We start from the raw sequence: 140558 nt of genomic DNA on the forward strand, positions 1-140558 counted from the left end.
ACCCCGGTTTCCTTGGTTTTCTTCCGCTCTAACCCCGCTTTTCTTGGTTTTCCTCTTTTCTAACCTCGCTTTTCTTGGTTTTCCTCTGCTCTAACCCCGCTTTTCCTGGTTTTAGTCCACTCTAACCACGCTTTTCATAGTTTCATAGTTTCATAATTTCGTGCGGGTTGGAAGGGACTTTAGAGATCATCGAGTCCGGCCCCCGGGATTCGAGCCTCTGTGTAGCAGAGCGGCATTTCTACCACTTGCGCCACAGGGGGGATTCGAACTCCGGGCCCCAGTGTTGCATGGCGGCATCTTTAACCACTGCGCCACCGGGGCACACTTGGATTTCTGCTGCTCTAACCGTGCTTTTCTTTCTTTTCTTCCTCTCTAACTTCTTCTTATTGGTTTTCCTCCGCTCTAACCCCGATTATCTTGGTTTTCCTGCTCTCTAACCCCGCTTTTCTTGGTTTTCTTCCGTTCTAACTCTGCTTTTCTTGGTTTTCCTCCGCTCTAACCCCTCATTTCTTGGTTTTCATCCGCATGAACCTCTCTTTTCTTGGTTATCCTCCGCTCTAACCCAGCTTTTCTTGGTTTTCCTCCGTTCTTACTCTCCTTTTCTTGGTTTTCCTCCGCTCTAACCCCTCATTTCTTGGTTTTCATCCGCATGAACCTCTCTTTTCTTGGTTTTCCTCCACTCTAACCCAGCTTTTCTTGGTTTTCCTCCGCACTAACCCCGCTTTTCTTTGTTTTCCTCCGCTCTAACCCCGCTTTTCTTGGTTTTCCTGCGCTCTAACACAGCTTTTCTTGGTTTTTCTCCACTCTAACCATCGCTTTTCTTGGTTTTCCTCCGCTCTAACCCCGCTTTTCTTGGTTTTCCTCCGCTCTAACCCCGCTTTCCTTGGTTTTCTTCCGCTCTAACCCCGCTTTTCTTGGTTTTCCTCTTTTCTAACCTCGCTTTTCTTGGTTTTCCTCTGCTCTAACCCCGCTTTTCCTGGTTTTAGTCCACTCTAACCACGCTTTTCATAGTTTCATAGTTTCATAATTTCGTGCGGGTTGGAAGGGACTTTAGAGATCATCGAGTCCGGCCCCCGGGATTCGAGCCTCTGTGTAGCAGAGCGGCATTTCTACCACTTGCGCCACAGGGGGGATTCGAACTCCGGGCCCCAGTGTTGCATGGCGGCATCTTTAACCACTGCGCCACCGGGGCACACTTGGATTTCTGCTGCTCTAACCGCGCTTTTCTTTCTTTTCTTCCTCTCTAACTTCTTCTTATTGGTTTTCCTCCGCTCTAACCCCGATTATCTTGGTTTTCCTGCTCTCTAACCCCGCTTTTCTTGGTTTTCTTCCGTTCTAACTCTGCTTTTCTTGGTTTTCCTCCGCTCTAACCCCTCATTTCTTGGTTTTCATCCGCATGAACATCTCTTTTCTTGGTTTTCCTCCACTCTAACCCAGCTTTTCTTGGTTTTCCTCCGCACTAACCCCGCTTTTCTTTGTTTTACACCGCACTAACCCCGCTTTTCTTGGTTTTCCTGCGCTGTAACTTCGCTTTTCTTGGTTTTTCTCCGCTCTAACCCCGTTTCTCTTGGTTTTCTTCCGCTCTAACCTTGATTATCTCGGCTTTCCTCCATTCTAACCCCGCTTTTCTTGGTTTTCCTCCGCTGTAACTTTGCTTTTCTTGGTTTTTCTCCGCTCTAACCCCGTTTCTCTTGGTTTTCCTCCGCTCTAACCTTGATTATCTTGGCTTTCCTCCGCTCTAACCCCGCTTTTCTTGGTTTTCCTCCGCTCCAACCTCGCTATTCTGGGTTTTACTCCGCTCTAACTTCGCTTTTCTGGGTTTTCCTCCGCCCTAACCCCCTTTTCTTGGTTTTCCTCCGCTCTAACCCCGCTTTTCTTGGTTTTCCGCCGCTCTACCATCGCTTTTCTTGGTTTTCCTCCGCTCTAACCCCGATTTTCTTGGTTTTCCTCCGCTCTAACCCAGCTTTTCTTGGTTTTTCTCCACTCTAACCATGCTTTTCTTGGATTTCCGCTGCTCTAACTTCGCTTTCCTTGGTTTTCTTCCGCTCTAACCCCGCTTTTCTTGGTTTTCCTCCTTTCTAACCTCGCTTTTCTTGGTTTTCCTCTGCTCTAACCCCGCTTTTCCTGGTTTTAGTCCACTCTAACCACGCTTTTCATAGTTTCATAGTTTCATAATTTCGTGCGGGTTGGAAGGGACTTTAGAGATCATCGAGTCCGGCCCCCGGGATTCGAGTCTCTGTGTAGCAGAGCGGCATTTCTACCACTTGCGCCACAGGGGGGATTCGAACTCCGGGCCGCAGTGTTGCATGGCGGCATCTTTAACCACTGCGCCACCGGGGCACACTTGGATTTCTGCTGCTCTAACCGCGCTTTTCTTTGTTTTCTTCCTCTCTAACTTCTTTTTATTGGTTTTCCTCCGCTCTAACCCCGATTATCTTGGTTTTCCTGCTCTCTAACCCCGCTTTTCTTGGTTTTCCTCCGTTCTAACTCTCCTTTTCTTGGTTTTCCTCGGCTCTAACCCCTCATTTCTTGGTTTTCATCCGCATGAACCTCTCTTTTCTTGGTTTTCCTCCACTCTAACCCAGCTTTTCTTGGTTTTCCTCCGCACTAACCCCGCTTTTCTTTGTTTTACACCGCACTAACCCCGCTTTTCTTGGTTTTCCTGCGCTGTAACTTCGCTTTTCTTGGCTTTTCTCCGCTCTAACCCCGTTTCTCTTGGTTTTCTTCCGCTCTAACCTTGATTATCTTGGCTTTCCTCCATTCTAACCCCGCTTTTCTTGGTTTTCCTGCGCTGTAACTTCGCTTTTCTTGGTTTTTCTCCGCTCTAACCCCGTTTCTCTTGGTTTTTTTCCGCTCTAACCTTGATTATCTTGGCTTTCCTCCATTCTAACCCCGCTTTTCTTGGTTTTCCTCCGCTGTAACTTCGCTTTTCTTGGTTTTTCTTCGCTCTAACCCCGTTTCTCTTGGTTTTCCTCCGCTCTAACCTTGATTATCTTGGCTTTCCTCCGCTCTAACCCCGCTTTTCTTGGTTTTCCTCCGCTCCAACCTCGCTATTCTGGGTTTTACTCCGCTCTAACTTCGCTTTTCTGGGTTTTCATCCGCCCTAACCCTATTTTCTTGGTTTTCCTCTGCTCTAACCCCGCTTTTCTTGGTTTTCTGCCGCTCTACCATCGCTTTTCTTGGTTTTCCTCCGCTCTAACCCCGCTTTTCTTGGTTTTCCTCCGCTCTAACCCCGCTTTCCTTGGTTTTCTTCCGCTCTAACCCCGCTTTTCTTGGTTTTCCTCTTTTCTAACCTCGCTTTTCTTGGTTTTCCTCTGCTCTAACCCCGCTTTTCCTGGTTTTAGTCCACTCTAACCACGCTTTTCATAGTTTCATAGTTTCATAATTTCGTGCGGGTTGGAAGGGACTTTAGAGATCTTCGAGTCCGGCCCCCGGGATTCGAGCCTCTGTGTAGCAGAGCGGCATTTCTACCACTTGCGCCACAGGGGGGATTCGAACTCCGGGCCCCAGTGTTGCATGGCGGCATCTTTAACCACTGCGCCACCGGGGCACACTTGGATTTCTGCTGCTCTAACCGCGCTTTTCTTTCTTTTCTTCCTCTCTAACTTCTTCTTATTGGTTTTCCTCCGCTCTAACCCCGATTATCTTGGTTTTCCTGCTCTCTAACCCCGCTTTTCTTGGTTTTCTTCCGTTCTAACTCTGCTTTTCTTGGTTTTCCTCCGCTCTAACCCCTCATTTCTTGGTTTTCATCCGCATGAACCTCTCTTTTCTTGGTTTTCCTCCGCTCTAACCCAGCTTTTCTTGGTTTTCCTCCGTTCTAACTCTCCTTTTCTTGGTTATCCTCCGCTCTAACCCCTCATTTCTTGGTTTTCATCCGCATGAACCTCTATTTTCTTGGTTTTCCTCCACTCTAACCCCGCTTTTCTTGGTTTTCCTCCGCACTAACCCCGCTTTTCTTTGTTTTCCTCCACTCTAACCACGCTTTTCTTGGTTTTCCTGCGCTCTAACCCAGCTTTTCTTGGTTTTTCTCCACTCTAACCATGCTTTTCTTGGATTTCCGCTGCTCTAACTTCGCTTTCCTTGGTTTTCTTCCGCTCTAACCCCGCTTTTTTTGGTTTTCCTCTTTTCTAACCTCGCTTTTCTTGGTTTTCCTCTGCTCTAACCCCGCTTTTCCTGGTTTTAGTCCACAATAACCACGCTTTTCATAGTTTCATAGTTTCATAATTTCGTGCGGGTTGGAAGGGACTTTAGAGATCATCGAGTCCGGCCCCCGGGATTCGAGCCTCTGTGTAGCAGAGCGGCACTTCTACCACTTGCGCCACAGGGGGGATTCGAACTCCGGGCCCCAGTGTTGCATGGCGGCATCTTTAACCACTGCGCCACCGGGGCACACTTGGATTTCTGCTGCTCTAACCGCGCTTTTCTTTGTTTTCTTCCTCTCTAACTTCTTTTTATTGGTTTTCCTCCGCTCTAACCCCGATTATCTTGGTTTTCCTGCTCTCTAACCCCGCTTTTCTTGGTTTTCCTCCGTTCTAACTCTCCTTTTCTTGGTTTTCCTCAGCTCTAACCCCTCATTTCTTGGTTTTCATCCGCATGAACCTCTCTTTTCTTGGTTTTCCTCCACTCTAACCCAGCTTTTCTTGGTTTGCCTCCGCACTAACCCCGCTTTTCTTTGTTTTACACCGCACTAACCCCGCTTTTCTGGGTTTTCCTGCGCTGTAACTTCGCTTTTCTTGGTTTTTCTCCGCTCTAACCCCGTTTCTCTTGGTTTTCTTCCGCTCTAACCTTGATTATCTTGGCTTTCCTCCATTCTAACCCCGCTTTTCTTGGTTTTCCTGCGCTGTAACTTCGCTTTTCTTGGTTTTTCTCAGCTCTAACCCCGATTCTCTTGGTTTTCTTCCGCTCTAACCTTGATTATCTTGGCTTTCCTCCATTCTAACCCCGCTTTTCTTGGTTTTCCTCCTTTCTAACCTCGCTTTTCTTGGTTTTCCTCTGCTCTAACCCCGCTTTTCCTGGTTTTAGTCCACTCTAACCACGCTTTTCATATTTTCATAGTTTCATAATTTCGTGCGGGTTGGAAGGGACTTTAGAGATCTTCGAGTCCGGCCCCCTGGATTCGAGCCTCTGTGTAGCAGAGCGGCATTTCTACCACTTGCGCCACAGGGGGGATTCGAACTCCGGGCCCCAGTGTTGCATGGCGGCATCTTTAACCACTGCGCCACCGGGGCACACTTGGATTTCTGCTGCTCTAACCGCGCTTTTCTTTGTTTTCTTCCTCTCTAACTTCTTTTTATTGGTTTTCCTCCGCTCTAACCCCGATTATCTTGGTTTTCCTGCTCTCTAACCCCGCTTTTCTTGGTTTTCTTCCGTTCTAACTCTGCTTTTCTTGGTTTTCCTCCGCTCTAACCCCGCTTTTCTTGGTTTTCATCCGCATGAGCCTATCTTTTCTTGGTTTTCCTCCGCTCTAACCCAGCTTTTCTTGGTTTTCCTCCGCTCTAACCCCGCTTTTCTTGGTTTTCCTTCGCTCTAACCTTGATTATATTGGTTTTCCGCCGCTCTACCATCGCTTTTCTTGGTTTTCCTACACTCTATCCCCGGTTTTCTTGGTTTTCCTCCGCTCTAAGTTCACTTTTCTCGGTTTTCCTCCTCTCTAATCCCGCTTTTCTTGGTTTTCCTCCGCTCTAACCCCGCTTTTCTTGGTTTTCCTCCGCTCTAACCCTGCTTTTCTTGGTTTTCCTCTGCTCTAACCCCGCTTTTCCTGGTTTTAGTCCACTCTAACCACGCTTTTCATAGTTTCATAGTTTCATAATTTCGTGCGGGTTGGAAGGGACTTTAGAGATCATCGAGTCCGGCCCCCGGGATTCGAGCCTCTGTGTAGCAGAGCGGCACTTCTACCACTTGCGCCACAGGGGGGATTCGAACTCCGGGCCCCAGTGTTGCATGGCGGCATCTTTAACCACTGCGCCACCGGGGCACACTTGGATTTCTGCTGCTCTAACCGCGCTTTTCTTTGTTTTCTTCCTCTCTAACTTCTTTTTATTGGTTTTCCTCCGCTCTAACCCCGATTATCTTGGTTTTCCTGCTCTCTAACCCCGCTTTTCTTGGTTTTCCTCCGTTCTAACTCTCCTTTTCTTGGTTTTCCTCCGCTCTAACCCCTCATTTCTTGGTTTTCATCCGCATGAACCTCTCTTTTCTTGGTTTTCCTCCACTCTAACCCAGCTTTTCTTGGTTTTCCTCCGCACTAACCCCGCTTTTCTTTGTTTTACACCGCACTAACCCCGCTTTTCTGGGTTTTCCTGCGCTGTAACTTCGCTTTTCTTGGATTTTCTCCGCTCTAACCCCGTTTCTCTTGGTTTTCTTCCGCTCTAACCTTGATTATCTTGGCTTTCCTCCATTCTAACCCCGCTTTTCTTGGTTTTCCTCCGCTGTAACTTCGCTTTTCTTGGTTTTTCTCCGCTCTAACCCCGTTTCTCTTGGTTTTCCTCCGCTCTAACCTTGATTATCTTGGCTTTCCTTCGCTCTAACCCCGCTTTTCTTGGTTTTCCTCCGCTCCAACCTCGCTATTCTGGGTTTTACTCCGCTCTAACTTCGCTTTTCTGGGTTTTCCTCCGCCCTAACCCCCTTTTCTTGGTTTTCCTCCGCTCTAACCCCGCTTTTCTTGGTTTTCCGACGCTCTACCATCGCTTTTCTTGGTTTTCCTGCTCTCTAACCCCGCTTTTCTTGGTTTTCCTCCGTTCTAACTCTCCTTTTCTTGGTTTTCCTCCGCTCTAACCCCTCATTTCTTGGTTTTCATCCGCATGAACCTCTCTTTTCTTGGTTTTCCTCCACTCTAACCCAGCTTTTCTTGGTTTTCCTCCGCACTAACCCCGCTTTTCTTTGTTTTACACCGCACTAACCCCGCTTTTCTGGGTTTTCCTGCGCTGTAACTTCGCTTTTCTTGGTTTTTCTCCGCTCTAACCCCGTTTCTCTTGGTTTTCTTACGCTCTAACCTTGATTATCTTGGCTTTCCTCCATTCTAACCCCGCTTTTCTTGGTTTTCCTCCGCTGTAACTTCGCTTTTCTTGGTTTTTCTCCGCTCTAACCCCGTTTCTCTTGGTTTTCCTCCGCTCTAACCTTGATTATCTTGGCTTTCCTCCGCTCTAACCCCGCTTTTCTTGGTTTTCCTCCGCTCCAACCTCGCTATTCTGGGTTTTACTCCGCTCTAACTTCGCTTTTCTGGGTTTTCCTCCGCCCTAACCCCCTTTTCTTGGTTTTCCTCCGCTCTAACCCCGCTTTTCTTGGTTTTCCGCCGCTCTACCATCGCTTTTCTTGGTTTTCCTTCGCTCTAACCCCGCTTTTCTTGGTTTTCCTCCGCTCTAACCCAGCTTTTCTTGTTTTTTCTCCACACTAATCATGCTTTTCTTGGATTTCCGCTGCTCTAACTTCGCTTTCCTTGGTTTTCCTCCGCTCTAACCTTGATTATCTTGGCTTTCCTCCGCTCTAACCCTGCTTTTCTTGGTTTTCCTCTGCTCTAACCCCGCTTTTCCTGGTTTTAGTCCACTCTAACCTCGCTTTTCATAGTTTCATAGTTTCATAATTTCGTGCGGGTTGGAAGGGACTTTAGAGATCATCGAGTCCGGCCCCCGGGATTCGAGCCTCTGTGTAGCAGAGCGGCACTTCTACCACTTGCGCCACAGGGGGGATTCGAACTCCGGGCCCCAGTGTTGCATGGCGGCATCTTTAACCACTGCGCCACCGGGGCACACTTGGATTTCTGCTGCTCTAACCGCGCTTTTCTTTGTTTTCTTCCTCTCTAACTTCTTTTTATTGGTTTTCCTCCGCTCTAACCCCGATTATCTTGGTTTTCCTGCTCTCTAACCCCGCTTTTCTTGGTTTTCTTCCGTTCTAACTCTGCTTTTCTTGGTTTTCCTCCGCTCTAACCCCTCATTTCTTGGTTTTCATCCGCATGAACCTCTCTTTTCTTGGTTTTCCTCCGCTCTAACCCAGCTTTTCTTGGTTTTTCTCCACTCTAACCATGCTTTTCTTGGATTTGCTCCGCTCTAACTTCGCTTTGCTTGGTTTTCCTTTGCTCTAACCCCGATTATCTTGGTTTTTCTCCACCGTAACCCAGCTTTTCTTGGTTTTTCTCCACTCTAACCATGCTTTTCTTGGATTTCTGCTGCTCTAACCGCGCTTTTCTTTGCTTTCTTCCTCTCTAACTTCTTTTTATTGGTTTTCCTTCGCTCTAACCCCGATTATCTTGGTTTTTCTCCGCTCTTACCCCACTTTTCTTGGTTTTCCTCCGCACTAACCCCGCTTTTCTTTGTTTTACAACGGACTAACCCCGCTTTTCTTGGTTTTCCTCCGCTGTAACTTCGCTTTTCTTGGTTTTTCTCCGCTCTAACCCCGTTTCTCTTGGTTTTCTTTCGCTTCAACCTTGATTATCTTGGCTTTCCTCCACTCTAACCCCGCTTTTCTTGGTTTTCCTCCGCTGTAACTTCGCTTTTCTTGGTTTTTCTCCGCTCTAACCCCGTTTCTCTTGGTTTTCCTCCGCTCTAACCTTGATTATCTTGGCTTTCCTCCGCTCTAACCCCGCTTTTCTTGGTTTTCCTCCACTCCAACCTCGCTATTCTGGGTTTTACTCCGCTCTAACTTCGCTTTTCTTGGTTTTCCTCCGCTCTAACCCCGCTTTTCTTGGTTTTCCGCCGCTCTACCATCGCTTTTCTTGGTTTTCCTCCGCTCTAACCCCGCTTTTCTTGGTTTTCCTCTGCTCTAACCCCGGTTTCCTTGGTTTTCTTCCGCTCTAACCCCGCTTTTCTTGGTTTTCCTCTTTTCTAACCTCGCTTTTCTTGGTTTTCCTCTGCTCTAACCCCGCTTTTCCTGGTTTTAGTCCACTCTAACCACGCTTTTCATAGTTTCATAGTTTCATAATTTCGTGCGGGTTGGAAGGGACTTTAGAGATCATCGAGTCCGGCCCCCGGGATTCGAGCCTCTGTGTAGCAGAGCGGCATTTCTACCACTTGCGCCACAGGGGGGATTCGAACTCCGGGCCCCAGTGTTGCATGGCGGCATCTTTAACCACTGCGCCACCGGGGCACACTTGGATTTCTGCTGCTCTAACCGTGCTTTTCTTTCTTTTCTTCCTCTCTAACTTCTTCTTATTGGTTTTCCTCCGCTCTAACCCCGATTATCTTGGTTTTCCTGCTCTCTAACCCCGCTTTTCTTGGTTTTCTTCCATTCTAACTCTGCTTTTCTTGGTTTTCCTCCGCTCTAACCCCTCATTTCTTGGTTTTCATCCGCATGAACCTCTCTTTTCTTGGTTATCCTCCGCTCTAACCCAGCTTTTCTTGGTTTTCCTCCGTTCTTACTCTCCTTTTCTTGGTTTTCCTCCGCTCTAACCCCTCATTTCTTGGTTTTCATCCGCATGAACCTCTCTTTTCTTGGTTTTCCTCCACTCTAACCCAGCTTTTCTTGGTTTTCCTCCGCACTAACCCCGCTTTTCTTTGTTTTCCTCCGCTCTAACCCCGCTTTTCTTGGTTTTCCTGCGCTCTAACACAGCTTTTCTTGGTTTTTCTCCACTCTAACCATCGCTTTTCTTGGTTTTCCTCCGCTCTAACCCCGCTTTTCTTGGTTTTCCTCCGCTCTAACCCCGCTTTCCTTGGTTTTCTTCCGCTCTAACCCCGCTTTTCTTGGTTTTCCTCTTTTCTAACCTCGCTTTTCTTGGTTTTCCTCTGCTCTAACCCCGCTTTTCCTGGTTTTAGTCCACTCTAACCACGCTTTTCATAGTTTCATAGTTTCATAATTTCGTGCGGGTTGGAAGGGACTTTAGAGATCATCGAGTCCGGCCCCCGGGATTCGAGCCTCTGTGTAGCAGAGCGGCATTTCTACCACTTGCGCCACAGGGGGGATTCGAACTCCGGGCCCCAGTGTTGCATGGCGGCATCTTTAACCACTGCGCCACCGGGGCACACTTGGATTTCTGCTGCTCTAACCGCGCTTTTCTTTCTTTTCTTCCTCTCTAACTTCTTCTTATTGGTTTTCCTCCGCTCTAACCCCGATTATCTTGGTTTTCCTGCTCTCTAACCCCGCTTTTCTTGGTTTTCTTCCGTTCTAACTCTGCTTTTCTTGGTTTTCCTCCGCTCTAACCCCTCATTTCTTGGTTTTCATCCGCATGAACATCTCTTTTCTTGGTTTTCCTCCACTCTAACCCAGCTTTTCTTGGTTTTCCTCCGCACTAACCCCGCTTTTCTTTGTTTTACACCGCACTAACCCCGCTTTTCTTGGTTTTCCTGCGCTGTAACTTCGCTTTTCTTGGTTTTTCTCCGCTCTAACCCCGTTTCTCTTGGTTTTCTTCCGCTCTAACCTTGATTATCTCGGCTTTCCTCCATTCTAACCCCGCTTTTCTTGGTTTTCCTCCGCTGTAACTTTGCTTTTCTTGGTTTTTCTCCGCTCTAACCCCGTTTCTCTTGGTTTTCCTCCGCTCTAACCTTGATTATCTTGGCTTTCCTCCGCTCTAACCCCGCTTTTCTTGGTTTTCCTCCGCTCCAACCTCGCTATTCTGGGTTTTACTCCGCTCTAACTTCGCTTTTCTGGGTTTTCCTCCGCCCTAACCCCCTTTTCTTGGTTTTCCTCCGCTCTAACCCCGCTTTTCTTGGTTTTCCGCCGCTCTACCATCGCTTTTCTTGGTTTTCCTCCGCTCTAACCCCGATTTTCTTGGTTTTCCTCCGCTCTAACCCAGCTTTTCTTGGTTTTTCTCCACTCTAACCATGCTTTTCTTGGATTTCCGCTGCTCTAACTTCGCTTTCCTTGGTTTTCTTCCGCTCTAACCCCGCTTTTCTTGGTTTTCCTCCTTTCTAACCTCGCTTTTCTTGGTTTTCCTCTGCTCTAACCCCGCTTTTCCTGGTTTTAGTCCACTCTAACCACGCTTTTCATAGTTTCATAGTTTCATAATTTCGTGCGGGTTGGAAGGGACTTTAGAGATCATCGAGTCCGGCCCCCGGGATTCGAGTCTCTGTGTAGCAGAGCGGCATTTCTACCACTTGCGCCACAGGGGGGATTCGAACTCCGGGCCGCAGTGTTGCATGGCGGCATCTTTAACCACTGCGCCACCGGGGCACACTTGGATTTCTGCTGCTCTAACCGCGCTTTTCTTTGTTTTCTTCCTCTCTAACTTCTTTTTATTGGTTTTCCTCCGCTCTAACCCCGATTATCTTGGTTTTCCTGCTCTCTAACCCCGCTTTTCTTGGTTTTCCTCCGTTCTAACTCTCCTTTTCTTGGTTTTCCTCGGCTCTAACCCCTCATTTCTTGGTTTTCATCCGCATGAACCTCTCTTTTCTTGGTTTTCCTCCACTCTAACCCAGCTTTTCTTGGTTTTCCTCCGCACTAACCCCGCTTTTCTTTGTTTTACACCGCACTAACCCCGCTTTTCTTGGTTTTCCTGCGCTGTAACTTCGCTTTTCTTGGCTTTTCTCCGCTCTAACCCCGTTTCTCTTGGTTTTCTTCCGCTCTAACCTTGATTATCTTGGCTTTCCTCCATTCTAACCCCGCTTTTCTTGGTTTTCCTGCGCTGTAACTTCGCTTTTCTTGGTTTTTCTCCGCTCTAACCCCGTTTCTCTTGGTTTTCTTCCGCTCTAACCTTGATTATCTTGGCTTTCCTCCATTCTAACCCCGCTTTTCTTGGTTTTCCTCCGCTGTAACTTCGCTTTTCTTGGTTTTTCTTCGCTCTAACCCCGTTTCTCTTGGTTTTCCTCCGCTCTAACCTTGATTATCTTGGCTTTCCTCCGCTCTAACCCCGCTTTTCTTGGTTTTCCTCCGCTCCAACCTCGCTATTCTGGGTTTTACTCCGCTCTAACCCCGCTTTTCTTGGTTTTCTGCCGCTCTACCATCGCTTTTCTTGGTTTTCCTCCGCTCTAACCCCGCTTTTCTTGGTTTTCCTCCGCTCTAACCCCGCTTTCCTTGGTTTTCTTCCGCTCTAACCCCGCTTTTCTTGGTTTTCCTCTTTTCTAACCTCGCTTTTCTTGGTTTTCCTCTGCTCTAACCCCGCTTTTCCTGGTTTTAGTCCACTCTAACCACGCTTTTCATAGTTTCATAATTTCGTGCGGGTTGGAAGGGACTTTAGAGATCTTCGAGTCCGGCCCCCGGGATTCGAGCCTCTGTGTAGCAGAGCGGCATTTCTACCACTTGCGCCACAGGGGGGATTCGAACTCCGGGCCCCAGTGTTGCATGGCGGCATCTTTAACCACTGCGCCACCGGGGCACACTTGGATTTCTGCTGCTCTAACCGCGCTTTTCTTTCTTTTCTTCCTCTCTAACTTCTTCTTATTGGTTTTCCTCCGCTCTAACCCCGATTATCTTGGTTTTCCTGCTCTCTAACCCCGCTTTTCTTGGTTTTCTTCCGTTCTAACTCTGCTTTTCTTGGTTTTCCTCCGCTCTAACCCCTCATTTCTTGGTTTTCATCCGCATGAACCTCTCTTTTCTTGGTTTTCCTCCGCTCTAACCCAGCTTTTCTTGGTTTTCCTCCGTTCTAACTCTCCTTTTCTTGGTTATCCTCCGCTCTAACCCCTCATTTCTTGGTTTTCATCCGCATGAACCTCTATTTTCTTGGTTTTCCTCCACTCTAACCCAGCTTTTCTTGGTTTTCCTCCGCACTAACCCCGCTTTTCTTTGTTTTCCTCCACTCTAACCACGCTTTTCTTGGTTTTCCTGCGCTCTAACCCAGCTTTTCTTGGTTTTTCTCCACTCTAACCATGCTTTTCTTGGATTTCCGCTGCTCTAACTTCGCTTTCCTTGGTTTTCTTCCGCTCTAACCCCGCTTTTTTTGGTTTTCCTCTTTTCTAACCTCGCTTTTCTTGGTTTTCCTCTGCTCTAACCCCGCTTTTCCTGGTTTTAGTCCACAATAACCACGCTTTTCATAGTTTCATAGTTTCATAATTTCGTGCGGGTTGGAAGGGACTTTAGAGATCATCGAGTCCGGCCCCCGGGATTCGAGCCTCTGTGTAGCAGAGCGGCACTTCTACCACTTGCGCCACAGGGGGGATTCGAACTCCGGGCCCCAGTGTTGCATGGCGGCATCTTTAACCACTGCGCCACCGGGGCACACTTGGATTTCTGCTGCTCTAACCGCGCTTTTCTTTGTTTTCTTCCTCTCTAACTTCTTTTTATTGGTTTTCCTCCGCTCTAACCCCGATTATCTTGGTTTTCCTGCTCTCTAACCCCGCTTTTCTTGGTTTTCCTCCGTTCTAACTCTCCTTTTCTTGGTTTTCCTCAGCTCTAACCCCTCATTTCTTGGTTTTCATCCGCATGAACCTCTCTTTTCTTGGTTTTCCTCCACTCTAACCCAGCTTTTCTTGGTTTGCCTCCGCACTAACCCCGCTTTTCTTTGTTTTACACCGCACTAACCCCGCTTTTCTGGGTTTTCCTGCGCTGTAACTTCGCTTTTCTTGGTTTTTCTCTACTCTAACCCCGTTTCTCTTGGTTTTCTTCCGCTCTAACCTTGATTATCTTGGCTTTCCTCCATTCTAACCCCGCTTTTCTTGGTTTTCCTGCGCTGTAACTTCGCTTTTCTTGGTTTTTCTCCGCTCTAACCCCGATTCTCTTGGTTTTCTTCCGCTCTAACCTTGATTATCTTGGCTTTCCTCCATTCTAACCCCGCTTTTCTTGGTTTTCCTCCTTTCTAACCTCGCTTTTCTTGGTTTTCCTCTGCTCTAACCCCGCTTTTCCTGGTTTTAGTCCACTCTAACCACGCTTTTCATATTTTCATAGTTTCATAATTTCGTGCGGGTTGGAAGGGACTTTAGAGATCTTCGAGTCCGGCCCCCTGGATTCGAGCCTCTGTGTAGCAGAGCGGCATTTCTACCACTTGCGCCACAGGGGGGATTCGAACTCCGGGCCCCAGTGTTGCATGGCGGCATCTTTAACCACTGCGCCACCGGGGCACACTTGGATTTCTGCTGCTCTAACCGCGCTTTTCTTTGTTTTCTTCCTCTCTAACTTCTTTTTATTGGTTTTCCTCCGCTCTAACCCCGATTATCTTGGTTTTCCTGCTCTCTAACCCCGCTTTTCTTGGTTTTCTTCCGTTCTAACTCTGCTTTTCTTGGTTTTCCTCCGCTCTAACCCCTCATTTCTTGGTTTTCATCCGCATGAGCCTATCTTTTCTTGGTTTTCCTCCGCTCTAACCCAGCTTTTCTTGGTTTTCCTCCGCTCTAACCCCGCTTTTCTTGGTTTTCCTTCGCTCTAACCTTGATTATATTGGTTTTCCGCCGCTCTACCATCGCTTTTCTTGGTTTTCCTACACTCTATCCCCGGTTTTCTTGGTTTTCCTCCGCTCTAAGTTCACTTTTCTCGGTTTTCCTCCTCTCTAATCCCGCTTTTCTTGGTTTTCCTCCGCTCTAACCCCGCTTTTCTTGGTTTTCCTCCGCTCTAACCCTGCTTTTCTTGGTTTTCCTCTGCTCTAACCCCGCTTTTCCTGGTTTTAGTCCACTCTAACCACGCTTTTCATAGTTTCATAGTTTCATAATTTCGTGCGGGTTGGAAGGGACTTTAGAGATCATCGAGTCCGGCCCCCGGGATTCGAGCCTCTGTGTAGCAGAGCGGCACTTCTACCACTTGCGCCACAGGGGGGATTCGAACTCCGGGCCCCAGTGTTGCATGGCGGCATCTTTAACCACTGCGCCACCGGGGCACACTTGGATTTCTGCTGCTCTAACCGCGCTTTTCTTTGTTTTCTTCCTCTCTAACTTCTTTTTATTGGTTTTCCTCCGCTCTAACCCCGATTATCTTGGTTTTCCTGCTCTCTAACCCCGCTTTTCTTGGTTTTCCTCCGTTCTAACTCTCCTTTTCTTGGTTTTCCTCCGCTCTAACCCCTCATTTCTTGGTTTTCATCCGCATGAACCTCTCTTTTCTTGGTTTTCCTCCACTCTAACCCAGCTTTTCTTGGTTTTCCTCCGCACTAACCCCGCTTTTCTTTGTTTTACACCGCACTAACCCCGCTTTTCTGGGTTTTCCTGCGCTGTAACTTCGCTATTCTTGGTTTTTCTCCGCTGTAACCCCGTTTCTCTTGGTTTTCTTCCGCTCTAAGCTTGATTATCTTGGCTTTCCTCCATTCTAACCCCGCTTTTCTTGGTTTTCCTCCGCTGTAACTTCGCTTTTCTTGGTTTTTCTCCGCTCTAACCCCGTTTCTCTTGGTTTTCCTCCGCTCTAACCTTGATTATCTTGGCTTTCCTCCGCTCTAACCCCGCTTTTCTTGGTTTTCCTCCGCTCCAACCTCGCTATTCTGGGTTTTACTCCGCTCTAACTTCGCTTTTCTGGGTTTTCCTCCGCCCTAACCCCCTTTTCTTGGTTTTCCTCCGCTCTAACCCCGCTTTTCTTGGTTTTCCGCCGCTCTACCATCGCTTTTCTTGGTTTTCCTCCGCTCTAACCCCGCTTTTCTTGGTTTTCCTCCGCTCTAACCCAGCTTTTCTTGTTTTTTCTCCACACTAATCATGCTTTTCTTGGATTTCCGCTGCTCTAACTTCGCTTTCCTTGGTTTTCTTCCGCTCTAACCTTGATTATCTTGGCTTTCCTCCGCTCTAACCCTGCTTTTCTTGGTTTTCCTCTGCTCTAACCCAGCTTTTCTTGGTTTTTCTCCACTCTAACCATGCTTTTCTTGGATTTCTGCTGCTCTAACCGCGCTTTTCTTTGCTTTCTTCCTCTCTAACTTCTTTTTATTGGTTTTACTTCGCTCTAACCCCGATTATCTTGGTTTTTCTCCGCTCTTACCCCACTTTTCTTGGTTTTCCTCCGCACTAACCCCGCTTTTCTTTGTTTTACAACGGACTAACCCCGCTTTTCTTGGTTTTCCTCCGCTGTAACTTCGCTTTTCTTGGTTTTTCTCCGCTCTAACCCCGTTTCTCTTGGTTTTCTTTCGCTTCAACCTTGATTATCTTGGCTTTCCTCCACTCTAACCCCGCTTTTCTTGGTTTTCCTCCGCTGTAACTTCGCTTTTCTTGGTTTTTCTCCGCTCTAACCCCGTTTCTCTTGGTTTTCCTCCGCTCTAACCTTGATTATCTTGGCTTTCCTCCGCTCTAACCCCGCTTTTCTTGGTTTTCCTCCACTCCAACCTCGCTATTCTGGGTTTTACTCCGCTCTAACTTCGCTTTTCTTGGTTTTCCTCCGCTCTAACCCCGCTTTTCTTGGTTTTCCGCCGCTCTACCATCGCTTTTCTTGGTTTTCCTCCGCTCTAACCCAGCTTTTCTTGGTTTTCCTCCGCTCTAACCCCGCTTTCCTTGGTTTTCTTCCGCTCTAACCCCGCTTTTCTTGGTTTTCCTCTTTTCTAACCTCGCTTTTCTTGGTTTTCCTCTGTTCTAACCCCGCTTTTCCTGGTTTTAGTCCACTCTAACCACGCTTTTCATAGTTTCATAGTTTCATAATTTCGTGCGGGTTGGAAGGGACTTTAGAGATCATCGAGTCCGGCCCCCGGGATTCGAGCCTCTGTGTAGCAGAGCGGCATTTCTACCACTTGCGCCACAGGGGGGATTCGAACTCCGGGCCCCAGTGTTGCATGGCGGCATCTTTAACCACTGCGCCACCGGGGAACACTTGGATTTCTGCTGCTCTAACCGCGCTTTTCTTTCTTTTCTTCCTCTCTAACTTCTTCTTATTGGTTTTCCTCCGCTCTAACCCCGATTATCTTGGTTTTCCTGCTCTCTAACCCCGCTTTTCTTGGTTTTCTTCCGTTCTAACTCTGCTTTTCTTGGTTTTCCTCCGCTCTAACCCCTCATTTCTTGGTTTTCATCCGCATGAACCTCTCTTTTCTTGGTTATCCTCCGCTCTAACCCAGCTTTTCTTGGTTTTCCTCCGTTCTAACTCTCCTTTTCTTGGTTTTCCTCCGCTCTAACCCCTCATTTCTTGGTTTTCATCCGCATGAACCTCTCTTTTCTTGGTTTTCCTCCACTCTAACCCAGCTTTTCTTGGTTTTCCTCCGCACTAACCCCGCTTTTCTTTGTTTTCCTCCGCTCTAACCCCGCTTTTCTTGGTTTTCCTGCGCTCTAACCCAGCTTTTCTTGGTTTTTCTCCACTCTAACCATCGCTTTTCTTGGTTTTCCTCCGCTCTAACCCCGCTTTTCTTGGTTTTCCTCCGCTCTAACCCCGCTTTCCTTGGTTTTCTTCCGCTCTAACCCCGCTTTTCTTGGTTTTCCTCTTTTCTAACCTCGCTTTTCTTGGTTTTCCTCCGCACTAACCCCGCTTTTCTTTGTTTTACACCGCACTAACCCCGCTTTTCTTGGTTTTCCTGCGCTGTAACTTCGCTTTTCTTGGTTTTTCTCCGCTCTAACCCCGTTTCTCTTGGTTTTCTTCCGCTCTAACCTTGATTATCTCGGCTTTCCTCCATTCTAACCCCGCTTTTCTTGGTTTTCCTCCGCTGTAACTTCGCTTTTCTTGGTTTTTCTCCGCTCTAACCCCGTTTCTCTTGGTTTTCCTCTGCTCTAACCTTGATTATCTTGGCTTTCCTCCGCTCTAACCCCGCTTTTCTTGGTTTTCCTCCGCTCCAACCTCGCTATTCTGGGTTTTACTCCGCTCTAACTTCGCTTTTCTGGGTTTTCCTCCGCCCTAACCCCCTTTTCTTGGTTTTCCTCCGCTCTAACCCCGCTTTTCTTGGTTTTCCGCCGCTCTACCATCGCTTTTCTTGGTTTTCCTCCGCTCTAACCCCGCTTTTCTTGGTTTCCCTCCGCTCTAACCCAGCTTTTCTTGGTTTTTCTCCACTCTAACCATGCTTTTCTTGGATTTCCGCTGCTCTAACTTCGCTTTCCTTGGTTTTCTTCCGCTCTAACCCCGCTTTTCTTGGTTTTCCTCCTTTCTAACCTCGCTTTTCTTGGTTTTCCTCTGCTCTAACCCCGCTTTTCCTGGTTTTAGTCCACTCTAACCACGCTTTTCATAGTTTCATAGTTTCATAATTTCGTGCGGGTTGGAAGGGACTTTAGAGATCATCGAGTCCGGCCCCCGGGATTCGAGCCTCTGTGTAGCAGAGCGGCACTTCTACCACTTGCGCCACAGGGGGGATTCGAACTCCGGGCCCCAGTGTTGCATGGCGGCATCTTTAACCACTGCGCCACCGGGGCACACTTGGATTTCTGCTGCTCTAACCGCGCTTTTCTTTGTTTTCTTCCTCTCTAACTTCTTTTTATTGGTTTTCCTCCGCTCTAACCCCGATTATCTTGGTTTTCCTGCTCTCTAACCCCGCTTTTCTTGGTTTTCCTCCGTTCTAACTCTGCTTTTCTTGGTTTTCCTCCGCTCTAACCCCTCATTTCTTGGTTTTCATCCGCATGAACCTCTCTTTTCTTGGTTTTCCTCCACTCTAACCCAGCTTTTCTTGGTTTTCCTCCGCACTAACCCCGCTTTTCTTTGTTTTACACCGCACTAACCGCGCTTTTCTTGGTTTTCCTGCGCTGTAACTTCGCTTTTCTTGGTTTTTCTCCGCTCTAACCCCGTTTCTCTTGGTTTTCTTCCGCTCTAACCATGATTATCTTGGCTTTCCTCCATTCTAACCGGCTTTTCTTGGTTTTCCTGCGCTGTAACTTCGCTTTTCTTGGTTTTTCTCCGCTCTAACCCCGTTTCTCTTGGTTTTCTTCCGCTCTAACCTTGATTATCTTGGCTTTCCTCCATTCTAACCCCGCTTTTCTTGGTTTTCCTCCGCTGTAACTTCGCTTTTCTTGGTTTTTCTTCGCTCTAACCCCGTTTCTCTTGGTTTTCCTCCGCTCTAACCTTGATTATCTTGGCTTTCCTCCGCTCTAACCCCGCTTTTCTTGGTTTTCCTCCGCTCCAACCTCGCTATTCTGGGTTTTACTCCGCTCTAACTTCGCTTTTCTGGGTTTTCCTCCGCCCTAACCCTATTTTCTTGGTTTTCCTCCGCTCTAACCCCGCTTTTCTTGGTTTTCTGCCGCTCTACCATCGCTTTTCTTGGTTTTCCTCCGCTCTAACCCCGCTTTTCTTGGTTTTCCTCCGCTCTAACCCCGCTTTCCTTGGTTTTCTTCCGCTCTAACCCCGCTTTTCTTGGTTTTCCTCTTTTCTTACCTCGCTTTTCTTGGTTTTCCTCTGCTCTAACCCCGCTTTTCCTGGTTTTAGTCCACTCTAACCACGCTTTTCATAGTTTCATAGTTTCATAATTTCGTGCGGGTTGGAAGGGACTTTAGAGATCTTCGAGTCCGGCCCCCGGGATTCGAGCCTCTGTGTAGCAGAGCGGCATTTCTACCACTTGCGCCACAGGGGGGATTCGAACTCCGGGCCCCAGTGTTGCATGGCGGCATCTTTAACCACTGCGCCACCGGGGCACACTTGGATTTCTGCTGCTCTAACCGCGCTTTTCTTTGTTTTCTTCCTCTCTAACTTCTTCTTATTGGTTTTCCTCCGCTCTAACCCCGATTATCTTGGTTTTCCTGCTCTCTAACCCCGCTTTTCTTGGTTTTCTTCCGTTCTAACTCTGCTTTTCTTGGTTTTCCTCCGCTCTAACCCCTCATTTCTTGGTTTTCATCCGCATGAACCTCTCTTTTCTTGGTTTTCCTCCGCTCTAACCCAGCTTTTCTTGGTTTTGCTCCGTTCTAACTCTCCTTTTCTTGGTTATCCTCCGCTCTAACCCCTCATTTCTTGGTTTTCATCCGCATGAACCTCTATTTTCTTGGTTTTCCTCCACTCTAACCCAGCTTTTCTTGGTTTTCCTCCGCACTAACCCCGCTTTTCTTTGTTTTCCTCCACTCTAACCCCGCTTTTCTTGGTTTTCCTGCGCTCTAACCCAGCTTTTCTTGGTTTTTCTCCACTCTAACCATGCTTTTCTTGGATTTCCGCTGCTCTAACTTCGCTTTCCTTGGTTTTCTTCCGCTCTAACCCCGCTTTTTTTGGTTTTCCTCTTTTCTAACCTCGCTTTTCTTGGTTTTCCTCTGCTCTAACCCCGCTTTTCCTGGTTTTAGTCCACAATAACCACGCTTTTCATAGTTTCATAGTTTCATAATTTCGTGCGGGTTGGAAGGGACTTTAGAGATCATCGAGTCCGGCCCCCGGGATTCGAGCCTCTGTGTAGCAGAGCGGCACTTCTACCACTTGCGCCACAGGGGGGATTCGAACTCCGGGCCCCAGTGTTGCATGGCGGCATCTTTAACCACTGCGCCACCGGGGCACACTTGGATTTCTGCTGCTCTAACCGCGCTTTTCTTTGTTTTCTTCCTCTCTAACTTCTTTTTATTGGTTTTCCTCCGCTCTAACCCCGATTATCTTGGTTTTCCTGCTCTCTAACCCCGCTTTTCTTGGTTTTCCTCCGTTCTAACTCTCCTTTTCTTGGTTTTCCTCGGCTCTAACCCCTCATTTCTTGGTTTTCATCCGCATGAACCTCTCTTTTCTTGGTTTTCCTCCACTCTAACCCAGCTTTTCTTGGTTTTCCTCCGCACTAACCCCGCTTTTCTTTGTTTTACACCGCACTAACCCCGCTTTTCTTGGTTTTCCTGCGCTGTAACTTCGCTTTTCTTGGTTTTTCTCCGCTCTAACCCCGTTTCTCTTGGTTTTCTTCCGCTCTAACCTTGATTATCTTGGCTTTCCTCCATTCTAACCCCGCTTTTCTTGGTTTTCCTGCGCTGTAACTTCGCTTTTCTTGGTTTTTCTCCGCTCTAACCCCGATTCTCTTGGTTTTCTTCCGCTCTAACCTTGATTATCTTGGCTTTCCTCCATTCTAACCCCGCTTTTCTTGGTTTTCCTCCTTTCTAACCTCGCTTTTCTTGGTTTTCCTCTGCTCTAACCCCGCTTTTCCTGGTTTTAGTCCACTCTAACCACGCTTTTCATATTTTCATAGTTTCATAATTTCGTGCGGGTTGGAAGGGACTTTAGAGATCTTCGAGTCCGGCCCCCTGGATTCGAGCCTCTGTGTAGCAGAGCGGCATTTCTACCACTTGCGCCACAGGGGGGATTCGAACTCCGGGCCCCAGTGTTGCATGGCGGCATCTTTAACCACTGCGCCACCGGGGCACACTTGGATTTCTGCTGCTCTAACCGCGCTTTTCTTTGTTTTCTTCCTCTCTAACTTCTTTTTATTGGTTTTCCTCCGCTCTAACCCCGATTATCTTGGTTTTCCTGCTCTCTAACCCCGCTTTTCTTGGTTTTCTTCCGTTCTAACTCTGCTTTTCTTGGTTTTCCTCCGCTCTAACCCCTCATTTCTTGGTTTTCATCCGCATGAGCCTATCTTTTCTTGGTTTTCCTCCGCTCTAACCCAGCTTTTCTTGGTTTTCCTCCGCTCTAACCCCGCTTTTCTTGGTTTTCCTTCGCTCTAACCTTGATTATATTGGTTTTCCGCCGCTCTACCATCGCTTTTCTTGGTTTTCCTACACTCTATCCCCGGTTTTCTTGGTTTTCCTCCGCTCTAAGTTCACTTTTCTCGGTTTTCCTCCTCTCTAATCCCGCTTTTCTTGGTTTTCCTCCGCTCTAACCCCGCTTTTCTTGGTTTTCCTCCGCTCTAACCCTGCTTTTCTTGGTTTTCCTCTGCTCTAACCCCGCTTTTCCTGGTTTTAGTCCACTCTAACCACGCTTTTCATAGTTTCATAGTTTCATAATTTCGTGCGGGTTGGAAGGGACTTTAGAGATCATCGAGTCCGGCCCCCGGGATTCGAGCCTCTGTGTAGCAGAGCGGCACTTCTACCACTTGCGCCACAGGGGGGATTCGAACTCCGGGCCCCAGTGTTGCATGGCGGCATCTTTAACCACTGCGCCACCGGGGCACACTTGGATTTCTGCTGCTCTAACCGCGCTTTTCTTTGTTTTCTTCCTCTCTAACTTCTTTTTATTGGTTTTCCTCCGCTCTAACCCCGATTATCTTGGTTTTCCTGCTCTCTAACCCCGCTTTTCTTGGTTTTCCTCCGTTCTAACTCTCCTTTTCTTGGTTTTCCTCCGCTCTAACCCCTCATTTCTTGGTTTTCATCCGCATGAACCTCTCTTTTCTTGGTTTTCCTCCACTCTAACCCAGCTTTTCTTGGTTTTCCTCCGCACTAACCCCGCTTTTCTTTGTTTTACACCGCACTAACCCCGCTTTTCTGGGTTTTCCTGCGCTGTAACTTCGCTTTTCTTGGTTTTTCTCCGCTGTAACCCCGTTTCTCTTGGTTTTCTTCCGCTCTAACCTTGATTATCTTGGCTTTCCTCCATTCTAACCCCGCTTTTCTTGGTTTTCCTCCGCTGTAACTTCGCTTTTCTTGGTTTTTCTCCGCTCTAACCCCGTTTCTCTTGGTTTTCCTCCGCTCTAACCTTGATTATCTTGGCTTTCCTCCGCTCTAACCCCGCTTTTCTTGGTTTTCCTCCGCTCCAACCTCGCTATTCTGGGTTTTACTCCGCTCTAACTTCGCTTTTCTGGGTTTTCCTCCGCCCTAACCCCCTTTTCTTGGTTTTCCTCCGCTCTAACCCCGCTTTTCTTGGTTTTCCGCCGCTCTACCATCGCTTTTCTTGGTTTTCCTCCGCTCTAACCCCGCTTTTCTTGGTTTTCCTCCGCTCTAACCCAGCTTTTCTTGTTTTTTCTCCACACTAATCATGCTTTTCTTGGATTTCCGCTGCTCTAACTTCGCTTTCCTTGGTTTTCTTCCGCTCTAACCTTGATTATCTTGGCTTTCCTCCGCTCTAACCCTGCTTTTCTTGGTTTTCCTCTGCTCTAACCCAGCTTTTCTTGGTTTTTCTCCACTCTAACCATGCTTTTCTTGGATTTGCTCCGCTCTAACTTCGCTTTGCTTGGTTTTCCTCCGCTCTAACCCCGATTATCTTGGTTTTTCTCCACCGTAACCCAGCTTTTCTTGGTTTTTCTCCACTCTAACCATGCTTTTCTTGGATTTCTGCTGCTCTAACCGCGCTTTTCTTTGCTTTCTTCCTCTCTAACTTCTTTTTATTGGTTTTACTTCGCTCTAACCCCGATTATCTTGGTTTTTCTCCGCTCTTACCCCACTTTTCTTGGTTTTCCTCCGCACTAACCCCGCTTTTCTTTGTTTTACAACGGACTAACCCCGCTTTTCTTGGTTTTCCTCCGCTGTAACTTCGCTTTTCTTGGTTTTTCTCCGCTCTAACCCCGTTTCTCTTGGTTTTCTTTCGCTTCAACCTTGATTATCTTGGCTTTCCTCCACTCTAACCCCGCTTTTCTTGGTTTTCCTCCGCTGTAACTTCGCTTTTCTTGGTTTTTCTCCGCTCTAACCCCGTTTCTCTTGGTTTTCCTCCGCTCTAACCTTGATTATCTTGGCTTTCCTCCGCTCTAACCCCGCTTTTCTTGGTTTATCTCCACTCCAACCTCGCTATTCTGGGTTTTACTCCGCTCTAACTTCGCTTTTCTTGGTTTTCCTCCGCTCTAACCCCGCTTTTCTTGGTTTTCCGCCGCTCTACCATCGCTTTTCTTGGTTTTCCTCCGCTCTAACCCAGCTTTTCTTGGTTTTCCTCCGCTCTAACCCCGCTTTCCTTGGTTTTCTTCCGCTCTAACCCCGCTTTTCTTGGTTTTCCTCTTTTCTAACCTCGCTTTTCTTGGTTTTCCTCTGTTCTAACCCCGCTTTTCCTGGTTTTAGTCCACTCTAACCACGCTTTTCATAGTTTCATAGTTTCATAATTTCGTGCGGGTTGGAAGGGACTTTAGAGATCATCGAGTCCGGCCCCCGGGATTCGAGCCTCTGTGTAGCAGAGCGGCATTTCTACCACTTGCGCCACAGGGGGGATTCGAACTCCGGGCCCCAGTGTTGCATGGCGGCATCTTTAACCACTGCGCCACCGGGGAACACTTGGATTTCTGCTGCTCTAACCGCGCTTTTCTTTCTTTTCTTCCTCTCTAACTTCTTCTTATTGGTTTTCCTCCGCTCTAACCCCGATTATCTTGGTTTTCCTGCTCTCTAACCCCGCTTTTCTTGGTTTTCTTCCGTTCTAACTCTGCTTTTCTTGGTTTTCCTCCGCTCTAACCCCTCATTTCTTGGTTTTCATCCGCATGAACCTCTCTTTTCTTGGTTATCCTCCGCTCTAACCCAGCTTTTCTTGGTTTTCCTCCGTTCTAACTCTCCTTTTCTTGGTTTTCCTCCGCTCTAACCCCTCATTTCTTGGTTTTCATCCGCATGAACCTCTCTTTTCTTGGTTTTCCTCCACTCTAACCCAGCTTTTCTTGGTTTTCCTCCGCACTAACCCCGCTTTTCTTTGTTTTCCTCCGCTCTAACCCCGCTTTTCTTGGTTTTCCTGCGCTCTAACCCAGCTTTTCTTGGTTTTTCTCCACTCTAACCATCGCTTTTCTTGGTTTTCCTCCGCTCTAACCCCGCTTTTCTTGGTTTTCCTCCGCTCTAACCCCGCTTTCCTTGGTTTTCTTCCGCTCTAACCCCGCTTTTCTTGGTTTTCCTCTTTTCTAACCTCGCTTTTCTTGGTTTTCCTCTGCTCTAACCCCGCTTTTCCTGGTTTTAGTCCACTCTAACCACGCTTTTCATAGTTTCATAGTTTCATAATTTCGTGCGGGTTGGAAGGGACTTTAGAGATCTTCGAGTCCGGCCCCCGGGATTCGAGCCTCTGTGTAGCAGAGCGGCATTTCTACCACTTGCGCCACAGGGGGGATTCGAACTCCGGGCCCCAGTGTTGCATGGCGGCATCTTTAACCACTGCGCCACCGGGGCACACTTGGATTTCTGCTGCTCTAACCGCGCTTTTCTTTGTTTTCTTCCTCTCTAACTTCTTCTTATTGGTTTTCCTCCGCTCTAACCCCGATTATCTTGGTTTTCCTGCTCTCTAACCCCGCTTTTCTTGGTTTTCTTCCGTTCTAACTCTGCTTTTCTTGGTTTTCCTCCGCTCTAACCCCTCATTTCTTGGTTTTCATCCGCATGAACCTCTCTTTTCTTGGTTTTCCTCCGCTCTAACCCAGCTTTTCTTGGTTTTCCTCCGTTCTAACTCTCCTTTTCTTGGTTTTCCTCCGCTCTAACCCCTCATTTCTTGGTTTTCATCCGCATGAACCTCTATTTTCTTGGTTTTCCTCCACTCTAACCCAGCTTTTCTTGGTTTTCCTCCGCACTAACCCCGCTTTTCTTTGTTTTCCTCCACTCTAACCCCGCTTTTCTTGGTTTTCCTGCGCTCTAACCCAGCTTTTCTTGGTTTTTCTCCACTCTAACCATGCTTTTCTTGGATTTCCGCTGCTCTAACTTCGCTTTCCTTGGTTTTCTTCCGCTCTAACCCCGCTTTTTTTGGTTTTCCTATTTTCTAACCTCGCTTTTCTTGGTTTTCCTCTGCTCTAACCCCGCTTTTCCTGGTTTTAGTCCACTCTAACCACGCTTTTCATAGTTTCATAGTTTCATAATTTCGTGCGGGTTGGAAGGGACTTTAGAGATCATCGAGTCCGGCCCCCGGGATTCGAGCCTCTGTGTAGCAGAGCGGCACTTCTACCACTTGCGCCACAGGGGGGATTGGAACTCCGGGCCCCAGTGTTGCATGGCGGCATCTTTAACCACTGCGCCACCGGGGCACACTTGGATTTCTGCTGCTCTAACAGCGCTTTTCTTTGTTTTCTTCCTCTCTAACTTCTTTTTATTGGTTTTCCTCCGCTCTAACCCCGATTATCTTGGTTTTCCTGCTCTCTAACCCCGCTTTTCTTGGTTTTCCTCCGTTCTAACTCTCCTTTTCTTGGTTTTCCTCCGCTCTAACCCCTCATTTCTTGGTTTTCATCCGCATGAACCTCTCTTTTCTTGGTCTTCCTCCACTCTAACCCAGCTTTTCTTGGTTTTCCTCCGCACTAACCCCGCTTTTCTTTGTTTTACACCGCACTAACCCCGCTTTTCTTGGTTTTCCTGCGCTGTAACTTCGCTTTTCTTGGTTTTTCTCCGCTCTAACCCCGTTTCTCTTGGTTTTCTTCCGCTCTAACCTTGATTATCTTGGCTTTCCTCCATTCTAACCCCGCTTTTCTTGGTTTTCCTGCGCTGTAACTTCGCTTTTCTTGGTTTTTCTCCGCACTAACCCCGATTCTCTTGGTTTTCTTCCGCTCTAACCTTGATTATCTTGGCTTTCCTCCATTCTAACCCCGCTTTTCTTTGTTTTCCTCCTTTCTAACCTCGCTTTTCTTGGTTTTCCTCTGCTCTAACCCCGCTTTTCCTGGTTTTAGTCCACTCTAACCACGCTTTTCATATTTTCATAGTTTCATAATTTCGTGCGGGTTGGAAGGGACTTTAGAGATCTTCGAGTCCGGCCCCCTGGATTCGAGCCTCTGTGTAGCAGAGCGGCATTTCTACCACTTGCGCCACAGGGGGGATTCGAACTCCGGGCCCCAGTGTTGCATGGCGGCATCTTTAACCACTGCGCCACCGGGGCACACTTGGATTTCTGCTGCTCTAACCGCGCTTTTCTTTGTTTTCTTCCTCTCTAACTTCTTTTTATTGGTTTTCCTCCGCTCTAACCCCGATTATCTTGGTTTTCCTGCTCTCTAACCCCGCTTTTCTTGGTTTTCTTCAGTTCTAACTCTGCTTTTCTTGGTTTTCCTCCGCTCTAACCCCTCATTTCTTGGTTTTCATCCGCATGAACCTATCTTTTCTTGGTTTTCCTCCGCTCTAACCCAGCTTTTCTTGGTTTTCCTCTGCTCTAACCCCGCTTTTCTTGGTTTTCCTTCGCTCTAACCTTGATTATATTGGTTTTCCGCCGCTCTACCATCGCTTTTCTTGGTTTTCCTACACTCTATCCCCGGTTTTCTTGGTTTTCATCCGCTCTAAGTTCACTTTTCTCGGTTTTCCTCCTCTCTAATCCCGCTTTTCTTGGTTTTCCTCCGCTCTAACCCCGCTTTTCTTGGTTTTCCTCCGCTCTAACCCTGCTTTTCTTGGTTTTCCTCTGCTCTAACCCAGCTTTTCTTGGTTTTTCTCCACTCTAACCATGCTTTTCTTGGATTTCCTCCGCTCTAACTTCGCTTTTCTTGGTTTTCCTCCGCTCTAACCCCGATTATCTTGGTTTTACTCCACCGTAACCCAGCATTTCTTGGTTTTTCTCCACTCTAACCATGCTTTTCTTGGATTTCTGCTGCTCTAACCCAGCTTTTCTTTGCTTTCTTCCACTCTAACTTCTTTTTATTGGTTTTCCTTTGCTCTAACCCCGATTATCTTGGTTTTTCTCCGCTCTTACCCCACTTTTCTTGGTTTTCCTCCGCACTGACCCCGCTTTTCTTTGTTTTACAACGGACTAACCCCGCTTTTCTTGGTTTTTCTCCGCTCTAACTCCGTTTCTCTTGGTTTTCTTCCGCTCTAACCTTGATTATCTTGGCTTTCCTCCACTCTAACCCCGCGTTTCTTGGCTTTCTTCCGCTCTAACCCCGCTTTCCTTGGTTTTCTTCCGCTCTAACCCCGCTTTTTTTGTTTTTCCTCTTTTCTAACCTCGCTTTTCTTGGTTTTCCTCTGCTCTAACCCCGCTTTTCCTGGTTTTAGTCCACTCTAACCACGCTTTTCATAGTTTCATAGTTTCATAATTTCGTGCGGGTTGGAAGGGACTTTAGAGATCATCGAGTCCGGCCCCCGGGATTCGAGCCTCTGTGTAGCAGAGCGGCATTTCTACCACTTGCGCCACAGGGGGGATTCGAACTCCGGGCCCCAGTGTTGCATGGCGGCATCTTTAACCACTGCGCCACCGGGGCACACTTGGATTTCTGCTGCTCTAACCGCGCTTTTCTTTCTTTTCTTCCTCTCTAACTTCTTTTTATTGGTTTTCCTCAGCTCTAACCCCGATTATCTTGGTTTTCCTGCTCTCTAACCCCGCTTTTCTTGGTTTTCTTCCGTTCTAACTCTGCTTTTCTTGGTTTTCCTCCGCTCTAACCCCTCATTTCTTGGTTTTCATCCGCATGAACCTCTCTTTTCTTGGTTTTCCTCCGCTCTAACCCAGCTTTTCTTGGTTTTCCTCCGCTCTAACCCCGCTTTTCTTGGTTTTCCTTCGCTCTAACCTTGATTATATTGGTTTTCCGCCGCTCTACCATCGCTTTTCTTGGTTTTCCTACACTCTATCCCCGGTTTTCTTGGTTTTCCTCCGCTCTAAGTTCACTTTTCTCGGTTTTCCTCCTCTCTAATCCCGCTTTTCTTGGTTTTCCTCCGCTCTAACCCCGCTTTTCTTGGTTTTCCTCCGCTCTAACCCTGCTTTTCTTGGTTTTCCTCTGCTCTAACCCAGATTTTCTTGGTTTTTCTCCACTCTAACCATGCTTTTATTGGATTTCTGCTGCTCTAACCGCGCTTTTCTCTGCTTTCTTCCTCTCTAATTTTTTTCTATTGGTTTTCCTTCGCTCTAACCCCGATTATCTTGGTTTTTCTCCGCTCTTATCCCACTTTTCTTGGTTTTCCTCCGCACTAACCCCGCTTTTCCTCGTTTTAGACCGCACTAACCCCGCTTTTCTTGGTTTTCCTCCGCTGTAACTTCGCTTTTCTTGGTTTTTCTCCGCTCTAACCCCGCTTTTCTTGGCTTTCCTCCGCTCTAACCCCGCTTTTCTGGGTTTTCCTCCGCCCTAACCCCCTTTTCTTGGTTTTCCTCCGCTCCAACCTCGCTATTCTGGGTTTTACTCCGCTCTAACTTCGCTTTTCTGGGTTTTCCTCCGCCCTAACCCACTTTTCTTGGTTTTCCTCCGCTCTAACCCCGCTTTTCTTGGTTTTCCGCCGCTCTACCATCGCTTTTCTTGGTTTTCCTTCACTCTAACCCTGCTTTTCTTGGTTTTCCTGCGCTGTAACCCCGCTTTTCTTGGTTTTCCTCCGCTCTAACCCAGCTTTTCTTGGTTTTTCTCCACACTAATCATGCTTTTCTTGGATTTCCGCTGCTCTAACTTCGCTTTCCTTGGTTTTCTTCCGCTCTAACCCCGCTTTTCTTGGTTTTCCTCCTTTCTAACCTCGCTTTTCTTGGTTTTCCTCTGCTCTAACCCCGCTTTTCCTGGTTTTAGTCCACTCTAACCACGCTTTTCATAGTTTCATAGTTTCATAATTTCGTGCGGGTTGGAAGGGTCTTTAGAGATCATCGAGTCCGGCCCCCGGGATTCGAGCCTCTGTGTAGCAGAGCGGCACTTCTACCACTTGCGCCACAGGGGGGATTCGAACTCCGGGCCCCAGTGTTGCATGGCGGCATCTTTAACCACTGCGCCACTGGGGCACACTTGGATTTCTGCTGCTCTAACCGCGCTTTTCTTTGTTTTCTTCCTCTCTAACTTCTTTTTATTGGTTTTCCTCCGCTCTAACCCCGATTATCTTGGTTTTCCTGCTCTCTAACCCCGCTTTTCTTGGTTTTCCTCCGTTCTAACTCTCCTTTTCTTGGTTTTCCTCCTCTCTAACCCCTCATTTCTTGGTTTTCATCCGCATGAACCTCTCTTTTCTTGGTTTTCCTCCACTCTAACCCAGCTTTTCTTGGTTTTCCTCCGCACTAACCCCGCTTTTCTTTGTTTTACACCGCACTAACCCCGCTTTTCTTGTTTTTCCTGCGCTGTAACTTCGCTTTTCTTGGTTTTTCTCCGCTCTAACCCCGTTTCTCTTGGTTTTCCTCCGCTCTAACCTTGATTATCTTGGCTTTCCTCCGCTCTAACCCCGCTTTTCTTGGTTTTCCTCCGCTCCAACCTCGCTATTCTTGGTTTTCCTCCGCTCTAACCCCGCTTTTCTTGGTTTTCTGCCGCTCTACCATCGCTTTTCTTGGTTTTCCTCCATTCTAACCCCGCTTTTCTTGGTTTTCCTCTGCTCTAACCCCGCTTTCCTTGGTTTTCCTCCGCTCTAACCCCGCTTTTCTTGGTTTTCCTCCTTTCTAACCTCGCTTTTCTTGGTTTTCCTCTGCTCTAACCCCGCTTTTCCTGGTTTTAGTCCACTCTAACCACGCTTTTCATAGTTTCATAGTTTCATAATTTCGTGCGGGTTGGAAGGGACTTTAGAGATCATCGAGTCCGGCCCCCGGGATTCGAGCCTCTGTGTAGCAGAGCGGCATTTCTACCACTTGCGCCACAGGGGGGATTCGAACTCCGGGCCCCAGTGTTGCATGGCGGCATCTTTAACCACTGCGCCACCGGGGAACACTTGGATTTCTGCTGCTCTAACCGCGCTTTTCTTTCTTTTCTTCCTCTCTAACTTCTTTTTATTGGTTTTCCTCCGCTCTAACCCCGATTATCTTGGTTTTCCTGCTCTCTAACCCCGCTTTTCTTGGTTTTCTTCCGTTCTAACTCTGCTTTTCTTGGTTTTCCTCCGCTCTAACCCCTCATTTCTTGGTTTTCATCCGCATGAACCTCTCTTTTCTTGGTTTTCCTCCGCTCTAACCCAGCTTTTCTTGGTTTTCCTCCGCTCTAACCCCGCTTTTCTTGGTTTTCCTTCGCTCTAACCTTGATTATATTGGTTTTCCGCCGCTCTACCATCGCTTTTCTTGGTTTTCCTACACTCTATCCCCGGTTTTCTTGGTTTTCCTCCGCTCTAAGTTCACTTTTCTCGGTTTTCCTCCTCTCTAATCCCGCTTATCTTGGTTTTCCTCCGCTCTAACCCCGCTTTTCTTGGTTTTCCTCCGCTCTAACCCTGCTTTTCTTGGTTTTCTTCTGCTCTAACCCAGCTTTTCTTGGTTTTTCTCCACTCTAACCATGCTTTTCTTGGATTTCCTTCGCTCTAACTTCGCTTTGCTTGGTTTTCCTCCGCTCTAAACCTGATTATCTTGGTTTTTCTCCACCGTAACCCAGCTTTTCTTGTTTTTTCTCCACTCTAACCATGCTTTTCTTGGATTTCTGCTGCTCTAACCGCGCTTTTCTTTGCTTTCTTCCTCTCTAACTTCTTTTTATTGGTTTTCCTTCGCTCTAACCCCGATTATCTTGGTTTTTCTCCGCTCTTACCCCACTTTTCTTGGTTTTCCTCCGCACTAACCCCGCTTTTCTTTGTTTTACAACGGACTAACCCCGCTTTTCTTGGTTTTCCTGCGCTGTAACTTCGCTTTTCTTGGTTTTTCTCCGCTCTAACTCCGTTTCTCTTGGTTTTCTTTCGCTCTAACCTTGATTATCTTGGCTTTCCTCCATTCTAACCCCGCTTTTCTTGGTTTTCCTCCGCTGTAACTTCGCTTTTCTTGGTTTTTCTCCGCTCTAACCCCGTTTCTCTTGGTTTTCCTCCGCTCTAACCTTGATTATCTTGGCTTTCCTCCGCTCTAACCCCGCTTTTCTTGGCTTTCCTCCGCTCCAACCTCGCTATTCTGGGTTTTACTCCGCTCTAACTTCGCTTTTCTGGGTTTTCCTCCGCCCTAACCCCGCTTTTCTTGGTTTTCCTCTGCTCTAACCCCGCTTTTCTTGGTTTTCCGCCGCTCTACCATCGCTTTTCTAGGTTTTCCTCCGCTCTAACCCCCCTTTTCTTGGTTTTCCTCCACTCTAACCACGCTTTTCATAGTTTCACAGTTTCATAATTTCGTGCGGGTTGGAAGGGACTTTAGAGATCATCGAGTCCGGCCCCCGGGATTCGAGCCTCTGTGTAGCAGAGCGGCACTTCTACCACTTGCGCCACAGGGGGGATTCGAACTCCGGGCCCCAGTGTTGCATGGCGGCATCTTTAACCACTGCGCCACCGGGGCACACTTGGATTTCTGCTGCTCTAACCGCGCTTTTCTTTGTTTTCTTCCTCTCTAACTTCTTTTTATTGGTTTTCCTCCGCTCTAACCCCGATTATCTTGGTTTTCCTGCTCTCTAACCCCGCTTTTCTTGGTTTTCCTCCGTTCTAACTCTCCTTTTCTTGGTTTTCCTCCGCTCTAACCCCTCATTTCTTGGTTTTCATCCGCACGAACCTCTCTTTTCTTGGTTTTCCTCCACTCTAACCCAGCTTTTCTTGGTTTTCCTCCGCACTATCCCCGCTTTTCTTTGTTTTAAACCGCACTAACCCCGCTTTTCTTGGTTTTCCTGCGCTGTAACTTCGCTTTTCTTGGTTTTTCTCCGCTCTAACCCCGTTTCTCTTGGTTTTCTTCCGCTCTAACCTTGATTATCTTGGCTTTCCTCCATTCTAACCCCGCTTTTCTTGGTTTTCCTGCGCTGTAACTTCGCTTTTCTTGGTTTTTCTCCGCTCTAACCCCGTTTCTCTTGGTTTTCTTCCGCTCTAACCTTGATTATCTTGGCTTTCCTCCATTCTAACCCCGCTTTTCTTGGTTTTCCTCCTTTCTAACCTCGCTTTTCTTGGTTTTCCTCTGCCCTAACCCCGCTTTTCCTGGTTTTAGTCCACTCTAACCACGCTTTTCATAGTTTCATAGTTTCATAATTTCGTGCGGGTTGGAAGGGACTTTAGAGATCATCGAGTCCGGCCCCCGGGATTCGAGCCTCTGTGTAGCAGAGCGGCACTTCTACCACTTGCGCCACAGGGGGGATTCGAACTCCGGGCCCCAGTGTTGCATGGCGGCATCTTTAACCACTGCGCCACCGGGGCACACTTGGATTTCTGCTGCTCTAACCGCGCTTTTCTTTCTTTTCTTCCTCTCTAACTTCTTTTTATTGGTTTTCCTCCGCTCTAACCCCGATTATCTTGGTTTTCCTGCTCTCTAACCCCGCTTTTCTTGGTTTTCTTCCGTTCTAACTCTGCTTTTCTTGGTTTTCCTCCGCTCTAACCCCTCATTTCTTGGTTTTCATCCGCATGAACCTCTCTTTTCTTGGTTTTCCTCCGCTCTAACCCAGCTTTTCTTGGTTTTCCTCCGCTCTAACCCCGCTTTTCTTGGTTTTCCTTCGCTCTAACCTTGATTATATTGGTTTTCCGCCGCTCTACCATCGCTTTTCTTGGTTTTCCTACACTCTATCCCCGGTTTTCTTGGTTTTCCTCCGCTCTAAGTTCACTTTTCTCGGTTTTCCTCCTCTCTAATCCCGCTTATCTTGGTTTTCCTCCGCTCTAACCCCGCTTTTCTTGGTTTTCCTCCGCTCTAACCCTGCTTTTCTTGGTTTTCTTCTGCTCTAACCCAGCTTTTCTTGGTTTTTCTCCACTCTAACCATGCTTTTCTTGGATTTCCTTCGCTCTAACTTCGCTTTGCTTGGTTTTCCTCCGCTCTAAACCTGATTATCTTGGTTTTTCTCCACCGTAACCCAGCTTTTCTTGTTTTTTCTCCACTCTAACCATGCTTTTCTTGGATTTCTGCTGCTCTAACCGCGCTTTTCTTTGCTTTCTTCCTCTCTAACTTCTTTTTATTGGTTTTCCTTCGCTCTAACCCCGATTATCTTGGTTTTTCTCCGCTCTTACCCCACTTTTCTTGGTTTTCCTCCGCACTAACCCCGCTTTTCTTTGTTTTACAACGGACTAACCCCGCTTTTCTTGGTTTTCCTGCGCTGTAACTTCGCTTTTCTTGGTTTTTCTCCGCTCTAACTCCGTTTCTCTTGGTTTTCTTTCGCTCTAACCTTGATTATCTTGGCTTTCCTCCATTCTAACCCCGCTTTTCTTGGTTTTCCTCCGCTGTAACTTCGCTTTTCTTGGTTTTTCTCCGCTCTAACCCCGTTTCTCTTGGTTTTCCTCCGCTCTAACCTTGATTATCTTGGCTTTCCTCCGCTCTAACCCCGCTTTTCTTGGCTTTCCTCCGCTCCAACCTCGCTATTCTGGGTTTTACTCCGCTCTAACTTCGCTTTTCTGGGTTTTCCTCCGCCCTAACCCCGCTTTTCTTGGTTTTCCTCTGCTCTAACCCCGCTTTTCTTGGTTTTCCGCCGCTCTACCATCGCTTTTCTAGGTTTTCCTCCGCTCTAACCCCCCTTTTCTTGGTTTTCCTCCACTCTAACCACGCTTTTCATAGTTTCACAGTTTCATAATTTCGTGCGGGTTGGAAGGGACTTTAGAGATCATCGAGTCCGGCCCCCGGGATTCGAGCCTCTGTGTAGCAGAGCGGCACTTCTACCACTTGCGCCACAGGGGGGATTCGAACTCCGGGCCCCAGTGTTGCATGGCGGCATCTTTAACCACTGCGCCACCGGGGCACACTTGGATTTCTGCTGCTCTAACCGCGCTTTTCTTTGTTTTCTTCCTCTCTAACTTCTTTTTATTGGTTTTCCTCCGCTCTAACCCCGATTATCTTGGTTTTCCTGCTCTCTAACCCCGCTTTTCTTGGTTTTCCTCCGTTCTAACTCTCCTTTTCTTGGTTTTCCTCCGCTCTAACCCCTCATTTCTTGGTTTTCATCCGCACGAACCTCTCTTTTCTTGGTTTTCCTCCACTCTAACCCAGCTTTTCTTGGTTTTCCTCCGCACTATCCCCGCTTTTCTTTGTTTTAAACCGCACTAACCCCGCTTTTCTTGGTTTTCCTGCGCTGTAACTTCGCTTTTCTTGGTTTTTCTCCGCTCTAACCCCGTTTCTCTTGGTTTTCTTCCGCTCTAACCTTGATTATCTTGGCTTTCCTCCATTCTAACCCCGCTTTTCTTGGTTTTCCTGCGCTGTAACTTCGCTTTTCTTGGTTTTTCTCCGCTCTAACCCCGTTTCTCTTGGTTTTCTTCCGCTCTAACCTTGATTATCTTGGCTTTCCTCCATTCTAACCCCGCTTTTCTTGGTTTTCCTCCTTTCTAACCTCGCTTTTCTTGGTTTTCCTCTGCCCTAACCCCGCTTTTCCTGGTTTTAGTCCACTCTAACCACGCTTTTCATAGTTTCATAGTTTCATAATTTCGTGCGGGTTGGAAGGGACTTTAGAGATCATCGAGTCCGGCCCCCGGGATTCGAGCCTCTGTGTAGCAGAGCGGCACTTCTACCACTTGCGCCACAGGGGGGATTCGAACTCCGGGCCCCAGTGTTGCATGGCGGCATCTTTAACCACTGCGCCACCGGGGCACACTTGGATTTCTGCTGCTCTAACCGCGCTTTTCTTTCTTTTCTTCCTCTCTAACTTCTTTTTATTGGTTTTCCTCCGCTCTAACCCCGATTATCTTGGTTTTCCTGCTCTCTAACCCCGCTTTTCTTGGTTTTCCTCCGTTCTAACTCTCCTTTTCTTGGTTTTCCTCCGCTCTAACCCCTCATTTCTTGGTTTTCATCCGCATGAACCTCTCTTTTCTTGGTTTTCCTCCACTCTAACCCAGCTTTTCTTGGTTTTCCTCCGCACTAACCCCGCTTTTCTTTGTTTTACACCGCACTAACCCCGCTTTTCTTGGTTTTCCTGCGCTGTAACTTCGCTTTTCTTGGTTTTTCTCCGCTCTAACCCCGTTTCTCTTGGTTTTCTTCCGCTCTAACCTTGATTATCTTGGCTTTCCTCCATTCTAACCCCGCTTTTCTTGGTTTTCCTCCGTTCTAACTCTCCTTTTCTTGGTTTTCCTCCGCTCTAACCCCTCATTTCTTGGTTTTCATCCGCATGAACCTCTCTTTTCTTGGTTTTCCTCCGCTCTAACCCAGCTTTTATTGGTTTTCCTCCGCACTAACCACGCTTTTCTTTGTTTTACACCGCACTAACCCCGCTTTTCTTGGTTTTCCTCCGCTGTAACTTCGCTTTTCTTGGTTTTTCTCCGCTCTAACCCCGTTTCTCTTGGTTTTCTTCCGCTCTAACCTTGATTATCTTGGCTTTCCTCCATTCTAACCCCGCTTTTCTTGGTTTTCCTCCGCTGTAACTTCGCTTTTCTTGGTTTTTCTCCGCTCTAACCCCGTTTCTCTTGGTTTTCCTCCGCTCTAACCTTGATTATCTTGGCTTTCCTCCGCTCTAACCCCGCTTTTCTTGGTTTTCCTCCGCTCCAACCTCGCTATTCTGGGTTTTACTCCGCTCTAACTTCGCTTTTCTGGGTTTTCCTCCGCCCTAACCCCCTTTTCTTGGTTTTCCTCCGCTCTAACCCCGCTTTTCTTGGTTTTCCGCCGCTCTACCATCGCTTTTCTTGGTTTTCCTCCGCTCTAACCCCGCTTTTCTTGGTTTTCCTCCGCTCTAACCCCGCTTTCCTTGGTTTTCTTCCGCTCTAACCCCGCTTTTCTTGGTTTTCCTCTTTTCTAACCTCGCTTTTCTTGGTTTTCCTCTGCTCTAACCCCGCTTTTCCTGGTTTTAGTCCACTCTAACCACGCTTTTCATAGTTTCATAGTTTCATAATTTCGTGCGGGTTGGAAGGGACTTTAGAGATCATCGAGTCCGGCCCCCGGGATTCGCGCCTCTGTGTAGCAGAGCGGCATTTCTACCACTTGCGCCACAGGGGGGATTCGAACTCCGGGCCCCAGTGTTGCATGGCGGCATCTTTAACCACTGCGCCACCGGGGCACACTTGGATTTCTGCTGCTCTAACCGCGCTTTTCTTTGTTTTCTTCCTCTCTAACTTCTTTTTATTGGTTTTCCTCCGCTCTAACCCCGATTATCTTGGTTTTCCTGCTCTCTAACCCCGCTTTTCTTGGTTTTCTTCCGTTCTAACTCTGCTTTTCTTGGTTTTCCTCCGCTCTAACCCCTCATTTCTTGGTTTTCATCCGCATGAACCTCTCTTTTCTTGGTTTTCCTCCGCTCTAACCCAGCTTTTCTTGGTTTTCCTCCGTTCTAACTCTCCTTTTCTTGGTTTTCCTCCGCTCTAACCCCTCATTTCTTGGTTTTCATCCGCATGAACCTCTCTTTTCTTGGTTTTCCTCCACTCTAACCCAGCTTTTCTTGGTTTTCCTCCGCACTAACCCAGCTTTTCTTTGTTTTACACCGCTCTAACCCCGCTTTTCTTGGTTTTCCTGCGCTCTAACCCAGCTTTTCTTGGTTTTTCTCCACTCTAACCATGCTTTTCTTGGATTTCCGCTGCTCTAACTTCGCTTTCCTTGGTTTTCTTCCGCTCTAACCCCGCTTTTCTTGGTTTTCCTCCTTTCTAACCTCGCTTTTCTTGGTTTTCCTCTGCTCTAACCCCGCTTTTCCTGGTTTTAGTCCACTCTAACCTCGCTTTTCATAGTTTCATAGTTTCATAATTTCGTGCGGGTTGGAAGGGACTTTAGAGATCATCGAGTCCGGCCCCCGGGATTCGAGCCTCTGTGTAGCAGAGCGGCACTTCTACCACTTGCGCCACAGGGGGGATTCGAATTCCGGGCCCCAGTGTTGCATGGCGGCATCTTTAACCACTGCGCCACCGGGGCACACTTGGATTTCTGCTGCTCTAACCGCGCTTTTCTTTGTTTTCTTCCTCTCTAACTTCTTTTTATTGGTTTTCCTCCGCTCTAACCCCGATTATCTTGGTTTTCCTGCTCTCTAACCCCGCTTTTCTTGGTTTTCCTCCGTTCTAACTCTCCTTTTCTTGGTTTTCCTCCGCTCTAACCCCTCATTTCTTGGTTTTCATCCGCATGAAACTCTCTTTTCTTGGTTTTCCTCCACTCTAACCCAGCTTTTCTTGGTTTTCCTCCACACTAACCCCGCTTTTCTTTGTTTTACACCGCACTAACCCCGCTTTTCTTGGTTTTCCTGCGCTGTAACTTCGCTTTTCTTGGTTTTTCTCCGCTCTAACCCCGTTTCTCTTGGTTTTCTTCCGCTCTAACCTTGATTATCTTGGCTTTCCTCCATTCTAACCCCGCTTTTCTTGGTTTTCCTCCTTTCTAACCTCGCTTTTCTTGGTTTTCCTCTGCTCTAACCCCGCTTTTCCTGGTTTTAGTCCACTCTAACCACGCTTTTCATAGTTTCATAGTTTCATAATTTCGTGCGGGTTGGAAGGGACTTTAGAGATCATCGAGTCCGGCCCCCGGGATTCGAGCCTCTGTGTAGCAGAGCGGCACTTCTACCACTTGCGCCACAGGGGGGATTCGAACTCCGGGCCCCAGTGTCGCATGGCGGCATCTTTAACCACTGCGCCACCGGGGCACACTTGGATTTCTGCTGCTCTAACCGCGCTTTTCTTTCTTTTCTTCCTCTCTAACTTCTTTTTATTGGTTTTCCTCCGCTCTAACCCCGATTATCTTGGTTTTCCTGCTCTCTAACCCCGCTTTTCTTGGTTTTCCTCCGTTCTAACTCTCCTTTTCTTGGTTTTCCTCCGCTCTAACCCCTCATTTCTTGGTTTTCATCCACATGAACCTCTCTTTTCTTGGTTTTCCTCCACTCTAACCCAGCTTTTCTTAGTTTTCCTCCGCACTAACCCCGCTTTTCTTTGTTTTACACCGCACTAACCCCGCTTTTCTTGGTTTTCCTGCGCTGTAACTTCGCTTTTCTTGGTTTTTCTCCGCTCTAACCCCGTTTCTCTTGGTTTTCTTCCGCTCTAACCTTGATTATCTTGGCTTTCCTCCATTCTAACCCCGCTTTTCTTGGTTTTCCTCTGTTCTAACTCTCCTTTTCTTGGTTTTCCTCCGCTCTATCCCCTCATTTCTTGGTTTTCATCCGCATGAACCTCTCTTTTCTTGGTTTTCCTCCACTCTAACCCAGCTTTTCTTGGTTTTCCTCCGCACTAACCCCGCTTTTCTTTGTTTTACACCGCACTAACCCCGCTTTTCTTGGTTTTCCTGCGCTGTAACTTCGCTTTTCTTGGTTTTTCTCCGCTCTAACCCCGTTTCTCTTGGTTTTCTTCCGCTCTAACCTTGATTATCTTGGCTTTCCTCCATTCTAACCCCGCTTATCTTGGTTTTCCTCCGCTGTAACTTCGCTTTTCTTGGTTTTTCTCCGCTCTAACCCCGTTTCTCTTGGTTTTCCTCTGCTCTAACCTTGATTATCTTGGCTTTCCTCCGCTCTAACCCCGCTTTTCTTGTTTTTCCTCCGCTCCAACCTCGCTATTCTGGGTTTTACTCCGCTCTAACTTCGCTTTTCTGCGTTTTCCTCCGCCCTAACCCCCTTTTCTTGGTTTTCCTCCGCTCTAACCCCGCTTTTCTTGGTTTTCCGCCGCTCTACCATCGCTTTTCTTGGTTTTCCTCCGCTCTAACCCCGCTTTTCTTGGTTTTCCTCCGCTCTAACCCCGCTTTCGTTGGTTTTCTTCCGCTCTAACCCCGCTTTTCTTGGTTTTCCTCTTTTCTAACCTCGCTTTTCTTGGTTTTCCTCTGCTCTAACCCCGCTTTTCCTGGTTTTAGTCCACTCTAACCACGCTTTTCATAGTTTCATAGTTTCATAATTTCGTGCGGGTTGGAAGGGACTTTAGAGATCATCGAGTCCGGCCCCCGGGATTCGAGCCTCTGTGTAGCAGAGCGGCATTTCTACCACTTGCGCCACAGGGGGGATTCGAACTCCGGGCCCCAGTGTTGCATGGCGGCATCTTTAACCACTGCGCCACCGGGGCACACTTGGATTTCTGCTGCTCTAACCGCGCTTTTCTTTCTTTTCTTCCTCTCTAACTTCTTCTTATTGGTCTTCCTCCGCTCTAACCCCGATTATCTTGGTTTTCCTGCTCTCTAACCCCGCTTTTCTTGGTTTTCTTCCGTTCTAACTCTGCTCTTCTTGGTTTTCCTCCGCTCTAACCCCTCATTTCTTGGTTTTCATCCGCATGAACCTCTCTTTTCTTGGTTTTCCTCCGCTCTAACCCAGCTTTTCTTGGTTTTCCTCCGTTCTAACTCTCCTTTTCTTGGTTTTCCTCCGCTCTAACCCCTCATTTCTTGGTTTTCATCCGCATGAACCTCTCTTTTCTTGGTTTTCCTCCGCTCTAACCCAGCTTTTCTTGGTTTTCCTCCGTTCTAACTCTCCTTTTCTTGGTTTTCCTCCGCTCTAACCCCTCATTTCTTGGTTTTCATCCGCATGAACCTCTCTTTTCTTGGTTTTCCTCCACTCTAACCCAGCTTTTCTTGGTTTTCCTCCGCACTAACCCCGCTTTTCTTTGTTTTACACCGCACTAACCCCGCTTTTCTTGGTTTTCCTGCGCTGTAACTTCGCTTTTCTTGGTTTTTCTCCGCTCTAACCCCGTTTCTCTTGGTTTTCTTCCGCTCTAACCTTGATTATCTTGGCTTTCCTCCATTCTAACCCCGCTTTTCTTGGTTTTCCTCCGCTGTAACTTCGCTTTTCTTGGTTTTTCTCCGCTCTAACCCCGTTTCTCTTGGTTTTCCTCCGCTCTAACCTTGATTATCTTGGCTTTCCTCCGCTCTAACCCTGCTTTTCTTGGTTTTCCTCCGCTCCAACCTCGCTATTCTGGGTTTTACTCCGCTCTAACTTCGCTTTTCTGGGTTTTCCTCCGCCCTAACCCCCTTTTATTGGTTTTCCTCCGCTCTAACCCCGCTTTTCTTGGTTTTCCGGCGCTCTACCATCGCTTTTCTTGGTTTTCCTCCGCTCTAACCCCGCTTTTCTTGGTTTTCCTCCGCTCTAACCCCGCTTTCCTTGGTTTTCTTCCGCTCTAACCCCGCTTTTCTTGGTTTTCCTCCTTTCTAACCTCGCTTTTCTTGGTTTTCCTCTGCTCTAACCCCGCTTTTCCTGGTTTTAGTCCACTCTAACCACGCTTTTCATAGTTTCATAGTTTCATAATTTCGTGCGGGTTGGAAGGGACTTTAGAGATCATCGAGTCCGGCCCCCGGGATTCGCGCCTCTGTGTAGCAGAGCGGCATTTCTACCACTTGCGCCACAGGGGGGATTCGAACTCCGGGCCCCAGTGTTGCATGGCGGCATCTTTAACCACTGCGCCACCGGGGCACACTTGGATTTCTGCTGCTCTAACCGCGCTTTTCTTTCTTTTCTTCCTCTCTAACTTCTTCTTATTGGTTTTCCTCCGCTCTAACCCCGATTATCTTGGTTTTCCTGCTCTCTAACCCCGCTTTTCTTGGTTTTCTTCCGTTCTAACTCTGCTTTTCTTGGTTTTCCTCCGCTCTAACCCCTCATTTCTTGGTTTTCATCCGCATGAACCTCTCTTTTCTTGGTTATCCTCCGCTCTAACCCAGCTTTTCTTGGTTTTCCTCCGTTCTAAATCTCCTTTTCTTGGTTTTCCTCCGCTCTAACCCCTCATTTCTTGGTTTTCATCCGCATGAACCTCTCTTTTCTTGGTTTTCTTCCACTCTAACCCAGCTTTTCTTGGTTTTCCTCCGCACTAACCCCGCTTTTCTTTGTTTTACACCGCTCTAACCCCGCTTTTCTTGGTTTTCCTGCGCTCTAACCCAGCTTTTCTTGGTTTTTCTCCACTCTAACCATGCTTTTCTTGGATTTCCGCTGCTCTAACTTCGCTTTCCTTGGTTTTCTTCCGCTCTAACCCCGCTTTTCTTGGTTTTCCTCCTTTCTAACCTCGCTTTTCTTGGTTTTCCTCTGCTCTAACCCCGCTTTTCCTGGTTTTAGTCCACTCTAACCTCGCTTTTCATAGTTTCATAGTTTCATAATTTCGTGCGGGTTGGAAGGGACTTTAGAGATCATCGAGTCCGGCCCCCGGGATTCGAGCCTCTGTGTAGCAGAGCGGCACTTCTACCACTTGCGCCACAGGGGGGATTCGAACTCCGGGCCCCAGTGTTGCATGGCGGCATCTTTAACCACTGCGCCACCGGGGCACACTTGGATTTCTGCTGCTCTAACCGCGCTTTTCTTTGTTTTCTTCCTCTCTAACTTCTTTTTATTGGTTTTCCTCCGCTCTAACCCCGATTATCTTGGTTTTCCTGCTCTCTAACCCCGCTTTTCTTGGTTTTCTTCCGTTCTAACTCTCCTTTTCTTGGTTTTCCTCTGCTCTAACCCCTCATTTCTTGGTTTTCATCCGCATGAACCTCTCTTTTCTTGGTTTTCCTCCACTCTAACCCAGCTTTTCTTGGTTTTCCTCCGCACTAACCCCGCTTTTCTTTGTTTTACACCGCACTAACCCCGCTTTTCTTGGTTTTCCTGCGCTGTAACTTCGCTTTTCTTGGTTTTTCTCCGCTCTAACCCCGTTTCTCTTGGTTTTCCTCCGCTCTAACCTTGATTATCTTGGCTTTCCTCCATTCTAACCCCGCTTTTCTTGGTTTTCCTCCTTTCTAACCTCGCTTTTCTTGGTTTTCCTCTGCTCTAACCCCGCTTTTCCTGGTTTTAGTCCACTCTAACCACGCTTTTCATAGTTTCATAGTTTCATAATTTCGTGCGGGTTGGAAGGGACTTTAGAGATCATCGAGTCCGGCCCCCGGGATTCGAGCCTCTGTGTAGCAGAGCGGCACTTCTACCACTTGCGCCACAGGGGGGATTCGAACTCCGGGCCCCAGTGTTGCATGGTGGCATCTTTAACCACTGCGCCACCGGGGCACACTTGGATTTCTGCTGCTCTAACCGCGCTTTTCTTTGTTTTCTTCCTCTCTAACTTCTTTTTATTGGTTTTCCTCCGCTCTAACCCCGATTATCTTGGTTTTCCTGCTCTCTAACCCCGCTTTTCTTGGTTTTCCTCCGTTCTAACTCTCCTTTTCTTGGTTTTCCTCCGCTCTAACCCCTCATTTCTTGGTTTTCATCCGCATGAACCTCTCTTTTCTTGGTTTTCCTCCACTCTAACCCAGCTTTTCTTGGTTTTCCTCCGCAGTAACCCCGCTTTTCTTTGTTTTACACCGCACTAACCCCGCTTTTCTTGGTTTTCCTGCGCTGTAACTTCGCTTTTCTTGGTTTTTCTCCGCTCTAACCCCGTTTCTCTTGGTTTTCTTCCGCTCTAACCTTGATTATCTTGGCTTTCCTCCATTCTAACCCAGCTTTTCTTGGTTTTCCTCTGTTCTAACTCTCCTTTTCTTGGTTTTCCTCCGCTCTATCCCCTCATTTCTTGGTTTTCATCCGCATGAACCTCTCTTTTCTTGGTTTTCCTCCACTCTAACCCAGCTTTTCTTGGTTTTCCTCCGCACTAACCCCGCTTTTCTTTGTTTTACACCGCACTAACCCCGCTTTTCTTGGTTTTCCTGCGCTGTAACTTCGCTTTTCTTGGTTTTTCTCCGCTCTAACCCCGTTTCTCTTGGTTTTCTTCCGCTCTAACCTTGATTATCTTGGCTTTCCTCCATTCTAACCCCGCTTTTCTTGGTTTTCCTGCGCTGTAACTTCGCTTTTCTTGGTTTTTCTCCGCTCTAACCCCGTTTCTCTTGGTTTTCCTCTGCTCTAACCTTGATTATCTTGGCTTTCCTCCGCTCTAACCCCGCTTTTCTTGGTTTTCCTCCGCTCCAACCTCGCTATTCTGGGTTTTACTCCGCTCTAACTTCGCTTTTCTGGGTTTTCCTCCGCCCTAACCCCCTTTTCTTGGTTTTCCTCCGCTCTAACCCCGCTTTTCTTGGTTTTCCGCCGCTCTACCATCGCTTTTCTTGGTTTTCCTCCGCTCTAACCCCGCTTTTCTTGGTTTTCCTCCGCTCTAACCCCGCTTTCCTTGGTTTTCTTCCGCTCTAACCCCGCTTTTCTTGGTTTTCCTCTTTTCTAACCTCGCTTTTCTTGGTTTTCCTCTGCTCTAACCCCGCTTTTCCTGGTTTTAGTCCACTCTAACCACGCTTTTCATAGTTTCATAGTTTCATAATTTCGTGCGGGTTGGAAGGGACTTTAGAGATCATCGAGTCCGGCCCCCGGGATTCGAGCCTCTGTGTAGCAGAGCGGCATTTCTACCACTTGCGCCACAGGGGGGATTCGAACTCCGGGCCCCAGTGTTGCATGGCGGCATCTTTAACCACTGCGCCACCGGGGCACACTTGGATTTCTGCTGCTCTAACCGCGCTTTTCTTTGTTTTCTTCCTCTCTAACTTCTTTTTATTGGTTTTCCTCCGCTCTAACCCCGATTATCTTGGTTTTCCTGCTCTCTAACCCCGCTTTTCTTGGTTTTCTTCCGTTCTAACTCTGCTTTTCTTGGTTTTCCTCCGCTCTAACCCCTCATTTCTTGGTTTTCATCCGCATGAACCTCTCTTTTCTTGGTTTTCCTCCGCTCTAACCCAGCTTTTCTTGGTTTTCCTCCGTTCTAACTCTCCTTTTCTTGGTTTTTCTCCGCTCTAACCCCGTTTCTCTTGGTTTTCTTCCGCTCTAACCTTGATTATCTTGGCTTTCCTCCATTCTAACCCCGCTTTTCTTGATTTTCTTCCGCTCTAACCCCGCTTTTCTTGGTTTTTCTCCACTCTAACCATGCTTTTCTTGGATTTCCGCTGCTCTAACTTCGCTTTCCTTGGTTTTCTTCCGCTCTAACCCCGCTTTTCTTGGTTTTCCTCCTTTCTAACCTCGCTTTTCTTGGTTTTCCTCTGCTCTAACCCCGCTTTTCCTGGTTTTAGTCCACTCTAACCACGCTTTTCATAGTTTCATAGTTTCATAATTTCGTGCGGGTTGGAAGGGACTTTAGAGATCATCGAGTCCGGCCCCCGGGATTCGAGCCTCTGTGTAGCAGAGCGGCACTTCTACCACTTGCGCCACAGGGGGGATTCGAACTCCGGGCCCCAGTGTTGCATGGCGGCATCTTTAACCACTGCGCCACCGGGGCACACTTGGATTTCTGCTGCTCTAACCGCGCTTTTCTTTGTTTTCTTCCTCTCTAACTTCTTTTTATTGGTTTTCCTCCGCTCTAACCCCGATTATCTTGGTTTTCCTGCTCTCTAACCCCGCTTTTCTTGGTTTTCTTCAGTTCTAACTCTGCTTTTCTTGGTTTTCCTCCGCTCTAACCCCTCATTTCTTGGTTTTCATCCGCATGAACCTCTCTTTTCTTGGTTTTCCTGCTCTCTAACCCCGCTTTTCTTGGTTTTCCTCCGTTCTAACTCTCTTTTTCTTGGTTTTCCTCTGCTCTAACCCCTCATTTCTTGGTTTTCATCCGCATGAACCTCTCTTTTCTTGGTTTTCCTCCACTCTAACCCAGCTTTTCTTGGTTTTCCTCCGCACTAACCCCGCTTTTCTTTGTTTTACACCGCACTAACCCCGCTTTTCTTGGTTTTCCTGCGCTGTAACTTCGCTTTTCTTGGTTTTTCTCCGCTCTAACCCCGTTTCTCTTGGTTTTCTTCCGCTCTAACCTTGATTATCTTGGCTTTCCTCCATTCTAACCCCGCTTTTCTTGGTTTTCCTCTGTTCTAACTCTCCTTTTCTTGGTTTTCCTCCGCTCTATCCCCTCATTTCTTGGTTTTCATCCGCATGATCCTCTCTTTTCTTGGTTTTCCTCCACTCTAACCCAGCTTTTCTTGGTTTTCCTCCGCACTAACCCCGCTTTTCTTTGTTTTACACCGCACTAACCCCGCTTTTCTTGGTTTTCCTGCGCTGTAACTTCGCTTTTCTTGGTTTTTCTCCGCTCTAACCCCGTTTCTCTTGGTTTTCTTCCGCTCTAACCTTGATTATCTTGGCTTTCCTCCATTCTAACCCCGCTTTTCTTGGTTTTCCTCCGCTGTAACTTCGCTTTTCTTGGTTTTTCTCCGCTCTAACCCCGTTTCTCTTGGTTTTCCTCCGCTCTAACCTTGATTATCTTGGCTTTCCTCCGCTCTAACCCCGCTTTTCTTGGTTTTCCTCCGCTCCAACCTCGCTATTCTGGGTTTTACTCCGCTCTAACTTCGCTTTTCTGGGTTTTCCTCCACCCAAACCCCCTTTTCTTGGTTTTCCTCCGCTCTAACCCCGCTTTTCTTGGTTTTCCGCCGCTCTACCATCGCTTTTCTTGGTTTTCCTCCGCTCTAACCCCGCTTTTCTTGGTTCTCCTCCGCTCTAACCCCGCTTTCCTTGGTTTTCTTCCGCTCTAACCCCGCTTTTCTTGGTTTTTCTCTTTTCTAACCTCGCTTTTCTTGGTTTTCCTCTGCTCTAACCCCGCTTTTCCTGGTTTTAGTCCACTCTAACCACGCTTTTCATAGTTTCATAGTTTCATAATTTCGTGCGGGTTGGAAGGGACTTTAGAGATCATCGAGTCCGGCCCCCGGGATTCGAGCCTCTGTGTAGCAGAGCGGCATTTCTACCACTTGCGCCACAGGGGGGATTCGAACTCCGGGCCCCAGTGTTGCATGGTGGCATCTTTAACCACTGCGCCACCGGGGCACACTTGGATTTCTGCTGCTCTAACCGCGCCTTTCTTTGTTTTCTTCCTCTCTAACTTCTTCTTATTGGTTTTCCTCCGCTCTAACCCCGATTATCTTGGTTTTCCTGCTCTCTAACCCCGCTTTTCTTGGTTTTCTTCCGTTCTAACTCTGCTTTTCTTGGTTTTCCTCCGCTCTAACCCCTCATTTCTTGGTTTTCATCCGCATGAACCTCTCTTTTCTTGGTTTTCCTCCGCTCTAACCCAGCTTTTCTTGGTTTTCCTCCGTTCTAACTCTCCTTTTCTAAGTTTTCCTCCGCTCTAACCCCTCATTTCTTGGTTTTCATCCGCATGAACCTCTCTTTTCTTGGTTTTCCTCCACTCTAACCCAGCTTTTCTTGGTTTTCCTCCGCACTAACCCCGCTTTTCTTTGTTTTACACCGCACTAACCCCGCTTTTCTTGGTTTTCCTGCGCTGTAACTTCGCTTTTCTTGGTTTTTCTCCGCTCTAACCCCGTTTCTCTTGGTTTTCTTCCGCTCTAACCTTGATTATCTTGGCTTTCCTCCATTCTAACCCCGCTTTTCTTGGTTTTCCTCCGCTCTAACCCAGCTTTTCTTGGTTTTTCTCCACTCTAACCATGCTTTTCTTGGATTTCCGCTGCTCTAACTTCGCTTTCCTTGGTTTTCTTCCGCTCTAACCCCGCTTTTCTTGGTTTTCCTCCTTTCTAACCTCGCTTTTCTTGGTTTTCCTCTGCTCTAACCCCGCTTTTCCTGGTTTTAGTCCACTCTAACCACGCTTTTCATAGTTTCATAGTTTCATAATTTCGTGCGGGTTGGAAGGGACTTTAGAGATCATCGAGTCCGGCCCCCGGGATTCGAGCCTCTGTGTAGCAGAGCGGCACTTCTACCACTTGCGCCACAGGGGGGATTCGAACTCCGGGCCCCAGTGTTGCATGGCGGCATCTTTAACCACTGCGCCACCGGGGCACACTTGGATTTCTGCTGCTCTAACCGCGCTTTTCTTTGTTTTCTTCCTCTCTAACTTCTTTTTATTGGTTTTCCTCCGCTCTAACCCCGATTATCTTGGTTTTCCTGCTCTCTAACCCCGCTTTTCTTGGTTTTCCTCCGTTCTAACTCTCCTTTTCTTGGTTTTCCTCCGCTCTAACCCCTCATTTCTTGGTTTTCATCCGCATGAACCTCTCTTTTCTTGGTTTTCCTCCACTCTAACCCAGCTTTTCTTGGTTTTCCTCCGCACTAACCCCGCTTTTCTTTGTTTTACACCGCACTAACCCCGCTTTTCTGGGTTTTCCTGCGCTGTAACTTCGCTTTTCTTGGATTTTCTCCGCTCTAACCCCGTTTCTCTTGGTTTTCTTCCGCTCTAACCTTGATTATCTTGGCTTTCCTCCATTCTAACCCCGCTTTTCTTGGTTTTCCTCCGCTGTAACTTCGCTTTTCTTGGTTTTTCTCCGCTCTAACCCCGTTTCTCTTGGTTTTCCTCCGCTCTAACCTTGATTATCTTGGCTTTCCTCCGCTCTAACCCCGCTTTTCTTGGTTTTCCTCCGCTCCAACCTCGCTATTCTGGGTTTTACTCCGCTCTAACTTCGCTTTTTTGGTTTTCCTCCACTCTAACCACGCTTTTCATAGTTTCACAGTTTCATAATTTCGTGCGGGTTGGAAGGGACTTTAGAGATCATCGAGTCCGGCCCCCGGGATTCGAGCCTCTGTGTAGCAGAGCGGCACTTCTACCACTTGCGCCACAGGGGGGATTCGAACTCCGGGCCCCAGTGTTGCATGGCGGCATCTTTAACCACTGCGCCACCGGGGCACACTTGGATTTCTGCTGCTCTAACCGCGCTTTTCTTTGTTTTCTTCCTCTCTAACTTCTTTTTATTGGTTTTCCTCCGCTCTAACCCCGATTATCTTGGTTTTCCTGCTCTCTAACCCCGCTTTTCTTGGTTTTCCTCCGTTCTAACTCTCCTTTTCTTGGTTTTCCTCCGCTCTAACCCCTCATTTCTTGGTTTTCATCCGCATGAACCTCTCTTTTCTTGGTTTTCCTCCACTCTAACCCAGCTTTTCTTGGTTTTCCTCCGCACTAACCCCGCTTTTCTTTGTTTTACACCGCACTAACCCCGCTTTTCTTGGTTTTCCTGCGCTGTAACTTCGCTTTTCTTGGTTTTTCTCCGCTCTAACCCCGTTTCTCTTGGTTTCTTCCGCTCTAACATTGATTATCTTGGCTTTCCTCCATTCTAACCCCGCTTTTCTTGGTTTTCCTCCGCTGTAACTTCGCTTTTCTTGGTTTTTCTCCGCTCTAACCCCGTTTCTCTTGGTTTTCTTCCGCTCTAACCTTGATTATCTTGGCTTTCCTCCATTCTAACCCCGCTTTTCTTGGTTTTCCTCCTTTCTAACCTCGCTTTTCTTGGTTTTCCTCTGCTCTAACCCCGCTTTTCCTGGTTTTAGTCCACTCTAACCACGCTTTTCATAGTTTCATAGTTTCATAATTTCGTGCGGGTTGGAAGGGACTTTAGAGATCATCGAGTCCGGCCCCCGGGATTCGAGCCTCTGTGTAGCAGAGCGGCACTTCTACCACTTGCGCCACAGGGGGGATTCGAACTCCGGGCCCCAGTGTTGCATGGCGGCATCTTTAACCACTGTGCCACCGGGGCACACTTGGATTTCTGCTGCTCTAACCGCGCTTTTCTTTGTTTTCTTCCTCTCTAACTTCTTTTTATTGGTTTTCCTCCGCTCTAACCCCGATTATCTTGGTTTTCCTGCTCTCTAACCCCGCTTTTCTTGGTTTTCCTCCGTTCTAACTCTCTTTTTCTTGGTTTTCCTCTGCTCTAACCCCTCATTTCTTGGTTTTCATCCGCATGAACCTCTCTTTTCTTGGTTTTCCTCCACTCTAACCCAGCTTTTCTTGGTTTTCCTCCGCACTAACCCCGCTTTTCTTTGTTTTACACCGCACTAACCCCGCTTTTCTTGGTTTTCCTGCGCTGTAACTTCGCTTTTCTTGGTTTTTCTCCGCTCTAACCCCGTTTCTCTTGGTTTTCTTCCGCTCTAACCTTGATTATCTTGGCTTTCCTCCATTCTAACCCCGCTTTTCTTGGTTTTCCTCTGTTCTAACTCTCCTTTTCTTGGTTTTCCTCCGCTCTATCCCCTCATTTCTTGGTTTTCATCCGCATGATCCTCTCTTTTCTTGGTTTTCCTCCACTCTAACCCAGCTTTTCTTGGTTTTCCTCCGCACTAACCCCGCTTTTCTTTGTTTTACACCGCACTAACCCCGCTTTTCTTGGTTTTCCTGCGCTGTAACTTCGCTTTTCTTGGTTTTTCTCCGCTCTAACCCCGTTTCTCTTGGTTTTCTTCCGCTCTAACCTTGATTATCTTGGCTTTCCTCCATTCTAACCCCGCTTTTCTTGGTTTTCCTCTGTTCTAACTCTCCTTTTCTTGGTTTTCCTCCGCTCTATCCCCTCATTTCTTGGTTTTCATCCGCATGATCCTCTCTTTTCTTGGTTTTCCTCCACTCTAACCCAGCTTTTCTTGGTTTTCCTCCGCACTAACCCCGCTTTTCTTTGTTTTACACCGCACTAACCCCGCTTTTCTTGGTTTTCCTGCGCTGTAACTTCGCTTTTCTTGGTTTTTCTCCGCTCTAACCCCGTTTCTCTTGGTTTTCTTCCGCTCTAACCTTGATTATCTTGGCTTTCCTCCATTCTAACCCCGCTTTTCTTGGTTTTCCTCCGCTGTAACTTCGCTTTTCTTGGTTTTTCTCCGCTCTAACCCCGTTTCTCTTGGTTTTCCTCCGCTCTAACCTTGATTATCTTGGCTTTCCTCCGCTCTAACCCCGCTTTTCTTGGTTTTCCTCCGCTCCAACCTCGCTATTCTGGGTTTTACTCCGCTCTAACTTCGCTTTTCTGGGTTTTCCTCCACCCAAACCCCCTTTTCTTGGTTTTCCTCCGCTCTAACCCCGCTTTTCTTGGTTTTCCGCCGCTCTACCATCGCTTTTCTTGGTTTTCCTCCGCTCTAACCCCGCTTTTCTTGGTTTTCTTCCGCTCTAACCCCGCTTTTCTTGGTTTTCCTCTTTTCTAACCTCGCTTTTCTTGGTTTTCCTCTGCTCTAACCCCGCTTTTCCTGGTTTTAGTCCACTCTAACCACGCTTTTCATAGTTTCATAGTTTCATAATTTCGTGCGGGTTGGAAGGGACTTTAGAGATCATCGAGTCCGGCCCCCGGGATTCGAGCCTCTGTGTAGCAGAGCGGCATTTCTACCACTTGCGCCACAGGGGGGATTCGAACTCCGGGCCCCAGTGTTGCATGGCGGCATCTTTAACCACTGCGCCACCGGGGCACACTTGGATTTCTGCTGCTCTAACCGCGCCTTTCTTTCTTTTCTTCCTCTCTAACTTCTTCTTATTGGTTTTCCTCCGCTCTAACCCCGATTATCTTGGTTTTCCTGCTCTCTAACCCCGCTTTTCTTGGTTTTCTTCCGTTCTAACTCTGCTTTTCTTGGTTTTCCTCCGCTCTAACCCCTCATTTCTTGGTTTTCATCCGCATGAACCTCTCTTTTCTTGGTTTTCCTCCGCTCTAACCCAGCTTTTCTTGGTTTTCCTCCATTCTAACTCTACTTTTCTTGGTTTTCCTCCGCTCTAACCCCTCATTTCTTGGTTTTCATCCGCATGAACCTCTCTTTTCTTGGTTTTCCTCCACTCTAACCCAGCTTTTCTTGGTTTTCCTCCGCACTAACCTCGCTTTTCTTTGTTTTACACCGCACTAACCCCGCTTTTCTTGGTTTTCCTGCGCTGTAACTTCGCTTTTCTTGGTTTTTCTCCGCTCTAACCCCGTTTCTCTTGGTTTTCTTCCGCTCTAACCTTGATTATCTTGGCTTTCCTCCATTCTAACCCCGCTTTTCTTGGTTTTCCTCCGCTCTAACCCAGCTTTTCTTGGTTTTTCTCCACTCTAACCATGCTTTTCTTGGATTTCCGCTGCTCTAACTTCGCTTTCCTTGGTTTTCTTCCGCTCTAACCCCGCTTTTCTTGGTTTTCCTCCTTTCTAACCTCGCTTTTCTTGGTTTTCCTCTGCTCTAACCCCGCTTTTCCTGGTTTTAGTCCACTCTAACCACGCTTTTCATAGTTTCATAGTTTCATAATTTCGTGCGGGTTGGAAGGGACTTTAGAGATCATCGAGTCCGGCCCCCGGGATTCGAGCCTCTGTGTAGCAGAGCGGCACTTCTACCACTTGCGCCACAGGGGGGATTCGAACTCCGGGCCCCAGTGTTGCATGGCGGCATCTTTAACCACTGCGCCACCGGGGCACACTTGGATTTCTGCTGCTCTAACCGCGCTTTTCTTTGTTTTCTTCCTCTCTAACTTCTTTTTATTGGTTTTCCTCCGCTCTAACCCCGATTATCTTGGTTTTCCTGCTCTCTAACCCCGCTTTTCTTGGTTTTCCTCCGTTCTAACTCTCCTTTTCTTGGTTTTCCTCCGCTCTAACCCCTCATTTCTTGGTTTTCATCCGCATGAACCTCTCTTTTCTTGGTTTTCCTCCACTCTAACCCAGCTTTTCTTGGTTTTCCTCCGCACTAACCCCGCTTTTCTTTGTTTTACACCGCACTAACCCCGCTTTTCTTGGTTTTCCTGCGCTGTAACTTCGCTTTTCTTGGTTTTTCTCCGCTCTAACCCCGTTTCTCTTGGTTTCTTCCGCTCTAACATTGATTATCTTGGCTTTCCTCCATTCTAACCCCGCTTTTCTTGGTTTTCCTGCGCTGTAACTTCGCTTTTCTTGGTTTTTCTCCACTCTAACCATGCTTTTCTTGGATTTCCGCTGCTCTAACTTCGCTTTCCTTGGTTTTCTCCGCTCTAACCCCGCTTTTCTTGGTTTTCCTCCTTTCTAACCTCGCTTTTCTTGGTTTTCCTCTGCTCTAACCCCCCTTTTCTTGGTTTTCCTCCACTCTAACCACGCTTTTCATAGTTTCACAGTTTCATAATTTCGTGCGGGTTGGAAGGGACTTTAGAGATCATCGAGTCCGGCCCCCGGGATTCGAGCCTCTGTGTAGCAGAGCGGCACTTCTACCACTTGCGCCACAGGGGGGATTCGAACTCCGGGCCCCAGTGTTGCATGGCGGCATCTTTAACCACTGCGCCACCGGGGCACACTTGGATTTCTGCTGCTCTAACCGCGCTTTTCTTTGTTTTCTTCCTCTCTAACTTCTTTTTATTGGTTTTCCTCCGCTCTAACCCCGATTATCTTGGTTTTCCTGCTCTCTAACCCCGCTTTTCTTGGTTTTCCTCCGTTCTAACTCTCCTTTTCTTGGTTTCCCTCCGCTCTAACCCCTCATTTCTTGGTTTTCATCCGCATGAACCTCTCTTTTCTTGGTTTTCCTCCACTCTAACCCAGCTTTTCTTGGTTTTCCTCCGCACTAACCCCGCTTTTCTTTGTTTTACACCGCACTAACCCCGCTTTTCTTGGTTTTCCTGCGCTGTAACTTCGCTTTTCTTGGTTTTTCTCCGCTCTAACCCCGTTTCTCTTGGTTTCTTCCGCTCTAACATTGATTATCTTGGCTTTCCTCCATTCTAACCCCGCTTTTCTTGGTTTTCCTCCGCTGTAACTTCGCTTTTCTTGGTTTTTCTCCGCTCTAACCCCGTTTCTCTTGGTTTTCTTCCGCTCTAACCTTGATTATCTTGGCTTTCCTCCATTCTAACCCCGCTTTTCTTGGTTTTCCTCCGCTGTAACTTCGCTTTTCTTGGTTTTTCTCCGCTCTAACCCCGTTTCTCTTGGTTTTCCTCCGCTCTAACCTTGATTATCTTGGCTTTCCTCCGCTCTAACCCCGCTTTTCTTGGTTTTCCTCCGCTCCAACCTCGCTATTCTGGGTTTTACTCCGCTCTAACTTCGCTTTTCTGGGTTTTCCTCCGCACTAACCCCCTTTTCTTGGTTTTCCTCCGCTCTAACCCCGCTTTTCTTGGTTTTCCGCCGCTCTACCATCGCTTTTCTTGGTTTTCCTCCGCTCTAACCCCGCTTTTCTTGGTTTTCCTCCGCTCTAACCCCGCTTTTCTTGGTTTTCCTCCGCTCTAACCCTGCTTTTCTTGGTTTTCCTCTGCTCTAACCCAGCTTTTCTTGGTTTTTCTCCACTCTAACTATGCTTTTCTTGGATTTCCTCCGCTCTAACTTCGCTTTTCTTGGTTTTCCTCCGCTCTAACCCCGATTATCTTGGTTTTTCTCCACCGTAAACCAGCTTTTCTTGGTTTTTCTCCACTCTAACCATGCTTTTATTGGATTTCTGCTGCTCTAACCACGCTTTTCTCTGCTTTCTTCCTCTCTAATTTTTTTCTATTGGTTTTCCTTCGCTCTAACCCCGATTATCTTGGTTTTTCTCCGCTCTTATCCCACTTTTCTTGGTTTTCCTCCGCACTAACCCCGCTTTTCCTTGTTTTACACCGCACTAACCCCGCTTTTCTTGGTTTTCCTCCGCTGTAACTTCGCTTTTCTTGGTTTTTCTCCGCTCTAACTCCGCTTTTCTTGGCTTTCCTCCGCTCTAACCCCGCTTTTCTGGGTTTTCCTCCGCCCTAACCCCCTTTTCTTGGTTTTCATCCGCTCCAACCTCGCTATTCTGGGTTTTACTCCGCTCTAACTTCGCTTTTCTGGGTTTTCCTTGGCCCTAACCCCCTTTTCTTGGTTTTCCTCCGCTCTAACCCCGCTTTTCTTGGTTTTCCGCCGCACTACCATCGCTTTTCTTGGTTTTCCTTCACTCTAACCCTGCTTTTCTTGGTTTTTCTCCGCTCTAACCCCGCTTTTCTTGGTTTTCCTCCGCTCTAACCCAGCTTTTCTTGGTTTTTCTCCACTCTAACCATGCTTTTCTTGGATTTCCGCTGCTCTAACTTCGCTTTCCTTGGTTTTCTTTCGCTCTAACCCCGCTTTTCTTGGTTTTCCTCCTTTCTAACCTCGCTTTTCTTGGTTTTCCTCTGCTCTAACCCCGCTTTTCCTGGTTTTAGTCCACTCTAACCACGCTTTTCATAGTTTCATAGTTTCATAATTTCGTGCGGGTTGGAAGGGACTTTAGAGATCATCGAGTCCGGCCCCCGGGATTCGAGCCTCTGTGTAGCAGAGCGGCACTTCTACCACTTGCGCCACAGGGGGGATTCGAACTCCGGGCCCCAGTGTTGCATGGCGGCATCTTTAACCACTGCGCCACCGGGGCACACTTGGATTTCTGCTGCTCTAACCGCGCTTTTCTTTGTTTTCTTCCTCTCTAACTTCTTTTTATTGGTTTTCCTCCGCTCTAACCCCGATTATCTTGGTTTTCCTGCTCTCTAACCCCGCTTTTCTTGGTTTTCCTCCGTTCTAACTCTGCTTTTCTTGGTTTTCCTCGGCTCTAACCCCTCATTTCTTGGTTTTCATCCGCATGAACCTCTCTTTTCTTGGTTTTCCTCCACTCTAACCCAGCTTTTCTTGGTTTTCCTCCGCACTAACCCCGCTTTTCTTTGTTTTACACCGCACTAACCCCGCTTTTCTTGGTTTTCCTGCGCTGTAACTTCGCTTTTCTTGGTTTTTCTCCGCTCTAACCCCGTTTCTCTTGGTTTTCTTCCGCTCTAACCTTGATTATCTTGGCTTTCGTCCATTCTAACCCCGCTTTTCTTGGTTTTCCTCCGCTGTAACTTCGCTTTTCTTGGTTTTTCTCCGCTCTAACCCAGTTTCTCTTGGTTTTCCTCCGCTCTAACCTTGATTATCTTGGCTTTCCTCCGCTCTAACCCCGCTTTTCTTGGTTTTCCTCCGCTGTAACTTCGCTTTTCTTGGTTTTTCTCCGCTCTAACCCCGTTTCTCTTGGTTTTCCTCCGCCCTAACCCCCTTTTCTTGGTTTTCCTCCGCTCTAACCCCGCTTTTCTTGGTTTTCCGCCGCTCTACCATCGCTTTTCTTGGTTTTCCTCCGCTCTAACCCCGCTTTTCTTGGTTTTCCTCCGCTCTAACCCCGCTTTTCTTGGTTTTTCTCCACACTAATCATGCTTTTCTTGGATTTCCGCTGCTCTAACTTCGCTTTTCTTGGTTTTCTTCCGCTCTAACCCCGCTTTTCTTGGTTTTCCTCCTTTCTAACCTCGCTTTTCTTGGTTTTCCTCTGCTCTAACCCCGCTTTTCCTGGTTTTAGTCCACTCTAACCACGCTTTTCATAGTTTCATAGTTTCATAATTTCGTGCGGGTTGGAAGGGACTTTAGAGATCATCGAGTCCGGGCCCCGGGATTCGAGCCTCTGTGTAGCAGAGCGGCACTTCTACCACTTGCGCCACAGGGGGGATTCGAACTCCGGGCCCCAGTGTTGCATGGCGGCATCTTTAACCACTGCGCCACCGGGGCACACTTGGATTTCTGCTGCTCTAACCGCGCTTTTCTTTGTTTTCTTCCTCTCTAACTTCTTTTTATTGGTTTTCCTCCGCTCTAACCCCGATTATCTTGGTTTTCCTGCTCTCTAACCCCGCTTTTCTTGGTTTTCCTGCTCTCTCACCCCGCTTTTCTTGGTTTTCTTCCGTTCTAACTCTGCTTTTCTTGGTTTTCCTCCGCTCTAACCCCTCATTTCTTGGTTTTCATCCGCATGAACCTCTCTTTTCTTGGTTTTCCTCCGCTCTAACCCAGCTTTTCTTGGTTTTCCTCCGCTCTAACCCCGCTTTTCTTGGTTTTCCTTCGCTCTAACCTTGATTATACTGGTTTTCCGCCGCTCTACCATCGCTTTTCTTGGTTTTCCTACACTCTATCCCCGGTTTTCTTGGTTTTCCTCCGCTCTAAGTTCACTTTTCTCGGTTTTCCTCCTCTCTAATCCCGCTTTTCTTGGTTTTCCTCCGCTCTAACCCCGCTTTTCTTGGTTTTCCTCCGCTCTAACCCTGCTTTTCTTGGTTTTCCTCTGCTCTAACCCAGCTTTTCTTGGTTTTTCTCCACTCTAACCATGATTTTCTTGGATTTCCTCCGCTCTAACTTCGCTTTTCTTGGTTTTCCTCCGCTCTAACCCCGATTATCTTGGTTTTTCTCCACTGTAACCCAGCTTTTCTTGGTTTTTCTCCACTCTAACCATGCTTTTCTTGGATTTCTGCTGCTCTAACCGCGCTTTTCTTTGCTTTCTTCCTCTCTAACTTCTTTTTATTGGTTTTCCTTCGCTCTAACCCCGATTATCTTGGTTTTTCTCCGCTCTAACCCAGCTTTTCTTGGTTTTCCTCCGCTCTAACCCCGCTTTTCTTGGTTTTCCTTCGCTCTAACCTTGATTATATTGGTTTTCCGCCGCTCTACCATCGCTTTTCTTGGTTTTCCTACACTCTATCCCCGGTTTTCTTGGTTTTCCTCCGCTCTAAGTTCACTTTTCTCGGTTTTCCTCCTCTCTAATCCCGCTTTTCTTGGTTTTCCTCCGCTGTAACCCCGCTTTTCTTGGTTTTCCTCCGCTCTAACCCTGCTTTTCTTGGTTTTCCTCTGCTCTAACCCAGCTTTTCTTGGTTTTTCTCCACTCTAACCATGCTTTTCTTGGATTTCCTCCGCTCTAACTTCGCTTTTCTTGGTTTTCCTCCGCTCTAACCCCGATTATCTTGGTTTTTCTCCACTGTAACCCAGCTTTTCTTGGTTTTTCTCCACTCTAACCATGCTTTTCTTGGATTTCTGCTGCTCTAACCGCGCTTTTCTTTGCTTTCTTCCTCTCTAACTTCTTTTTATTGGTTTTCCTTCGCTCTAACCCCGATTATCTTGGTTTTTCTCCGCTCTTATCCCACTTTTCTTGGTTTTCCTCCGCTCTAACCCCGCTTTTCTTTGTTTTACAACGCACTAACCCCGCTTTTCTTGGTTTTCCTCCTCTGTAACTTCGCTTTTCTTGGTTTTTCTCCGTTCTAACCCCGTTTCTCTTGGTTTTCTTACGCTCTAACCTTGATTATCTTGGCTTTCCTCCATTCTAACCCCGCTTTTCTTGGTTTTCCTCCACTGTAACTTCGCTTTTCTTGGTTTTTCTCCGCTCTAACCCCGTTTCTCTTGGTTTTCCTCCGCTCTAACCTTGATTATCTTGGCTTTCCTCCGCTCTAACCCCGCTTTTCTTGGTTTTCCTCCGCTCCAACCTCGCTATTCTGGGTTTTACTCCGCTCTAACTTCCCTTTTCTGGGTTTTCCTCCGCCGTAACCCCCTTTTCTTGGTTTTCCTCCGCTCTAACCCCGCTTTTCTTGGTTTTCCGCCGCTCTACCATCGCTTTTCTTGGTTTTCCTCCGCTCTAACCCCGCTTTTCTTGGTTTTCCTCCGCTCTAACCCCGCTTTTCTTGGTTTTTCTCCACTCTAACCATGCTTTTCTTGGATTTCCGCTGCTCTAACTTCGTTTTCCTTGGTTTTCTTCCGCTCTAACCCCGCTTTTCTTGGTTTTCCTCTTTTCTAACCTCGCTTTTCTTGGTTTTCCTCTGCTGTAACCCCGCTTTTCCTGGTTTTAGTCCACTCTAACCACGCTTTTCATAGTTTCATAGTTTCATAATTTCGTGCGGGTTGGAAGGGACTTTAGAGATCATCGAGTCCGGCCCCCGGGATTCGAGCCTCTGTGTAGCAGAGCGGCACTTCTACCACTTGCGCCACAGGGGGGATTCGAACTCCGGGCCCCAGTGTTGCATGGCGGCATCTTTAACCACTGCGCCACCGGGGCACACTTGGATTTCTGCTGCTCTAACCGCGCTTTTCTTTGTTTTCTTCCTCTCTAACTTCTTTTTATTGGTTTTCCTCCGCTCTAACCCCGATTATCTTGGTTTTCCTCCGCTCTAACCCCTCATTTCTTGGTTTTCATCCGCATGAACCTCTCTTTTCTTGGTTTTCCTCCGCTCTAACCCAGCTTTTCTTGGTTTTCCTCCGCTCTAACCCCGCTTTTCTTGGTTTTCCTTCGCTCTAACCTTGATTATATTGGTTTTCCGCCGCTCTACCATCGCTTTTCTTGGTTTTCCTACACTCTATCCCCGGTTTTCTTGGTTTTCCTCCGCTCTAAGTTCACTTTTCTCGGTTTTCCTCCTCTCTAATCCCGCTTTTCTTGGTTTTCCTCCGCTCTAACCCCGCTTTTCTTGGTTTTCCTCCGCTCTAACCCTGCTTTTCTTGGTTTTCCTCTGCTCTAACCCAGCTTTTCTTGGTTTTTCTCCACTCTAACCATGCTTTTCTTGGATTTCCTCCGCTCTAACTTCGCTTTTCTTGGTTTTCCTCCGCTCTAACCCCGATTATCTTGGTTTTTCTCCACTGTAACCCAGCTTTTCTTGGTTTTTCTCCACTCTAACCATGCTTTTCTTGGATTTCTGCTGCTCTAACCGCGCTTTTCTTTGCTTTCTTCCTCTCTAACTTCTTTTTATTGGTTTTCCTTCGCTCTAACCCCGATTATCTTGGTTTTTCTCCGCTCTTATCCCACTTTTCTTGGTTTTCCTCCGCACTAACCCCGCTTTTCTTGGTTTTCCTCCGCTGTAACTTCGCTTTTCTTGGTTTTTCTCCGCTCTAACCCCGTTTCTCTTGGTTTTCTTCCGCTCTAACCTTGATTATCTTGGCTTTCCTCCATTCTAATCCCGCTTTTCTTGGTTTTCCTCCGCTGTAACTTCGCTTTTCTTGGTTTTTCTCCGCTCTAACCCCGTTTCTCTTGGTTTTCCTCCGCTCTAACCTTGATTATCTTGGCTTTCCTCCGCTCTAACCCCGCTTTTCTTGGTTTTCCTCCGCTCCAACCTCGCTATTCTGGGTTTTACTCCGCTCTAACTTCCCTTTTCTGGGTTTTCCTCCACCCTAACCCCCTTTTCTTGGTTTTCCTCCGCTCTAACCCCGCTTTTCTTGGTTTTCCGCCGCTCTACCATCGCTTTTCTTGGTTTTCCTCCGCTCTAACCCCGCTTTTCTTGGTTTTCCTCCGCTCCAACCCCGCTTTTCTTGGTTTTTCTCCACTCTAACCATGCTTTTCTTGGATTTCCGCTGCTCTAACTTCGCTTTCATTGGTTTTCTTCCGCTCTAACCCCGCTTTTCTTGGTTTTCCTCTTTTCTAACCTCGCTTTTCTTGGTTTTCCTCTGCTCTAACCCCGCTTTTCCTGGTTTTAGTCCACTCTAACCACGCTTTTCATAGTTTCATAGTTTCATAATTTCGTGCGGGTTGGAAGGGACTTTAGAGATCATCGAGTCCGGCCCCCGGGATTCGAGCCTCTGTGTAGCAGAGCGGCATTTCTACCACTTGCGCCACAGGGGGGATTCGAACTCCGGGCCCCAGTGTTGCATGGCGGCATCTTTAACCACTGCGCCACCGGGGCACACTTGGATTTCTGCTGCTCTAACCGCGCTTTTCTTTGTTTTCTTCCTCTCTAACTTCTTTTTATTGGTTTTCCTCCGCTCTAACCCCGATTATCTTGGTTTTCCTGCTCTCTAACCCCGCTTTTCTTGGTTTTCCTGCTCTCTCACCCCGCTTTTCTTGGTTTTCTTCCGTTCTAACTCTGCTTTTCTTGGTTTTCCTCCGCTCTAACCCCTCATTTCTTGGTTTTCATCCGCATGAACCTCTCTTTTCTTGGTTTTCCTCCGCTCTAACCCAGCTTTTCTTGGTTTTCCTCCGCTCTAACCCCGCTTTTCTTGGTTTTCCTTCGCTCTAACCTTGATTATACTGGTTTTCCGCCGCTCTACCATCGCTTTTCTTGGTTTTCCTACACTCTATCCCCGGTTTTCTTGGTTTTCCTCCGCTCTAAGTTCACTTTTCTCGGTTTTCCTCCTCTCTAATCCCGCTTTTCTTGGTTTTCCTCCGCTCTAACCCCGCTTTTCTTGGTTTTCCTCCGCTCTAACCCTGCTTTTCTTGGTTTTCCTCTGCTCTAACCCAGCTTTTCTTGGTTTTTCTCCACTCTAACCATGATTTTCTTGGATTTCCTCCGCTCTAACTTCGCTTTTCTTGGTTTTCCTCCGCTCTAACCCCGATTACCTTGGTTTTTCTCCACTGTAACCCAGCTTTTCTTGGTTTTTCTCCACTCTAACCATGCTTTTCTTGGATTTCTGCTGCTCTAACCGCGCTTTTCTTTGCTTTCTTCCTCTCTAACTTCTTTTTATTGGTTTTCCTTCGCTCTAACCCCGATTATCTTGGTTTTTCTCCGCTCTAACCCAGCTTTTCTTGGTTTTCCTCCGCTCTAACCCCGCTTTTCTTGGTTTTCCTTCGCTCTAACCTTGATTATATTGGTTTTCCGCCGCTCTACCATCGCTTTTCTTGGTTTTCCTACACTCTATCCCCGGTTTTCTTGGTTTTCCTCCGCTCTAAGTTCACTTTTCTTGGTTTTCCTCCTCTCTAATCCCGCTTTTCTTGGTTTTCCTCCGCTCTAACCCCGCTTTTCTTTGTTTTCCTCCGCTCAAACCCCGCTTTTCTTGGTTTTCCTCTGCTCTAACCCAGCTTTTCTTGGTTTTTCTCCATTCTAACCATAGATTTCTTGGATTTCCGCTGCTCTAACTTCGCTTTACTTGGTTTTCCTCCGCTCTAACCCTGCTTTTCTTGGTTTTCCTCAGCACTTATTCCGCTTTTCTTGGTTTTACTTCACTCTAACTTCGCTTTTCTTGGTTTTCCTCCGCTGTAACTTCGCTTTTCTTGGTTTTCCTCCGCTCTAACCCCACTTTTCTTGCTTTTTCTCCACTCTAACCCAGCTTTTCTTGGTTTTTCTCCACTCTAACCATGCTTTTCTTGGATTTCTGCTGCTCTAATCGCGCTTTTCTTTGTTTTCTTCCTCTCTAACTTCTTTTTATTGGTTTTCCTCCGCTCTAACCCCGATTATCTTGGTTTTCCTGCTCTCTAAACCCGCTTTTCTTGGTTTTCCTCCGTTCTAACTCTCCTTTTCTTGGTTTTCCTCCGCTCTAACCCAGCTTTTCTTGGTTTTCCTCCGCACTAACCCCGGTTTTCTTTGTTTTACACCGCACTAACCCCGCTTTTCTTGGTTTTCCTCCGCTGTAACATCGCTTTTCTTGGTTTTTCTCCGCTCTAACCCCGTTTCTCTTGGTTTTATTCTGCTCTAACCTTGATTATCTTGGCTTTCCTCCACTCTAACCCCACTTTTCTTGGTTTTCCTCCTCTGTAACTTTGCTTTTCTTGGTTTTTCTCCGCTCTAACCCCGTTTCTCTTGGTTTTCCTCCGCACTAACCTTGATTATCTTGGCTTTCCTCCGCTCTAACCCCGCTTTTCTTGGTTTTCCTCCGCTCCAACCTCGCTATTCTGGGTTTTACTCCGCTCTAACTTCGCTTTTCTGGGTTTTCCTCCGACATAACCCCCTTTTCTTGGTTTTCCTCCGCTCTAACCCCGCTTTTCTTGGTTTTCCGCCGCTCTACCATCGCTTTTCTTGCTTTTCCTCCGCTCTAACCCCGCTTTTCTTGGTTTTCCGCCGCTCTAACCCCGCTTTTCTTGGTTTTCCTCCGCTCTAACTCCGCTTTTCTTGGTTTTCCTCCCCTCTAACCCAGCTTTTCTTGGTTTTTCTCCACTCTAACCATGCTTTTCTTGGATTTCCGCTGCTCTAACTTCGCTTTCCTTGGTTTTCTTCCGCTCTAACCCCGCTTTTCTTGGTTTTCCTCCTTTCTAACCTCGCTTTTCTTGGTTTTCCTCTGCTCTAACCCCGCTTTTCCTGGTTTTAGTCCACTCTAACCACGCTTTTCATAGTTTCATAGTTTCATAATTTCGTGCGGGTTGGAAGGGACTTTAGAGATCATCTAGTCCGGCCCCCGGGATTCGAGCCTCTGTGTAGCAGAGCGGCACTTCTACCACTTGCGCCACAGGGGGGATTCGAACTCCAGGCCCCAGTGTTGCATGGCGGCATCTTTAACCACTGCGCCACCGGGGCACACTTGGATTTCTGCTGCTCTAACCGCGCTTTTCTTTGTTTTCTTCCTCTCTAACTTCTTTTTATTGGTTTTCCTCCGCTCTAACCCCGATTATCTTGGTTTTCCTGCTCTCTAACCCCGCTTTTCTTGGTTTTCTTCCGTTCTAATTCTGCTTTTCTTGGTTTTCCTCCGCTCTAACCCCTCATTTCTTGGTTTTCATCCGCATGAACTTCTCTTTTCTTGGTTTTCCTCCGCTCTAACCCAGCTTTTCTTGGTTTTCCTCCGCTCTAACCCCGCTTTTCTTGGTTTTCCTTCGCTCTAACCTTGATTATACTGGTTTTCCGCCGCTCTACCATCGCTTTTCTTGGTTTTCCTACACTTTATCCCCGGTTTTCTTGGTTTTCCTCCGCTCTAAGTTCACTTTTCTCGGTTTTCCTCCTCTCTAACCCTGCTTTTCTTGGTTTTCCTCTGCTCTAACCCAGCTTTTCTTGGTTTTTCTCCACTCTAACCATGCTTTTCTTGGATTTCCTCCGCTCTAACTTCGCTTTTCTTGGTTTTCCTCCGCTCTAACCCCGATTATCTTGGTTTTTCTCCACTGTAACCCAGCTTTTCTTGGTTTTTCTCCACTCTAACCATGCTTTTCTTGGATTTCTGCTGCTCTAACCGCGCTTTTCTTTGCTTTCTTCCTCTCTAACTTCTTTTTATTGGTTTTCCTTCGCTCTAACCCCGATTATCTTGGTTTTTCTCCGCTCTTATCCCACTTTTCTTGGTTTTCCTCCGCACTAACCCCGCTTTTCTTTGTTTTACAACGCACTAACCCCGCTTTTCTTGGTTTTCCTCCGCTGTAACTTCGCTTTTCTTGGTTTTTCTCCGCTCTAACCCCGTTTCTCTTGGTTTTCTTCCGCTCTAACCTTGATTATCTTGGCTTTCCTCCATTCTAATCCCGCTTTTCTTGGTTTTCCTCCGCTGTAACTTCGCTTTTCTTGGTTTTTCTCCGCTCTAACCCCGTTTCTCTTGGTTTTCCTCTGCTCTAACCTTGATTATCTTGGCTTTCCTCCGCTCTAACCCCGCTTTTCTTGGATTTCCTCCGCTCCAACCTCGCTATTCTGGGTTTTACTCCGCTCTAACTTCCCTTTTCTGGGTTTTCCTCAGCCCTAACCCCCTTTTCTTGGTTTTCCTCCGCTCTAACCCCGCTTTTCTTGGTTTTCCGCCGCTCTACCATCGCTTTTCTTGGTTTTCCTCCGCTCTAACCCCGCTTTTCTTGGTTTTCCTCCGCTCTAACCCAGCTTTTCTTGGTTTTTCTCCACTCTAACCATGCTTTTCTTGGATTTCCGCTGCTCTAACTTCGCTTTCCTTGGTTTTCTTCCGCTCTAACCCCGCTTTTCTTGGTTTTCCTCTTTTCTAACCTCGCTTTTCTTGGTTTTCCTCTGCTCTAACCCCGCTTTTCCTGGTTTTAGTCCACTCTAACCACGCTTTTCATAGTTTCATAGTTTCATAATTTCGTGCGGGTTGGAAGGGACTTTAGAGATCATCGAGTCCGGCCCCCGGGATTCGAGCCTCTGTGTAGCAGAGCGGCATTTCTACCACTTGCGCCACAGGGGGGATTCGAACTCCGGGCCCCAGTGTTGCATGGCGGCATCTTTAACCACTGCGCCACCGGGGCACACTTGGATTTCTGCTGCTCTAACCGCGCTTTTCTTTGTTTTCTTCCTCTCTAACTTCTTCTTATTGGTTTTCCTCCGCTCTAACCCCGATTATCTTGGTTTTCCTGCTCTCTAACCCCGCTTTTCTTGGTTTTCTTCCGTTCTAACTCTGCTTTTCTTGGTTTTCCTCCGCTCTAACCCCTCATTTCTTGGTTTTCATCCGCATGAACCTCTCTTTTCTTGGTTTTCCTCCGCTCTAACCCAGCTTTTCTTGGTTTTCCTCCGCTCTAACCCCGCTTTTCTTGGTTTTCCTTCGCTCTAACCCCGCTTTTCTTGGTTTTCCTTCGCTCTAACCTTGATTATACTGGTTTTCCGCCGCTCTACCATCGCTTTTCTTGGTTTTCCTACACTCTATCCCCGGTTTTCTTGGTTTTCCTCCGCTCTAAGTTCACTTTTCTCGGTTTTCCTCCTCTCTAATCCCGCTTTTCTTGGTTTTCCTCCGCTCTAACCCAGCTTTTCTTGGTTTTTCTCCACTCTAACCATGCTTTTCTTGGATTTCCTCCGCTCTAACTTCGCTTTTCTTGGTTTTCCTCCGCTCTAACCCCGATTATCTTGGTTTTTCTCCACTGTAACCCAGCTTTTCTTGGTTTTTCTCCACTCTAACCATGCTTTTCTTGGATTTCTGCTGCTCTAACCGCGCTTTTCTTTGCTTTCTTCCTCTCTAACTTCTTTTTATTGGTTTTCCTTCGCTCTAACCCCGATTATCTTGGTTTTTCTCCGCTCTAACCCAGCTTTTCTTGGTTTTCCTCCGCTCTAACCTTGCTTTTCTTTGTTTTCCTTCGCTCTAACCTTGATTATATTGGTTTTCCGCCGCTCTACCATCGCTTTTCTTGGTTTTCCTACACTCTATCCCCGGTTTTCTTGGTTTTCCTCCGCTCTAAGTTCACTTTTCTTGGTTTTCCTCCTCTCTAATCCCGCTTTTCTTGGTTTTCCTCCGCTCTAACCCCGCTTTTCTTGGTTTTCCTCCGCTCTAACCCCGCTTTTCTTGGTTTTCCTCTGCTCTAACCCAGCTTTTCTTGGTTTTTCTCCATTCTAACCATAGATTTCTTGGATTTCCGCTGCTCTAACTTCGCTTTACTTGGTTTTCCTCCGCTCTAACCCTGCTTTTCTTGGTTTTCCTCAGCACTTATTCCGCTTTTCTTGGTTTTACTCCACTCTAACTTCGCTTTTCTTGGTTTTCCTCCGCTGTAACTTCGCTTTTCTTGGTTTTCCTCCGCTCTAACCCCACTTTTCTTGCTTTTTCTCCACTCTAACCCAGCTTTTCTTGGTTTTTCTCCACTCTAACCATGCTTTTCTTGGATTTCTGCTGCTCTAACCGCGCTTTTCTTTGTTTTCTTCCTCTCTAACTTCTTTTTATTGGTTTTCCTCCGCTCTAACCCCGATTATCTTGGTTTTCCTGCTCTCTAAACCCGCTTTTCTTGGTTTTCCTCCGTTATAACTCTCCTTTTCTTGGTTTTCCTCCGCTCTAACCCCTCATTTCTTGGTTTTCATCCGCATGAACCTCTCTTTTCTTGGTTTTCCTCCGCTCTAACCCAACTTTTCTTGGTTTTCCTCCGCACTAACCCCGCTTTTCTTTGTTTTACACCGTACTAACCCCGCTTTTCTTGGTTTTCCTCCGCTGTAACCTCGCTTTTCTTGCTTTTTCTCCGCTCTAACCCCGTTTCTCTTGGCTTTCTTCTGCTCTAACCTTGATTATCTTGGCTTTCCTCCACTCTAACCCCACTTTTCTTGGTTTTCCTCCTCTGTAACTTTGCTTTTCTTGGTTTTTCTCCGCTCTAACCCCGTTTCTCTTGGTTTTCCTCCGCTCTAACCTTGATTATCTTGGCTTTCCTCCGCTCTAACCCCGCTTTTCTTGGTTTTCCTCCGCTCCAACCTCGCTATTCTGGGTTTTACTCCGCTCTAACTTCGCTTTTCTGGGTTTTCCTCCGCCCTAACCCCCTTTTCTTGGTTTTCCTCCGCTCTAACCCCGCTTTTCTTGGTTTTCCGCCGCTCTACCATCGCTTTTCTTGGTTTTCCTCCGCTCTAACCCCGCTTTTCTTGGTTTTCCTCCGCTCTAACCCCGCTTTTCTTGGTTTTCCTCCGCTCTAACCCAGCTTTTCTTGGTTTTTCTCCACTCTAACCATGCTTTTCTTGGATTTCCGCTGCTCTAACTTCGCTTTCCTTGGTTTTCTTCCGCTCTAACCCCGCTTTTCTTGGTTTTCCTCTTTTCTAACCTCGCTTTTCTTGGTTTTCCTCTGCTCTAACCCCGCTTTTCCTGGTTTTAGTCCACTCTAACCACGCTTTTCATAGTTTCATAGTTTCATAATTACGTGCGGGCTGGAAGGGACTTTAGAGATCATCGAGTCCGGCCCATGGGATTCGAGCCTCTGTGTAGCAGAGCGGCATTTCTACCACTTGCGCCACAGGGGGGATTCGAACTCCGGGCCCCAGTGTTGCATGGCGGCATTTTTAACCACTGCGCCACCGGGGCACACTTGGATTTCTGCTGCTCTAACCGCGCTTTTCTTTGTTTTCTTCCTCTCTAACTTCTTTTTATTGGTTTACCTCCGCTCTAACCCCGATTATCTTGGTTTTCCTGCTCTCTAACCCCGCTTTTCTTGGTTTTCTTCCGTTCTAACTCTGCTTTTCTTGGTTTTCCTCCGCTCTAACCCCTCATTTCTTGGTTTTCATCCGCATGAACCTCTCTTTTCTTGGTTTTCCTCCGCTCTAACCCAGCTTTTCTTGGTTTTCCTGCTCTCTAACCCCGCTTTTCTTGGTTTTCTTCCGTTCTAACTCTGCTTTTCTTGGTTTTCCTCCGCTCTAACCCCTCATTTCTCGGTTTTCATTTGCATGAACCTCTCTTTTCTTGGTTTTCCTCCCCTCTAACCCAGCTTTTCTTGGTTTTCCTCCGCTCTAACCCCGCTTTTCTTGGTTTTCCTTCGCTCTAACCTTGATTATATTGGTTTTCCGCCGCTCTACCATCGCTTTTCTTGGTTTTCCTACACTCTATCCCCGGTTTTCTTGGTTTTCCTCCGCTCTAAGTTCACTTTTCTCGGTTTTCCTCCTCTCTAATCCTGCTTTTCTTGGTTTTCCTCCGCTCTAACCCCGCTTTTCTTGGTTTTCCTTCGCTCTAACCCTGCTTTTCTTGGTTTTCCTCTGCTCTAACCCAGCTTTTCTTGGTTTTTCTCCACTCTAACCATGCTTTTCTTGGATTTCCTCCGCTCTAACTTCGCTTTTCTTGGTTTTCCTCCGCTCTAACCCCGATTATCTTGGTTTTTCTCCACTGTAACCCAGCTTTTCTTGGTTTTTCTCCACTCTAACCATGCTTTTCTTGGATTTCTGCTGCTCTAACCGCGCTTTTCTTTGCTTTCTTTCTCTCTAACTTCTTTTTATTGGTTTTCCTTCGCTCTAACCCCGATTATCTTGGTTTTTCTCCGCTCTTATCCCACTTTTCTTGGTTTTCCTCCGCACTAACCCCGCTTTTCTTTGTTTTACAACGCACTAACCCCGCTTTTCTTGGTTTTCCTCCGCTGTAACTTCGCTTTTCTTGGTTTTTCTCCGCTCTAACCTTGTTTCTCTTGGTTTTCTTCCGCTCTAACCTTGATTATCTTGGCTTTCCTCCATTCTAACCCCGCTTTTCTTGGTTTTCCTCCGCTGTAACTTCGCTTTTCTTGGTTTTTCTCCGCTCTAACCCCGTTTCTCTTGGTTTTCCTCCGCTCTAACCTTGATTATCTTGGCTTTCCTCCGCTCTAACCCCGCTTTTCTTGGTTTTCCTCCGCTCCAACATCGCTATTCTGGGTTTTACTCCGCTCTAACTTCGCTTTTCTGGGTTTTCCTCCGCCGTAACCCCCTTTTCTTGGTTTTCCTCCGCTCTAACCCCGCTTTTCTTGGTTTTCCGCCGCTCTACCAACGCTTTTCTAGGTTTTCCTCCGCTCTAACCCCGCTTTTCTTGGTTTTCCTCCGCTCTAACCCAGCTTTTCTTGGTTTTTCTCCACTCTAACCATGCTTTTCTTGGATTTCCGCTGCTCTAACTTCGCTTTCCTTGGTTTTCTTCCGCTCTAACCCCGCTTTTCTTGGTTTTCCTCTTTTCTAACCTCGCTTTTCTTGGTTTTCCTCTGCTCTAACCCCGCTTTTCCTGGTTTTAGTCCACTCTAACCACGCTTTTCATAGTTTCATAGTTTCATAATTTCGTGCGGGTTGGAAGGGACTTTAGAGATCATCGAGTCCGGCCCCCGGGATTCGAGCCTCTGTGTAGCAGAGCGGCATTTCTACCACTTGCGCCACAGGGGGGATTCGAACTCCGGGCCCCAGTGTTGCATGGCGGCATCTTTAACCACTGCGCCACCGGGGCACACTTGGATTTCTGCTGCTCTAACCGCGCTTTTCTTTGTTTTCTTCCTCTCTAACTTCTTTTTATTGGTTTTCCTCCGCTCTAACCCCGATTATCTTGGTTTTCCTGCTCTCTAAACCCGCTTTTCTTGGTTTTCTTCCGTTCTAATTCTGCTTTTCTTGGTTTTCCTCCGCTCTAACCCCTCATTTCTTGGTTTTCATCCGCATGAACCTCTCTTTTCTTGGTTTTCCTCCGCTCTAACCCAGCTTTTCTTGGTTTTCCTCCGCTCTAACCCCGCTTTTCTTGGTTTTCCTTCGCTCTAACCTTGATTATACTGGTTTTCCGCCGCTCTACCATCGCTTTTCTTGGTTTTCCTACACTCTATCCCCGGTTTTCTTGGTTTTCCTCCGCTCTAAGTTCACTTTTCTCGGTTTTCCTCCTCTCTAATCCCGCTTTTCTTGGTTTTCCTCCGCTCTAACCCCGCTTTTCTTGGTTTTCCTCCGCTCTAACCCTGCTTTTCTTGGTTTTCCTCTGCTCTAACCCAGCTTTTCTTGGTTTTTCTCCACTCTAACCATGCTTTTCTTGGATTTCCTCCGCTCTAACTTCGCTTTTCTTGGTTTTCCTCCGCTCTAACCCCGATTATCTTGGTTTTTCTCCACTGTAACCCAGCTTTTCTTGGTTTTTCTCCACTCTAACCATGCTTTTCTTGGATTTCTGCTGCTCTAACCGCGCTTTTCTTTGCTTTCTTCCTCTCTAACTTCTTTTTATTGGTATTCCTTCGCTCTAACCCCGATTATCTTGGTTTTTCTCCGCTCTAACCCAGCTTTTCTTGGTTTTCCTCCGCTCTAACCCCGCTTTTCTTTGTTTTCCTTCGCTCTAACCTTGATTATATTGGTTTTCCGCCGCTCTACCATCGCTTTTCTTGGTTTTCCTACACTCTATCCCCGGTTTTCTTGGTTTTCCTCCGCTCTAAGTTCACTTTTCTTGGCTTTCCTCCTCTCTAATCCCGCTTTTCTTGGTTTTCCTCCGCTCTAACCCCGCTTTTCTTGGTTTTCCTCCGCTCTAACCCCGATTATCTTGGTTTTTCTCCACTGTAACCCAGCTTTTCTTGGTTTTTCTCCACTCTAACCATGCTTTTCTTGGATTTCTGCTGCTCTAACCGCGCTTTTCTTTGCTTTCTTCCTCTCTAACTTCTTTTTATTGGTTTTCCTTCGCTCTAACCCCGATTATTTTTATTTTCTCCGCTCTTATCCCACTTTTCTTGGTTTTCCTCCGCACTAACCCCGCTTTTCTTTGTTTTACACCGCACTAACCCCGCTTTTCTTGGTTTTCCTCCGCTGTAACTTCGCTTTTCTTGGTTTTTCTTCGCTCTAACCCCGTTTCTCTTGGTTTTCCTCCGCTCTAACCTTGATTATCTTGGCTTTCCTCCTCTCTAACCCTGCTTTTCTTCGTTTTCCTCCGCTCCAACCTCGCTATTCTGGGTTTTACTCTGCTCTAACTTCGCTTTTCTGGGTTTTCCTCCGCCCTAACCCCCTTTTCTTGGTTTTCCTCCGCTCTAACCCCGCTTTTCTTGGTTTTCTGCCGCTCTACCATCGCTTTTCTAGGATTTCCTCCGCTCTAACCCCGCTTTTCTTGGTTTTCCTCCGCTCTAACCCAGCTTTTCTTGGTTTTTCTCCACTCTAACCATGCTTTTCTTGGATTTCCGCTGCTCTAACTTCGCTTTCCTTGGTTTTCTTCCGCTCTAACCCCGCTTTTCTTGGTTTTCCTCCTTTCTAACCTCGCTTTTCTTGGTTTTCCTCTGCTCTAACCCCGCTTTTCCTGGTTTTAGTCCACTCTAACCACGCTTTTCATAGTTTCATAATTTCGTGCGGGTTGGAAGGGACTTTAGAGATCATCGAGTCCGGCTCCCGGGATTCGAGCCTCTGTGTAGCAGAGCGGCATTTCTACCACTTGCGCCACAGGGGGGATTCGAACTCCGGGCCCCAGTGTTGCATGGCGGCATCTTTAACCACTGCGCCACCGGGGCACACTTGGATTTCTGCTGCTCTAACCGCGCTTTTCTTTGTTTTCTTCCTCTCTAACTTCTTTTTATTGGTTTTCCTCCGCTCTAACCCCGATTATCTTGGTTTTCCTGCTCTCTAACCCCGCTTTTCTTGGTTTTCTTCCGTTCTAACTCTGCTTTTCTTGGTTTTCCTCCGCTCTAACCCCTCATTTCTTGGTTTTCATCCGCATGAACCTCTCTTTTCTTGGTTTTCCTCCGCTCTAACCCAGCTTTTCTTGGTTTTCCTCCACTCTAACTCCGCTTTTCTTTGTTTTCCTTCGCTCTAACCTTGATTATATTTGTTTTCCGCCGCTCTACCATCGCTTTTCTTGGTTTTCCTACACTCTATCCCCGGTTTTCTTGGTTTTCCTCCGCTCTAAGTTCACTTTTCTTGGTTTTCCTCCTCTCTAATCCCGCTTTTCTTGGTTTTCCTCCGCTCTAACCCCGCTTTTCTTGGTTTTCCTCTGGTCTAACCCAGCTTTTCTTGGTTTTTCTCCATTCTAACCATAGATTTCTTGGATTTCCGCTGCTCTAACTTCGCTTTACTTGGTTTTCCTCCGCTCTAACCCTGCTTTTCTTGGTTTTCCTCAGCACTTATTCCGCTTTTCTTGGTTTTACTCCACTCTAACTTCGCTTTTCTTGGTTTTCCTCCGCTGTAACTTCGCTTTTCTTGGTTTTCCTCCGCTCTAACCCCGATTATCTTGGTTTTTCTCCACTGTAACCCAGCTTTTCTTGGTTTTTCTCCACTCTAACCATGCTTTTCTTGGATTTCTGCTGCTCTAACCGCGCTTTTCTTTGCTTTCTTCCTCTCTAACTTCTTTTTATTGGTTTTCCTTCGCTCTGACCCCGATTATCTTGGTTTTTCTCCGCTCTTATCCCACTTTTCTTGGTTTTCCTCCGCACTAACCCCGCTTTTCTTTGTTTTACACCGCACTAACCCCGCTTTTCTTGGTTTTCCTCCGCTGTAACTTCGCTTTTCTTGGTTTTTCTCCGCTCTAACCCCGTTTCTCTTGGTTTTCTTTCGCTCTAACCTTGATTATCTTGGCTTTCCTCCAATCTAACCCCGCTTTTCTTGGTTTTCCTCCGCTGTAACTTCGCTTTTCTTGGTTTTTCTCCGCTCTAACCCCGTTTCTCTTGGTTTTCCTCCGCACTAACCTTGATTATCTTGGCTTTCCTCCGCTCTAACCCCGCTTTTCTTGGTTTTCCTCCGCTCCAACCTCGCTATTCTGGGTTTTACTCCGCTCTAACTTCGCTTTTCTGGGTTTTCCTCCGCCCTAACCCCCTTTTCTTGGTTTTCCTCCGCTCTAACCCCGCTTTTTTTGGTTTTCCGTCGCTCTACCATCGCTTTTCTTGGTTTTCCTCCGCTCTAACCCCGCTTTTCTTGGTTTTCCTCCGCTCTAACCCCGCTTTTCTTGGTTTTCCTCCGCTCTAACCCAGCTTTTCTTGGTTTTTCTCCACTCTAACCATGCTTTTCTTGGATTTCCGCTGCTCTAACTTCGCTTTCCTTGGTTTTCTTCCGCTCTAACCCCGCTTTTCTTGGTTTTCCTCCTTTCTAACCTCGCTTTTCTTGGTTTTCCTCTGCTCTAACCCCGCTTTTCCTGGTTTTAGTCCACTCTAACCACGCTTTTCATAGTTTCATAGTTTCATAATTTCGTGCGGGTTGGAAGGGACTTTAGAGATCATCGAGTCCGGCCCCCGGGATTCGAGCCTCTCTGTAGCAGAGCGGCACTTCTACCACTTGCGCCACAGGGGGGATTCGAACTCCGGGCCCCAGTGTTGCATGGCGGCATCTTTAACCACTGCGCCACCGGGGCACACTTGGATTTCTGCTGCTATAACCACGCTTTTCTTTGTTTTCTTCCTCTCTAACTTCTTTTTATTGGTTTTCCTCCGCTCTAACCCCGATTATCTTGGTTTTCCTGCTCTCTAAACCCGCTTTACTTGGTTTTCCTCCGTTCTAACTCTCCTTTTCTTGGTTTTCCTCCGCTCTAACCACCCATTTCTTGGTTTTCATCCGCATGAACCTCTCTTTTCTTGGTTTTCCTCCCCTCTAACCCAGCTTTTCTTGGTTTTCCTCCGCTCTAACCCCGCTTTTCTTGGTTTTCCTTCGCTCTAACCTTGATTATATTGGTTTTCCGCCGCTCTACCATCGCTTTTCTTGGTTTTCCTACACTCTATCCCCGGTTTTCTTGGTTTTCCTCCGCTCTAAGTTCACTTTTCTCGGTTTTCCTCCTCTCTAATCCCGCTTTTCTTGGTTTTCCTCCGCTCTAACCCCGCTTTTCTTGGTTTTCCTCCGCTCTAACCCCGCTTTTCTTGGTTTTCCTCTGCTCTAACCCAGCTTTTCTAGGTTTTTCTCCACTCTAACCATGCTTTTCTTGGATTTCCTCCGCTCTAACTTCGCTTTTCTTGGTTTTCCTCCGCACTAACCCCGCTTTTCTTTGTTTTACAACGCACTAACCCCGCTTTTCTTGGTTTTCCTCCGCTGTAACTTCGCTTTTCTTGGTTTTTCTCCGCTCTAACTCCGTTTCTCTTGGTTTTCTTTCGCTCTAACCTTGATTATCTTGGCTTCCTCCACTCTAACCCCGCTTTTCTTGGTTTTCCTCCGCTGTAACTCCACTTTTCTTGGTTTTTCTCCGCTCTAACCCCGTTTCTCTTGGTTTTCCTCCGCTCTAACCTTGATTATCTTGGCTTTCCTCCGCTCTAACCCCGCTTTTCTTGGTTTTCCTCCGCTCCAATCTCGCTATTCTGGGTTTTACTCCGCTCTAACTTCGCTTTTCTGGGTTTTCCTCCGCCCTAACCCCCTTTTCTTGGTTTTCCTCCGCTCTAACCCCGCTTTTCTTGGTTTTCCGCCGCTCCACCATCGCTTTTCTAGGTTTTCCTTTGCTCTAACCCCGCTTTTCTTGGTTTTCCTCCGCTCTAACCCAGCTTTTCTTGGTTTTTCTCCACTCTAACCATGCTTTTCTTGGATTTCCGCTGCTCTAACTTCGATTTCCTTGGTTTTCTTCCACTCTAACCCTGCTTTTCTTGGTTTTCCTCTTTTCTAACCTCGCTTTTCTTGGTTTTCCTCTGCTCTAACCCCGCTTTTCCTGGTTTTAGTCCACTCTAACCACGCTTTTCATAGTTTCATAGTTTCATAATTTCGTGCGGGTTGGAAGGGACTTTAGAGATCATCGAGTCCGGCCCCCGGGATTCGAGCCTCTGTGTAGCAGAGCGGCATTTCTACCACTTGCGCCACAGGGGGGATTCGAACTCCGGGCCCCAGTGTTGCATGGCGGCATCTTTAACCACTGCGCCACCGGGGCACACTTGGATTTCTGCTGCTCTAACCGCGCTTTTCTTTGTTTTCTTCCTCTCTAACTTCTTTTTATTGGTTTTCCTCCGCTCTAACCCCGATTATCTTGGTTTTCCTGCTCTCTAACCCCGCTTTTCTTGGTTTTCTTCAGTTCTAACTCTGCTTTTCTTGGTTTTCCTCCGCTCTAACCCCTCATTTCTTGGTTTTCATCCGCATGAACCTCTCTTTTCTTGGTTTTCCTCCGCTCTAACCCAGCTTTTCTTGGTTTTCCTCCGCTCTAACCCCGCTTTTCTTGGTTTTCCTTCGCTCTAACCTTGATTATATTGGTTTTCCACCGCTCTACCATCGCTTTTCTTGGTTCTCCTACACTCTATCCCCGGTTTTCTTGGTTTTCCTTTGCTCTTAGTTCACTTTTCTCGGTTTTCCTCCTCTCTAATCCCGCTTTTCTTGGTTTTCCTCCGCTCTAACCCCGCTTTTCTTGGTTTTCCTCCGCTCTAACCCTGCTTTTCTTGGTTTTCCTCTGCTCTAACCCAGCTTTTCTTGGTTTTTCTCCACTCTAACCATGCTTTTCTTGGATTTCCTCCGCTCTAACTTCGCTTTTCTTGGTTTTCCTCCGCTCTAACCCCGCTTTTCTTGGTTTTCCTCCGCTCTAACCCTGCTTTTCTTGGTTTTCCTCTGCTCTAACCCAGCTTTTCTTGGTTTTTCTCCACTCTAACCATGCTTTTCTTGGATTTCCTCCGCACTAACTTCGCTTTTCTTGGTTTTCCTCCGCTCTAACCCCGATTATCTTGGTTTTTCTCCACTGTAACCCAGCTTTTCTTGGTTTTTCTCCACTCTAACCATGCTTTTCTTGGATTTCTGCTGCTCTAACCGCGCTTTACTTTGCTTTCTTCCTCTCTAACTTCTTTTTATTGGTTTTCCTTCGCTCTAACCCCGATTATCTTGGTTTTTCTCCGCTCTTATCCCACTTTTCTTGGTTTTCCTCCGCACTAACCCCGCTTTTCTTTGTTTTACAACGCACTAACCCCGCTTTTCTTGGTTTTCCTCCGCTGTAACTTCGCTTTTCTTGGTTTTTCTCCGCTCTAACTCCGTTTCTCTTGGTTTTCTTTCGCTCTAACCTTGATTATCTTGGCTTTCCTCCACTCTAACCCCGCTTTTCTTGGTTTTCCTCCGCTGTAACTTCGCTTTTCTTGGTTTTTCTCCGCTCTAACCCCGTTTCTCTTGGTTTTCCTCCGCTCTAACCTTGATTATCTTGGCTTTCCTCCGCTTTAACACCGCTTTTCTTGGTTTTCCTCCGCTCCAACCTCGCTATTCTGGGTTTTACTCCGCTCTAACTTCGCTTTTCTGGGTTTTCCTCCGCCCTAACCCCCTTTTCTTGGTTTTCCTCCGCTCTAACCCCGCTTTTCTTGGTTTTCCGCCGCTCTACCATCGCTTCTCTAGGTTTTCCTCCGCTCTAACCCCGCTTTTCTTGGTTTTCCTCCGCTCTAACCCAGCTTTTCTTGGTTTTTCTCCACTCTAACCATGCTTTTCTTGGATTTCCGCTGCTCTAACTTCGCTTTCCTTGGTTTTCTTCCGCTCTAACCCCGCTTTTCTTGGTTTTCTTCTTTTCTAACCTCGCTTTTCTTGGTTTTCCTCTGCTCTAACCCCGCTTTTCCTGGTTTTAGTCCACTCTAACCACGCTTTTCATAGTTTCATAGTTTCATAATTTCGTGCGGGTTGGAAGGGACTTTAGAGATCATCGAGTCCGGCCCCCGGAATTCGAGCCTCTGTGTAGCAGAGCGGCATTTCTACCACTTGCGCCACAGGGGGGATTCGAACTCCGGGCCCCAGTGTTGCATGGCGGCATCTTTAACCACTGCGCCACCGGGGCACACTTGGATTTCTGCTGCTCTAACCGCGCTTTTCTTTGTTTTCTTCCTCTCTAACTTCTTTTTATTGGTTTTCCTCCGCTCTAACCCCGATTATCTTGGTTTTCCTGCTCTCTAACCCCGCTTTTCTTGGTTTTCTTCAGTTCTAACTCTGCTTTTCTTGGTTTTCCTCCGCTCTAACCCCTCATTTCTTGGTTTTCATCCGCATGAACCTCTCTTTTCTTGGTTTTCCTCCGCTCTAACCCAGCTTTTCTTGGTTTTCCTCCGCTCTAACCCCGCTTTTCTTGGTTTTCCTTCGCTCTAACCTTGATTATATTGGTTTTCCACCGCTCTACCATCGCTTTTCTTGGTTCTCCTACACTCTATCCCCGGTTTTCTTGGTTTTCCTTTGCTCTTAGTTCACTTTTCTCGGTTTTCCTCCTCTCTAATCCCGCTTTTCTTGGTTTTCCTCCGCTCTAACCCCGCTTTTCTTGGTTTTCCTCCGCTCTAACCCTGCTTTTCTTGGTTTTCCTCTGCTCTAACCCAGCTTTTCTTGGTTTTTCTCCACTCTAACCATGCTTTTCTTGGATTTCCTCCGCTCTAACTTCGCTTTTCTTGGTTTTCCTCCGCTCTAACCCCGCTTTTCTTGGTTTTCCTCCGCTCTAACCCTGCTTTTCTTGGTTTTCCTCTGCTCTAACCCAGCTTTTCTTGGTTTTTCTCCACTCTAACCATGCTTTTCTTGGTTTTCCTCCGCTCTAACCCCGCATTTTTTGGTTTTCCGTCGCTCTACCATCGCTTTTCTTGGTTTTCCTCCGCTCTAACCCCGCTTTTCTTGGTTTTCCTCCGCTCTAACCCCGCTTTTCTTGGTTTTCCTCCGCTCTAACCCAGCTTTTCTTGGTTTTTCTCCACTCTAACCATGCTTTTCTTGGATTTCCGCTGCTCTAACTTCGCTTTCCTTGGTTTTCTTCCGCTCTAACCCCGCTTTTCTTGGTTTTCCTCCTTTCTAACCTCGCTTTTCTTGGTTTTCCTCTGCTCTAACCCCGCTTTTCCTGGTTTTAGTCCACTCTAACCACGCTTTTCATAGTTTCATAGTTTCATAATTTCGTGCGGGTTGGAAGGGACTTTAGAGATCATCGAGTCCGGCCCCCGGGATTCGAGCCTCTCTGTAGCAGAGCGGCACTTCTACCACTTGCGCCACAGGGGGGATTCGAACTCCGGGCCCCAGTGTTGCATGGCGGCATCTTTAACCACTGCGCCACCGGGGCACACTTGGATTTCTGCTGCTATAACCACGCTTTTCTTTGTTTTCTTCCTCTCTAACTTCTTTTTATTGGTTTTCCTCCGCTCTAACCCCGATTATCTTGGTTTTCCTGCTCTCTAAACCCGCTTTTCTTGGTTTTCCTCCGTTCTAACTCTCCTTTTCTTGGTTTTCCTCCGCTCTAACCACCCATTTCTTGGTTTTCATCCGCATGAACCTCTCTTTTCTTGGTTTTCCTCCCCTCTAACCCAGCTTTTCTTGGTTTTCCTCCGCTCTAACCCCGCTTTTCTTGGTTTTCCTTCGCTCTAACCTTGATTATATTGGTTTTCCGCCGCTCTACCATCGCTTTTCTTGGTTTTCCTACACTCTATCCCCGGTTTTCTTGGTTTTCCTCCGCTCTAAGTTCACTTTTCTCGGTTTTCCTCCTCTCTAATCCCGCTTTTCTTGGTTTTCCTCCGCTCTAACCCCGCTTTTCTTGGTTTTCCTCCGCTCTAACCCCGCTTTTCTTGGTTTTCCTCTGCTCTAACCCAGCTTTTCTAGGTTTTTCTCCACTCTAACCATGCTTTTCTTGGATTTCCTCCGCTCTAACTTCGCTTTTCTTGGTTTTCCTCCGCACTAACCCCGCTTTTCTTTGTTTTACAACGCACTAACCCCGCTTTTCTTGGTTTTCCTCCGCTGTAACTTCGCTTTTCTTGGTTTTTCTCCGCTCTAACTCCGTTTCTCTTGGTTTTCTTTCGCTCTAACCTTGATTATCTTGGCTTCCTCCACTCTAACCCCGCTTTTCTTGGTTTTCCTCCGCTGTAACTCCACTTTTCTTGGTTTTTCTCCGCTCTAACCCCGTTTCTCTTGGTTTTCCTCCGCTCTAACCTTGATTATCTTGGCTTTCCTCCGCTCTAACCCCGCTTTTCTTGGTTTTCCTCCGCTCCAACCTCGCTATTCTGGGTTTTACTCCGCTCTAACTTCGCTTTTCTGGGTTTTCCTCCGCCCTAACCCCCTTTTCTTGGTTTTCCTCCGCTCTAACCCCGCTTTTCTTGGTTTTCCGCCGCTCCACCATCGCTTTTCTAGGTTTTCCTTTGCTCTAACCCCGCTTTTCTTGGTTTTCCTCCGCTCTAACCCAGCTTTTCTTGGTTTTTCTCCACTCTAACCATGCTTTTCTTGGATTTCCGCTGCTCTAACTTCGATTTCCTTGGTTTTCTTCCACTCTAACCCTGCTTTTCTTGGTTTTCCTCTTTTCTAACCTCGCTTTTCTTGGTTTTCCTCTGCTCTAACCCCGCTTTTCCTGGTTTTAGTCCACTCTAACCACGCTTTTCATAGTTTCATAGTTTCATAATTTCGTGCGGGTTGGAAGGGACTTTAGAGATCATCGAGTCCGGCCCCCGGGATTCGAGCCTCTGTGTAGCAGAGCGGCATTTCTACCACTTGCGCCACAGGGGGGATTCGAACTCCGGGCCCCAGTGTTGCATGGCGGCATCTTTAACCACTGCGCCACCGGGGCACACTTGGATTTCTGCTGCTCTAACCGCGCTTTTCTTTGTTTTCTTCCTCTCTAACTTCTTTTTATTGGTTTTCCTCCGCTCTAACCCCGATTATCTTGGTTTTCCTGCTCTCTAACCCCGCTTTTCTTGGTTTTCTTCAGTTCTAACTCTGCTTTTCTTGGTTTTCCTCCGCTCTAACCCCTCATTTCTTGGTTTTCATCCGCATGAACCTCTCTTTTCTTGGTTTTCCTCCGCTCTAACCCAGCTTTTCTTGGTTTTCCTCCGCTCTAACCCCGCTTTTCTTGGTTTTCCTTCGCTCTAACCTTGATTATATTGGTTTTCCACCGCTCTACCATCGCTTTTCTTGGTTCTCCTACACTCTATCCCCGGTTTTCTTGGTTTTCCTTTGCTCTTAGTTCACTTTTCTCGGTTTTCCTCCTCTCTAATCCCGCTTTTCTTGGTTTTCCTCCGCTCTAACCCCGCTTTTCTTGGTTTTCCTCCGCTCTAACCCTGCTTTTCTTGGTTTTCCTCTGCTCTAACCCAGCTTTTCTTGGTTTTTCTCCACTCTAACCATGCTTTTCTTGGATTTCCTCCGCTCTAACTTCGCTTTTCTTGGTTTTCCTCCGCTCTAACCCCGCTTTTCTTGGTTTTCCTCCGCTCTAACCCTGCTTTTCTTGGTTTTCCTCTGCTCTAACCCAGCTTTTCTTGGTTTTTCTCCACTCTAACCATGCTTTTCTTGGATTTCCTCCGCACTAACTTCGCTTTTCTTGGTTTTCCTCCGCTCTAACCCCGATTATCTTGGTTTTTCTCCACTGTAACCCAGCTTTTCTTGGTTTTTCTCCACTCTAACCATGCTTTTCTTGGATTTCTGCTGCTCTAACCGCGCTTTACTTTGCTTTCTTCCTCTCTAACTTCTTTTTATTGGTTTTCCTTCGCTCTAACCCCGATTATCTTGGTTTTTCTCCGCTCTTATCCCACTTTTCTTGGTTTTCCTCCGCACTAACCCCGCTTTTCTTTGTTTTACAACGCACTAACCCCGCTTTTCTTGGTTTTCCTCCGCTGTAACTTCGCTTTTCTTGGTTTTTCTCCGCTCTAACTCCGTTTCTCTTGGTTTTCTTTCGCTCTAACCTTGATTATCTTGGCTTTCCTCCACTCTAACCCCGCTTTTCTTGGTTTTCCTCCGCTGTAACTTCGCTTTTCTTGGTTTTTCTCCGCTCTAACCCCGTTTCTCTTGGTTTTCCTCCGCTCTAACCTTGATTATCTTGGCTTTCCTCCGCTTTAACACCGCTTTTCTTGGTTTTCCTCCGCTCCAACCTCGCTATTCTGGGTTTTACTCCGCTCTAACTTCGCTTTTCTGGGTTTTCCTCCGCCCTAACCCCCTTTTCTTGGTTTTCCTCCGCTCTAACCCCGCTTTTCTTGGTTTTCCGCCGCTCTACCATCGCTTTTCTAGGTTTTCCTCCGCTCTAACCCCGCTTTTCTTGGTTTTCCTCCGCTCTAACCCAGCTTTTCTTGGTTTTTCTCCACTCTAACCATGCTTTTCTTGGATTTCCGCTGCTCTAACTTCGCTTTCCTTGGTTTTCTTCCGCTCTAACCCCGCTTTTCTTGGTTTTCTTCTTTTCTAACCTCGCTTTTCTTGGTTTTCCTCTGCTCTAACCCCGCTTTTCCTGGTTTTAGTCCACTCTAACCACGCTTTTCATAGTTTCATAGTTTCATAATTTCGTGCGGGTTGGAAGGGACTTTAGAGATCATCGAGTCCGGCCCCCGGAATTCGAGCCTCTGTGTAGCAGAGCGGCATTTCTACCACTTGCGCCACAGGGGGGATTCGAACTCCGGGCCCCAGTGTTGCATGGCGGCATCTTTAACCACTGCGCCACCGGGGCACACTTGGATTTCTGCTGCTCTAACCGCGCTTTTCTTTGTTTTCTTCCTCTCTAACTTCTTTTTATTGGTTTTCCTCCGCTCTAACCCCGATTATCTTGGTTTTCCTGCTCTCTAACCCCGCTTTTCTTGGTTTTCTTCAGTTCTAACTCTGCTTTTCTTGGTTTTCCTCCGCTCTAACCCCTCATTTCTTGGTTTTCATCCGCATGAACCTCTCTTTTCTTGGTTTTCCTCCGCTCTAACCCAGCTTTTCTTGGTTTTCCTCCGCTCTAACCCCGCTTTTCTTGGTTTTCCTTCGCTCTAACCTTGATTATATTGGTTTTCCACCGCTCTACCATCGCTTTTCTTGGTTCTCCTACACTCTATCCCCGGTTTTCTTGGTTTTCCTTTGCTCTTAGTTCACTTTTCTCGGTTTTCCTCCTCTCTAATCCCGCTTTTCTTGGTTTTCCTCCGCTCTAACCCCGCTTTTCTTGGTTTTCCTCCGCTCTAACCCTGCTTTTCTTGGTTTTCCTCTGCTCTAACCCAGCTTTTCTTGGTTTTTCTCCACTCTAACCATGCTTTTCTTGGATTTCCTCCGCTCTAACTTCGCTTTTCTTGGTTTTCCTCCGCTCTAACCCCGCTTTTCTTGGTTTTCCTCCGCTCTAACCCTGCTTTTCTTGGTTTTCCTCTGCTCTAACCCAGCTTTTCTTGGTTTTTCTCCACTCTAACCATGCTTTTCTTGGATTTCCTCCGCACTAACTTCGCTTTTCTTGGTTTTCCTCCGCTCTAACCCCGATTATCTTGGTTTTTCTCCACTGTAACCCAGCTTTTCTTGGTTTTTCTCCACTCTAACCATGCTTTTCTTGGATTTCTGCTGCTCTAACCGCGCTTTACTTTGCTTTCTTCCTCTCTAACTTCTTTTTATTGGTTTTCCTTCGCTCTAACCCCGATTATCTTGGTTTTTCTCCGCTCTTATCCCACTTTTCTTGGTTTTCCTCCGCACTAACCCCGCTTTTCTTTGTTTTACAACGCACTAACCCCGCTTTTCTTGGTTTTCCTCCGCTGTAACTTCGCTTTTCTTGGTTTTTCTCCGCTCTAACTCCGTTTCTCTTGGTTTTCTTTCGCTCTAACCTTGATTATCTTGGCTTTCCTCCACTCTAACCCCGCTTTTCTTGGTTTTCCTCCGCTGTAACTTCGCTTTTCTTGGTTTTTCTCCGCTCTAACCCCGTTTCTCTTGGTTTTCCTCCGCTCTAACCTTGATTATCTTGGCTTTCCTCCGCTTTAACACCGCTTTTCTTGGTTTTCCTCCGCTCCAACCTCGCTATTCTGGGTTTTACTCCGCTCTAACTTCGCTTTTCTGGGTTTTCCTCCGCCCTAACCCCCTTTTCTTGGTTTTCCTCCGCTCTAACCCCGCTTTTCTTGGTTTTCCGCCGCTCTACCATCGCTTTTCTAGGTTTTCCTCCGCTCTAACCCCGCTTTTCTTGGTTTTCCTCCGCTCTAACCCAGCTTTTCTTGGTTTTTCTCCACTCTAACCATGCTTTTCTTGGATTTCCGCTGCTCTAACTTCGCTTTCCTTGGTTTTCTTCCGCTCTAACCCCGCTTTTCTTGGTTTTCTTCTTTTCTAACCTCGCTTTTCTTGGTTTTCCTCTGCTCTAACCCCGCTTTTCCTGGTTTTAGTCCACTCTAACCACGCTTTTCATAGTTTCATAGTTTCATAATTTCGTGCGGGTTGGAAGGGACTTTAGAGATCATCGAGTCCGGCCCCCGGAATTCGAGCCTCTGTGTAGCAGAGCGGCATTTCTACCACTTGCGCCACAGGGGGGATTCGAACTCTGGGCCCCAGTGTTGCATGGCGGCATCTTTAACCACTGCGCCACCGGGGCACACTTGGATTTCTGCTGCTCTAACCGCGCTTTTCTTTGTTTTCTTCCTCTCTAACTTCTTTTTATTGGTTTTCCTCCGCTCTAACCCCGATTATCTTGGTTTTCCTGCTCTCTAAACCCGCTTTTCTTGGTTTTCCTCCGTTCTAACTCTGCTTTTCTCGGTTTTCCTCCGCTCTAACCCCTCATTTCTTGGTTTTCATCCGCATGAACCTCTCTTTTCTTGGTTTTCCTCCCCTCTAACCCAGCTTTTCTTGGTTTTCCTCCGCTCTAACCCCGCTTTTCTTGGTTTTCCTTCGCTCTAACCTTGATTATATTGGTTTTCCGCCGCTCTACCATCGCTTTTCTTGGTTTTCCTACACTCTATCCCCGGTTTTCTTGGTTTTCATCCGCTCTAAGTTCACTTTTCTCGGTTTTCCTCCTCTCTAATCCCGCTTTTCTTGGTTTTCCTCCGCTCTAACCCCGCTTTTCTTGGTTTTCCTCCGCTCTAACCCTGCTTTTCTTGGTTTTCCTCTGCTCTAACCCAGCTTTTCTTGGTTTTTCTCCACTCTAACCATGCTTTTCTTGGATTTCCTCCGCTCTAACTTCGCTTTTCTTGGTTTTCCTCCGCTCTAACCCCGATTATCTTGGTTTTTCTCCACTGTAACCCAGCTTTTCTTGGTTTTTCTCCACTCTAACCATGCTTTTCTTGGATTTCTGCTGCTCTAACCGCGCTTTTCTTTGCTTTCTTCCTCTCTAACTTCTTTTTATTGGTTTTCCTTCGCTCTAACCCCGATTATCTTGGTTTTTCTCCGCTCTTATCCCACTTTTCTTGGTTTTCCTCCGCACTAACCCCGCTTTTCTTTGTTTTACAACGCACTAACCCCGCTTTTCTTGGTTTTCCTCCGCTGTAACTTCGCTTTTCTTGGTTTTTCTCCGCTCTAACTCCGTTTCTCTTGGTTTTCTTTCGCTCTAACCTTGATTATCTTGGCTTCCTCCACTCTAACCCCGCTTTTCTTGGTTTTCCTCCGCTGTAACTCCGCTTTTCTTGGTTTTTCTCCGCTCTAACCCCGTTTCTCTTGGTTTTCCTCCGCTCTAACCTTGATTATCTTGGCTTTCCTCCGCTCTAACCCCGCTTTTCTTGGTTTTCCTCCGCTCCAACCTCGCTATTCTGGGTTTTACTCCGCTCTAACTTCGCTTTTCTGGGTTTTCCTCCGCCCTAACCCCCTTTTCTTGGTTTTCCTCCGCTCTAACCCCGCTTTTCTTGGTTTTCCGCCGCTCCACCATCGCTTTTCTAGGTTTTCCTCCGTTCTAACCCCGCTTTTCTTGGTTTTCCTCCGCTCTAACCCAGCTTTTCTTGGTTTTTCTCCACTCTAACCATGCTTTTCTTGGATTTCCGCTGCTCTAACTTCGCTTTCCTTGGTTTTCTTCCGCTCTAACCCTGCTTTTCTTGGTTTTCCTCTTTTCTAACCTCGCTTTTCTTGGTTTTCCTCTGCTCTAACCCCGCTTTTCCTGGTTTTAGTCCACTCTAACCACGCTTTTCATAGTTTCATAGTTTCATAATTTCGTGCGGGTTGGAAGGGACTTTAGAGATCATCGAGTCCGGCCCCCGGGATTCGAGCCTCTGTGTAGCAGAGCGGCATTTCTACCACTTGCGCCACAGGGGGGATTCGAACTCCGGGCCCCAGTGTTGCATGGCGGCATCTTTAACCACTGCGCCACCGGGGCACACTTGGATTTCTGCTGCTCTAACCGCGCTTTTCTTTGTTTTCTTCCTCTCTAACTTCTTTTTATTGGTTTTCCTCCGCTCTAACCCCGATTATCTTGGTTTTCCTGCTCTCTAACCCCGCTTTTCTTGGTTTTCTTCCGTTCTAACTCTGCTTTTCTTGGTTTTCCTCCGCTCTAACCCCTCATTTCTTGGTTTTCATCCGCATGAACCTCTCTTTTCTTGGTTTTCCTCCGCTCTAACCCAGCTTTTCTTGGTTTTCCTCCGCTCTAAGCCCGCTTTTCTTGGTTTTCCTTCGCTCTAACCTTGATTATATTGGTTTTCCGCCGCTCTACCATCGCTTTTCTTGGTTCTCCTACACTCTATCCCCGGTTTTCTTGGTTTTCCTGTGCTCTAAGTTCACTTTTCTCGGTTTTCCTCCTCTCTAATCCCGCTTTTCTTGGTTTTCCTCCGCTCTAACCCCGCTTTTCTTGGTTTTCCTCCGCTCTAACCCTGCTTTTCTTGGTTTTCCTCTGCTCTAACCCAGCTTTTCTTGGTTTTTCTCCACTCTAACCATGCTTTTCTTGGATTTCCTCCGCTCTAACTTCGCTTTTCTTGGTTTTCCTCCGCTCTAACCCCGATTATCTTGGTTTTTCTCCACTGTAACCCAGCTTTTCTTGGTTTTTCTCCACTCTAACCATGCTTTTCTTGGATTTCTGCTGCTCTAACCGCGCTTTTCTTTGCTTTCTTCCTCTCTAACTTCTTTTTATTGGTTTTCCTTCGCTCTAACCCCGATTATCTTGGTTTTTCTCCGCTCTTATCCCACTTTTCTTGGTTTTCCTCCGCACTAACCCCGCTTTTCTTTGTTTTACAACGCACTAACCCCGCTTTTCTTGGTTTTCCTCCGCTGTAACTTCGCTTTTCTTGGTTTTTCTCCGCTCTAACTCCGTTTCTCTTGGTTTTCTTCCGCTCTAACCTTGATTATCTTGGCTTTCCTCCACTCTAACCCCGCTTTTCTTGGTTTTCCTCCGCTGTAACTTCGCTTTTCTTGGTTTTTCTCCGCTCTAACCCCGTTTCTCTTGGTTTTCCTCCGCTCTAACCTTGATTATCTTGGCTTTCCTCCGCTCTAACCCCGCTTTTCTTGGTTTTCCTCCGCTCCAACCTCGCTATTCTGGGTTTTACTCCGCTCTAACTTCGCTTTTCTGGGTTTTCCTCCGCCCTAACCCCCTTTTCTTGGTTTTCCTCCGCTCTAACCCCGCTTTTCTTGGTTTTCCGCCGCTCCACCATCGCTTTTCTAGGTTTTCCTCCGCTCTAACCCCGCTTTTCTTGGTTTTCCTCCGCTCTAACCCAGCTTTTCTTGGTTTTTCTCCACTCTAACCATGCTTTTCTTGGATTTCCGCTGCTCTAACTTCGATTTCCTTGGTTTTCTTCCACTCTAACCCTGCTTTTCTTGGTTTTCCTCTTTTCTAACCTCGCTTTTCTTGGTTTTCCTCTGCTCTAACCCCGCTTTTCCTGGTTTTAGTCCACTCTAACCACGCTTTTCATAGTTTCATAGTTTCATAATTTCGTGCGGGTTGGAAGGGACTTTAGAGATCATCGAGTCCGGCCCCCGGGATTCGAGCCTCTGTGTAGCAGAGCGGCATTTCTACCACTTGCGCCACAGGGGGGATTCGAACTCCGGGCCCCAGTGTTGCATGGCGGCATCTTTAACCACTGTGCCACCGGGGCACACTTGGATTTCTGCTGCTCTAACCGCGCTTTTCTTTGTTTTCTTCCTCTCTAACTTCTTTTTATTGGTTTTCCTCCGCTCTAACCCCGATTATCTTGGTTTTCCTGCTCTCTAACCCCGCTTTTCTTGGTTTTCTTCCGTTCTAACTCTGCTTTTCTTGGTTTTCCTCCGCTCTAACCCCTCATTTCTTGGTTTTCATCCGCATGAACCTCTCTTTTCTTGGTTTTCCTCCGCTCTAACCCAGCTTTTCTTGGTTTTCCTCCGCTCTAACCCCGCTTTTCTTGGTTTTCCTTCGCTCTAACCTTGATTATATTGGTTTTCCGCCGCTCTACCATCGCTTTTCTTGGTTCTCCTACACTCTATCCCCGGTTTTCTTGGTTTTCCTTTGCTCTTAGTTCACTTTTCTCGGTTTTCCTCCTCTCTAATCCCGCTTTTCTTGGTTTTCCTCCGCTCTACCATCGCTTTTCTTGGTTTTCCTCCGCTCTAACCCTGCTTTTCTTGGTTTTCCTCTGCTCTAACCCAGCTTTTCTTGGTTTTTCTCCACTCTAACCATGCTTTTCTTGGATTTCCTCCGCTCTAACTTCGCTTTTCTTGGTTTTCCTCCGCTCTAACCCCGCTTTTCTTGGTTTTCCTCCGCTCTAACCCTGCTTTTCTTGGTTTTCCTCTGCTCTAACCCAGCTTTTCTTGGTTTTTCTCCACTCTAACCATGCTTTTCTTGGATTTCCTCCGCTCTAACTTCGCTTTTCTTGGTTTTCCTCCGCTCTAACCCCGATTATCTTGGTTTTTCTCCACTGTAACCCAGCTTTTCTTGGTTTTTCTCCACTCTAACCATGCTTTTCTTGGATTTCTGCTGCTCTAACCGCGCTTTACTTTGCTTTCTTCCTCTCTAACTTCTTTTTATTGGTTTTCCTTCGCTCTAACCCCGATTATCTTGGTTTTTCTCCGCTCTTATCCCACTTTTCTTGGTTTTCCTCCGCACTAACCCCGCTTTTCTTTGTTTTACAACGCACTAACCCCGCTTTTCTTGGTTTTCCTCCGCTGTAACTTCGCTTTTCTTGGTTTTTCTCCGCTCTAACTCCGTTTCTCTTGGTTTTCTTTCGCTCTAACCTTGATTATCTTGGCTTTCCTCCACTCTAACCCCGCTTTTCTTGGTTTTCCTCCGCTGTAACTTCGCTTTTCTTGGTTTTTCTCCGCTCTAACCCCGTTTCTCTTGGTTTTCCTCCGCTCTAACCTTGATTATCTTGGCTTTCCTCCGCTTTAACCCCGCTTTTCTTGGTTTTCCTCCGCTCCAACCTCGCTATTCTGGGTTTTACTCCGCTCTAACTTCGCTTTTCTGGGTTTTCCTCCGCCCTAACCCCCTTTTCTTGGTTTTCCTTCGCTCTAACCCCGCTTTTCTTGGTTTTCCGCCGCTCTACCATCGCTTTTCTAGGTTTTCCTCCGCTCTAACCCCGCTTTTCTTGGTTTTCCTCCGCTCTAACCCAGCTTTTCTTGGTTTTTCTCCACTCTAACCATGCTTTTCTTGGATTTCCGCTGCTCTAACTTCGCTTTCCTTGGTTTTCTTCCGCTCTAACCCCGCTTTTCTTGGTTTTCCTCTTTTCTAACCTCGCTTTTCTTGGTTTTCCTCTGCTCTAACCCCGCTTTTCCTGGTTTTAGTCCACTCTAACCACGCTTTTCATAGTTTCATAGTTTCATAATTTCGTGCGGGTTGGAAGGGACTTTAGAGATCATCGAGTCCGGCTCCCGGAATTCGAGCCTCTGTGTAGCAGAGCGGCATTTCTACCACTTGCGCCACAGGGGGGATTCGAACTCCGGGCCCCAGTGTTGCATGGCGGCATCTTTAACCACTGCGCCACCGGGGCACACTTGGATTTCTGCTGCTCTAACCGCGCTTTTCTTTGTTTTCTTCCTCTCTAACTTCTTTTTATTGGTTTTCCTCCGCTCTAACCCCGATTATCTTGGTTTTCCTGCTCTCTAAACCCGCTTTTCTTGGTTTTCCTCCGTTCTAACTCTGCTTTTCTCGGTTTTCCTCCGCTCTAACCCCTCATTTCTTGGTTTTCATCCGCATGAACCTCTCTTTTCTTGGTTTTCCTCCCCTCTAACCCAGCTTTTCTTGGTTTTCCTCCGCTCTAACCCCGCTTTTCTTGGTTTTCCTTCGCTCTAACCTTGATTATATTGGTTTTCCGCCGCTCTACCATCGCTTTTCTTGGTTTTCCTACACTCTATCCCCGGTTTTCTTGGTTTTCATCCGCTCTAAGTTCACTTTTCTCGGTTTTCCTCCTCTCTAATCCCGCTTTTCTTGGTTTTCCTCCGCTCTAACCCCGCTTTTCTTGGTTTTCCTCCGCTCTAACCCTGCTTTTCTTGGTTTTCCTCTGCTCTAACCCAGCTTTTCTTGGTTTTTCTCCACTCTAACCATGCTTTTCTTGGATTTCCTCCGCTCTAACTTCGCTTTTCTTGGTTTTCCTCCGCTCTAACCCCGATTATCTTGGTTTTTCTCCACTGTAACCCAGCTTTTCTTGGTTTTTCTCCACTCTAACCATGCTTTTCTTGGATTTCTGCTGCTCTAACCGCGCTTTTCTTTGCTTTCTTCCTCTCTAACTTCTTTTTATTGGTTTTCCTTCGCTCTAACCCCGATTATCTTGGTTTTTCTCCGCTCTTATCCCACTTTTCTTGGTTTTCCTCCGCACTAACCCCGCTTTTCTTTGTTTTACAACGCACTAACCCCGCTTTTCTTGGTTTTCCTCCGCTGTAACTTCGCTTTTCTTGGTTTTTCTCCGCTCTAACTCCGTTTCTCTTGGTTTTCTTCCGCTCTAACCTTGATTATCTTGGCTTCCTCCACTCTAACCCCGCTTTTCTTGGTTTTCCTCCGCTGTAACTCCGCTTTTCTTGGTTTTTCTCCGCTCTAACCCCGTTTCTCTTGGTTTTCCTCCGCTCTAACCTTGATTATCTTGGCTTTCCTCCGCTCTAACCCCGCTTTTCTTGGTTTTCCTCCGCTCCAACCTCGCTATTCTGGGTTTTACTCCGCTCTAACTTCGCTTTTCTGGGTTTTCCTCCGCCCTAACCCCCTTTTCTTGGTTTTCCTCCGCTCTAACCCCGCTTTTCTTGGTTTTCCGCCGCTCCACCATCGCTTTTCTAGGTTTTCCTCCGTTCTAACCCCGCTTTTCTTGGTTTTCCTCCGCTCTAACCCAGCTTTTCTTGGTTTTTCTCCACTCTAACCATGCTTTTCTTGGATTTCCGCTGCTCTAACTTCGCTTTCCTTGGTTTTCTTCCGCTCTAACCCTGCTTTTCTTGGTTTTCCTCTTTTCTAACCTCGCTTTTCTTGGTTTTCCTCTGCTCTAACCCCGCTTTTCCTGGTTTTAGTCCACTCTAACCACGCTTTTCATAGTTTCATAGTTTCATAATTTCGTGCGGGTTGGAAGGGACTTTAGAGATCATCGAGTCCGGCCCCCGGGATTCGAGCCTCTGTGTAGCAGAGCGGCATTTCTACCACTTGCGCCACAGGGGGGATTCGAACTCCGGGCCCCAGTGTTGCATGGCGGCATCTTTAACCACTGCGCCACCGGGGCACACTTGGATTTCTGCTGCTCTAACCGCGCTTTTCTTTGTTTTCTTCCTCTCTAACTTCTTTTTATTGGTTTTCCTCCGCTCTAACCCCGATTATCTTGGTTTTCCTGCTCTCTAACCCCGCTTTTCTTGGTTTTCTTCCGTTCTAACTCTGCTTTTCTTGGTTTTCCTCCGCTCTAACCCCTCATTTCTTGGTTTTCATCCGCATGAACCTCTCTTTTCTTGGTTTTCCTCCGCTCTAACCCAGCTTTTCTTGGTTTTCCTCCGCTCTAAGCCCGCTTTTCTTGGTTTTCCTTCGCTCTAACCTTGATTATATTGGTTTTCCGCCGCTCTACCATCGCTTTTCTTGGTTCTCCTACACTCTATCCCCGGTTTTCTTGGTTTTCCTTTGCTCTAAGTTCACTTTTCTCGGTTTTCCTCCTCTCTAATCCCGCTTTTCTTGGTTTTCCTCCGCTCTAACCCCGCTTTTCTTGGTTTTCCTCCGCTCTAACCCTGCTTTTCTTGGTTTTCCTCTGCTCTAACCCAGCTTTTCTTGGTTTTTCTCCACTCTAACCATGCTTTTCTTGGATTTCCTCCACTCTAACTTCGCTTTTCTTGGTTTTCCTCCGCTCTAACCCCGATTATCTTGGTTTTTCTCCACTGTAACCCAGCTTTTCTTGGTTTTTCTCCACTCTAACCATGCTTTTCTTGGATTTCTGCTGCTCTAACCGCGCTTTTCTTTGCTTTCTTCCTCTCTAACTTCTTTTTATTGGTTTTCCTTCGCTCTAACCCCGATTATCTTGGTTTTTCTCCGCTCTTATCCCACTTTTCTTGGTTTTCCTCCGCACTAACCCCGCTTTTCTTTGTTTTACAACGCACTAACCCCGCTTTTCTTGGTTTTCCTCCGCTGTAACTTCGCTTTTCTTGGTTTTTCTCCGCTCTAACTCCGTTTCTCTTGGTTTTCTTCCGCTCTAACCTTGATTATCTTGGCTTTCCTCCACTCTAACCCCGCTTTTCTTGGTTTTCCTCTGCTGTAACTTCGCTTTTCTTGGTTTTTCTCCGCTCTAACCCCGTTTCTCTTGGTTTTCCTCCGCTCTAACCTTGATTATCTTGGCTTTCCTCCGCTCTAACCCCGCTTTTCTTGGTTTTCCTCCGCTCCAACCTCGCTATTCTGGGTTTTACTCCGCTCTAACTTCGCTTTTCTGGGTTTTCCTCCGCCCTAACCCCCTTTTCTTGGTTTTCCTCCGCTCTAACCCCGCTTTTCTTGGTTTTCCGCCGCTCCACCATCGCTTTTCTAGGTTTTCCTCCGCTCTAACCCCGCTTTTCTTGGTTTTCCTCCGCTCTAACCCAGCTTTTCTTGGTTTTTCTCCACTCTAACCATGCTTTTCTTGGATTTCCGCTGCTCTAACTTCGATTTCCTTGGTTTTCTTCCACTCTAACCCTGCTTTTCTTGGTTTTCCTCTTTTCTAACCTCGCTTTTCTTGGTTTTCCTCTGCTCTAACCCCGCTTTTCCTGGTTTTAGTCCACTCTAACCACGCTTTTCATAGTTTCATAGTTTCATAATTTCGTGCGGGTTGGAAGGGACTTTAGAGATCATCGAGTCCGGCCCCCGAGATTCGAGCCTCTGTGTAGCAGAGCGGCATTTCTACCACTTGCGCCACAGGGGGGATTCGAACTCCGGGCCCCAGTGTTGCATGGCGGCATCTTTAACCACTGTGCCACCGGGGCACACTTGGATTTCTGCTGCTCTAACCGCGCTTTTCTTTGTTTTCTTCCTCTCTAACTTCTTTTTATTGGTTTTCCTCCGCTCTAACCCCGATTATCTTGGTTTTCCTGCTCTCTAACCCCGCTTTTCTTGGTTTTCTTCAGTTCTAACTCTGCTTTTCTTGGTTTTCCTCCGCTCTAACCCCTCATTTCTTGGTTTTCATCCGCATGAACCTCTCTTTTCTTGGTTTTCCTCCGCTCTAACCCAGCTTTTCTTGGTTTTCCTCCGCTCTAACCCCGCTTTTCTTGGTTTTCCTTCGCTCTAACCTTGATTATATTGGTTTTCCGCCGCTCTACCATCGCTTTTCTTGGTTCTCCTACACTCTATCCCTGGTTTTCTTGGTTTTCCTTTGCTCTTAGTTCACTTTTCTCGGTTTTCCTCCTCTCTAATCCCGCTTTTCTTGGTTTTCCTCCGCTCTACCATCGCTTTTCTTGGTTTTCCTCCGCTCTAACCCTGCTTTTCTTGGTTTTCCTCTGCTCTAACCCAGCTTTTCTTGGTTTTTCTCCACTCTAACCATGCTTTTCTTGGATTTCATCCGCTCTAACTTCGCTTTTCTTGGTTTTCCTCCGCTCTAACCCCGCTTTTCTTGGTTTTCCTCCGCTCTAACCCTGCTTTTCTTGGTTTTCCTCTGCTCTAACCCAGCTTTTCTTGGTTTTTCTCCACTCTAACCATGCTTTTCTTGGATTTCCTCCGCTCTAACTTCGCTTTTCTTGGTTTTCCTCCGCTCTAACCCCGATTATCTTGGTTTTTCTCCACTGTAACCCAGCTTTTCTTGGTTTTTCTCCACTCTAACCATGCTTTTCTTGGATTTCTGCTGCTCTAACCGCGCTTTACTTTGCTTTCTTCCTCTCTAACTTCTTTTTATTGGTTTTCCTTCGCTCTAACCCCGATTATCTTGGTTTTTCTCCGCTCTTATCCCACTTTTCTTGGTTTTCCTCCGCACTAACCCCGCTTTTCTTTGTTTTACAACGCACTAACCCCGCTTTTCTTGGTTTTCCTCCGCTGTAACTTCGCTTTTCTTGGTTTTTCTCCGCTCTAACTCCGTTTCTCTTGGTTTTCTTTCGCTCTAACCTTGATTATCTTGGCTTTCCTCCACTCTAACCCCGCTTTTCTTGGTTTTCCTCCGCTGTAACTTCGCTTTTCTTGGTTTTTCTCCGCTCTAACCCCGTTTCTCTTGGTTTTCCTCCGCTCTAACCTTGATTATCTTGGCTTTCCTCCGCTTTAACCCCGCTTTTCTTGGTTTTCCTCCGCTCCAACCTCGCTATTCTGGGTTTTACTCCGCTCTAACTTCGCTTTTCTGGGTTTTCCTCCGCCCTAACCCCCTTTTCTTGGTTTTCCTTCGCTCTAACCCCGCTTTTCTTGGTTTTCCGCCGCTCTACCATCGCTTTTCTAGGTTTTCCTCCGCTCTAACCCCGCTTTTCTTGGTTTTCCTCCGCTCTAACCCAGCTTTTCTTGGTTTTTCTCCACTCTAACCATGCTTTTCTTGGATTTCCGCTGCTCTAACTTCGCTTTCCTTGGTTTTCTTCCGCTCTAACCCCGCTTTTCTTGGTTTTCCTCTTTTCTAACCTCGCTTTTCTTGGTTTTCCTCTGCTCTAACCCCGCTTTTCCTGGTTTTAGTCCACTCTAACCACGCTTTTCATAGTTTCATAGTTTCATAATTTCGTGCGGGTTGGAAGGGACTTTAGAGATCATCGAGTCCGGCTCCCGGAATTCGAGCCTCTGTGTAGCAGAGCGGCATTTCTACCACTTGCGCCACAGGGGGGATTCGAACTCCGGGCCCCAGTGTTGCATGGCGGCATCTTTAACCACTGCGCCACCGGGGCACACTTGGATTTCTGCTGCTCTAACCGCGCTTTTCTTTGTTTTCTTCCTCTCTAACTTCTTTTTATTGGTTTTCCTCCGCTCTAACCCCGATTATCTTGGTTTTCCTGCTCTCTAAACCCGCTTTTCTTGGTTTTCCTCCGTTCTAACTCTGCTTTTCTCGGTTTTCCTCCGCTCTAACCCCTCATTTCTTGGTTTTCATCTGCATGAACCTCTCTTTTCTTGGTTTTCCTCCCCTCTAACCCAGCTTTTCTTGGTTTTCCTCCGCTCTAACCCCGCTTTTCTTGGTTTTCCTTCGCTCTAACCTTGATTATATTGGTTTTCCGCCGCTCTACCATCGCTTTTCTTGGTTTTCCTACACTCTATCCCCGGTTTTCTTGGTTTTCATCCGCTCTAAGTTCACTTTTCTCGGTTTTCCTCCTCTCTAATCCCGCTTTTCTTGGTTTTCCTCCGCTCTAACCCCGCTTTTCTTGGTTTTCCTCCGCTCTAACCCTGCTTTTCTTGGTTTTCCTCTGCTCTAACCCAGCTTTTCTTGGTTTTTCTCCACTCTAACCATGCTTTTCTTGGATTTCCTCCGCTCTAACTTCGCTTTTCTTGGTTTTCCTCCGCTCTAACCCCGATTATCTTGGTTTTTCTCCACTGTAACCCAGCTTTTCTTGGTTTTTCTCCACTCTAACCATGCTTTTCTTGGATTTCTGCTGCTCTAACCGCGCTTTACTTTGCTTTCTTCCTCTCTAACTTCTTTTTATTGGTTTTCCTTCGCTCTAACCCCGATTATCTTGGTTTTTCTCCGCTCTTATCCCACTTTTCTTGGTTTTCCTCCGCACTAACCCCGCTTTTCTTTGTTTTACAACGCACTAACCCCGCTTTTCTTGGTTTTCCTCCGCTGTAACTTCGCTTTTCTTGGTTTTTCTCCGCTCTAACTCCGTTTCTCTTGGTTTTCTTTCGCTCTAACCTTGATTATCTTGGCTTTCCTCCACTCTAACCCCGCTTTTCTTGGTTTTCCTCCGCTGTAACTTCGCTTTTCTTGGTTTTTCTCCGCTCTAACCCCGTTTCTCTTGGTTTTCCTCCGCTCTAACCTTGATTATCTTGGCTTTCCTCCGCTTTAACCCCGCTTTTCTTGGTTTTCCTCCGCTCCAACCTCGCTATTCTGGGTTTTACTCCGCTCTAACTTCGCTTTTCTGGGTTTTCCTCCGCCCTAACCCCCTTTTCTTGGTTTTCCTTCGCTCTAACCCCGCTTTTCTTGGTTTTCCGCCGCTCTACCATCGCTTTTCTAGGTTTTCCTCCGCTCTAACCCCGCTTTTCTTGGTTTTCCTCCGCTCTAACCCAGCTTTTCTTGGTTTTTCTCCACTCTAACCATGCTTTTCTTGGATTTCCGCTGCTCTAACTTCGCTTTCCTTGGTTTTCTTCCGCTCTAACCCCGCTTTTCTTGGTTTTCCTCTTTTCTAACCTCGCTTTTCTTGGTTTTCCTCTGCTCTAACCCCGCTTTTCCTGGTTTTAGTCCACTCTAACCACGCTTTTCATAGTTTCATAGTTTCATAATTTCGTGCGGGTTGGAAGGGACTTTAGAGATCATCGAGTCCGGCTCCCGGAATTCGAGCCTCTGTGTAGCAGAGCGGCATTTCTACCACTTGCGCCACAGGGGGGATTCGAACTCCGGGCCCCAGTGTTGCATGGCGGCATCTTTAACCACTGCGCCACCGGGGCACACTTGGATTTCTGCTGCTCTAACCGCGCTTTTCTTTGTTTTCTTCCTCTCTAACTTCTTTTTATTGGTTTTCCTCCGCTCTAACCCCGATTATCTTGGTTTTCCTGCTCTCTAAACCCGCTTTTCTTGGTTTTCCTCCGTTCTAACTCTGCTTTTCTCGGTTTTCCTCCGCTCTAACCCCTCATTTCTTGGTTTTCATCTGCATGAACCTCTCTTTTCTTGGTTTTCCTCCCCTCTAACCCAGCTTTTCTTGGTTTTCCTCCGCTCTAACCCCGCTTTTCTTGGTTTTCCTTCGCTCTAACCTTGATTATATTGGTTTTCCGCCGCTCTACCATCGCTTTTCTTGGTTTTCCTACACTCTATCCCCGGTTTTCTTGGTTTTCATCCGCTCTAAGTTCACTTTTCTCGGTTTTCCTCCTCTCTAATCCCGCTTTTCTTGGTTTTCCTCCGCTCTAACCCCGCTTTTCTTGGTTTTCCTCCGCTCTAACCCTGCTTTTCTTGGTTTTCCTCTGCTCTAACCCAGCTTTTCTTGGTTTTTCTCCACTCTAACCATGCTTTTCTTGGATTTCCTCCGCTCTAACTTCGCTTTTCTTGGTTTTCCTCCGCTCTAACCCCGATTATCTTGGTTTTTCTCCACTGTAACCCAGCTTTTCTTGGTTTTTCTCCACTCTAACCATGCTTTTCTTGGATTTCTGCTGCTCTAACCGCGCTTTTCTTTGCTTTCTTCCTCTCTAACTTCTTTTTATTGGTTTTCCTTCGCTCTAACCCCGATTATCTTGGTTTTTCTCCGCTCTTATCCCACTTTTCTTGGTTTTCCTCCGCACTAACCCCGCTTTTCTTTGTTTTACAACGCACTAACCCCGCTTTTCTTGGTTTTCCTCCGCTGTAACTTCGCTTTTCTTGGTTTTTCTCCGCTCTAACTCCGTTTCTCTTGGTTTTCTTTCGCTCTAACCTTGATTATCTTGGCTTTCCTCCACTCTAACCCCGCTTTTCTTGGTTTTCCTCCGCTGTAACTTCGCTTTTCTTGGTTTTTCTCCGCTCTAACCCCGTTTCTCTTGGTTTTCCTCCGCTCTAACCTTGATTATCTTGGCTTTCCTCCGCTTTAACCCCGCTTATCTTCGTTTTCCTCCGCTCCAACCTCGCTATTCTGGGTTTTACTCCGCTCTAACTTCGCTTTTCTGGGTTTTCCTCCGCCCTAACCCCCTTTTCTTTGTTTTCCTCCGCTCTAACCCCGCTTTTCTTGGTTTTCCGCCGCTCTACCATCGCTTTTCTTGGTTTTCCTCCGCTCTAACCCCGCTTTTCTTGGTTTTCCTCCGCTCTAACCCAGCTTTTCTTGGTTTTTCTCAACTCTAACCATGCTTTTCTTGGATTTCCGCTGCTCTAACTTCGCTTTCCTTGGTTTTCTCCCGCTCTAACCCCGCTTTTCTTGGTTTTCCTCCTTTCTAACCAAGCTTTTCTTGGTTTTCCTCTGCTCTAACCCCGCTTTTCCTGGTTTTAGTCCACTCTAACCACGCTTTTCATAGTTTCATAGTTTCATAATTTCGTGCGGGTTGGAAGGGACTTTAGAGATCATCGAGTCCGGCCCCCGGGATTCGAGCCTCTGTGTAGCAGAGCGGCATTTCTACCACTTGCGCCACAGGGGGGATTCGAACTCCGGGCCCCAGTGTTGCATGGCGGCATCTTTAACCACTGCGCCACCGGGGCACACTTGGATTTCTGCTGCTCTAACCGCGCTTTTCTTTGTTTTCTTCCTCTCTAACTTCTTTTTATTGGTTTTCCTCCGCTCTAACCCCGATTATCTTGGTTTTCCTGCTCTCTAAACCCGCTTTTCTTGGTTTTCCTCCGTTCTAACTCTGCTTTTCTCGGTTTTCCTCCGCTCTAACCCCTCATTTCTTGGTTTTCATCTGCATGAACCTCTCTTTTCTTGGTTTTCCTCCCCTCTAACCCAGCTTTTCTTGGTTTTCCTCCGCTCTAACCCCGCTTTTCTTGGTTTTCCTTCGCTCTAACCTTGATTATATTGGTTTTCCGCCGCTCTACCATCGCTTTTCTTGGTTTTCCTACACTCTATCCCCGGTTTTCTTGGTTTTCATCCGCTCTAAGTTCACTTTTCTCGGTTTTCCTCCTCTCTAATCCCGCTTTTCTTGGTTTTCCTCCGCTCTAACCCCGCTTTTCTTGGTTTTCCTCCGCTCTAACCCTGCTTTTCTTGGTTTTCCTCTGCTCTAACCCAGCTTTTCTTGGTTTTTCTCCACTCTAACCATGCTTTTCTTGGATTTCCTCCGCTCTAACTTCGCTTTTCTTGGTTTTCCTCCGCTCTAACCCCGATTATCTTGGTTTTTCTCCACTGTAACCCAGCTTTTCTTGGTTTTTCTCCACTCTAACCATGCTTTTCTTGGATTTCTGCTGCTCTAACCGCGCTTTTCTTTGCTTTCTTCCTCTCTAACTTCTTTTTATTGGTTTTCCTTCGCTCTAACCCCGATTATCTTGGTTTTTCTCCGCTCTTATCCCACTTTTCTTGGTTTTCCTCCGCACTAACCCCGCTTTTCTTTGTTTTACAACGCACTAACCCCGCTTTTCTTGGTTTTCCTCCGCTGTAACTTCGCTTTTCTTGGTTTTTCTCCGCTCTAACTCCGTTTCTCTTGGTTTTCTTTCGCTCTAACCTTGATTATCTTGGCTTTCCTCCACTCTAACCCCGCTTTTCTTGGTTTTCCTCCGCTGTAACTTCGCTTTTCTTGGTTTTTCTCCGCTCTAACCCCGTTTCTCTTGGTTTTCCTCCGCTCTAACCTTGATTATCTTGGCTTTCCTCCGCTTTAACCCCGCTTTTCTTGGTTTTCCTCCGCTCCAACCTCGCTATTCTGGGTTTTACTCCGCTCTAACTTCGCTTTTCTGGGTTTTCCTCCGCCCTAACCCCCTTTTCTTGGTTTTCCTCCGCTCTAACCCCGCTTTTCTTGGTTTTCCGCCGCTCTACCATCGCTTTTCTAGGTTTTCCTCCGCTCTAACCCCGCTTTTCTTGGTTTTCCTCCGCTCTAACCCAGCTTTTCTTGGTTTTTCTCCACTCTAACCATGCTTTTCTTGGATTTCCGCTGCTCTAACTTCGCTTTCCTTGGTTTTCTTCCGCTCTAACCCCGCTTTTCTTGGTTTTCCTCTTTTCTAACCTCGCTTTTCTTGGTTTTCCTCTGCTCTAACCCCGCTTTTCCTGGTTTTAGTCCACTCTAACCACGCTTTTCATAGTTTCATAGTTTCATAATTTCGTGCGGGTTTGAAGGGACTTTAGAGATCATCGAGTCCGGCCCCCGGAATTCGAGCCTCTGTGTAGCAGAGCGGCATTTCTACCACTTGCGCCACAGGGGGGATTCGAACTCCGGGCCCCAGTGTTGCATGGCGGCATCTTTAACCACTGCGCCACCGGGGCACACTTGGATTTCTGCTGCTCTAACCGCGCTTTTCTTTGTTTTCTTCCTCTCTAACTTCTTTTTATTGGTTTTCCTCCGCTCTAACCCCGATTATCTTGGTTTTCCTGCTCTCTAACCCCGCTTTTCTTGGTTTTCTTCCGTTCTAACTCTGCTTTTCTCGGTTTTCCTCCGCTCTAACCCCTCATTTCTTTGTTTTCATCCGCATGAACCTCTCTTTTCTTGGTTTTCCTCCGCTCTAACCCAGCTTTTCTTGGTTTTCCTCCGCTCTAACCCCGCTTTTCTTGGTTTTCCTTCGCTCTAACCTTGATTATATTGGTTTTCCGCCGCTCTACCATCGCTTTTCTTGGTTTTCCTACACTCTATCCCCGGTTTTCTTGGTTTTCATCCGCTCTAAGTTCACTTTTCTCGGTTTTCCTCCTCTCTAATCCCGCTTTTCTTGGTTTTCCTCCGCTCTAACCCCGCTTTTCTTGGTTTTCCTCCGCTCTAACCCTGCTTTTCTTGGTTTTCCTCTGCTCTAACCCAGCTTTTCTTGGTTTTTCTCCACTCTAACCATGCTTTTCTTGGATTTCCTCCGCTCTAACTTCGCTTTTCTTGGTTTTCCTCCGCTCTAACCCCGATTATCTTGGTTTTTCTCCACTGTAACCCAGCTTTTCTTGGTTTTTCTCCACTCTAGCCATGCTTTTCTTGGATTTCTGCTGCTCTAACCGCGCTTTACTTTGCTTTCTTCCTCTCTAACTTCTTTTTATTGGTTTTCCTTCGCTCTAACCCCGATTATCTTGGTTTTTCTCCGCTCTTATCCCACTTTTCTTGGTTTTCCTCCGCACTAACCCCGCTTTTCTTTGTTTTACAACGCACTAACCCCGCTTTTCTTGGTTTTCCTCCGCTGTAACTTCGCTTTTCTTGGTTTTTCTCCGCTCTAACTCCGTTTCTCTTGGTTTTCTTTCGCTCTAACCTTGATTATCTTGGCTTTCCTCCACTCTAACCCCGCTTTTCTTGGTTTTCCTCCGCTGTAACTTCGCTTTTCTTGGTTTTTCTCCGCTCTAACCCCGTTTCTCTTGGTTTTCCTCCGCTCTAACCTTGATTATCTTGGCTTTCCTCCGCTTTAACCCCGCTTATCTTCGTTTTCCTCCGCTCCAACCTCGCTATTCTGGGTTTTACTCCGCTCTAACTTCGCTTTTCTGGGTTTTCCTCCGCCCTAACCCCCTTTTCTTTGTTTTCCTCCGCTCTAACCCCGCTTTTCTTGGTTTTCCGCCGCTCTACCATCGCTTTTCTTGGTTTTCCTCCGCTCTAACCCCGCTTTTCTTGGTTTTCCTCCGCTCTAACCCAGCTTTTCTTGGTTTTTCTCAACTCTAACCATGCTTTTCTTGGATTTCCGCTGCTCTAACTTCGCTTTCCTTGGTTTTCTCCCGCTCTAACCCCGCTTTTCTTGGTTTTCCTCCTTTCTAACCAAGCTTTTCTTGGTTTTCCTCTGCTCTAACCCCGCTTTTCCTGGTTTTAGTCCACTCTAACCACGCTTTTCATAGTTTCATAGTTTCATAATTTCGTGCGGGTTGGAAGGGACTTTAGAGATCATCGAGTCCGGCCCCCGGGATTCGAGCCTCTGTGTAGCAGAGCGGCATTTCTACCACTTGCGCCACAGGGGGGATTCGAACTCCGGGCCCCAGTGTTGCATGGTGGCATCTTTAACCACTGCGCCACCGGGGCACACTTGGATTTCTGCTGCTCTAACCGCGCTTTTCTTTGTTTTCTTCCTCTCTAACTTCTTTTTATTGGTTTTCCTCCGCTCTAACCCCGATTATCTTGGTTTTCCTGCTCTCTAAACCCGCTTTTCTTGGTTTTCTTCTGTTCTAACTCTGCTTTTCTTGGTTTTCCTCCGCTCTAACCCCTCATTTCTTGGTTTTCATCCGCATGAACCTCTCTTTTCTTGGTTTTCCTCCGCTCTAACCCAGCTTTTCATGGTTTTCCTCTGCTCTAACCCCGCTTTTCTTGGTTTTCCTTCGCTCTAACCTTGATTATATTTGTTTTCCGCCGCTCTACCATCGCTTTTCTTGGTTTTCCTACACTCTATCCCCGGTTTTCTTGGTTTTCCTCCGCTCTAACCCCGCTTTTCTTGGTTTTCCTCCGCTCTAACCCCGCTTTTCTTGGTTTTCCTCTACTCTAACCCAGCTTTTCTTGGTTTTTCTCCATTCTAACCATAGATTTCTTGGATTTCCGCTGCTCTAACTTCGCTTTACTTCGTTTTCCTCCGCTCTAACCCTGCTTTTCTTGGTTTTCCTCAGCACTTATTCCGCTTTTCTTGGTTTTACTACACTCTAACTTCGCTTTTCTTGGTTTTCCTCCGCTGTAACTTCGCTTTTCTTGGTTTTGCTCCACTCTAACCCCACTTTTCTTGCTTTTTGTCCAATCTAACCCAGCTTTTCTTGGTTTTTCTCCACTCTAACCATGCTTTTCTTGGATTTCTGCTGCTCTAGCCGCGCTTTTCTTTGCTTTCTTCCTCTCTAACTTCTTTTTATTGGTTTTCCTTCGCTCTAACCCCGATTATCTTGGTTTTTCTCCGCTCTTATCCCACTTTTCTTGGTTTTCCTCCGCACTAACCCCGCTTTTCTTTGTTTTACAACGCACTAACCCCGCTTTTCTTGGTTTTCCTCCGCTGTAACTTCGCTTTTCTTGGTTTTTCTCCGCTCTAACTCCGTTTCTCTTGGTTTTCTTTCGCTCTAACCTTGATTATCTTGGCTTTCCTCCACTCTAACCCCGCTTTTCTTGGTTTTCCTCCACTGTAACTTCGTTTTTCTTGGTTTTTCTCCGCTCTAAACCCGTTTCTCTTGGTTTTCCTCCGCTCTAACCTTGATTATCTTGACTTTCCTCCGCTCTAACCCCGCTTTTCTTGGTTTTCCTCCGCTCCAACCTCGCTATTCTGGGTTTTACTCCGCTCTAACTTCGCTTTTCTGGGTTTTCCTCCGCCGTAACCCCCTTTTCTTGGTTTTCCTTCGCTCTAACCCCGCTTTTCTTGGTTTTCCGCCGCTCTACCATCGCTTTTCTTGGTTTTCCTCCGCTCTAACCCCGCTTTTCTTGGTTTTCCTCCGCTCTAACCCCGCTTTTCTTGGTTTTCCTCCGCTCTAACCCAGCTTTTCTTGGTTTTTCTCCACTCTAACCATGCTTTTCTTGGATTTCCGCTGCTCTAACTTCGCTTTCCTTGGTTTTCTTCCGCTCTAACCCCGCTTTTCTTGGTTTTCCTCCTTTCTAACCTCGCTTTTCTTGGTTTTCCTCTGCTCTAACCCCGCTTTTCCTGGTTTTAGTCCACTCTAACCACGCTTTTCATAGTTTCATAATTTCGTGCGGGTTGGAAGGGACTTTAGAGATCATCGAGTCCGGCCCCCGGGATTCGAGCCTCTGTGTAGCAGAGCGGCACTTCTACCACTTGCGCCACAGGGGGGATTCGAACTCCGGGCCCCAGTGTTGCATGGCGGCATCTTTAACCACTGCGCCACCGGGGCACACTTGGATTTCTGCTGCTCTAACCGCGCTTTTCTTAGTTTTCTTCCTCTCTAACTTCTTTTTATTGGTTTTCCTCCGCTCTAACCCCGATTATCTTGGTTTTCCTGCTCTCTAAACCCGCTTTTCTTGGTTTTCCTCCGTTCTAACTCTCCTTTTCTTGGTTTTCCTCCGCTCTAACCCCTCATTTCTTGGTTTTCATCCGCATGAACCTCTCTTTTCTTGGTTTTCCTCCGCTCTAACCCAGCTTTTCTTGGTTTTCCTCCGCACTAACCCCGCTTTTCTTTGTTTTACACCGCACTAATCCCGCTTTTCTTGGTTTTCCTGCGCTGTAACTTCGCTTTTCTTGGTTTTTCTCCGCTCTAACCCCGTTTCTCTTGGTTTTATTCTGCTCTAACCTTGATTATCTTGGCTTTCCTCCACTCTAACCCCACTTTTCTTGGTTTTCCTCCTCTGTAACTTCGCTTTTCTTGGTTTTTCTCCGCTCTAACCCCGTTTCTCTTGGTTTTCCTCCGCTCTAACCTTGATTATCTTGGCTTTCCTCCGCTCTAACCCCGCTTTTCTTGGTTTTCCTCCGCTCCAACCTCGCTATTCTGGGTTTTACTCCGCTCTAACTTCGCTTTTCTTGGTTTTCCTCCGCCCTAACCCCCTTTTCTTGGTTTTCCTCCGCTCTAACCCCGCTTTTCTTGGTTTTCCGCCGCTCTACCATCGCTTTTCTTGGTTTTCCTCCGCTCTAACCCCGCTTTTCTTGGTTTTCCTCCGCTCTAACCCAGCTTTTCTTGGTTTTTCTCCACTCTAACCATGCTTTTCTTGGATTTCCGCTGCTCTAACTTCGCTTTCCTTGGTTTTCTCCCGCTCTAACCCCGCTTTTCTTGGTTTTCCTCCTTTCTAACCAAGCTTTTCTTGGTTTTCCTCTGCTCTAACCCCGCTTTTCCTGGTTTTAGTCCACTCTAACCACGCTTTTCATAGTTTCATAGTTTCATAATTTCGTGCGGGTTGGAAGGGACTTTAGAGATCATCGAGTCCGGCCCCCGGGATTCGAGCCTCTGTGTAGCAGAGCGGCATTTCTACCACTTGCGCCACAGGGGGGATTCGAACTCCGGGCCCCAGTGTTGCATGGCGGCATCTTTAACCACTGCGCCACCGGGGCACACTTGGATTTCTGCTGCTCTAACCGCGCTTTTCTTTGTTTTCTTCCTCTCTAACTTCTTTTTATTGGTTTTCCTCCGCTCTAACCCCGATTATCTTGGTTTTCCTGCTCTCTAACCCCGCTTTTCTTGGTTTTCTTCCGTTCTAACTCTGCTTTTCTTGGTTTTCCTCCGCTCTAACCCCTCATTTCTTGGTTTTCCTCTGCTCTAACCCAGCTTTTCTTGGTTTTTCTCCACTCTAACCATGCTTTTCTTGGATTTCCTCCGCTCTAACTTCGCTTTTCTTGGTTTTCCTCCGCTCTAACCCCGATTATCTTGGTTTTTCTCCACTGTAACCCAGCTTTTCTTGGTTTTTCTCCACTCTAACCATGCTTTTCTTGGATTTCTGCTGCTCTAACCGCGCTTTTCTTTGCTTTCTTCCTCTCTAACTTCTTTTTATTGGTTTTCCTTCGCTCTAACCCCGATTATCTTGGTTTTTCTCCGCTCTTATCCCACTTTTCTTGGTTTTCCTCCGCACTAACCCCGCTTTTCTTTGTTTTACAACGCACTAACCCCGCTTTTCTTGGTTTTCCTCCGCTGTAACTTCGCTTTTCTTGGTTTTTCTCCGCTCTAACTCCGTTTCTCTTGGTTTTCTTTCGCTCTAACCTTGATTATCTTGGCTTTCCTCCACTCTAACCCCGCTTTTCTTGGTTTTCCTCCGCTGTAACTTCGCTTTTCTTGGTTTTTCTCCGCTCTAACCCCGTTTCTCTTGGTTTTCCTCCGCTCTAACCTTGATTATCTTGGCTTTCCTCCGCTTTAACCCCGCTTTTCTTGGTTTTCCTCCGCTCCAACCTCGCTATTCTGGGTTTTACTCCGCTCTAACTTCGCTTTTCTGGGTTTTCCTCCGCCCTAACCCCCTTTTCTTGGTTTTCCTCCGCTCTAACCCCGCTTTTCTTGGTTTTCCGACGCTCTACCATCGCTTTTCTAGGTTTTCCTCCGCTCTAACCCCGCTTTTCTTGGTTTTCCTCCGCTCTAACCCAGCTTTTCTTGGTTTTTCTCCACTCTAACCATGCTTTTCTTGGATTTCCGCTGCTCTAACTTCGCTTTCCTTGGTTTTCTTCCGCTCTAACCCCGCTTTTCTTGGTTTTCCTCTTTTCTAACCTCGCTTTTCTTGGTTTTCCTCTGCTCTAACCCCGCTTTTCCTGGTTTTAGTCCACTCTAACCACGCTTTTCATAGTTTCATAGTTTCATAATTTCGTGCGGGTTTGAAGGGACTTTAGAGATCATCGAGTCCGGCCCCCGGAATTCGAGCCTCTGTGTAGCAGAGCGGCATTTCTACCACTTGCGCCACAGGGGGGATTCGAACTCCGGGCCCCAGTGTTGCATGGCGGCATCTTTAACCACTGCGCCACCGGGGCACACTTGGATTTCTGCTGCTCTAACCGCGCTTTTCTTTGTTTTCTTCCTCTCTAACTTCTTTTTATTGGTTTTCCTCCGCTCTAACCCCGATTATCTTGGTTTTCCTGCTCTCTAACCCCGCTTTTCTTGGTTTTCTTCCGTTCTAACTCTGCTTTTCTCGGTTTTCCTCCGCTCTAACCCCTCATTTCTTTGTTTTCATCCGCATGAACCTCTCTTTTCTTGGTTTTCCTCCGCTCTAACCCAGCTTTTCTTGGTTTTCCTCCGCTCTAACCCCGCTTTTCTTGGTTTTCCTTCGCTCTAACCTTGATTATATTGGTTTTCCGCCGCTCTACCATCGCTTTTCTTGGTTTTCCTACACTCTATCCCCGGTTTTCTTGGTTTTCCTTTGCTCTAAGTTCACTTTTCTCGGTTTTCCTCCTCTCTAATCCCGCTTTTCTTGGTTTTCCTCCGCTCTAACCCCGCTTTTCTTGGTTTTCCTCCGCTCTAACCCTGCTTTTCTTGGTTTTCCTCTGCTCTAACCCAGCTTTTCTTGGTTTTTCTCCACTCTAACCATGCTTTTCTTGGATTTCCTCCGCTCTAACTTCGCTTTTCTTGGTTTTCCTCCGCTCTAACCCCGATTATCTTGGTTTTTCTCCACTGTAACCCAGCTTTTCTTGGTTTTTCTCCACTCTAGCCATGCTTTTCTTGGATTTCTGCTGCTCTAACCGCGCTTTACTTTGCTTTCTTCCTCTCTAACTTCTTTTTATTGGTTTTCCTTCGCTCTAACCCCGATTATCTTGGTTTTTCTCCGCTCTTATCCCACTTTTCTTGGTTTTCCTCCGCACTAACCCCGCTTTTCTTTGTTTTACAACGCACTAACCCCGCTTTTCTTGGTTTTCCTCCGCTGTAACTTCGCTTTTCTTGGTTTTTCTCCGCTCTAACTCCGTTTCTCTTGGTTTTCTTTCGCTCTAACCTTGATTATCTTGGCTTTCCTCCACTCTAACCCCGCTTTTCTTGGTTTTCCTCCGCTGTAACTTCGCTTTTCTTGGTTTTTCTCCGCTCTAACCCCGTTTCTCTTGGTTTTCCTCCGCTCTAACCTTGATTATCTTGGCTTTCCTCCGCTTTAACCCCGCTTATCTTCGTTTTCCTCCACTCCAACCTCGCTATTCTGGGTTTTACTCCGCTCTAACTTCGCTTTTCTGGGTTTTCCTCCGCCCTAACCCCCTTTTCTTTGTTTTCCTCCGCTCTAACCCCGCTTTTCTTGGTTTTCCGCCGCTCTACCATCGCTTTTCTTGGTTTTCCTCCGCTCTAACCCCGCTTTTCTTGGTTTTCCTCCGCTCTAACCCAGCTTTTCTTGGTTTTTCTCAACTCTAACCATGCTTTTCTTGGATTTCCGCTGCTCTAACTTCGCTTTCCTTGGTTTTCTCCCGCTCTAACCCCGCTTTTCTTGGTTTTCCTCCTTTCTAACCAAGCTTTTCTTGGTTTTCCTCTGCTCTAACCCCGCTTTTCCTGGTTTTAGTCCACTCTAACCACGCTTTTCATAGTTTCATAGTTTCATAATTTCGTGCGGGTTGGAAGGGACTTTAGAGATCATCGAGTCCGGCCCCCGGGATTCGAGCCTCTGTGTAGCAGAGCGGCATTTCTACCACTTGCGCCACAGGGGGGATTCGAACTCCGGGCCCCAGTGTTGCATGGTGGCATCTTTAACCACTGCGCCACCGGGGCACACTTGGATTTCTGCTGCTCTAACCGCGCTTTTCTTTGTTTTCTTCCTCTCTAACTTCTTTTTATTGGTTTTCCTCCGCTCTAACCCCGATTATCTTGGTTTTCCTGCTCTCTAAACCCGCTTTTCTTGGTTTTCTTCTGTTCTAACTCTGCTTTTCTTGGTTTTCCTCCGCTCTAACCCCTCATTTCTTGGTTTTCATCCGCATGAACCTCTCTTTTCTTGGTTTTCCTCCGCTCTAACCCAGCTTTTCATGGTTTTCCTCTGCTCTAACCCCGCTTTTCTTGGTTTTCCTTCGCTCTAACCTTGATTATATTTGTTTTCCGCCGCTCTACCATCGCTTTTCTTGGTTTTCCTACACTCTATCCCCGGTTTTCTTGGTTTTCCTCCGCTCTAACCCCGCTTTTCTTGGTTTTCCTCCGCTCTAACCCCGCTTTTCTTGGTTTTCCTCTACTCTAACCCAGCTTTTCTTGGTTTTTCTCCATTCTAACCATAGATTTCTTGGATTTCCGCTGCTCTAACTTCGCTTTACTTCGTTTTCCTCCGCTCTAACCCTGCTTTTCTTGGTTTTCCTCAGCACTTATTCCGCTTTTCTTGGTTTTACTACACTCTAACTTCGCTTTTCTTGGTTTTCCTCCGCTGTAACTTCGCTTTTCTTGGTTTTGCTCCACTCTAACCCCACTTTTCTTGCTTTTTGTCCAATCTAACCCAGCTTTTCTTGGTTTTTCTCCACTCTAACCATGCTTTTCTTGGATTTCTGCTGCTCTAGCCGCGCTTTTCTTTGCTTTCTTCCTCTCTAACTTCTTTTTATTGGTTTTCCTTCGCTCTAACCCCGATTATCTTGGTTTTTCTCCGCTCTTATCCCACTTTTCTTGGTTTTCCTCCGCACTAACCCCGCTTTTCTTTGTTTTACAACGCACTAACCCCGCTTTTCTTGGTTTTCCTCCGCTGTAACTTCGCTTTTCTTGGTTTTTCTCCGCTCTAACTCCGTTTCTCTTGGTTTTCTTTCGCTCTAACCTTGATTATCTTGGCTTTCCTCCACTCTAACCCCGCTTTTCTTGGTTTTCCTCCACTGTAACTTCGTTTTTCTTGGTTTTTCTCCGCTCTAAACCCGTTTCTCTTGGTTTTCCTCCGCTCTAACCTTGATTATCTTGACTTTCCTCCGCTCTAACCCCGCTTTTCTTGGTTTTCCTCCGCTCCAACCTCGCTATTCTGGGTTTTACTCCGCTCTAACTTCGCTTTTCTGGGTTTTCCTCCGCCGTAACCCCCTTTTCTTGGTTTTCCTTCGCTCTAACCCCGCTTTTCTTGGTTTTCCGCCGCTCTACCATCGCTTTTCTTGGTTTTCCTCCGCTCTAACCCCGCTTTTCTTGGTTTTCCTCCGCTCTAACCCCGCTTTTCTTGGTTTTCCTCCGCTCTAACCCAGCTTTTCTTGGTTTTTCTCCACTCTAACCATGCTTTTCTTGGATTTCCGCTGCTCTAACTTCGCTTTCCTTGGTTTTCTTCCGCTCTAACCCCGCTTTTCTTGGTTTTCCTCCTTTCTAACCTCGCTTTTCTTGGTTTTCCTCTGCTCTAACCCCGCTTTTCCTGGTTTTAGTCCACTCTAACCACGCTTTTCATAGTTTCATAATTTCGTGCGGGTTGGAAGGGACTTTAGAGATCATCGAGTCCGGCCCCCGGGATTCGAGCCTCTGTGTAGCAGAGCGGCACTTCTACCACTTGCGCCACAGGGGGGATTCGAACTCCGGGCCCCAGTGTTGCATGGCGGCATCTTTAACCACTGCGCCACCGGGGCACACTTGGATTTCTGCTGCTCTAACCGCGCTTTTCTTAGTTTTCTTCCTCTCTAACTTCTTTTTATTGGTTTTCCTCCGCTCTAACCCCGATTATCTTGGTTTTCCTGCTCTCTAAACCCGCTTTTCTTGGTTTTCCTCCGTTCTAACTCTCCTTTTCTTGGTTTTCCTCCGCTCTAACCCCTCATTTCTTGGTTTTCATCCGCATGAACCTCTCTTTTCTTGGTTTTCCTCCGCTCTAACCCAGCTTTTCTTGGTTTTCCTCCGCACTAACCCCGCTTTTCTTTGTTTTACACCGCACTAATCCCGCTTTTCTTGGTTTTCCTGCGCTGTAACTTCGCTTTTCTTGGTTTTTCTCCGCTCTAACCCCGTTTCTCTTGGTTTTCTTCTGCTCTAACCTTGATTATCTTGGCTTTCCTCCACTCTAACCCCACTTTTCTTGGTTTTCCTCCTCTGTAACTTCGCTTTTCTTGGTTTTTCTCCGCTCTAACCCCGTTTCTCTTGGTTTTCCTCCGCTCTAACCTTGATTATCTTGGCTTTCCTCCGCTCTAACCCCGCTTTTCTTGGTTTTCCTCCGCTCCAACCTCGCTATTCTGGGTTTTACTCCGCTCTAACTTCGCTTTTCTTGGTTTTCCTCCGCCCTAACCCCCTTTTCTTGGTTTTCCTCCGCTCTAACCCCGCTTTTCTTGGTTTTCCGCCGCTCTACCATCGCTTTTCTTGGTTTTCCTCCGCTCTAACCCCGCTTTTCTTGGTTTTCCTCCGCTCTAACCCAGCTTTTCTTGGTTTTTCTCAACTCTAACCATGCTTTTCTTGGATTTCCGCTGCTCTAACTTCGCTTTCCTTGGTTTTCTCCCGCTCTAACCCTGCTTTTCTTGGTTTTCCTCCTTTCTAACCAAGCTTTTCTTGGTTTTCCTCTGCTCTAACCCCGCTTTTCCTGGTTTTAGTCCACTCTAACCACGCTTTTCATAGTTTCATAGTTTCATAATTTCGTGCGGGTTGGAAGGGACTTTAGAGATCATCGAGTCCGGCCCCCGGGATTCGAGCCTCTGTGTAGCAGAGCGGCATTTCTACCACTTGCGCCACAGGGGGGATTCGAACTCCGGGCCCCAGTGTTGCATGGCGGCATCTTTAACCACTGCGCCACCGGGGCACACTTGGATTTCTGCTGCTCTAACCGCGCTTTTCTTTGTTTTCTTCCTCTCTAACTTCTTTTTATTGGTTTTCCTCCGCTCTAACCCCGATTATCTTGGTTTTCCTGCTCTCTAACCCCGCTTTTCTTGGTTTTCTTCCGTTCTAACTCTGCTTTTCTTGGTTTTCCTCCGCTCTAACCCCTCATTTCTTGGTTTTCATCCGCATGAACCTCTCTTTTCTTGGTTTTCCTCCGCTCTAACCCAGCTTTTCTTGGTTTTCCTCCGCTCTAACCCCGCTTTTCTTGGTTTTCCTTCGCTCTAACCTTGATTATACTGGTTTTCCGCCGCTCTACCATCGCTTTTCTTGGTTTTCCTCCGCTCTAAGTTCACTTTTCTCGGTTTTCCTCCTCTCTAATCCCGCTTTTCTTGGTTTTCCTCCGCTCTAACCCCGCTTTTCTTGGTTTTCCTCCGCTCTAACCCCGCTTTTCTTGGTTTTCCTCCGCTCTAACCCTGCTTTTCTTGGTTTTCCTCTGCTCTAACCCAGCTTTTCTTGGTTTTTCTCCACTCTAACCATGCTTTTCTTGGATTTCCTCCGCTGTAACTTCGCTTTTCTTGGTTTTCCTCCGCTCTAACCCCGATTATCTTGGTTTTTCTCCACTGTAACCCAGCTTTTCTTGGTTTTTCTCCACTCTAACCATGCTTTTCTTGGATTTCTGCTGCTCTAACCGCGCTTTTCTTTGCTTTCTTCCTCTCTAACTTCTTTTTATTGGTTTTCCTTCGCTCTAACCCCGATTATCTTGGTTTTTCTCCGCTCTTATCCCACTTTTCTTGGTTTTCCTCCGCACTAACCCCGCTTTTCTTTGTTTTACAACGCACTAACCCCGCTTTTCTTGGTTTTCCTCCGCTGTAACTTCGCTTTTCTTGGTTTTTCTCCGCTCTAACTCCGTTTCTCTTGGTTTTCTTTCGCTCTAACCTTGATTATCTTGGCTTTCCTTCACTCTAACCCCGCTTTTCTTGGTTTTCCTCCGCTGTAACTTCGCTTTTCTTGGTTTTTCTCCGCTCTAACCCTGTTTCTCTTGGTTTTCCTCCGCTCTAACCTTGATTATCTTGGCTTTCCTCCGCTCTAACCCCGCTTTTCTTGGTTTTCCTCCGCTCCAACCTCGCTATTCTGGGTTTTACTCCGCTCTAACTTCGCTTTTCTGGGTTTTCCTCCGCCCTAACCCCCTTTTCTTGGTTTTCCTCCGCTCTAACCCCGCTTTTCTTGGTTTTCCGCCGCTCTACCATCGCTTTTCTTGGTTTTCCTCCGCTCTAACCCCGCTTTTCTTGGTTTTCCTCCGCTCTAACCCAGCTTTTCTTAGTTTTTCTCAACTCTAACCATGCTTTTCTTGGATTTCCGCTGCTCTAACTTCGCTTTCCTTGGTTTTCTCCCGCTCTAACCCCGCTTTTCTTGGTTTTCCTCCTTTCTAACCAAGCTTTTCTTGGTTTTCCTCTGCTCTAACCCCGCTTTTCCTGGTTTTAGTCCACTCTAACCACGCTTTTCATAGTTTCATAGTTTCATAATTTCGTGCGGGTTGGAAGGGACTTTAGAGATCATCGAGTCCGGCCCCCGGGATTCGAGCCTCTGTGTAGCAGAGCGGCATTTCTACCACTTGCGCCACAGGGGGGATTCGAACTCCGGGCCCCAGTGTTGCATGGCGGCATCTTTAACCACTGCGCCACCGGGGCACACTTGGATTTCTGCTGCTCTAACCGCGCTTTTCTTTGTTTTCTTCCTCTCTAACTTCTTTTTATTGGTTTTCCTCCACTCTAACCCCGATTATCTTGGTTTTCCTGCTCTCTAACCCCGCTTTTCTTGGTTTTCTTCCATTCTAACTCTGATTTTCTTGGTTTTCCTCCGCTCTAACCCCTCATTTCTTGGTTTTCATCCGCATGAACCTCTTTTCTTGGTTTTCCTCCGCTCTAACCCAGCTTTTCATGGTTTTCCTCCACTCTAACCCCGCTTTTCTTGGTTTTCCTTCGCTCTAACCTTGATTATATTTGTTTTCCGCCGCTCTACCATCGCTTTTCTTGGTTTTCCTACACTCTATCCCCGGTTTTCTTGGTTTTCCTCCGCTCTAACCCCGCTTTTCTTGGTTTTCCTCCGCTCTAACCCCGCTTTTCTTGGTTTTCCTCTGCTCTAACCCTGCTTTTCTTGGTTTTTCTCCATTCTAACCATAGATTTCTTGGATTTTCGCTGCTCTAACTTCGCTTTACTTGGTTTTCCTCCGCTCTAACCCTGCTTTTCTTGGTTTTCCTCAGCACTTATTCCGCTTTTCTTGGTTTTACTCCACTCTAACTTCGCTTTTCTTGGTTTTCCTCCGCTGTAACTTCGCTTTTCTTGGTTTTCCTCCGCTCTAACCCCACTTTTCTTGCTTTTTCTCCACTCTAACCCAGCTTTTCTTGGTTTTTCTCCACTCTAACCATGCTTTTCTTGGATTTCTGCTGCTCTAACCGCGCTTTTCTTTGCTTTCTTCCTCTCTAACTTCTTTTTATTGGTTTTCCTTCGCTCTAACCCCGATTATCTTGGTTTTTCTCCGCTCTTATCCCACTTTTCTTGGTTTTCCTCCGCACTAACCCCGCTTTTCTTTGTTTTACACCGCACTAACCCCGCTTTTCTTGGTTTTCCTCCGCTGTAACTTCGCTTTTCTTGGTTTTTCTCCGCTCTAACTCCGTTTCTCTTGGTTTTCTTTCGCTCTAACCTTGATTATCTTGGCTTTCCTCCACTCTAACCCTGCTTTTCTTGGTTTTCCTTCGCTGTAACTTCGCTTTTCTTGGTTTTTCTCCGCTCTAACCCCGTTTCTCTTGGTTTTCCTCCGCTCTAACCTTGATTATCTTGGCTTTCCTCCGCTCTAACCCCGCTTTTCTTGGTTTTCCTCCGCTCCAACCTCGCTATTCTGGGTTTTACTCCGCTCTAACTTCGCTTTTCTGGGTTTTCCTCTGCCCTAACCCCCTTTTCCTGGTTTTCCTCCGCTCTAACCCCGCTTTTCTTGGTTTTCCGCCGCTCTACCATCGCTTTTCTTGGTTTTCCTCCGCTCTAACCCCGCTTTTCTTGGTTTTCCTCCGCTCTAACCCCGCTTTTCTTGGTTTACCTCCGCTCTAACCCCGCTTTTCTTGGTTTTCCTCCGCTCTAACCCAGCTTTTCTTGGTTTTTCTCCACTCTAACCATGCTTTTCTTGGATTTCCGCTGCTCTAACTTCGCTTTCCTTGGTTTTCTTCCGCTCTAACCCCGCTTTTCTTGGTTTTCCTCCTTTCTAACCTCGCTTTTCTTGGTTTTCCTCTGCTCTAACCCCGCTTTTCCTGGTTTTAGTCCACTCTAACCACGCTTTTCATAGTTTCATAGTTTCATAATTTCGTGCGGGTTTGAAGGGACTTTAGAGATCATCGAGTCCGGCCCCCGGGATTCGAGCCTCTGTGTAGCAGAGCGGCACTTCTACCACTTGCGCCACAGGGGGGATTCGAACTCCGGGCCCCAGTGTTGCATGGCGGCATCTTTAACCACTGCGCCACCGGGGCACACTTGGATTTCTGCTGCTCTAACCGCGCTTTTCTTTGTTTTCTTCCTCTCTAACTTCTTTTTATTGGTTTTCCTCCGCTCTAACCCCGATTATCTTGGTTTTCCTGCTCTCTAAACCCGCTTTTCTTGGTTTTCCTCCGTTCTAACTCTCCTTTTCTTGGTTTTCCTCGGCTCTAACCCCTCATTTCTTGGTTTTCATCCGCATGAACCTCTCTTTTCTTGGTTTTTCTCCACTCTAACCATGCTTTTCTTGGATTTCTGCTGCTCTAACCGCGCTTTTCTTTGCTTTCTTCCTCTCTAACTTCTTTTTATTGGTTTTCCTTCGCTCTAACCCCGATTATCTTGGTTTTTCTCCGCTCTTATCCCACTTTTCTTGGTTTTCCTCCGCACTAACCCCGCTTTTCTTTGTTTTACACCGCACTAACCCCGCTTTTCTTGGTTTTCCTCCGCTGTAACTTCGCTTTTCTTGGTTTTTCTCCGCTCTAACTCCGTTTCTCTTGGTTTTCTTTCGCTCTAACCTTGATTATCTTGGCTTTCCTCCACTCTAACCCTGCTTTTCTTGGTTTTCCTCCTCTGTAACTTCGCTTTTCTTGGTTTTTCTCCGCTCTAACCCCGTTTCTCTTGGTTTTCCTCCGCTCTAACCTTGATTATCTTGGCTTTCCTCCGCTCTAACCCCGCTTTTCTTGGTTTTCCTCCGCTCCAACCTCGCTATTCTGGGTTTTACTCCGCTCTAACTTCGCTTTTCTGGGTTTTCCTCTGCCCTAACCCCCTTTTCCTGGTTTTCCTCCGCTCTAACCCCGCTTTTCTTGGTTTTCCGCCGCTCTACCATCGCTTTTCGTGGTTTTCCTCCGCTCTAACCCAGCTTTTCTTGGTTTTCCTCCGCTCTAACCCCGCTTTTCTTGGTTTTCCTCCGCTCTAACCCAGCTTTTCTTGGTTTTTCTCCACTCTAACCATGCTTTTCTTGGATTTCCGCTGCTCTAACTTCGCTTTCCTTGGTTTTCTTCCGCTCTAACCCCGCTTTTCTTGGTTTTCCTCCTTTCTAACCTCGCTTTTCTTGGTTTTCCTCTGCTCTAACCCCGCTTTTCCTGGTTTTAGTCCACTCTAACCACGCTTTTCATAGTTTCATAGTTTCATAATTTCGTGCGGGTTGGAAGGGACTTTAGAGATCATCGAGTCCGGCCCCCGGGATTCGAGCCTCTGTGTAGCAGAGCGGCACTTCTACCACTTGCGCCACAGGGGGGATTCGAACTCCGGGCCCCAGTGTTGCATGGCGGCATCTTTAACCACTGCGCCACCGGGGCACACTTGGATTTCTGCTGCTCTAACCGCGCTTTTCTTTGTTTTCTTCCTCTCTAACTTCTTTTTATTGGTTTTCCTCCGCTCTAACCCCGATTATCTTGGTTTTCCTGCTCTCTAAACCCGCTTTTCTTGGTTTTCCTCCGTTCTAACTCTCCTTTTCTTGGTTTTCCTCCGCTCTAACCCCTCATTTCTTGGTTTTCATCCGCATGAACCTCTCTTTTCTTGGTTTTCCTCCGCTCTAACCCAGCTTTTCTTGGTTTTCCTCCGCACTAACCCCGCTTTTCTTTGTTTTACACCGCACTAACCCCGCTTTTCTTGGTTTTCCTCCGCTGTAACCTCGCTTTTCTTGGTTTTTCTCCGCTCTAACCCCGTTTCTCTTGGTTTTCTTCTGCTCTAACCTTGATTATCTTGGCTTTCCTCCACTCTAACCCCACTTTTCTTGGTTTTCCTCCTCTGTAACTTCGCTTTTCTTGGTTTTTCTCCGCTCTAACCCCGTTTCTCTTGGTTTTCCTCCGCTCTAACCTTGATTATCTTGGCTTTCCTCCGCTCTAACCCCGCTTTTCTTGGTTTTCCTCCGCTCCAACCTCGCTATTCTGGGTTTTACTCCGCTCTAACTTCGCTTTTCTTGGTTTTCCTCCGCCCTAACCCCCTTTTCTTGGTTTTCCTCCGCTCTAACCCCGCTTTTCTTGGTTTTCCGCCGCTCTACCATCGCTTTTCTTGGTTTTCCTCCGCTCTAACCCCGCTTTTCTTGGTTTTCCTCCGCTCTAACCCAGCTTTTCTTGGTTTTTCTCCACTCTAACCATGCTTTTCTTGGATTTCCGCTGCTCTAACTTCGCTTTCCTTGGTTTTCTCCCGCTCTAACCCCGCTTTTCTTGGTTTTCCTCCTTTCTAACCAAGCTTTTCTTGGTTTTCCTCTGCTCTAACCCCGCTTTTCCTGGTTTTAGTCCACTCTAACCACGCTTTTCATAGTTTCATAGTTTCATAATTTCGTGCGGGTTGGAAGGGACTTTAGAGATCATCGAGTCCGGCCCCCGGGATTCGAGCCTCTGTGTAGCAGAGCGGCATTTCTACCACTTGCGCCACAGGGGGGATTCGAACTCCGGGCCCCAGTGTTGCATGGCGGCATCTTTAACCACTGCGCCACCGGGGCACACTTGGATTTCTGCTGCTCTAACCGCGCTTTTCTTTGTTTTCTTCCTCTCTAACTTCTTTTTATTGGTTTTCCTCCGCTCTAACCCCGATTATCTTGGATTTCCTGCTCTCTAACCCGCTTTTCTTGGTTTTCTTCCGTTCTAACTCTGCTTTTCTTGGTTTTCCTCCGCTCTAACCCCTCATTTCTTGGTTTTCATCCGCATGAACCTCTCTTTTCTTGGTTTTCTTCCGCTCTAACCCAGCTTTTCTTGGTTTCCTCTGCTCTAACCCCGCTTTTCTTGGTTTTCCTTCGCTCTAACCTTGATTATACTGTTTTTCCGCCGCTCTACCATCGCTTTTCTTGGTTTTCCTCCGCGCTAAGTTCACTTTTCTCGGTTTTCCTCCTCTCTAATCCCGCTTTTCTTGGTTTTCCTCCGCTCTAACCCCGCTTTTCTTGGTTTTCCTCCGCTCTAACCCCGCTTTTCTTGGTTTTCCTCCGCTCTAACCCTGCTTTTCTTGGTTTTCCTCTGCTCTAACCCAGCTTTTCTTGGTTTTTCTCCACTCTAACCATGCTTTTCTTGGATTTCCTCCGCTGTAACTTCGCTTTTCTTGGTTTTCCTCCGCTCTAACCCCGATTATCTTGGTTTTTCTCCACTGTAACCCAGCTTTTCTTGGTTTTTCTCCACTCTAACCATGCTTTTCTTGGATTTCCGCTGCTCTAACTTCGCTTTCCTTGGTTTTCTTCCGCTCTAACCCCGCTTTTCTTGGTTTTCCTCTTTTCTAACCTCGCTTTTCTTGGTTTTCCTCTGCTCTAACCCCGATTTCCTGGTTTTAGTCCACTCTAACCACGCTTTTCATAGTTTCATAGTTTCATAATTTCGTGCGGGTTGGAAGGGACTTTAGAGATCATCGAGTCCGGCCCCCGGGATTCGAGCCTCTGTGTAGCAGAGCGGCATTTCTACCACTTGCGCCAAAGGGGGATTCGAACTCCGGGCCCCAGTGTTGCATGGCGGCATCTTTAACCACTTCGCCACCGGGGCACACTTGGATTTCTGCTGCTCCTGTTTTGTAGAGGAGCAAAGGTATTTCTGTTAGTAATGTCCTCAATTTGTAGAAGAGAAAAGGTATTCTGGAAACAGTGTGTCGTATTTGGCTAAAAAGCTTCATTTTGTAGAGAAAATGTCTTCTTCTGGGGATGAAAACCTGTATTTCTGGGAAACAACGCTATTTTAAAGGGATAAAAAGCATTATTTTGGTGAGAAATCCATGTTTTTGCAAGGATAAAGAATGATTCTTAGGAGAGAACTTTTTATTTCTGGGATAGGTACTGATATTTGTGTGACATTCTTCTAAAATTTGTCAGAAATCGATATTTCTGTTGGAAATGTCCTTATGTTGAAGAGGGAAAGAGGTATTCCAATAACAGTGTTTCATATGTTGCTACAAGGGACCATTTGTAGAGAAAAGGATTTCTATTGGGGATGAAAACCACTGTTTTGGGTAGAAAATGCTACTTGTAATGATGAAAAGCTTTGTCTTGGTAAGAAAATGAAATTTTTGCAAGATTCAAGAGAGATACCTAAGAGAGAAGACATTTTTTTCTGGTGTAAGTCTTGATATTAGTGTGAAATACATCGGAAATTTGTTTGAAATGGATAATTCTTATGTTAATGTCATTATTTTGTAGGGGAAGACAGATATTCTGGAATCAATGAGTCATAATTTGTTACAAAGCATCATTTTAAAGAGAATGTGTCTTCTTTTGGGGATGAAAACCAGTAATTTAGGGAGAAAGTGCTATTTGTAGGGATGAAAAGCATTAGTTTGGGAAGAAAACCATAGTTTTGCAAGGATGAAGAGTGATACCTAAGAGTGTACTTTTCATTTCTGGGATAAGTATTGATATTCACGTGACCTACTTCTAAAATTTGTCAGAAACGGATATTTTTGTTGGGAATGTCATTCTTTTTTAGATGAAAAGAGTTTATCTGGAAACAATGTGTCATATTTGGCTACAAACGATAATTTTGTAGAGAAATCCATTTCTTTTGGTGATGAAAACCAGTATTTCTGGGAAACAACGCTATTTTAAAGAGATAAAATGCATTATTTTGGTGAGAAATCCATGTCTTTGCAAGGATAAAGAATGATTCTTAGGAGAGAACTTTTTATTCCTGGGATAGGTACTGATATTTGTGTGACATTCTTCTAAAATTTGTCAGAAATCGCTATTTCTGTTGGAAATGTCCTTATGTTGAAGAGGGAAAGAGGTATTCCAATAAGAGTGTTTCATATGTTGCTACAAGGGACCATTTGTAGAGAAAAGGATTTCTATTGGGGATGAAAACCACTGTTTTGGGTAGAAAATGCTACTTGTAATGATGAAAAGCTTTGTCTTGTGAAGAAAATGAATTTTTTGCAAGATTCAAGAGTGATACCTAAGAGAGAAGACATTTTTTTCTGGTGTAAGTCTTGATATTAGTGTGAAATACATCGGAAATTTGTCTGAAATGGATAATTCTTATGTTAATGTCATTATTTTGTAGGGGAAGACAGATATTCTGGAATCAATGAGTCATAATTTGTTACAAAGCATCATTTTAAAGAGAATGTGTCTTCTTTTGGGGATGAAAACCAGTAATTTAGGGAGAAAGTGCTATTTGTAGGGATGAAAAGCATTAGTTTGGGAAGAAAACCATAGTTTTGCAAGGATGAAGAGTGATACCTAAGAGTGTACTTTTCATTTCTGGGATAAGTATTGATATTCACGTGACCTACTTCTAAAATTTGTCAGAAATGGATATTTCTGTTGGAAATGTCATTCTTTTTTAGATGAAAAGAGTTTATCTGGAAACAATGTGTCCTATTTGGCTAGAAACGATAATTTTGTAGAGAAATCCATTTCTTTTGGTGATGAAAACCACCTTTATGTTTAGAAAATGCTGTTTGTAGAGATGAAAAACATTATTTTGGTAAGAAAACCATATTTTTGCAAGGGTAAAGAGTGGTACCTAAGAGAGACCTTTTTATTTCTGGTATAAGTATTGATATTCCTGTGAAATTTTTCTCAAATCTGTCAGAAAGGTATATATCTGTTGGAAATGTCCTTATTTTGTAGAGGAGCAAAGGTATTTCTGTTAGTAATGTCCTCAATTTGTAGAAGAGAAAAGGTATTCTGGAAACAGTGTGTCGTATTTGGCTAAAAAGCTTCATTTTGTAGAGAAAATGTCTTCTTCTGGGGATGAAAACCAGTATTTCTGGGAAACAACGCTATTTTAAAGGGATAAAATGCATTATTTTGGTGAGAAATCCATGTTTTTGCAAGGATAAAGAATGATTCTTAGGAGAGAACTTTTTATTTCTGGGATAGGTACTGATATTTGTGTAACATTCTTCTAAAATTTGTCAGAAATCGCTATTTCTGTTGGAAATGTCCTTATGTTGAAGAGGGAAAGAGGTATTCCAATAACAGTGTTTCATATGTTGCTAGAAGGGGCCATTTGTAGAGAAAAGGATTTCTATTGGGGATGAAAACCACTGTTTTGGGTAGAAAATGCTACTTGTAATGATGAAAAGCTTTGTCTTGGTAAGAAAATGAATTTTTTGCAAGATTCAAGAGTGATACCTAAGAGAGAAGACATTTTTTTTCTGGTGTAAGTCTTGATATTAGTGTGAAATACATCGGAAATTCGTCTGAAATGGATAATTCTTATGTTAATGTCATTATTTTGTAGGGGAAGACAGATATTCTGGAATCAGTGAGTCATAATTTGTTACAAAGCATCATTTTAAAGAGAATGTGTCTTCTTTTGGGGATGAAAACCAGTAATTTAGGGAGAAAGTGCTATTTGTAGGGATGAAAAGCATTAGTTTGGGAAGAAAACCATAGTTTTGCAAGGATGAAGAGTGATACCTGTCACGGAGTTCTCTCTAGAGCTCACTCCGGGACAGTGTGCACAAACCCAGGGCAGCAGGAACAAAAGCCCCCCCCCTTTTCTCTCACGGCACGGTACGGCAAAGTGCGGCGTGGCCCGGCCCGGCCACGTGCGTTTAGGGAGACGGGGAAGGGAAGGGAGATTGCGATTAGGTCTAGCAAAAAAATGAGGGAGGAAAAAAGGTGATCTGAGAACGAATGGCAGTTTAATAACCCAATAACGCTAAACAACAACAAGAGAGTTTCAACAAAGAGAATACCAAGTCCCAAATCTCACCGATGGAGCTGTGGAAGGCAGGAAGCTCTGACCACGTTGTCTCCTCGCAGGGAGCCGGTCCAGCAACGCCGTCCCCTTCCTCACTTCCCTTCCGGTGCCCCACCCCACATGCCCATTAAGGCAGTTCACAGAAAAAAAAAAACTTGTCCCCTTTACTCCCATTATTAGCATGGTGTTCTGATGTGGAATACCAACACCAACCAAATTGCAAAACCATAACATTCCACCCCTTATTACACATCATCACATCATGCCTAACTTTTATCAACATATAAACAGAACAGTAGTTAACATGCATTATATATGTACATACAGATATATATATATATATATATATATACACATGGAATCACAGGCTGCACTCCCCCAGCATCAGATTTCCCTGTGGCACACACTGAACATCCCCATCCTTCTGCATCACCCACCAGGTGCACCCAGGTCCCTGTGCAAAGACAGTTCCACGGAGGGGCCTCCCCTTTCCAGAGGCTGGAAGGACCCAAACCGCTTTTCCCAGCATATTCTTTACATGTACCACAGGAACCTTGTCTCCCTCCACGGTACGCAGGGAGTTGGACTGTGTAGGGCCGTCTCGGTTGGCTGATCCTCGGGTGTTTACCAGCCAGGTGGCTTCTGCTAGATGTTTCTCCCAGTTCTTAAATGTTCCACCACCCATTGCTTTCAGCGTGGTTTTCAGCAAACCATTGTGGCGCTCGATCTTACCAGCGGCTGGTGCGTGATAGGGGATGTGATAGATCCACTCTATGGCGACGCCCATCTTGCCATTTCACCCCTAGAAACTGGATCTCTTGGGCAGGGCCCTTCACTTTGTCTCGCTTAATAGCGAAACCAGCAGACAGGAGGATTTGGATTATCCGTTCTCCTTTTTTAAAAACCTCCGTCGCTGTATCACCCCACACAACGATATCATCTATATACTGCAGGTGCTCTGGAGCACCGCCCTGTTCCAACGTGGCTTGGATCAGCCCATGGCAGATGGTCGGGCTGTGTTTCCACCCCTGGGGCAAACGATTCCAAGTGTACTGAACACCCCTCCAGGTATGCAAGGAGCCCCCTGGCCAGTCACTATACGATGTTTCTGCCAGTCTCTACCAGTGAGGCTTATCTCGGCCTCCAATACAGACAGTTCCTGCGAACCCCCAGTCACCCCATGTATATGTATCCGTTCTTTCCCTTCGAAACCTGAGGGTATCAGAGTGCACTGGGCACCAGTATCCACCAGTGCTTTATATTTTTGTGGTTCGGATGTGCCAGGCCACCGAATCCACACAGTCCAATACACTCTATTATCCCTTTCCCCCCCCTGGCTGAGGGCAGGGCCCCTCTATTGGTTGTCTGAGGCGGTAGAGGCAACCTCAGTAGTGGCTGACCTCTTTTGTAATTTTCTTACCCGTGCTCGCAGTACAAAATTGGGTTCGTCATGCCACTTCTTCATGTCCTCTCCATGGTCACGCAGGTAGTTCCACATGGCACCACGTGACATAGGCTCACTGCGGTCCTTCACTCGGACAGGTGTGCGTTTGCGTCTGACAGCTGAGACTGCCACAGGTTCACTGTGGTTCCTTGCCGCAGACCAGCTCTTCTGCATGTTGTCCTGTCTTCTCTCCATTTGGTCCATTCTATCCACCATTTTACAGATGGCTGCGATGGTGGTACGGTGTGGCAGTAGTGAGTATTCGATATTTTGCAGTGAAAGGATGAGCTCAAAAATTTCAGGTCTCCTATCCAGCTCATCATACCTGTTAGAGTTCGTTAATAGTATACTGGAATACTTCACTGGTGCTGACCGTATGAGTTTCTTGCATATTTCCGGAGTACCGCTCACCTTTTCTGGGTCATGGTAATCCTCTGGATCCCCAGGGACAAACGTGGGATCAAACAGCATTTCTGCCACAGCCATTTCTCTCAGGTACTGGATACCTTCCTCAGCTGTACTCCATTTTTCCAGTACAGGCTCCAAATCATTTTTGAGAAGACAGGTTGCCTTTACAGCTGATAGAATCCTCTCCCAGAGATTGGCAACTCCATCGAGACATCTGCTGATCCCTCTATCAATAGATGAGTCTCGAGCAATGTTTCCTAATTGACGAGCCTCATCGCAGCTTAGGGACATGCAGGAGGCCCCATTGTCCCAACACCGGAGCAGCCAAGTGACAAGGCGTTCACCTGGGAGTCGGGCAAACTCCTTTCTCGCACTTTGGATTTCAGTAATTTTCAGAGGTTTACGAGTAGAGGAAGCAGTGACTTTTCCCTCATCATCACTATCTTCTCCGCGTCTGTTAGTCTTCTGGGTTGCCTTTCTCGGTGGTTTTGGGGAGGGTCCCTCACCAGGATCTTCCTCTACTTCCTCCATCCGTTCCAGACGTGAGGGCACACGTTCCCATCTCTGGCCTTCATCATCACTATCTTCTCCATGTCTGTTAGTCTTCTGAGTTGCCTTCCTTAGTGGTTTTGGGGAGGGTCCCTCGCCCGGATCTTCCTCTACTTCCTCCATCCGTTCCAGACGTGAGGACACACGTTCCCATCTCTGGCCTTCCACTGGGGCAACTGACACTGATGCTGGTGCTTCCTGTGGTCGGCTGGGATTAACTTGTTGCCTTCCCCTTAGGACTTGGATCTCATTCTCGAGACTCTCTATCTTTTTCATAAGCCATTCGATCTGAGATCCCCCTGATCTCCCACACTCACTCAGGGGTTCTATTAATTTCCCAAGGTCCCTCTGGTGTTCAGGGGTGAGATTACCTGATACTGGGGGTCCCGATGCTTCTGGCCCTTTTCCTGAGTCTCTCTGCACTATTCTTTGCAAGTCTCTCTGCAATTTATAGTAAACTACTACAATAAGAGAGACTAACAACACAGTATTCCAATTGACACCCCAGTCATACTTAAGGAATTCAGAGCATTCGTGAGCCAGTTCAAGCACGGTGCCTGTGATGTTCATTAGTCTGGAAAGGAGCCAGGCAGATATCTCTATCCCTGCCAGCCATCGGCTTAATAAATCTACCCCTACCCCCAACATCAGGAAGTCCTTAAGCCAGGACCACAGGAACCTAGGGACTATCAGTCCTACATACAGGGCTGCTGAAAAAAACCACCTAATGACTGCCCAAAACATTGCCCTGAGCTCTGCCCGCATTCTCCACCAAAAAATGTCACGGAGTTCTCTCTAGAGCTCACTCCGGGACAGTGTGCACAAACCCAGGGCAGCAGGAACAAAAGCCCCCCCCCTTTTCTCTCACGGCACGGTACGGCAAAGTGCGGCGTGGCCCGGCCCGGCCACGTGCGTTTAGGGAGACGGGGAAGGGAAGGGAGATTGCGATTAGGTCTAACAAAAAAATGAGGGAGGAAAAAAGGTGATCTGAGAACGAATGGCAGTTTAATAACCCAATAACGCTAAACAACAACAAGAGAGTTTCAACAAAGAGAATACCAAGTCCCAAATCTCACCGATGGAGCTGTGGAAGGCAGGAAGCTCTGACCACGTTGTCTCCTCGCAGGGAGCCGGTCCAGCAACGCCGTCCCCTTCCTCACTTCCCTTCCGGTGCCCCACCCCACATGCCCATTAAGGCAGTTCACAAAAAAAAAAAAACTTGTCCCCTTTACTCCCATTATTAGCATGGTGTTCTGATGTGGAATACCAACACCAACCAAATTGCAAAACCATAAAAATACCTAAGAGTGTACTTTTCATTTCTGGGATAAGTATTGATATTCACGAGACCTACCTCTAAAATTTGTCAGAAATGGATATTTCTGTTGGAAATGTCATTCTTTTTTAGATGAAAAGAGTCTATCTGGAAACAATGTGTCATATTTGGCTACAAACGCTAATTTTGTAGAGAAATCCATTTCTTTTGGTGATGAAAACCAGTATTTCTGGGAAACAACGCTATTTTAAAGGGATAAAAAGCATTATTTTGGTGAGAAATCCATGTTTTTGCAAGGATAAAGAATGATTCTTAGGAGAGAACTTTTTATTTCTGGGATAGGTACTGATATTTGTGTGACATTCTTCTAAAATTTGTCAGAAATCGCTATTTCTGTTGGAAATGTCCTTATGTTGAAGAGGGAAAGAGGTATTCCAATAACAGTGTTTCATATGTTCCTACAAGGGACCATTTGTAGAGAAAAGGATTTCTATTGGGGATGAAAACCACTGTTTTGGGTAGAAAATGCTACTTGTAATGATGAAAAGATTTGTCTTGTGAAGAAAATGAATTTTTTGCAAGATTCAAGAGTGATACCTAAGAGAGAAGACATTTTTTTTCTGGTGTAAGTCTTTTAATTAGTGTGAAATACATGGGAAATTCGTCTGAAATGGATAATTCTTATGTTAATGTCATTATTTTGTAGGGGAAGACAGATATTCTGGAATCAGTGAGTCATAATTTGTTACAAAGCATCATTTTAAAGAGAATGTGTCTTCTTTTGGGGATGAAAACCAGTAATTTAGGGAGAAAGTGCTATTTGTAGGGATGAAAAGCATTAGTTTGGGAAGAAAACCATAGTTTTGCAAGGATGAAGAGTGATACCTAAGAGTGTACTTTTCATTTCTGGGATAAGTATTGATATTCATGTGACCTACTTCTAAAATTTGTCAGAAATGGATATTTCTGTTGGAAATGTCATTCTTTTTTAGATGAAAAGCGTTATTCTGGAAACAATGTGTCATATTTGGCTACAAATGATAATTTTGCAGAGAAATCCATTTCTTTTGGTGATGAAAACCAGAATTTCTGGGAAACAACGCTATTTTAAAGGGATGAAATGCATTATTTTGGTGAGAAATCCATGTTTTTGCAAGGATAAAGAATGATTCTTAGGAGAGAACTTTTTATTTCTGGGATAGGTACTGATATTTGTGTAACATTCTTCTAAAATTTATCAGAAATCGATATTTCTGTTGGAAATGTCCTTATGTTGAAGAGGGAAAGAGGTATTCCAATAACAGTGTTTCATATGTTCCTACAAGGGACCATTTGTAGAGAAAAGGATTTCTATTGGGGATGAAAACCACTGTTTTGGGTAGAAAATGCAACTTGTAATGATGAAAAGCTTTGTCTTGGTAAGAAAATGAATTTTTTGCAAGATTCAAGAGTGATACCTAAGAGAGAAGACATTTTTTTCTGGTGTAAGTCTTGATATTAGTGTGAAATACATCGGAAATTCGTCTGAAAAGGATAATTCTTATGTTAATGTCATTATTTTGTAGGGGAAGACAGATATTCTGGAATCAATGAGTCATAATTTGTTACAAAGCATAATTTTAAAGAGAATGTGTCTTCTTTTGGGGATGAAAACCAGTAATTTAGGGAGAAAGTGCTATTTGTAGGGATGAAAAGCATTAGTTTGGGAAGAAAACCATAGTTTTGCAAGGATGAAGAGTGATACCTAAGAGTGTACTTTTCATTTCTGGGATAAGTATTGATATTCATGTGACCTACTTCTAAAATTTGTCAGAAATGGATATTTCTGTTGAAAATGTCATTCTTTTTTAGATGAAAAGAGTTTATCTGGAAACAATGTGTCATATTTGGCTACAAACGATAATTTTGTAGAGAAATCCATTTCTTTTGGTGATGAAAACCACCTTTATGTTTAGAAAATGCTGTTTGTAGAGATGAAAAACATTATTTTGGTAAGAAAACCATATTTTTGCAAGGGTAAAGAGTGGTACCTAAGAGAGACCTTTTTATTTCTGGTATAAGTATTGATATTCCTGTGAAATTTTTCTCAAATCTGTCAGAAAGGTATATATCTGTTGGAAATGTCCTTATTTTGTAGAGGAGCAAAGGTATTTCTGTTAGTAATGTCCACAATTTGTAGAAGAGAAAAGGTATTCTGGAAACAGTGTGTCGTATTTGGCTAAAAAGCTTCATTTTGTAGAGAAAATGTCTTCTTCTGGGGATGAAAACCTGTATTTCTGGGAAACAACGCTATTTTAAAGGGATAAAATGCATTATTTTGGTGAGAAATCCATGTTTTTGCAAGGATAAAGAATGATTCTTAGGAGAGAACTTTTTATTTCTGGGATAGGTACTGATATTTGTGTGACATTCTTCTAAAATTTGTCAGAAATCGCTATTTCTGTTGGAAATGTCCTTATGTTGAAGAGGGAAAGAGGTATTCCAATAACAGTGTTTCATATGTTGCTACAAGGGACCATTTGTAGAGAAAAGGATTTCTATTGGGGATGAAAACAACTGTTTTGGGTAGAAAATGCTACTTGTAATGATGAAAAGCTTTGTCTTGGTAAGAAAATGAATTTTTTGCAAGATTCAAGAGTGATACCTAAGAGAGAAGACATTTTTTTCTGGTGTAAGTCTTGATATTAGTGTGAAATACATCGGAAATTTGTCTGAAATGGATAATTCTTATGTTAATGTCATTATTTTGTAGGGGAAGACAGATATTCTGGAATCAATGAGTCATAATTTGTTACAAAGCATCATTTTAAAGAGAATGTGTCTTCTTTTGGGGATGAAAACCAGTAATTTAGGGAGAAAGTGCTATTTGTAGGGATGAAAAGCATTAGTTTGGGAAGAAAACCATAGTTTTGCAAGGATGAAGAGTGATACCTAAGAGTGTACTTTTCATTTCTGGGATAAGTATTGATATTCACGTGACCTACTTCTAAAATTTGTCAGAAATGGATATTTCTGTTGGAAATGTCATTCTTTTTTAGATGAAAAGAGTTTATCTGGAAACAATGTGTCATATTTGGCTACAAACGATAATTTTGTAGAGAAATCCATTTCTTTTGGTGATGAAAACCACCTTTATGTTTAGAAAATGCTGTTTGTAGAGATGAAAAACATTATTTTGGTAAGAAAACCATATTTTTGCAAGGGTAAAGAGTGGTACCTAAGAGAGACCTTTTTATTTCTGGTATAAGTATTGATATTCCTGTGAAATTTTTCTCAAATCTGTCAGAAAGGTATATATCTGTTGGAAATGTCCTTATTTTGTAGAGGAGCAAAGGTATTTCTGTTAGTAATGTCCTCAGTTTGTAGAAGAGAAAAGGTATTCTGGAAACAGTGTGTCGTATTTGGTTAAAAAGCTTCATTTTGTAGAGAAAATGTCTTCTTCTGGGGATGAAAACCTGTATTTCTGGGAAACAACGCTATTTTAAAGGGATAAAATGCATTATTTTGGTGAGAAATCCATGTTTTTGCAAGGATAAAGAATGATTCTTCGGAGAGAACTTTTTATTTCTGGGATAGGTACTGATATTTGTGTGACATTCTTCTAAAATTTGTCAGAAATCGCTATTTCTGTTGGAAATGTCCTTATGTTGAAGAGGGAAAGAGGTATTCCAATAACAGTGTTTCATATGTTGCTACAAGGGACCATTTGTAGAGAAAAGGATTTCTATTGGGGATGAAAACCACTTTTTTGGGTAGAAAATGCTACTTGTAATGATGAAAAGCTTTGTCTTGGTAAGAAAATGAATTTTTTGCAAGATTCAAGAGTGATACCTAAGAGAGAAGACATTTTTTTCAGGTGTAAGTCTTGATATTAGTGTGAAATACATCGGGAATTTGTCTGAAATGGATAATTCTTATATTAATGTCATTATTTTGTAGGGGAAGACAGATATTCTGGAATCAATGAGTCATAATTTGTTACAAAGCATCATTTTAAAGAGAATGTGTCTTCTTTTGGGGATGAAAACCAGTAATTTAGGGAGAAAGTGCTATTTGTAGGGATGAAAAGCATTAGTTTGGGAAAAAAACCAGATAGTTTTGCAAGGATGAAGAGTGATACCTAAGAGTGTACTTTTCATTTCTGGGATAAGTATTGATATTCACGTGACCTACTTCTAAAATTTGTCAGAAATGGATATTTCTGTTGGAAATGTCATTCTTTTTTAGATGAAAAGAGTTATTCTGGAAACAATGTGTCATATTTGGCTACAAACGATAATTTTGTAGAGAAATCCATTTCTTTTGGTGATGAAAACCACCTTTATGTTTAGAAAATGCTGTTTGTAGAGATGAAAAACATTATTTTGGTAAGAAAACCATATTTTTGCAAGGGTAAAGAGTGGTACCTAAGAGAGACCTTTTTATTTCTGGTATAAGTATTGATATTCCTGTGAAATTTTTCTCAAATCTGTGAGAAAGGTATATATCTGTTGGAAATGTCCTCATATTGTAGAGGAGCAAAGGTATTTCTGTTAGTAATGTCCTCAATTTTTAGAAGAGAAAAGGTATTCTGGAAACAGTGTGTCATATTTGGCTAAAAAGCTTCATTTTGTAGAGAAAATGTCTTCTTCTGGGGATGAAAACCTGTAGTTCTGGGAAACAACGCTATTTTAAAGGGATAAAAGGCATTATTTTGGTGAGAAATCCATGTTTTTGCAAGGATAAAGAATGATTCTTAGGAGAGAACTTTTTATTTCTGGGATAGGTACTGATATTTGTGTGACATTCTTCTAAAATTTGTCAGAAATCGCTATTTCTGTTGGAAATGTCCTTATGTTGAAGAGGGAAAGAGGTATTCCAATAACAGTGTTTCATATGTTGCTAGAAGGGACCATTTGTAGAGAAAAGGATTTCTATTGGGGATGAAAACCACTTTTTTTGGGTAGAAAATGCTACTTGTAATGATGAAAAGATTTGTCTTGGTAAGAAAATGAATTTTTTGCAAGATTCAAGAGTGATACCTAAGAGAGAAGACATTTTTTTCTGGTTTAAATCTTGATATTAGTGTGAAATACATCGGGAATTCGTCTGAAATGGATAATTCTTATGTTAATGTCATTATTTTGTAGGGGAAGACAGATATTCTGGAATCAATGAGTCACAATTTGTTACAAAGCATCATTTTAAAGAGAATGTGTCTTCTTTTGGGGATGAAAACCAGTAATTTAGGGAGAAAGTGCTATTTGTAGGGATGAAAATCATTAGTTTGGGAAGAAAACCATAGTTTTGCAAGGATGAAGAGTGATACCTAAGAGTGTACTTTTCATTTCTGGGATAAGTATTGATATTCACGTGACCTACTTCTAAAATTTGTCAGAAATGGATATTTCTGTTGGAAATGTCATTCTTTTTTAGATGAAAAGAGTTTATCTGGAAACAATGTGTCATATTTGGCTACAAACGATAATTTTGTAGAGAAATCCATTTCTTTTGGTGATGAAAACCACCTTTATGTTTAGAAAATGCTGTTTGTAGAGATGAAAAACATTATTTTGGTAAGAAAACCATATTTTTGCAAGGGTAAAGAGTGGTACCTAAGAGAGACCTTTTTATTTCTGGTATAAGTATTGATATTCCTGTGAAATTTTTCTGAAATCTGTCAGAAAGGTATATATCTGTTGGAAATGTCCTTATTTTGTAGAGGAGCAAAGGTATTTCTGTTAGTAATGTCCTCAATTTGTAGAAGAGAAAAGGTATTCTGGAAACAGTGTGTCGTATTTGGCTAAAAAGCTTCATTTTGTAGAGAAAATGTCTTCTTCTGGGGATGAAAACCTGTATTTCTGGGAAACATCGCTATTTTAAAGAGATAAAATGCATTATTTTGGTGAGAAATCCATGTTTTTGCAAGGATAAAGAATGATTCTTAGGAGAGAACTTTTTATTTCTGGGATAGGTACTGATATTTGTGTAACATTCTTCTAAAATTTGTCAGAAATCGCTATTTCTGTTGGAAATGTCCTTATGTTGAAGAGGGAAAGAGGTATTCCAATAACAGTGTTTCATATGTTGCTACAAGGGACCATTTGTAGAGAAAAGGATTTCTATTGGGGATGAAAACCACTTTTTTGGGTAGAAAATGCTACTTGTAATGATGAAAAGCTTTGTCTTGTGAAGAAAATGAATTTTTTGCAAGATTCAAGAGTGATACCTAAGAGAGAAGACATTTTTTTCAGGTGTAAGTCTTGATATTAGTGTGAAATACATCGGGAATTTGTCTGAAATGGATAATTCTTATGTTAATGTCATTATTTTGTAGGGGAAGACAGATATTCTGGAATCAATGAGTCATAATTTGTTACAAAGCATCATTTTAAAGAGAATGTGTCTTCTTTTGGGGATGAAAACCAGTAATTTAGGGAGAAAGTGCTATTTGTAGGGATGAAAAGCATTAGTTTGGGAAGAAAACCAGATAGTTTTGCAAGGATGAAGAGTGATACCTAAGAGTGTACTTTTCATTTCTGGGATAAGTATTGATATTCACGTGACCTACTTCTAAAATTTGTAAGAAATGGGTATTTCTGTTGGAAATGTCATTCTTTTTTAGATGAAAAGAGTTTATCTGGAAACAATGTGTCCTATTTGGCTACAAACGCTAATTTTGTAGAGAAATCCATTTCTTTTGGTGATGAAAACCACCTTTATGTTTAGAAAATGCTGTTTGTAGAGATGAAAAACATTATTTTGGTAAGAAAACCATATTTTTGCAAGGGTAAAGAGTGGTACCTAAGAGAGACCTTTTTATTTCTGGTATAAGTATTGATATTCCTGTGAAATTTTTCTCAAATCTGTCAGAAAGGTATATATCTGTTGGAAATGTCCTCATATTGTAGAGGAGCAAAGGTATTTCTGTTAGTAATGTCCTCAATTTTTAGAAGAGAAAAGGTATTCTGGAAACAGTGTGTCATATTTGGCTAAAAAGCTTCATTTTGTAGAGAAAATGTCTTCTTCTGGGGATGAAAACCTGTAGTTCTGGGAAACAACGCTATTTTAAAGGGATAAAAGGCATTATTTTGGTGAGAAATCCATGTTTTTGCAAGGATAAAGAATGATTCTTAGGAGAGAACTTTTTATTTCTGGGATAGCTACTGATATTTGTGTGACATTCCTCTAAAATTTGTCAGAAATCGCTATTTCTGTTGGAAATGTCCTTATGTTGAAGAGGGAAAGAGGTATTCCAATAACAGTGTTTCATATGTTGCTACAAGGGACCATTTGTAGAGAAAAGGATTTCTATTGGGGATGAAAACCACTTTTTTTGGGTAGAAAATGCTACTTGTAATGATGAAAAGATTTGTCTTGGTAAGAAAATGAATTTTTTGCAAGATTCAAGAGTGATACCTAAGAGAGAAGACATTTTTTTCTGGTTTAAATCTTGATATTAGTGTGAAATACATCGGGAATTCGTCTGAAATGGATAATTCTTATGTTAATGTCATTATTTTGTAGGGGAAGACAGATATTCTGGAATCAATGAGTCACAATTTGTTACAAAGCATCATTTTAAAGAGAATGTGTCTTCTTTTGGGGATGAAAACCAGTAATTTAGGGAGAAAGTGCTATTTGTAGGGATGAAAATCATTAGTTTGGGAAGAAAACCATAGTTTTGCAAGGATGAAGAGTGATACCTAAGAGTGTACTTTTCATTTCTGGGATAAGTATTGATATTCACGTGACCTACTTCTAAAATTTGTCAGAAATGGATATTTCTGTTGGAAATGTCATTCTTTTTAAGATGAAAAGAGTTTATCTGGAAACAATGTGTCATATTTGGCTACAAACGATAATTTTGTAGAGAAATCCATTTCTTTTGGTGATGAAAACCACCTTTATGTTTAGAAAATGCTGTTTGTAGAGATGAAAAACATTATTTTGGTAAGAAAACCATATTTTTGCAAGGGTAAAGAGTGGTACCTAAGAGAGACCTTTTTATTTCTGGTATAAGTATTGATATTCCTGTGAAATTTTTCTCAAATCTGTCAGAAAGGTATATATCTGTTGGAAATGTCCTTATTTTGTAGAGGAGCAAAGGTATTTCTGTTAGTAATGTCCTCAATTTGTAGAAGAGAAAAGGTATTCTGGAAACAGTGTGTCGTATTTGGCTAAAAAGCTTCATTTTGTAGAGAAAATGTCTTCTTCTGGGGATGAAAACCTGTATTTTCGGGAAACAACGCTATTTTAAAGGGATAAAATGCATTATTTTGGTGAGAAATCCATGTTTTTGCAAGGATAAAGAATGATTCTTAGGAGAGAACTTTTTATTTCTGGGATAGGTACTGATATTTGGGTAACATTCTTCTAAAATTTGTCAGAAATCGCTATTTCTGTTGGAAATGTCCTTATGTTGAAGAGGGAAAGAGGTATTCCAATAACAGTGTTTCATATGTTGCTACAAGGGACCATTTGTAGAGAAAAGGATTTCTATTGGGGATGAAAACCACTTTTTTGGGTAGAAAATGCTACTTGTAATGATGAAAAGCTTTGTCTTGGTAAGAAAATGAATTTTTTGCAAGATTCAAGAGTGATACCTAAGAGAGAAGACATTTTTTTCTGGTGTAAGTCTTGATATTAGTGTGAAATACATCGGGAATTCGTCTGAAATGGATAATTCTTATGTTAATGTCATTATTTTGTAGGGGAAGACAGATATTCTGGAATCAATGAGTCATAATTTGTTACAAAGCATCATTTTAAAGAGAATGTGTCTTCTTTTGGGGATGAAAACCAGTAATTTAGGGAGAAAGTGCTATTTGTAGGGATGAAAATCATTAGTTTGGGAAGAAAACCATAGTTTTGCAAGGATGAAGAGTGATACCTAAGAGTGTACTTTTCATTTCTGGGATAAGTATTGATATTCACGTGACCTACTTCTAAAATTTGTCAGAAATGGATATTTCTGTTGGAAATGTCATTCTTTTTTAGATGAAAAGACTTTATCTGGATACAATGTGTCATATTTGGCTACAAACGATAATTTTGTAGAGAAATCCATTTCTTTTGGTGATGAAAACCACCTTTATGTTTAGAAAATGCTGTTTGTAGAGATGAAAAACATTATTTTGGTAAGAAAACCATATTTTTGCAAGGGTAAAGAGTGGTACCTAAGAGAGACCTTTTTATTTCTGGTATAAGTATTGATATTCCTGTGAAATTTTTCTGAAATCTGTCAGAAAGGTATATATCTGTTGGAAATGTCCTTATTTTGTAGAGGAGCAAAGGTATTTCTGTTAGTAATGTCCTCAATTTGTAGAAGAGAAAAGGTATTCTGGAAACAGTGTGTCGTATTTGGCTAAAAAGCTTCATTTTGTAGAGAAAATGTCTTCTTCTGGGGATGAAAACCTGTATTTTCGGGAAACAACGCTATTTTAAAGGGATAAAATGCATTATTTTGGTGAGAAATCCATGTTTTTGCTAGGATAAAGAATGATTCTTAGGAGAGAACTTTTTATTTCTGGGATAGGTACTGATATTTGGGTAACATTCTTCTAAAATTTGTCAGAAATCGCTATTTCTGTTGGAAATGTCCTTATGTTGAAGAGGGAAAGAGGTATTCCAATAACAGTGTTTCATATGTTGCTAGAAGCTACCATTTGTAGAGAAAAGGATTTCTATTGGGGATGAAAACCACTTTTTTTGGGTAGAAAATGCTACTTGTAATGATGAAAAGCTTTGTCTTGGTAAGAAAATGAATTTTTTGCAAGATTCAAGAGTGATACCTAAGAGAGAAGACATTTTTTTCTGGTGTAAGTCTTGATATTAGTGTGAAATACATCGGGAATTTGTCTGAAATGGATAATTCTTATGTTAATGTCATTATTTTGTAGGGGAAGATAGATATTCTGGAATCAATGAGTCATAATTTGTTACAAAGAATCATTTTAAAGAGAATGTGTCTTCTTTTGGGGATGAAAACCAGTAATTTAGGGAGAAAGTGCTATTTGTAGGGATGAAAAGCATTAGTTTGGGAAGAAAACCATAGTTTTGCAAGGATGAAGAGTGATACCTAAGAGTGTACTTTTCATTTCTGGGATAAGTATTGATATTCACGTGACCTACTTCTAAAATTTGTCAGAAATGGATATTTCTGTTGGAAATGTCATTCTTTTTTAGATGAAAAGAGTTTATCTGGAAACAATGTGTCATATTTGGCTACAAACGATAATTTTGTAGAGAAATCCATTTCTTTTGGTGATGAAAACCACCTTTATGTTTAGAAAATGCTGTTTGTAGAGATGAAAAACACTATTTTGGTAAGAAAACCATATTTTTGCAAGGGTAAAGAATGGTACCTAAGAGAGACCTTTTTATTTCTGGTATAAGTATTGATATTCCTGTGAAATTTTTCTGAAATCTGTCAGAAAGGTATATATCTGTTGGAAATGTCCTTATTTTGTAGAGGAGCAAAGGTATTTCTGTTAGTAATGTCCTCAATTTGTAGAAGAGAAAAGGTATTCTGGAAACAATGTGTCGTATTTGGCTAAAAAGCTTCATTTTGTAGAGAAAATGTCTTCTTCGGAAGATGAAAACCTGTATTTCTGGGAAACAAAGCTATTTTAAAGGGATAAAATGCATTATTTTGGTGAGAAATCCATGTTTTTGCTAGGATAAAGAATGATTCTTAGGAGAGAACTTTTTATTTCTGGGATAGGTACTGATATTTGGGTAACATTCTTCTAAAATTTGTCAGAAATCGCTATTTCTGTTGGAAATGTCCTTATGTTGAAGAGGGAAAGAGGTATTCCAATAACAGTGTTTCATATGTTGCTAGAAGGGACCATTTGTAGAGAAAAGGATTTCTATTGGGGATGAAAACCACTTTTTTGGGTAGAAAATGCTACTTGTAATGATGAAAAGCTTTGTCTTGGTAAGAAAATGAATTTTTTGCAAGATTCAAGAGTGATACCTAAGAGAGAAGACATTTTTTTCTGGTGTAAGTCTTGATATTAGTGTGAAATACATCGGGAATTTGTCTGAAATGGATAATTCTTATGTTAATGTCATTATTTTGTAGGGGAAGACAGATATTCTGGAATCAATGAGTCATAATTTGTTACAAAGCATCATTTTAAAGAGAATGTGTCTTCTTTTGGGGATGAGAACCAGTAATTTAGGGAGAAAGTGCTATTTGTAGGGATGAAAAGCATTAGTTTGGGAAGAAAACCAGATAGTTTTGCAAGGATGAAGAGTGATACCTAAGAGTGTACTTTTCATTTCTGGGATAAGGATTGATATTCACGTGACCTACTTCTAAAATTTGTCAGAAATGGATATTTCTGTTGGAAATGTCATTCTTTTTTAGATGAAAAGAGTTTATCTGGAAACAATGTGTCATATTTGGCTACAAACGATAATTTTGTAGAGAAATCCATTTCTTTTGGTGATGAAAACCACCTTTATGTTTAGAAAATGCTGTTTGTATAGATGAAAAACACTATTTTGGTAAGAAAACCATATTTTTGCAAGGGAAAAGAGTGGTACCTAAGAGAGACCTTTTTATTTCTGGTATAAGTATTGATATTCCTGTGAAATTTTTCTGAAATCTGTCCGAAAGGTATATATCTGTTGGAAATGTCCTTATTTTGTAGAGGAGCAAAGGTATTTCTGTTAGTAATGTCCTCAATTTGTAGAAGAGAAAAGGTATTCTGGAAACAGTGTGTCATATTTGGCTAAAAAGCTTCATTTTGTAGAGAAAATGTCTTCTTCTGAAGATGAAAACCTGTATTTCTGGGAAACAACGCTATTTTAAAGAGATAAAAAGCATTATTTTGGTGAGAAATCCATGTTTTTGCAAGGATAAAGAATGATTCTTAGGAGAGAACTTTTTATTTCTGGGATAGGTACTGATATTTGTGTAACATTCTTCTAAAATTTGTCAGAAATCGCTATTTCTGTTGGAAATGTCCTTATGTTGAAGAGGGAAAGAGGTATTCCAATAACAGTGTTTCATATGTTGCTACAAGGGACCATTTGTAGAGAAAAGGATTTCTATTGGGGATGAAAACCACTTTTTTGGGTAGAAAATGCTACTTGTAATGATGAAAAGCTTTGTCTTGGTAAGAAAATGAATTTTTTGCAAGATTCAAGAGTGATACCTAAGAGAGAAGACATGTTTTTCTGGTGTAAGTCTTGATATTAGTGTGAAATACATCGGGAATTCGTCTGAAATGGATAATTCTTATGTTAATGTCATTATTTTGTAGGGGAAGACAGATATTCTGGAATCAATGAGTCATAATTTGTTACAAAGCATCATTTTAAAGAGAATGTGTCTTCTTTTGGGGATGAAAACCAGTAATTTAGGGAGAAAGTGCTATTTGTAGGGATGAAAAGCATTAGTTTGGGAAGAAAACCAGATAGTTTTGCAAGGATGAAGAGTGATACCTAAGAGTGTACTTTTCATTTCTGGGATAAGTATTGATATTCACGTGACCTACTTCTAAAATTTGTCAGAAATGGATATTTCTGTTGGAAATGTCATTCTTTTTTAGATGAAAAGAGTTTATCTGGAAACAATGTGTCATATTTGGCTACAAACGATAATTTTGTAGAGAAATCCATTTCTTTTGGTGATGAAAACCACCTTTATGTTTAGAAAATGCTGTTTGTATAGATGAAAAACACTATTTTGGTAAGAAAACCATATTTTTGCAAGGGTAAAGAGTGGTACCTAAGAGAGACCTTTTTATTTCTGGTATAAGTATTGATATTCCTGTGAAATTTTTCTCAAATCTGTCAGAAAGGTATATATCTGTTGGAAATGTCCTTATTTTGTAGAGGAGCAAAGGTATTTCTGTTAGTAATGTCCTCAATTTGTAGAAGAGAAAAGGTATTCTGGAAACAGTGTGTCGTATTTGGCTAAAAAGCTTCATTTTGTAGAGAAAATGTCTTCTTCTGGGGATGAAAACCAGTATTTCTGGGAAACAACGCTATTTTAAAGGGATAAAATGCATTATTTTGGTGAGAAATCCATGTTTTTGCAAGGATAAAGAATGATTCTTAGGAGAGAACTTTTTATTTCTGGGATAGGTACTGATATTTGGGTAACATTCTTCTAAAATTTGTCAGAAATCGCTATTTCTGTTGGAAATGTCCTTATGTTGAAGAGGGAAAGAGGTATTCCAATAACAGTGTTTCATATGTTGCTAGAAGGGACCATTTGTAGAGAAAAGGATTTCTATTGGGGATGAAAACCACTTTTTTTGGGTAGAAAATGCTACTTGTAATGATGAAAAGCTTTGTCTTGTGAAGAAAATGAATTTTTTGCAAGATTCAAGAGTGATACCTAAGAGAGAAGACATTTTTTTCTGGTGTAAGTCTTGATATAAGTGTGAAATACATCGGGAATTTGTCTGAAATGGATAATTCTTATGTTAATGTCATTATTTTGTAGGGGAAGACAGATATTCTGGAATCAATGAGTCATAATTTGTTACAAAGAATCATTTTAAAGAGAATGTGTCTTCTTTTGGGGATGAAAACCAGTAATTTAGGGAGAAAGTGCTATTTGTAGGGATGAAAATTATTAGTTTGGGAAGAAAACCATAGTTTTGCAAGGATGAAGAGTGATACCTAAGAGTGTACTTTTCATTTCTGGGATAAGTATTGATATTCACGTGACCTACTTCTAAAATTTGTCAGAAATGGATATTTCTGTTGGAAATGTCATTCTTTTTTAGATGAAAAGAGTTTATCTGGAAACAATGTGTCATATTTGGCTACAAACGATAATTTTGTAGAGAAATCCATTTCTTTTGGTGATGAAAACCACCTTTATGTTTAGAAAATGCTGTTTGTATAAATGAAAAACACTATTTTGGTAAGAAAACCATATTTTTGCAAGGGTAAAGAGTGGTACCTAAGAGAGACCTTTTTATTTCTGGTATAAGTATTGATATTCCTGTGAAATTTTTCTCAAATCTGTCAGAAAGGTATATATCTGTTGGAAATGTCCTTATTTTGTAGAGGAGCAAAGGTATTTCTGTTAGTAATGTCCTCAATTTGTAGAAGAGAAAAGGTATTCTGGAAACAGTTTGTCGTATTTGGCTAAAAAGCTTCATTTTGTAGAGAAAATGTCTTCTTCTGGGGATGAAAACCTGTATTTCTGGGAAACAAAGCTATTTTAAAGGGATAAAAAGCATTATTTTGGTGAGAAATCCATGTTTTTGCAAGGATAAAGAATGATTCTTAGGAGAGAACTTTTTATTTCTGGGATAGGTACTGATATTTGGGTAACATTCTTCTAAAATTTGTCAGAAATCGCTATTTCTGTTGGAAATGTCCTTATGTTGAAGAGGGAAAGAGGTATTCCAATAACAGTGTTTCATATGTTGCTAGAAGGGACCATTTGTAGAGAAAAGGATTTCTATTGGGGATGAAAACCACTTTTTTGGGTAGAAAATGCTACTTGTAATGATGAAAAGCTTTGTCTTGGTAAGAAAATGAATTTTTTGCAAGATTCAAGAGTGATACCTAAGAGAGAAGACATTTTTTTCTGGTGTAAGTCTTGATATTAGTGTGAAATACATCGGGAATTTGTCTGAAATGGATAATTCTTATGTTAATGTCATTATTTTGTAGGGGAAGACAGATATTCTGGAATCAATGAGTCATAATTTGTTACAAAGCATCATTTTAAAGAGAATGTGTCTTCTTTTGGGGATGAAAACCAGTAATTTAGGGAGAAAGTGCTATTTGTAGGGATGAAAAGCATTAGTTTGGGAAGAAAACCATAGTTTTGCAAGGATGAAGAGTGATACCTAAGAGTGTACTTTTCATTTCTGGGATAAGTATTGATATTCACGTGACCTACTTCTAAAATTTGTCAGAAATGGATATTTCTGTTGGAAATGTCATTCTTTTTTAGATGAAAAGAGTTTATCTGGAAACAATGTGTCATATTTGGCGACAAACGATAATTTTGTAGAGAAATCCATTTCTTTTGGTGATGAAAACCACCTTTATGTTTAGAAAATGCTGTTTGTATAGATGAAAAACATTATTTTGGTAAGAAAACCATATTTTTGCAAGGGTAAAGAGTGGTACCTAAGAGAGACCTTTTTATTTCTGGTATAAGTATTGATATTCCTGTGAAATTTTTCTGAAATCTGTCAGAAAGGTATATATCTGTTGGAAATGTCCTTATTTTGTAGAGGAGCAAAGGTATTTCTGTTAGTAATGTCCTCAATTTGTAGAAGAGAAAAGGTATTCTGGAAACAATGTGTCGTATTTGGCTAAAAAGCTTCATTTTGTAGAGAAAATGTCTTCTTCTGAAGATGAAAACCTGTATTTCTGGGAAACAAAGCTATTTTAAAGGGATAAAAAGCATTATTTTGGTGAGAAATCCATGTTTTTGCAAGGATAAAGAATGATTCTTAGGAGAGAACTTTTTATTTCTGGGATAGGTACTGATATTTGGGTAACATTCTTCTAAAATTTGTCAGAAATCACTATTTCTGTTTGAAATGTCCTTATGTTGAAGAGGGAAAGAGGTATTCCAATAACAGTGTTTTATATTTTGCAAAAGGGACCATTTGTAGAGAAAAGGATTTCTATTGGGGATGAAAACCACTTTTTTTGGGTAGAAAATGCTACTTGTAATGATGAAAAGCTTTGTCTTGGTAAGAAAATGAATTTTTTGCAAGATTCAAGAGTGATACCTAAGAGAGAAGACATTTTTTTCTGGTGTAAGTCTTGATATTAGTGTGAAATACATCGGGAATTTGTCTGAAATGGATAATTCTTATGTTAATGTCATTATTTTGTAGGGGAAGACAGATATTCTGGAATCAATGAGTCATAATTTGTTACAAAGCATCATTTTAAAGAGAATGTGTCTTCTTTTGGGGATGAAAACCAGTAATTTAGGGAGAAAGTGCTATTTGTAGGGATGAAAAGCATTAGTTTGGGAAGAAAACCAGATAGTTTTGCAAGGATGAAGAGTGATACCTAAGAGTGTACTTTTCATTTCTGGGATAAGTATTGATATTCACGTGACCTACTTCTAAAATTTGTCAGAAATGGATATTTCTGTTGGAAATGTCATTCTTTTTTAGATGAAAAGAGTTTATCTGGAAACAATGTGTCATATTTGGCTACAAACGATAATTTTGTAGAGAAATCCATTTCTTTTGGTGATGAAAACCAGTATTTCTGGGAAACAACGCTATTTTAAAGGGATAAAAAGCATTATTTTGGTGAGAAATCCATGTTTTTGCAAGGATAAAGAATGATTCTTAGGAGAGAACTTTTTATTTCTGGGATAGGTACTGATATTTGTGTGACGTTCTTTTAAAATTTGTCAGAAATCGCTATTTCTGTTGGAAATGTCCTTATGTTGAAGAGGGAAAGAGGTATTCCAATAACAGTGTTTCATATGTTGCTACAAGGGACCATTTGTAGAGAAAAGGATTTCTATTGGGGATGAAAACCACTTTTTTGGGTAGAAAATGCTACTTGTAATGATGAAAAGCTTTGTCTTGGTAAGAAAATGAATTTTTTGCAAGATTCAAGAGTGATACCTAAGAGAGAAGACATTTTTTTCCGGTGTAAGTCTTGATATTAGTGTGAAATACATCGGGAATTTGTCTGAAATGGATAATTCTTATGTTAATGTCATTATTTTGTAGGGGAAGACAGATATTCTGGAATCAATGAGTCATAATTTGTTACAAAGCATCATTTTAAAGAGAATGTGTCTTCTTTTGGGGATGAAAACCAGTAATTTAGGGAGAAAGTGCTATTTGTAGGGATGAAAAGCATTAGTTTGGGAAGAAAACCAGATAGTTTTGCAAGGATGAAGAGTGATACCTAAGAGTGTACTTTTCATTTCTGGGATAAGTATTGATATTCACGTGACCTACTTCTAAAATTTGTCAGAAATGGATATTTCTGTTGGAAATGTCATTCTTTTTTAGATGAAAAGAGTTTATCTGGAAACAATGTGTCATATTTGGCTACAAACGATAATTTTGTAGAGAAATCCATTTCTTTTGGTGATGAAAACCAGTATTTCTGGGAAACAACGCTATTTTAAAGGGATAAAAAGCATTATTTTGGTGAGAAATCCATGTTTTTGCAAGGATAAAGAATGATTCTTAGGAGAGAACTTTTTATTTCTGGGATAGGTACTGATATTTGTGTGACGTTCTTTTAAAATTTGTCAGAAATCGCTATTTCTGTTGGAAATGTCCTTATGTTGAAGAGGGAAAGAGGTATTCCAATAACAGTGTTTCATATGTTGCTACAAGGGACCATTTGTAGAGAAAAGGATTTCTATTGGGGATGAAAACCACTTTTTTGGGTAGAAAATGCTACTTGTAATGATGAAAAGCTTTGTCTTGGTAAGAAAATGAATTTTTTGCAAGATTCAAGAGTGATACCTAAGAGAGAAGACATTTTTTTCCGGTGTAAGTCTTGATATTAGTGTGAAATACATCGGAAATTTGTCTGAAATGGATAATTCTTATGTTAATGTCATTATTTTGTAGGGGAAGACAGATATTCTGGAATCAATGAGTCATAATTTGTTACAAAGCATCATTTTAAAGAGAATGTGTCTTCTTCTGGGGATGAAAACCAGTAATTTAGGGAGAAAGTGCTATTTGTAGGGATGAAAAGCATTAGTTTGGGAAGAAAACCATAGTTTTGCAAGGATGAAGAGTGATACCTAAGAGTGTACTTTTCATTTCTGGGATAAGTATTGATATTCACGTGACCTACTTCTAAAATTTGTCAGAAATGGATATTTCTGTTGGAAATGTCATTCTTTTTTAGATGAAAAGAGTTTATCTGGAAACAATGTGTCATATTTGGCTACAAACGATAATTTTGTAGAGAAATCCATTTCTTTTGGTGATGAAAACCAGTATTTCTGGGAAACAACGCTATTTTAAAGGGATAAAATGCATTATTTTGGTGAGAAATCCATGTTTTTGCAAGGATAAAGAATGATTCTTAGGAGAGAACTTTTTATTTCTGGGATAGGTACTGATATTTGTGTGACATTCTTTTAAAATTTGTCAGAAATCGCTATTTCTGTTGGAAATGTCCTTATGTTGAAGAGGGAAAGAGGTATTCCAATAACAGTGTTTCATATGTTGCTACAAGGGACCATTTGTAGAGAAAAGGATTTCTATTGGGGATGAAAACCACTTTTTTGGGTAGAAAATGCTACTTGTAATGATGAAAAGCTTTGTCTTGGTAAGAAAATGAATTTTTTGCAAGATTCAAGAGTGATACCTAAGAGAGAAGACATTTTTTTCCGGTGTAAGTCTTGATATTAGTGTGAAATACATCGGAAATTTGTCTGAAATGGATAATTCTTATGTTAATGTCATTATTTTGTAGGGGAAGACAGATATTCTGGAATCAATGAGTCATAATTTGTTACAAAGCATCATTTTAAAGAGAATGTGTCTTCTTTTGGGGATGAAAACCAGTAATTTAGGGAGAAAGTGCTATTTGTAGGGATGAAAAGCATTAGTTTGGGAAGAAAACCATAGTTTTGCAAGGATGAAGAGTGATACCTAAGAGTGTACTTTTCATTTCTGGGATAAGTATTGATATTCACGTGACCTACTTCTAAAATTTGTCAGAAATGGATATTTCTGTTGGAAATGTCATTCTTTTTTAGATGAAAAGAGTTTATCTGGAAACAATGTGTCATATTTGGCTACAAACGATAATTTTGTAGAGAAATCCATTTCTTTTGGTGATGAAAACCACCTTTATGTTTAGAAAATGCTGTTTGTAGAGATGAAAAACATTATTTTGGTAAGAAAACCATATTTTTGCAAGGGTAAAGAGTGGTACCTAAGAGAGACCTTTTTATTTCTGGTATAAGTATTGATATTCCTGTGAAATTTTTCTCAAATCTGTCAGAAAGGTATATATCTGTTGGAAATGTCCTTATTTTGTAGAGGAGCAAAGGTATTTCTGTTAGTAATGTCCTCAATTTGTAGAAGAGAAAAGGTATTCTGGAAACAGTGTGTCGTATTTGGCTAAAAAGCTTCATTTTGTAGAGAAAATGTCTTCTTCTGGGGATGAAAACCAGTATTTCTGGGAAACAACGCTATTTTAAAGGGATAAAAAGCATTATTTTGGTGAGAAATCCATGTTTTTGCAAGGATAAAGAATGATTCTTAGGAGAGAACTTTTTATTTCTGGGATAGGTACTGATATTTGTGTGACATTCTTCTAAAATTTGTCAGAAATCGCTATTTCTGTTGGAAATGTCCTTATGTTGAAGAGGGAAAGAGGTATTCCAATAACAGTGTTTCATATGTTGCTACAAGGGACCATTTGTAGAGAAAAGGATTTCTATTGGGGAT

This window comes from Coturnix japonica, chromosome 3 (genome assembly GCF_054131305.1).
Source record: "Coturnix japonica strain WE chromosome 3, WE-NBRP24, whole genome shotgun sequence".
Taxonomy (NCBI): Eukaryota; Metazoa; Chordata; class Aves; order Galliformes; family Phasianidae; genus Coturnix; species Coturnix japonica.